The sequence below is a fragment of the Tachysurus vachellii genome, chromosome 3, assembly GCF_030014155.1.
Source record: "Tachysurus vachellii isolate PV-2020 chromosome 3, HZAU_Pvac_v1, whole genome shotgun sequence".
NCBI classification, from domain to species: Eukaryota; Metazoa; Chordata; class Actinopteri; order Siluriformes; family Bagridae; genus Tachysurus; species Tachysurus vachellii.
In genome coordinates this window covers 15,158,560-15,302,738 of record NC_083462.1, presented here as the reverse complement: position 1 = coordinate 15,302,738, position 144,179 = coordinate 15,158,560, and the positions used below count along the sequence as shown (strand labels likewise).

Here is a 144,179-nt window from a genome sequence, read left to right as displayed (position 1 = left end):
TATGAGAATTTCTTCATTAACGAAAGCACACAGACATCAGAGGGCAAGGTAGGTTTGTGTGTGTGGACATGGGAGGAGCGTGAAAGATCGGTAAACAGAGTGCTCCTCAGTGATGGGCCGAACCAGACTTGACGACTTGTTTTTGGCAACGAGGTTCAATAAATCACCCGGGGTTCATACGAGCGTAGCTGAAATGGTGCAGATGATCAAACAGTCATCACTGTGTCTAGCTGGAGCTGTGTCTCTGCCACCACAAAAAACTTTATAACCTGTACTGTCTACCAAGCATCTACAATTTTACACTGAGCAACATGATTCAGCAACCCAGGACTATATCCTGACTGAGTGGATTTCCAATCACTCCATCGTAGACCGTTTTAGAGAAGACTACTCAATTTGCACCACCCAATTTTAGAAACTAATAGATTTTACTAAAAAAAAAAAATGTTCCCCACTGTGTCTTTGGAGTTAACATTTTGTAGCATAAACATTTCCAACTCAACAAAACACATCAGGTTACAATTATACAGATACAAGTGTTATTTAAAAAATCTCAAAATTGGGACCAAACATATAATCACAACTGCTCTGACCAAACAGGAAGTGTACAGTAAATAAATTCACCAATCTTTACCCCTGTGATGAGCAGAAATGCAGCTCAGTGTCTCAGAACACATAACATGACAAAGCAGTAGTCCATATTGAGTTCCACTACAGACTGAAGCTAGGAGATGTTGCATATGCTACCATATTGTGATATCATAATTACTTGCCGCGACCCGAGTTTGATTCCTAGGCAGGGATCTAGTCCTGCACTAAAAGAGTTAACACTTAGTACTGGTCTCAAGCCTGGATAAAATGGAAGGGTTGCGGAAGGGCATGCGGCTTAAGACCTGTGCTAAATGAAATATATCGATCACGTAATGTAATGTTTAGATTCAGCCGACAGACCAACAACAACAACTTAAAAGTTGTAGTGAAATGGTTAAGGAAAGTGGTTTAGCAGTTCGCTTGTTTGCCTCCCAGGTTAAGGGTACTTTCCATGCCACAGGGGTTTCCTCTGGGTGCTCTGGTCCCTCATGGCTGATTGCTATCTCTATATTGAGTGTGTGTGATTGTGCCCTGCTGTGCACACGGTACCCCATTCTTGTACTCCAAGTTCCTAGGGACAGGCTCTAGGCTCCCTGTACCCCTGTTTAGGATAAGTTATAGCCAGCATGTAACAATCTATCCTCTTGGTAATGAAATATTAGAAGGGGACAAATAATGTTCTGCGATCTTATTAGTAATTGTTTTTATTCCCTTCTCATCAGATTTGAAAAGCCATTTCAATTCCATATTTGAAAGATTAAGTCATTAGTCCATTTCAGGTACATGTATCTCTTCGGGCCTCAGGTTTCAGAAGGGAATTTTCAGATTTCTTTTTGTAGATGTGCATCAAATTCCAGTTGGGAGTGTTTGACCTGCTTAAAGAAGGTAGAGGATGAGTTTTTAGACTTCCTACTGACTCCATAGTACTTCTTCAGTGTTTATGTTACGAATAATGGTGATATTCTGTGTGATTAGGAACACAGACCTCCCAGAGCTGAACCCTATACAGTGTCACCCAGATGAGAATGAGGTTCACTTCTGACTCTGGTTCCTCTCAAGGTTTCTTCCTCATATGTTGTGTCGTGTTGTATAAAGTATTAGAAAGCAATACTTGAGTAAAAGTACAAGTATCGTACTAGAAAAAGACTTTGGTAGAAGTGAAAGTTAACTTTTAGAATATTACTCAAGTAAAAGTCTTAAAGTATCTGATAGATACTGTACTTAAGTATCAAAAGTAATTTTCTGATATTTAATGTACTTTAGTCGTTTTTGTTCTGCTTTTTTTTCCAGGGAGACCTCCTGTTCACACAGCTTCCCCGTCCCAGATGTCTGTCATGTTCCTTCAGCTCTGTTTGCCTGTGGCTCTTCAACCCTGTGGGCTTCATTTGCACCCTTGTGTGGACTCCTCAATCACAGACTCTGAGCAGTATCCACTGAAGCACTGACAGCACCGTCCCTCACAACCACTACTGCAACATGGAAACTTAGAGAATGCCTTAAACCCGAGCTCTACCCTATGCTCTAATGTTCATTACACACTTCACTGTAATTCAGAACATCAGCAGTAATTAAAGGTTCTTTAAACACCTGTCTAATGTCTCAGGGTCTTGGAGATTATTTTACTCTTTCTTTGAGATTATTTTACTCTCTCTCTCTCTCTCTCTCTCTCTCTCTCTCTCTCTCTCTCTCTCTCTCTCTCTCTCTCATGCATAGTGTGTGTGTATATGTGTGTGTGTGTGTGTGTGTAAAAGAAAAAAGGCTCAATAAGCATCATTGATATTAAAATTCTAAAGCGTTAGTAAATTAAAGTCTGTGTTGTTCTTTACTTTTACTTTTGATCTTTGATGCTATTTGATGAAGATTAATATATCATTTTTTTTCCAGAATGACACTGAGCTGTAAATTCTAACAAAGTGGTGTGATAGTTAGAAAAAAGCCTGTCGTGTAAGGCTTGGAGCTGCCTGCAATCCAGCATTCTGTACTACCTGCAACGTCGCTTCTTCACATCAAACAGATTTCACTCGACACCGTAATGTCTTAGTGCTGATTTTGTGCACACAGAAAGCCACAGTCCCTTTTCTGGATTTCAGCACGTAAACAAACCTGTATTTCTAGAGAAATGTAAAACTCAAATATAATAGTAGGAATGATGATAAGGAAATATTGAGAATTCTGAAGGTGTATAATTTAACATCGTTATCAAAAAACAGCTAAAATACTTTTTTCGGACATATGTTAAAATATTTGCAGTTGCACTTATAATTGGTAATAATTGTATAATCTGACATAAAAGTAAAAAACAACTACTTAGTTTTTGTGATATAAATGATACAACGAATGAATATATGAATGAATCTTCTATAGACTCATCGACTTATTGGGGTTCAACTCAAAACATTTCATCAAACTCAGCTTCTCCAAAAGAGTCATTTGGGCTTCAGAGCCAAGCTACATGCTTCAAATCACTGACTCTTTTGTCAGGTATGGTCATGAAGTCATCCAGGCCATGAAGCAGCAAAACATCACAATGCTGTCACACTACCATTATATTAGCACAACGTTCTTATTGAGGAATGCATGTTTGCTTTACGCCGTCTTCCAGAATGTTCCACTTTTGACTCATCGGACAGCAGAACATTACAGTTTTGAGGGTCATAAAGGTGAGTCCTAATCTGATGTGTGCAAGGCTTGAAGTTTCTTGTGTTTCCTGGACCAGTGTCAGTGTGCTCTTGCAGGAATACTGGTAAGAAGAGCAGATCTGGGACTCCCACTGTAGCTCCACGCAGGTATGGAGACTTAAACACGGCTTTGGAAGCCTCTCTTCCAGAATCCACTTCACTAGTGTAGGAGACCTTTCAGTAACTTCACACTTCACAGTGCTGGAAAGCTGAATGAACATCATTGGTGTGTTTAATCTAATTGGATAGATGATGTATATAGTTTTTATATATATAAGTAACCAAGATAATACACAGTGTACATACAGATAGCGATGTAAACTGGGATACGCAATGAATTGTCGGTTACATTTGTAATTCTAAGGCTGCAGTTACTTTTTCACACAGGGCCAGTTCATGATTTAAGAACTGCATTGTGTTTATTGACGTGTGTGTGTGTGGACATATTTAGAGTTGTGTAGAAAAAGCAAAAATGAAGAGCCAGATATTTTAGAGAAAACAAAAAATTAATTTAATATTAAAAAGACATAAATAAATCTTACAGCAAACAAGTACAAACAGATAGGTATGTACAAGGCACTTCTGCGTGCAAGGACATCCCATTGTATATTAGCAGAAAGGACACAAGACACGTTTCTGTCTTTGTCACAAGCACATCAACACTTTCTGAATATTTTAGATTTTCTATATGACCAACCATGATCATTGACATTAACTTACATTTATTTACAGACATTTACATTTATTCAGTCAACAACATTTGGTCTTATTAATATCTTATAGTTCCAGGAGCTCCATTGTTGGTCCCAAATGACAGTAAAGTTTCTATTATCTCTATAAAATAATTACCGTTTTCAAGAACAATATATATGGGTCATGTGTTTATTTTAGCTTTCTAAAATGAGAAAGGAATTTCCCCAAACTGCAAAACATCTCTCTTATGGATCTTCTAACATGCATTAGAACAACCCATTGATCACCATTCAGAGATCTTAATCTCCGATCCAGGCTGATTATCCTATCTCTAGAACATCAAGAGCAAATCTCTTGAGCCCCAGTCAGTTCTCAGTAGCTCTGTGCTACAGGTGCCCAGGAAGCTGTAAGTCTGGCAATGGAGGTCTCAAACTGGGCATCGGCCACTCCCGCCTCAGTCATGCTTGGATCGTACATGGACGATGGAGAAGAGACAGGTAGAGAGGAGGTCAGACCTGAATAAGACACGGAGGAACCTCGCAGGAACTGAGAGGTCAGACCACCAGCAATGGAGCCTGAGGCCGAGCCAGAAGGTGTGAGGGCTGTCCCTGCCACAGACCATAAGCTGGGGTACTGGCTGTGAACACACAAGAGGATACAGGTCTTAGCTGATCACTAAGTAAAAGTTATGCGATTAAAATGAGTCTAAAAAGTGGAAGTCTGTATTTGTGGACTGACCTTGTGTTGGAGGTGGTGTTGGTGGTATGAGCGAGCGTGCCCATTCCACTAGAATTAGGGATTTGCAAGGTTGACCAATTATCATGGGCTGGAATACTCCCTGAAGAGCTGTCCATGTAATTGTCTAGAAGTATCATAAAAGATAGTCAGCACCTCATCCAGAGAAATTATAATCACATCTAGAACTTTAAACCACAGAAAACCTTAAACTGACCATTACTCTCTTTAGTACTGAAACTCATTCACTTTACTTTATAGGGTATGAATAAACAAAGCACAAAAAATGAAGTGCCTTACTATTGTTAGTGCTGCGATGAGTGTAGTGGCTTGGGTAAGGAGATGCTCGGTGGCTCCGCAGGCTGGAATAGCGCTCGCAATAAGAGCTGGAGGAGTGACCTGGCGACTGAGTGAACTGTGGTGGGCTATTGCTGGGACAGATAGGGCCATTACTGGGCAAAAACCAGCCACCAACTGTAAGGGAAGAAAGTTAAGTCATGAGGAATTCTTGTACTGAGTAGATTTGGGTGTATTACTGATAAGAGTACTTACTCTGTGAGTAGCCAGACTGCTGATTGTCACTGCTTTGATCTTGGGCCTCCCGGTGGTCACTCCTGAGAGCGTGAAGAAAAATACTAAATGAGGAGTTCTATTTTCATGTCATATTTGAGTACTACAGTTATTAAGAGTTACAGCTCATCTCGCTTTAATATACACACCTCTCTTTAGCATCCAGGAAGGCCTTAGCAAACGGGTTGTGTTTTATCTTCAGTGCTGTAATCTGAAGAAGGAAACAACGATGCATTAAGAAACAAGGAATAAGCAGCACAGAGGAAAATTTCTTTAGCTAGGAAAACTAGGGTTGTGCTCCATACCTCTTCATTTTGGTAGGCAGTCACTGCTATGAACTGAGTCTCTGGGAAAGACTGGCTGCTGATCATTTTCTGGATGCCGCCCACCTTCACGATGTGGATCCTCGGCTCATACTTGTGCAGAGAGTTCAACATGATCTACAGAAAGGTGGGGAGACTCAAATGTAAGGTCATGTAGCTATGATAAAACAAATATGAGGATATCACAGGGTCAAGTATCACAAGTCAATTAAATGAATCACCAAGCCGCCTTTAAAAAGGGAACTGGGGCTGGGCCTCACCTGTCCTCCTCCGTTGAGTTTGTTGGACAGTTTGACTTTGCTGAAGGAGACAGGTGCTTTCATCCAGTGGGCTCCAAAGTTGGGTGAATCTGGGTGGATGTACACACAGCTGGGGCTCTGAGGCTCAGGCTTTCCACCCGGTACCCACTCTCCATTAACGTACTTCCAGCGATTATTATCTGCAGCCACAAAGTCCAGCAGCACCGAATACATAGCGTTGGGGTCCAGGCCACTAACACTAGCCCTCAGAACAGGGAACATCCGTCTGGAAACACAACAAAAACACACACCGACACTCATTCCAAGCGCACCAAGTTTATTCCTGAACTCCAGCACTGACCTCTGAGCACAAGGGAACTTTATCGTCACTCCAACACCAAATAACAACTTTAACTTCACAAACACTAAGAATGTTCTCTTTTTGTGAGTCAGTTAGTTTTTATAATACTAGGCTAAGGTTAATAACACAAATCTAAAGTTAAGGTTCACATCTTAACACATGTTGGTTTGCTCTGAGGAACAAAAGTTGCACTGACCTTCCAGTTTTTGTGACAATCATTTCATTAGTTAACTCTTTAAATTTGCTCCACAGCTCTGCATCCTCCAGGGTGAGTTTAATGTCCCTCTCGGACGTGTCTCCTTTCTCAGTCCCTTTGTGAAACTCGTTCTCCACTGCGCTCAGGAGATGCTCCAGTCTCTGGTCGGGAGTGGAACAACTCATAGTCTTATTGTAGGTCAAACAACACAAGCAAATACACCAACTGCACCAAAAAAAAAACCCGGCTCTGCTTTGTAATAAGTGCCTGCACCACGGTACTGAGCTCGAATCCCGGCGCTTTGACAGCGAACTTCTGCTTTATTTACGCACTGAAGCGCAATTTAAAAGGCCACCGGAGACCGCATGCTGTTCCAGTGGGCGGGGCGTAATCACAGAGACCACGCCCCCGATTCTTAACAATGGCCTAAATGTTTACGAGCTTATTTGTATATATTTATTTACAAACACACACACACACACACACACATATATATATATATATATATATATATATATATATATATATATATATATATATATATATATATATATATATAACGGATATATGTATAATGATTATTATTATCACAGTATATAAACTGACATGTGGTTAGTTCATGATTGGTGGCTCTGCCTTTCTCATGAACAAGTCTTACAGCTTAACAGTGAGATAAAATCATAAGTTTTCTTCTTTAAAAAAAAAACATTCCTCTTTTCATAATGGTTTGTAATTGGGTTTCAATTCAATTCAAACAGATGGGTCTAACACTGGGATAGTATAGAAATTAGAAATATATATATATATATATATATATATATATATATATATATACACAAGCAAACTAAATCAATAGACTACAGACTTAAGCAAAGATCCATGTGTTTAATCTTCAGTCTGAACATCAGGGACGTTTTTTATTTTTTCAATTTTTCAGCTTTCTTTTTTGTATTTCAAGACCCCAGATCAATCGCCTTAAAATCCACCCTCGATTTAGTTTTCTTGATATTCGTAGGCTTAAAGGATGATCTTTCTTAAAAACAGAAAAAGGAAGACACCCCATTGGAAGCAGCCTTATCAGTCTGTTGTATATTTGCAAGTGATGTTAATCTTTTGTTGTCCCAAATACACATGTGTGAACTCCTTTGTGTTTGACTCTGTGCTTCTGTACTTGGTGAAGTGTGGATTGCTTGGGAGTGAAACTCTTTAACCAGCCCCCATCTGCAGATCTTCCACTGACACGAGTCCTGCTCCATACTTACAGTCACACATCACAGTGGACTAATTCTGTAGCCCTGAAGCATGTCACATACCAAGATGTTATTAATTATGTCTATAACAGCTGACAGTCAATCAGATTTGATCACTATAGCTCAATACTAGTGGGAGATAACTATATATTCCTGGAGCAAGGTGCATTATATCCTTATTCACTCCTGTCTGTCACTCTCAAGGTCTCAGAGCTGCTCTGTGGAGTGTGACTTCTTTACTGAGCCACTTCCTTATACTGCACTCCTCAAAGGCCGTAAAGGCAAGAGGAGCTCCCTCACACTTTTCCATGCTAAGGATTCAATTCAATCTTTTGTGCTTTGTGTTTCAAGAACAATTCAAGAATTGTGTCACTTCCTGAACTTTACCTGCTGAGGATACTCATCATTAAAAGAGCTAATAATGATAAAGTACTAGAAAAAATGCTGATCGCGGAGTTTACACACGTTTGAGAGTCTGGATAATGAAGTAACTCCTTACTAACCAGCTTGATCTTTGGAAAATCAATTTGGAACCTGAGATCATTTCAAGCTTTTGATACACACAATAACAAGAGATATTTCCCTCCAGTGAGTTGTGTACTGTACACATTAACCTCTAGGCACATTGTTCACTTCCACTCGGTTGTATGAGCCTCACGTTGGCTGGACTGACTACTCGTGACAAGCTGCTCTTGGTGAGAAAGAGAGAGCATGTTCACTTTGGGTGTGTATGGGGTTAAGAGATGCTGCTTCGCCCTGGCACAAGCACTCTCTCACCACAGTGAGAAATATTACAGAGGCCTGGTGCTCCACAAAGAAACGGTTATAAGGGAGGATGCATATTTTCCACTTCTCGCTGTCCTAAATAAGTAAACAGTGAGAGATGACTCAGGCCTGGGAAGAGGACACACACACAAACACACACACACACACAGAGCACAAGCATCTTTACCCAAAAGCTCAGACAAAAGATTTATCATTTACACACTACACAGGATTTTATTGAAACTAATGCACAGGTTTTGTTTCTTGTTTGTCTTTATTATATAGTGTTTCTACTGCACTACAATTATATTTTAACAACTGTGCTGCTTTAGCGTAGGGAAAAGAGCGTAGTCCATATCAGACCCGATGGATCTCAATTCCTTACTTCCCCTTAAACACACACACACACACACACACACACACACACACACACACACACACACACACACACACACACACACACACACACACACACACACACACACACACACACACACACATACACACACACAGGCTCCCCTTGCTCTTAACCAGATGTGGATTGAGCCCTGAGATGCGTCTGTCACTGCTGCATTTCCACTTCAAGTTCAGGAAATCTAAACTTTCCTCTCCTAATCACCAGGGCTTTGAAAAGGATAAAAAGAATCTGCAGGGTCAGTAATTGTTCCCTGCTCCCTCCCATCTCTGCTTCTGTCCTCAACAATAGTGCCAGCACCTTTGGGATGCTAATGAAATAGAACAGGACTCCATGATCAACTTTATCCTGTAGAGTCAGAGGAGAGAGACATGACCTCTTCAGTGCTCTAAACACTGCTGAAAGAAATAAAATATCATCAAATTATATGATGTCAGAGCTTGTAACAATACAAATAATACATGTTTGTCTTTCCGTCTTGTTGAATATTTTTTAATATAGAGAATATCAAATAAAACACTACACTAACACCTAATATAATATGTATATATAAACTCCATCAAACGGTTTAATGAGTCTCTTCTTGTCCTCTCAGCTGCCCGAGCCTGAACGTTGTCTTAGTGAGCTGTTTGTGTGCATCTGTAGGTTTCATGTTTTGTGGTGCAAATATGTACAGCTGAAGACAGCAGTCACCAGTGTGTGAGAAAACACAATTAAACACAGAGCTTGTAGCAACCAGTTGCAGCAGCAGTGCACAAGTGCCTTCAGACTGGATTCAGAAACAGAAGGTGATGAGATGGAAAGAGGAGATTCAGATCAAATACGTGTTATGCTAATTGAGATTATGTTTTGGGGTAGAGAGAGAGAGAGAGAGAGAGAGAGAGAGAGGGCACAGGGTTCTGATGTAGAGGTAAAATAATTATAACCTCATGCTCCTGTAATGTTTCACTAATTAATAAATAAAATATCTTGCAGTATGACAACTTCAGTGTCACACTAAAAGCAACTAAATGCATATCATCTTGTGCTCTTCACACACACACACACACACACACACACACACACACACACACACACACACACACACACACACACGTGATATTAAGATCAACATTTCTTGCTCCCAGGTGTAAAATGACCTTGAGGTTGATCAGGATCACTTCTATCACTTTGGGATGTTAAACCTAAAAACCCAGACACGATTCCCATCTGCCTCGAATTCATCCAGGCCATGATACTGAAGGTTTATGTGCTTATGATCCCAATTAAGTTCCATGACCATAAAAACAGGACAAACAAAAGAGCTAGGGCTTTAACCAGGGCTCCGTTTACTGCATTCTCACGCCAGGAGCTGGGGCTCACCGGGGCCTGTTACCTGCATGGAGCTGGATCTGACTCATGTCTTCATCTCCATCAATTAAACCCCCTCACACACACACACACACACACACACACACACACACACACACACACACACACACACACACACACACACACCAATTACCCAACAGCACCCTCTCTTTTTCCTGTAGGCTTCTACCAGCACTGCTGTGGTCCAGGTGTACAAACACTAAATGCTCAGTACAGATCAAAGCCACTCATTAAAGGACAATGGATACAGCCCACTCCTGGATCTTTTACCACAGCCATAGGTCCATGATTCCACCCCACCTCCACCCCCTGATCTGAGTTACTGCCATCTACAGGTTGGATTAGACATTATATTTGTACTAAGAAAACAGCACTGGAGCTCAGAAAGCTAAAAAAAAAAACACACTCCTGAAATTGCCACCATTTGAGAACTTTATTAAAAATCTATACAGCATATTATTATTATTATTATTATTATTATTATTATTATTATTATTATTATTATTATTATTATTAAATAGTGCCCAGTAAATCCTCCATGATGGACATTTGTTGTGGTAACTGCAGGATACATTTCACACCGCAGTGTCTAATGAGAAAATAAATCCAGGCCCCGATCAGCTGAAGTGAGCAGATGGAAATGATAAACTGGATAAATGAGTCAGGCGTCTGATTTATACAGGAGTTTTATCACATACAAGTGTGATTCTGAGTTCATCTGTGTGTGTGTGTGTGTGTGTGTATGTGTGTGTGTGTGTGTGTGTGTGTGTTCTGATACATATATACTTACATAGTTGGAGATTATTTAGTTACCTTAATTATGCAGAAACGACTGTATCTTAGACAAAACCCAAGAACAGAGCAGGTGTTCACTCCTCATGTGAATATGTACAATAACTCTATTCTAATAACAACGTTAAGGTTTAGTTCTGACCGAGATTCACTCAGTATCTCTAAGTAGATGATTTGTTTTTAATCTGGATCACTTATTCAGAATAAATGCTGTGATGGTTATCAGACTAAAGAAGGACTTCCGTTGAAGGTTAATGTAACTGTGCTAGTCCTGTAGTTAAAGAACAGCTTTAAACAGACAGCAGAACCATGAGAACCACATGACTCTCTGCTACATGATTTTCTGTAAGTCCTGGGAAAGCTGTGCTCAGGCCTGGCAGTTCTACTGGTGCTTGTGGTGGTCTTTGATGGATCCTAGCTCTTTGTAGTCATCGTGAAGCAGGCTTGTTAGTCAGTAAAAGTGAGGAGTAAATGGCTCCTTGGCAGGAAGCTGTTTACATGGTGACGCTTAACCTGCCTGTAGCCCCCATTGTCTGTGGCCCTATCGCCTACTTCATTAGCATTTCCATAAGAAAGGAGAAGTAATTGCACCTTTTCTTCTGATGTTCCTTCATCTTCAGACCCCTTACATGTTCCTCTGAACTCTTTCCATTCTCGGCTGATCCCAAAACTTTATAGGTGTCGATGTGTTGCCGAATTTAAACTTTTATAAGTTAACGTTTATCATTTAGATAAATCATTTTATTGATCATGGATCATTTAACTAATATTTCTAATTATGAGAATCTTTGTTTCTGTCTTAAAAAATACTTGAAAAAAATAAAATGATTTCCCAACAGAAGCCGGTTATGTAAAATGATAGAAACTATGTCTGGCTTCAGTCACTAGATCTCAGCCGTGTCATTTGGAGACATACGTCTCCAAATGATACATACGTCTGATATTTTAGCTAAAGATCCTCCAGTGTGTTTATGTACAGCACTTTTATTGACTTCCGGTGAAATACTAGTCTTTTTTTAATTAAATGCAAATTTGTATACTCAGTGCTACAGCGCTCACACATCACCTGTGTCATGATGAGAGTTTACAGTCACTTCTTTATCCACAATCTTTCACATGCACAGTGTAAGTACAGTAAGTGTGTGTGTGTGTACATTAGAGTAGCTGTGAGTAAGCAGAAGTTGGCACTTACAGGCCGGTCATTAAGAAATTAGGTGTAGAAGGATGAGCAGTCTAACACCGTGTGGAGGAGAGCAGGAAGAGAGGGATCATTCCCCACCCCTCTCTTAAACGTCTGCCTCTCTTTGAACTGAAAGCGTGAGAAGGGCTGAGAGAAGGTCAGGAGGCTGTGGACCTATGCAGAGAAAACAATCAAGAGCCTCCTAATTCCATCAAGCTCACAGCATGCATGCATACAAACACACCACAATAAGTGTGTTTCCTCACCCTCACACTGGGATACCTGCCACCCAACCAGGTGGGCAAACACACCCTGAGCCCACCGAACTCTTCCTGTTAGGATGTGCAAGATGTTGCTGAATCTCTGATCTCTATTCGTCTCTCAATGAGTTCATAAGAGAAATTCACATGGGACACAGAACGTGAAGTGCTTTAGTGTAAGAAAAAAGCTTTTGTGTGTGCGTGTGTATGTGTGTGTGTATGTATATGTGTGTGTATGTGTGTGTATGTGTGTGTATGTATGTGTGTGTGTGTTTGTGTGTATATATGTGTATGGGTGTGTATGTATGTATGTATGTATGTATGTATGTATGTATGTATGTATGTATGTGTATGTCTGTGTGTATGTATGTGTGTGCGTGTATGTGTGTGTATGTATGTGTGAATGTGTGTGTGTGGGAGTGTGTGTGTGTGGGAGTTTGTGTGTGTGAGTGTGTGTGTCTGTGGGAGTGTGTGTGTGTGAGTGTGTGTGTGTGTGTGTGTGTGTACGTGTGTGTGTGTACCCCCCAGAGTGAGTTTAGCTGCCTTACCTATTACCCTTGGCCCCATGTGGATGAGTTCAAAAGCAGGAGGATGTATCTTGTGTCTGGTCTATTGTTAAAGGGAGAGTCAGTGAGACTAGGTCTGTACACAGCTCCTGTCAGCCTGTGACCTAAGTTAAACACCTCCCATCATACTGATCTGTTTGCTTTTCCTAAAGGTGAACACCATAACAAAGTGAAGAAATATGTCACATTAAAAATCCAAATAGTTTCATACAGATTTTGAAACACACTAATTTGTATCAGTTTAACTAACCAGTAAACCCAGTGATTTCCCTGTAAAACACAGACTAGAGGCACCTCACACCTTAGCATCTACTATTCAAAATGGTTTCTGCCTGATCCTCATCAAATAGTAATAACATATTTACAGTGACTGCTAAATGCTTTGAAATCAGAAACCAGACATCAGCAGTGATGTTCTCACTAGTTTATTTCTTATTAAGCAAAATAAAAGGACAAAATTAACCCATGAGCCTCACAGATCCTGGCTGTTCCTCCTCCTGCCTGGTTAGCATTAGCGGGCTAGCCTGAAGAGACAACTCTAGGCAGCACCATTATACTATTATAATATTATAATAACAGGTGTGTGTCAAAAGTGTTGAGACATTAAAGATGGCTTCTTTATCACACAGCTCATTTAGCGAATGACAGCCAGTGGTTTCAGACGTAAATCTTACAAATGTTCACCTTCATCCCAGCAGAACCACTCCATTTCTTTCTCACAGGTACACTGGTGCAAATCACCTGCTCTGTTCACGATTTAGAAATTTTAATCTTTATATATCTTTATATATATACATTCGTACAATAGAAGTGTGGAAAAAAAGTCCAAACTTTATTTGTTTTTTTTTCTGCATGAACGGATCATCAGAAGTGACTGACTGTTGATCAGCACCTGATTTAACCAGGGTGTGTGAGTAAATGATGGCACGAGGTACATTCAGGTCTGTATTTCAGATGCAGCACTTCCAAGTCCTTTTCAGTGTTTGGTGACATCTCCATTGATCCTCCTGTGTCTCTGTTCAAACAGCCTTAAGAACACAATAAAACCCGTTAAACACATCTGTACAAATGATGACCTTCATTGGACCTGAGACTCAAATTGAAAATCTGGGGTTTTCTTTTTAAATTCTCAGGAAATAAACTGAATATTTCAGATTTTGGAAAAAAAAAATAATACAAAGAAAGTATAAATGTTCAGTATCTTGAATATTCAGTGTCCACCTGCAAGACCACTGACATCCTTTGAGTTCAACCCTCACAGAAGATGAGTCAACTTTTCTCGTCAGTTAATTTGTAATAAACATTTTTGAAAATGAAATACAGTATTGAAGTGTTTTCACTCATGATTTCAGACTTTTGGAGCTCACTGTATCTGTACACCTGAAACAGGTAAAGATTAAATGACAAAGATTTCACGATTTTGATAAAAGTGTCTTTCACCATTTTGTATATTCGGACAAACTACATTGTCACAGAGCTTTTATCTTTCCAGAAATATGTGAAACTATATATTATATAACTATATGAGTGAATCGGATGTCGACGGTGAGGATATCAGGAGGAAATGTCAACGTCTTATCTCTGGCTTTAAGATCTGTGTTTGTGAGTGTTATTTTGTGATAGCCAGCAGAACCTTTCTACATCAATCACCACAACATCTGTACACATTCACTACATAAAGGAGAGGTTTAAAACACTTATTAAACTTATTCTCCAGAAAGAAACTCATTCTATTATTGCCCATAGAATTTAATTCATCTTTAATTATTTACTAAAAAACTGCATTTGATTTAAGGAAATGTTGTTTACTGAAGTGAGATCAAGAACATGCTGGAACATTTCCATCTTATGATCATATAAAGTCCTCAGATTTATCGTGTTGGTTTAAGTTGAGAAATGAAGCTCAAAGCTGGTGAGATCAGTGGTGCATGACTGCCCTCTGCTGGCCAGGGTGTCTCACATTTTATTCAAGGCTTTGATTTTGTTCATGAACCCACTACATGTGGAACTTGCTTTTATGCCCTTTGACTGGTATTGATTGAGTCTTTCAAGTAAACAAGTCAACACTTTATTTAAGACCAAATGTAGTTACAGCAGGCAGGTGTATAACCATCCAACTCAACTCTTAACTCCTGTAAACATACCACTAACTGGGCAGTTACATTTACATATATATATATATATATATATATATATATATATATATATATATATATATATATATATATATATATATATATATATAGGTACACACACACACACATGCACACACACATACACACACACACACACACACACACACACACACACACACACTTCTGTTTTATAGGGAACTGGGTAAATGAGTATGTATTTAGGGTCAGAGGTACCAGGATAATGATCCATCGTGTGAGCTAGACCTTTACCGTCAGCCCATCTCAAATCCTTGGAATCTGGCTGGCTGCTTAATTACCCTCCCACTTCGCGTGTATTGTTCCTCTGCTTTGGGAATCATCTGCTCCATCTCAGGCATGTTTGTTTCTGGGGAGCCTTCAGGCTCCATAGGTGGTGATTCAGCTGCTGTGCCAACATCACTCTCATCCTCAGTCACTTGGCTACTCGTGTGTTGAGTTGGTCTTAGGTGTTGCCTGTTTCTCCTCAACCTCTGTCCTGTTGGATTCACAATGTCATATGGCCTTGGTTCCCTCCTTCGTAGTTCAACCCATCCTTGCGGAGTCTCCATGTTGACAGACATTCCTGGCTCAAGTACAGAGAGAGGCTTTGCATGTTGATTGTAATACCTCTCGTTTTTGTTGCAGCATCACTAACCTTTGCTTGTTGTTGGTGGGGTGTTTAGGTCTGAGCAGGGCAGTGGATGCCGGGAGAGTGCTCCTTAATACACGACCTATTAACATCTGGGCTGGTGCGAGCCCCAGTCCAGAAACAGGAGTGTTTCTAAGAGGTAGCAATGCAAGGTGAGGGTCTGTTTTGGTCTGCTCAGACGTTTTTAATGTGAACTTAATGGTTTTGATTGTCCTCTCTGCCATGCCATTCAACTACAGATAGCCTGGACTAGCGACTGTCCACTTAATTCCCCATTTTTTGGCAAACTGCTGCATTTTGGCACTGGCAAATGGCACATGGTAAATGACTACCTCCTTTGGAACACCATGCCTAGCAAACAAGCCTTTTAGCTTGGCTATGACTGTGTGTGATGTCTTATCATGCAGTTACTGGACCTCAGGGTACTTAGAAAAATAATCCACTGTGAGGAGAATAGTTCTCCCATGCAATTCAAATATATCTAATCCTAATTTATACCAGGTAATTCTGGTTTCAGTGGTTCATTCTGGTTTCTTGGTAGGTGCTCCTGACAAGTAGAGCAGCTGAAGATCTTCTGCAATATATCAACAGTCATACACATACACTTCGGTCTATGTGTATGTGATGTTCACCAGGGAATTCCCCTAGGCCCTGGAATACCTCTGGAAACTGTCTCAGTAGATCTTCCTTGACTGACCCCTCTGACTGTCATTGTTACATGCCATGCTGCATCAGCTGCATTTAACACTGATCAAAATGAAAGAACAGTAACAACTGAACAACTGTAGCGTAGAACCTCTTAATTTAAGAACGTCACTAGTTTCTCACACTACTAGTGCATTTCAGCAATAACTTTGTTTACCAGAAATTTTCAATAGAGTTCAGATCATAACTCTAGGCCGACCATTTCATTATTCAAGTGTTCCTAGCTTCAAAGAATTGCTTTATCCGTTTTGTGCTTCTTGTTGTTTAATTGTTTAATCTCTTAGTGTCTACTATTGCTTTGAGTTCTGGGTTTCACCTGTGAAGACATTTGATGTTAAAAAAAGAAAAAACAATCTAAATACCAGAAAGCTTTCTGAAACAAGTTTCTTTTTACTACACTCAAGATGGTGTGTAGCATGAGTGTATCTCTCTAAACTATGAGAAGAAATAGATAAGAAAAATAACAAAAATAATTCTTGATACTTATTGAATATTGTAGCAAATATACTTCATCATTACATCATCAGAATGTATTAGCGGTGACTGTATGAATTATATCACTGGTATAATTGAAAATCAGGCAAAATGATCCACTTGTGTACTAGATGTCTTACCTGCAGCACCTTGTCTCCTTGCTCAGGTTTTATTTAACTGATCAGTTTTCAGTTTATAGATGTAAATGGTGACTTCTCTACACATACCAAGGTAAAGTTGGTGTTCCACAAGGTTCTGTTTTATGCTCACTGCACTTTCTTTATATATGCTATGTCTAAAATTATTCATAAACATTATATTAGCTTCCCCTGTTGAAATTCAGATTAGAGACACCAGCAGAAGTTCTTGTACTAGGTCCACAGGCAGTCAGAATTAATCTTTCTGATTGCACAGTAACTCTGGATGGTCTTTCTATTACATTATGTGCAGCAGTAAAAGACCTTGGTGTGATTATTGATACCTCTCATTTGAAGCTCGGATAAATAATATTACAATAGTAGCCTTCTTTCATCTCAGAAATATTGCTAAGATAAGAAATATGATGTCATTAAATGATGCAGAAACACTAGTTCAAGCTTCGGTTACTTGCGAGACCTAACTAGGTCTCACCTAAAATCTGTTGTCTCAGTCAGAAAGGATGATTAAGGCTCCAACACTGCAACAGAACAATGCAAGAGATATTTCTGAGTACATGTCAGAGATTTCAGATTTGATTAATGAAAGTAACCAGATACAAAGATTTGCTGTATAGTGTAATCAAAAACTTTGACAGGAAGAAATTCAGGAACAAATGAGAAAGAAATTAATTGAGATCTACCAGTCTGGAAAAGGTTATTAAGACATTTCTAAAGCTTTGGGTCTCCAGCGAACCACAGTGAGAGCCAAAAACATGGAGAAGTGGTGCACCTTCCCAGGAGTGAGCGGCTGACCAAAATTAGAGATGACTCATCCAATATGTCACAAAAGAACCCACAACAACATCCAAAGAACTGCAGGCCTCACTTGCCTCAGTTAAGTTCAGTGTTCATGATTCCACCATAAGAAAGAGACTGGACAAAAATGGCCTGCATGGCAGAGTCAAAAAGTTGAACTTTTTGGAAGGTGTGTGTCCCATTACATCTCGTGTAAAAGTAACAATGCATTTCAGAAAAAGAACATCATCCCAACAGTAAAATATGGTGGTGTTAGTGTGATGGTCTGGGGCTGTTTTGCTGCTTCAGGACCTGGAAGACTTAGAACCATGAATTCTGCTGACTACCAAAAATCCTGAAGGACAAAGTGCGGCCATCTGTTCGTGACCTCAAGCTGAAGTGAACTTAGGTTCAGCAGCAGGACAATGATCCATAACACACCAGCAAGTCCACCTCTGAATGGCTGAAGAAAAACAAAATGAAGACTTTGGAGTGGCCGAGTCAAAGTCCTGACCTGGATACTATTGAGATGCTGTGGCAGGACCTTAAAAAGGTTGTTCATGCTTGAAAAATGTGGCTGAATTACAACAATTCTGTAAATATGAGTGGACCAAAATTCCTCCACAGCGCTGTAACAGACTCACTGCAAGTTATCACAAACACTTGACTGCAGTTCTTGCTGCTAAGGGTGGACCAATCAGTTATTAGGTTTAGGGGCAAACACTTTTTCACACAGGACCATGTAGGTTTGGATTTAGTTTTCCCTTAATAATAAAAACCTTCATTTAAAAACTGCATGTTGTGTTTACTTGTTATCTTTGACTAATATTTTAATTTGTTTGATGATCTGAAACATTAAAGTGTGACAAACCTGCAAAACAATAAAAAATCAGGAAGGGGCCAACACTTTTTCACACCACTGTGTATATATATATATATATATATATATATATATATATATATATATATATATACAGTTGAGGTGTTTCTATCTACTGAGCTTTCAGTCTGATTATTTTGCTTCATGTAAATGTAGCTACTGCGTTTTTAGTCTAAAGTTTTTAACCTTTTTATCCTACTTCTCCATTTTCTATTCCACATTTATATGAATATTTTAGTCAGAGAATATACGCATTATATATTAATATCAGAAAGACCATGACAGAAGCCCAAAGGCATTGACGCATCCTAAAGTCTTGAGTGAGGGAAAGCCCTTGATTCCACTACACCATCCTGTGCACATACACATGGATCACGGCTGATGGTTTATCACACGTTGTTGGAGACCTTCAGAAGACCTGGAACACAAATTCTCTTTAATTTGATGGTCAATTTTACACTTGCAGATGAAATGAACAACTGTATCCCTAGAGGGTTTTTATTAGAAGTAAGTTTTAATATGCAGGTCAATGCTTACATTGTAGAGTAAGAATTTTATGATGCTCTTATGTGCCATTCCTTCTCTCAGAGAATAATAAAATGAAAAGAATGATATAATAATGTATTTTAACGAACAAACAGCTAAATTCAGACCATGAAACTGCAGACAGCACAGCTGAAAAAAGAAGTGACTGAACCTGAGGGAAAGACAGGAACCACAAAATGTTCATCTCTGGGTTAATTATAATTGATCTGAATTCTTGGTTTGTTCCACCTTTCCACTCACTAGATGTCACTGTTGAGTAGCATTTGTCACAACTTCCATCCTACAAGCCTCTGAGTCTACTGCTGTCTTGAATCTCTACAGATTCAGATCATTGCTGTATTGTTCCTCACAGAGATTCCTATTCGAAAGCAGCTACTAAATTCGTTTAAAACCAGGACTCGAAATAGCGGCTTGTACTTTTACCCCTCTGCCGTCGATATGCACAGTTTCTGTAGCACTTAGTGTGGAGTCAACCCCAGCAGACTGTGGGCACAAGACGAGAGACAGCCTGAACAGGACACACACACATTTAAAAACTACAGAGTATTTAGGGATGTTAAATTGGCCTATAGCATGTGGAAGCTGGGGTACCCTGAGGACACCCTGGAAGCATGGAGAGCATGCAAACATACTTTATACAAGCATACTTATATTTTTAAAAAGCCACTGGACAGACAGCGGTTTCATTAGAGACAGTTTTGTTTCCTTGGCAGTTTTTTCCCAAACCCAATTAGTCCATAAACTGTGATTTAGGACAAGTGGAGAGTCATATTGCCATCAGCCCCAACTGAGAAGATGTTCATATAAATTCATAAACAGGTAATGAGGCTTGTGCATGTAAAATAATACCTTCACATTCATCTATAGTCAAACTGTCCAGTCCAAACACTGTGGACCTGCACAGAGCCCTGGGCTCAATGACAGAACTCATGTTATAGTGAAGATCTCAAGTGTCATGCACAGAGCCATGACTCTGACTCAACCCCACTGAACACTGACTGAACCCCACTGAACACAGACTCAACCCCACTGAACAACCACTGAACACTGACTCAACCCTACTGAACCCCACTGAACACTGACCCAACCCCACTGAACACAGGCTCAACCCAACTGAACACCCACTGAACCCCACTAAACACAGACTGAACACCCACTGAACCCCAACTCAACCCCACTGAACGCCGACTGAACACCCACTGAACACTGACTGAACCCCACTGAACCTCTCTGAACACCCACTGAAACCCTCTGAACACTGACAGAACCCACTGAAAACCCACTGAACCCCCACTGAACAGACTCATCCCCAACGAACACCCACTGAACCCCACTAAACACCGACTCATCCCCACTAAACAGACTGAACACCCACTGTATCCCCAACTCAACCCCACTGAACACTAACTTAACGCCGACTGAACACCCACTGAAACCCTCTGAACACTGTCTGAACACCCACTGAACCCGGACCTCCTCACTCTTACACCATCAGTGTCGGATCTCACTAATGATCTTGTAGCTGAATAAACACAAATCCTCACAGCCACAATCCAACATCTAGTGGAAAGCCTTCACAGAAGAGTGGAGCTCATTAGAATAGAAACAAGGGTCAGTTGTTCACAGACTTTGGCCAGATATTTTACTAATCTTTTGGAACAGTAAATAAAAAAGGACTAGTTTAGAACTCAAATGAATTACCTGGTGTATTATAACTGTTTATTAACATGTCTATTTTCATGGTAATCATTTAAGTCCTGGGCTGGTTCCATTTTAAAGCTGGAGGTGAGTCTGAGCTCCGTCCTGAAGTTAAACAGGGAGTTTACAGGAGCAGCAGGCAGCCGAGCCGCATCACACGCGGAACAACACAGGAATGGATTGTATGTGTTAGACACATCAGACAGGACAAATAGTCCCTGTGTTCATCTATTCAGAAGGACGACACAACAAAACACTAACTAACAAGTAAAGCTCTGTTTTACTGAGACGTCCTTGAAAAATATAACGACTGGATACTGACTGGGTTTCTGCAAACACACCAAACATACACAGCAGTGAACCGCGGAGGAATACACACGGTTGTGGCTCTGAGCTGTGCTTCGGCCCTTAGCGCGCACACAATAAATGGAACCAAGAATCCGCGTGAAAACCCGAAGTGGAGTCTGACGCTGTCGAACACAAATAAACCCAATATAGAATAAAACAAACGTGTACTGTGGTAGATTACACTAATCACCGATATAAGGTCGATCAGGAGTAACAAATCGTGTGATTTTGCCTTTTAATTTCCCTGAAGTCGTGTTTATTTGGAGTCCAGCTAGGATCCGGATCCGCTTGTCAGGGCTGCAGAAACACTAACAGAGTTTATTCTCAACTCACCTCAGTGTTTGTACATTATTACATCCTGTCAGTGTCAGATAATATAACAGGGCAGCTTTACCTAAAGCTTTGTCTATCTTACACTATACAAAACAAAGAAATACAGATAAAACAGAGGCCTTTCTGCTTGTTTTCATGTGATACTTGTTAAAGTGGGACACTTAAAAGTCCATCTTCAATCTAAAAGTCAAGAATGACGCTTGTCATTAATTTACTTTTAACACTGGATGTTAAATACACCGGTATATAACACTTAAAATATCCCTTCGTCACACATCACGGCGTCTGTACATCTCCTGTGTGATGATGTCTGGGATCGTCCGCAGCCATGTGACTGAAAATACACAACATTCTAAATCTCAGACACGATGCACACTACAACAGGTCAAGCTTGTTTAATTCAGCTCTACAAGAATTAATTCTGAAAGAAATAAAAACTGAACATTTCCCACACTGGCTAGAATTCCCAGCAGACTGGTAGCCTAGCGACTGACCACATATTCATTTACCCCTTGAACGGTTAAAATGATGGTCACTATAAATACGTATTGGTGAATCTATTGTAAAAACAATCAGAAAGATGACAGGTGTCTGATTTAATAATGGATCCCCAAAACCTCAAAATAGATCACCATCTCATTGTCGCATTCTCCAGCGTTATACAGGTGGCGATGGAAAACTTTATGAATCTTGTTTCTCTCAAGGTTTCTTCCTCACGTCATCTCATGGAGTTTTTACTCACCTGCCTCCTCTGGATTGTTTATTAAAAATAAATTTATTTTCATATATAATTTTAAATTTAGATCTGGGAATTTTTTTTGTCAAAATGTCCATTGTTCAAAGTGCTATACAAAAAAATTTGAATTAAACTGAATGCTACATATCATGAAGCCTTTCTAATAAATCTCTGCAAAGGTCTCATTCAAAGCCTCATATGGAATTTGAGTTGTTAATTGCTTTAATTATTTGCTTTAATCCCAATTAACACACAGCAACCAACATCCAGCCCTCACTCATCTCTTCCTGAATGGCAAATTCTGGCTGATACGCATTAATGTTCTGATGACAAGGATGCCTCCTCCCCTGCTTGCTGTGCTGTCAGGGCTTACATAATAGTGAGGCCTTGTTGGGCTTTGTGCTTCTGTCACTGGCTATAGTTGAGGGTTAGATTAACCTCCTGAGACCCGTATGCTACTGTTGTGTACATTACAATTTCTACTGACTGTTTCTCTTAATTCATAGCTGATAACTATAAATTTAATCAGTGTTTTCAAGGAGGCAGTTTGGCAAAAGAATTATACCTAACAGTCCTCATATAAGGTTGGTACAATAAATGTATATAGACAATGAAGTGTGAGAAAATGTTATGTCCTCATATGAGGACATTCGGGTCTCAAGAGGTTAAGCAATGAGTGCAAAGATGCTTTAATGGGGTTTGTAGCTGATCCCCATCTGAACAAAACACAGACAAAATTAAATACAGGCACTGATCATTACAATCCTTCACGCTCTCTGAGATCACAAAACTCAGGAATTCTGGTAGTTCCCAGAATATCTAAGTCTACTAAAGGCGGTAGAGCGTCTTCTTATTTAGCTCCCAAACTTTGGAATAATCTTCCTGATAGTGTTCGGGACTCAGACACACTTTCCAAGTTTAGATGTAGTCAGATGTACACATAATACATCCCATAATATTGTGCTCTAATACATCAGATCAAATGCACATTATCATCTAGTGCTTGCTATTATTATGAACAGCAGCTACGCTAATTCCGCTCCACTGCTTCTCTCTTTCTACCCATCACGAGTCTTCTGTGCCATGACACAGTGGCTTAGTGGTTAGCACGTTCGCCTCACACCTCCAGGGTTGGGGGTTCGATTCCCGCCTCCGCCTTGTGTGTGTGTGGAGTTTGCATGTTCTCCCCGTGCTTTGGGGGTTTCCTCCAGGTATTCTGGTTTCCTCCCTGGTCCAAAGACATGCATGGTAGGTTGATTGGCATCTCTGGAAAATTGTCTGTAGTGTGTGATTGCGTGAGTGAATGAGAGTGTGTGTGCCCTGTGATGGGTTGGCACTCCGTCCAGGGTGTATCCTGCCTTGATGCCCAATGACACCCGAGGTAGGTTGGATAAGCGGTAGAAAATGAGTGAGTGAGTGAATTGAACTGAGCTGAAGGCTGGAAAAGCAAATGGCTGTTTTTTCCTTGCTTCATTTCACACTGTTGATAGTTTGCTTGTTTGTCCAATGTGCTGGTTACATAATAATAATAATAAAACCTGAAGCCAGAAACACAACCAGGCTTGGTGGTGAACCGGCATCTATCCATGTTTCCACCAGTGAGCATTTGGGCTTTTGTGATACGTCACTTTTCTCAGTTGTGATTCTATGTCAAAATGTATTGTGTCCTGACAATCTTTGTGTCTCAGTTTTTGGCCTTGCATCTAGATGACATGATATGCTGTGAATATAGTGCTGAACAGGTGAGATCTCATAAACATAACACCTATTCTCAGATCTTCAGTGATTAGTCACAGCAACAGTGTTTCTTTCTTAATAAACCTTCTCAGATTTAAACATTTGAAAAGATCAGTAATCCACCACAACTATGGTGTACAAATGGTTCTGCAAAACATTCCTTAATAAGAGGGTTATTTAACTATCAAAATGGAATAGTGGAGCTGAGGCCATTGTCAGTTTATAGCTATTGTTTCTGTTATTGTGTTTGTTACTGGAATGTTCATTTAATTCTGTACTGTACAGCTACATCAAAATAAGAGAACAGTGTGTTTTTTTTATAGGTCTTTCCTACTCCTCATATCTATATATCTTCCCTTGTCCTCACATGCAGGCCAGCTGTTCCTTCGTTCTAACATTATATATGTACATAACTGAGCTCTAGAGGGAGAATGTACATGGAAAGTGTGCACATTACCATTTGGGACAATTAATGTATAGCTTATAATTATTTCATACACAGTATGAGTTACATGTATTTGTCCTCGGTGGAAAAATTAAAGCTATGCTGTTGTGTGTGATACACCCAATACACACAATCATGTCAGTGTTATTACTGTGCTGAGTGATCTACCATCCAAATGGTATGTGCTCGGTGTTGCATGCATTATGAAACAATACATTCCCCAATATATTAAAAAAAAGGGGGGGGGGCACGGTGGATTAGCGGTTAGCATGTTCTGGTTTCCTCCCCGGTCCAAAGACATGCATGATAGGTTGATTGGCATCTCTGGAAAATTGTCCATAGTGTGTGATTGTGTGAGTGAATGAGAGTGTGTGTGTGTGCCCTGCGATGGGTTGGCACTCCGTCTAGGGTGTATCCTGCCTTGATGCCCGATGAAGCCTGAGATAGGCACAGGCTCCCTGTGACCAGAGAATAGTTTGGATAAGCGGTAGAAGATGAATAAATGAATGAATGAATATATTAAAAAGGGAAATAATTAGCATAGAATTATTAGGCTGCAGAGGGCTGCATGTTGTCCCTGGCTCATGGGTGTGGTGGAAGAGGCATGGTCGAGCACCACGTTGTGAATGGAGTTAGTAGTATGAGTGGTAAAGATGAGCATCTGTGGTGGATTTACTAGCAGTTTTCTGTGTTGTAGTGAGCTGTGAAAAGAAGATCTTGGTGAGAGGAGAGTGATGTGAGTCACACAGTGAGAGTTGACCTGTTTCATGCTGATACAAAATAAAGCATTCAAGCCTGCATCATTTTTTCCCATTTCTGTTTGAACCCAGCAAGAGAATGTGCAAGAGAGACTGAGGAACATGTGCACTTATGGGGTCCTGGTCCCTCTGTCCATCTTATTTCTTAGTCAGAGTACCTCCTGCTCGCCATGTGACCTTAAAGTGATCAATGTGAGAAAAAGTATATAATACCATAATAATAACAGCACTTGAGAAATTCTCCTGTGGAAACTGATCCATTGTTTGGAATTTTGGTTTCAGGTCAAAAACGTACTGAATTTCATGTTTATCAGAAGTGAATTTAGGGTTGTTGGGATGCTATACCATATGCCTTGGACAGGAGGAGAGGCTGATGATGCTACTACAGCTGGAGTTGTGTCATTTCTGAAACTAGATCCATTCAGTTTTGGAATTCTTTTGAGCATATGCTTTCCTTTTTTTCATTTCATTAGTTTTATTTATTTTTTTATTTTTTGCACGCCACAAAAATATCTTCTGTAATCCAACATAATGACAATGAGCTGTCTAATATCAAAAGCCAGTGTGATTGCACCTGCATGAGTATTTGTAACCCTTCCATTGTCATATGACCGTTGAGCAGCCAAGCAAATCAAAGGCAACACAAGAGACAAAAGCTCAAAAAAAGTTAAACTAATTATGAATTAACACAAAACAGGTGCACACAATCTGGTGAATGAAGGAAATATAGGTGAGGACTAGGAAATTAATCAAAGGACACGTCACAATATGAGCACAGATAGTACACTGTGCTATGAGGGGATTTGTAACAACCATAAAGACTTGAAGGTTAAAAGCTTGTATAATGATGAAGCAATGCTTTCATTTAATTAAGCAATGTTAAAAACTCATCCTTAATAAACATTGATCTCAATCCCTCATGTTGTCCAGCCACCAGGTACAGCAACAAGCACGGCTCTGTGAGACTTGGGGATCTGATGCTGGAACATCATCATTATTATTATTATTATTATTGTTATTATTATTAGGATGCCAATATTCCTCCTGTTCTTTTTCTATAGCAAAGCTTATAAAACAGCTCATTAGTCTTTAAAATAATTTGCATAAACTTTGAAACATATATACAGAACAAGATTCTCAGTTGTCTGCAGTGTTTAATATCTGATCCCACAGAACTACTGTTAAACTTGTTGCAAAGGCTGCTGAACCTGCTGAAAAGGTTTCCTGAGACATATTGGATCCTGGCCTTCATGTGTATGTTCCTTTGACACATACCACCTACTTAAACACTGTTACAGACCATTTACACCTCTTCAAGGCAATGTTATTCCCCAATCCACTTTTAGCATTAAAAAGGACTTCTGACAAATCAGTCTGACTCATGGAGCCCCCAACTCACCACCAGATAATATGATATGATAAACCTAAATCTCAAGGACACCATTGGTCTTAAGGCAGAGCTGAAACTGATGTGAGGTAGCCCAGTGGTTAAGGTGATGGACTACTGCTTGGAAGGTCATGAGTTCAAATCCCAGGTCCACCAAGCTGCCACTGCTGGGCTTATGAACAAGGCCCTTAACCCTCAGTTGTATAAATTGCAATAAGTTGTAAGTCACACTGGATAAGAATGACTCCAAACAGGCGCGGTTCTAGGATTTCATCTTTAGGGGCTTAGCCCCCAGTGAAATATGTTTACATAGTAAGCCAAACGTTATGGTATTATTTAAAATGGCAAAAGTGGACACTTATGCATGATGTAATGATGCCAGTCTTGAATCAAATCAGTTCATGTATGTGTGCATTCTCTAAAACAGTCCAATGAATGCAGTCATTAATAAAAAACAATATTCACAAGACAAAGACCAAATCAATAAATGTTATTTTTATTTAGTATTTAATGGATTGTTTTCATTAATATTTTGTTTGTGCTAACAACTCTGGTAATAAGAATAGTGAAATTTCACTGCTTTTGGTTGCAGTCTTTTTTATTGTTTATTTTTTATACTTATAGTTTTAGGGTGGCTGAGATCACAGACAGGGGGGCTGGAGCCACCCTAAAAAAGGTCTAGAACTGCCCCTGGCTCCAAACTAAAAAAATCAAACCCACTTTCTAAACCTTTACAGATTTAGTCTTGAAATGCACCATTAAAAAAGCAAACAAATAAACAAAACTGCACAACAAAGTGTGAAGCAGCATTCTTGAGTCCCATTGTCCTTGTTTTCTTTGAGTGGTCTTCTCAATGCTTTTCACTAGCATAAAGAAACTTGGCGCATTAAATGCCACATCACTTGTAAATCACCGCTCTTGGTGAAAATGAATTGCTTCTGGCTGCTTTGTGGCAGTGCTGCCAGTTTCAGTAGATTCCCTGAGGAACTTTGCCAAGGAAACAGTGGAGTGGATGTGGTCATTGACTAATCAAACAGATAACAAGATGTTCTTGAATATAAAACAGTCTTGTTTGACTGAGCAGAATAAAACCTTTCATTGAGATTAAATGGTGAAATTGGATATAACAGGCTGGACCATTTGTACCATACAACATGTAGTATATGGCTAAATTTTTGGGAAGACCTTACAACATGAAGTTCTTCCTTAAACTGTTACTACAAAGTTTCAAGAACATAAAAAAAAAAAACAGAATGGAGGGAAAAGAACATACTGTGAGCAGAGGGTCCGCAGGTTGATGAGCTGAGCTGTCTCTAGTAACTCAAATAAGCCCTCTTTATAACTAGCCAGATAAGGCAGATAAAGGAGTGATAATCATGGTGAAGCCAGAGGGAGGAGTGACGATCACAACAAGGCCAGACAGGGGAAGCAATGACTACAGCGAGTCAAGGGAGTGCAGTGACATCCTCAGGCAAGAAGGCAGGTGGAATAATGTCCTCAGGAGAACAGGAAGATGATGCAACATCCTTAGTAAAGCAAGATGGAGGAGCAATGTCCTCATGGCGCAGGGTGGGGGTGATGCTACCAGCTGGGTAGTGACCAGAGTAACATTCTCAGTAACATTCTCAGAAGTCATTGCTGGTGCTGCCTGAAGAGAACAACCAGCACTGCTAACTCCTCCCTTAGCACTCCCAATTCTGCTGCTTCCGTATTAAGGCTGATACAAATCCAGGAAGTCCAAAACAAATGTAATTAATTTTTCCCTAGCACTTTGATATATAAGAAACATACAAACTGTTAAATTATTCCTTAAACTTAAGATTGCTTGTGAGGCAGGTTAGATGCCAGCAGAACAAATCTTGGGGTGAAATCTTGGGGTGAAGCTGGATATGGACACTCAAATCAGTCTTTCTGTTTTTTTAAAGTGAGCCTACAGAAGGTCAGAAATTGGATCCATGAGAGGAACACAATCTATCTATCTTATCTATTTCTGTGATCCATATACACATATATACACATATTTTCCCATTCAGTGTATACAGCTGTGTTCAGTTTGGGTAAGAATGATGATACTTGTCTTGTCTTGGACCCGTGTCTGGGAAAGGGCTTTCTCAAATCCAGTTTCAGTGGCAACTACAATGGAAAGTGACAGATCAGGGTGCTTGTGTTTTCCTTTAACCTCCGTTAGAGGAGAAGTGAGTGAGCAATCTTATGTAGCGGTTACTATGTTTTCTCCCTAATTTATTTGATAATCCAAGGTTTAATGATGTATTCATGATTTGTCAGTAAAGATTGACAAGTGCGGTCAAATTGAATTGCTTTGTTATGTGAGCTATCAAAACTTTGCCATCCTCTTAGCAGGGTAGAGGATAAGTTCCACTATATCTCTGGGAACAAAATAAAGTTATGCACTAAATGATAAATGGCCATCAAAAACCATGATATCAATCACCATTACCATCAAAAATCACACTAAATATTGAATTTAACATCCTAACAATCTTCTCATGATACTGTATATGTGAGCATGTGTGTGTGTGTGTGTGTGTGTGTGTGTGTGTGTGTGTGTGTATGTGTGTGTGTGTCCAGACAGCAGATTCAGAGCTTCCCAGCAACCTGGCTGTGTGCTGAGTGTGCATGTGTGCACAGAAGTTCTCACAGGAGATGGAAGACTGCAGCTGTTTATTGGCCATGAATGAAATAGGAAGTAATATCTTTTGGAACCTGGTCCAAATATGTGTGCATTCCTAGTACACTCAACCCGAGTTCATTCTTGGTAATAAATTCCACTCCAGATTACAGGGTTGTCTTGACAATCGGATGGCTCGGATAACAGACTGGTCCCCACTGGAGGTTGAAGGAAAAAAAAAACGTAATTAACTGTTATCATTTAACTTTTTTGGTTTGACATCATTATAACGCTTAACCATGTTACACTATATATAATACAGTGTATTCAGAAAGTATTCAAATTCTGTTTTTTTCTCATTAACCCCATATTGACAAAATGAAAACAAAATTCTAGAAATTTCTGTAAGTTTATTAAGAAAAACTGAAATCTCACATGTAAATAAGTATTCAGAGCCTTTACTCAATACTTAGTTAAAACACCTTTGGCAGCAATTACAGCCTGGAGTCTTTTTAGGTAGAATGCAACAAGCTTCACAGACCTGGATCGGGGGATTTTCTGTCATTCTTCTTTGCAAATCCTCTGAAGGTTGTTCAGGTTGGATGAGGACTGTTGGTGGACGGCCATAATTAAGGGCTCTGGCTGGGCCACTCTAGAACATTCAAAGTTGTCCCTAAAACACTACTGTGTTGTCTTGGCTGTGTGCTTAGGGTCATCGTCATGTTGGTAGGTGAACCTTTGGCCAGTCTGTGGTCCTGAGCATATCTGTACATTGCTCTATTCAGCTTTCGCTCAACCCTGATCATTCTCCCAGTCCCTGCTGCTAAAAAACACGCCATCATGATGCTACCACCACCATGCTTCACTGTTGGCATGGTATTCGGCAGGTGAAGAGCGGTGCCTGGTTTTGTCCTGATGTAACATTTAGAACTGAGAACAAACTGTTTGATCTCGGTTTCATCAGATAAGAGAATCTTGTTCCTCACAGTCTGGGAGTCCTTCAGATGCTTTTTTGCAAACTCTAAGCAGGCCTTCGTGTCTTCTGCATTGAGGAGAGGCTTCGGTTTAACCACTCTGTCAAAGCCCAGATCTGTGGAAGGCTACAGTTATGGTTGTCCATCTGGAACCATCAGGTTCATGGTCACCTATCTTACTAGAGCCCTTCTTCCACAATTTCTTAGTTTGGCCAGATGACCAGCTCTTACAAAAGTCCTGGTTGTGCCAAACATTTTCCATTTTAAAATTCTAGAAGCCACTGTGCTTTTTATTTTGGAACCTTTTCCGGATCTGTCTTGCAACAATCTGGTCTCAGATCTCTGCAGGCAGTTCCTTTGACCTCATGGCTTGATTTTTTCTCTGATATGCATCATCAGCTGTGAAGCCTTCTATTGAGAGGCATTTGCAATTACAAATCATGTCCAATCAATTTAATTTCCCAAAGGTGGACTCCAATTAAGGTGTAGAAACATCTCACCATTGACCAAAAGAAATGGGAGGTACCTGAGCTAAAGTTTAAGTGTTGTTCAGACTGTGTTTGTGTTATTGAGAGATATTTCACTTTATAAGTGAAATATAATTAAGATTTTGAAGAATATGGATTTATATATATAATGTGTACTATCCTACACTATCATTAAGCTCTCACACTGAATGGGAAAGGGACCATTGTTTTCTTCTATGCCTTGATTCATTGGGGAAAAAAAACATTTAAAAGCACAACTGTAGCATAACATGCATTAAGATCATCTAGACACACAAATTCTACACATGGATAGAGAGTCAGTACATCACAAAAGCTCATTGTTTCCTTGGCTGCAATGAAATGCACATAACCTCATCACTGTACTGATGTTGGCTAAGCTTTACAAAACACTGACATTTGTGGTTTTTTTAAAGGAGGACCTGTTGTAATGTCTGTGAAGTGAAGGAATGGTTTTCTATTTACTGTAAATTTAGTGTGTGTGTATTGTGAGAGTGAGCGTATAGTATAATAATGTTACAACTGTAACTGCTGCCATGTTCAAAGTACTATAGAAAATGACTCAACCTTCTGACTGGTGAATTCAATCTCTCTCTGACGTAAACAAACACAGAGCCTCACTTAGTAATCATTCAGAGTAGTTGTGTGTAAACCAATCCAACCTAAAATTTTCCACTGTGTTAGCAAAATCTTTGGGAACACTGATGTTCTTCATCCTCACGTGTGTATGTTGTTTAATATGCAGAGCTCATTCCTGTCACAGCTAATATGCATGTAATGACACCAACAACTCCATAAAAGGTAAAGCACACAGAGAGCTGGGAGCATGAAACGAACAATAAGGGTAAAGGATAAAATACAGAAGTGAAAGTCAGACCTTTTTCACTTCTATGGAAATAAATAATTTCATTCATACATCTTCTACCGCTTTTCCGAACTACCTTGGGTCACGGGGAGCCTGTGCCTATCTCAGGCGTCATCGGGCATCAAGGCAGGATACAACCTGGACGGAATGCCAACCCATCGCAGGGCACACACACACTCATTCACTAATAAATAATTTAATATAATATAATATTAATAATTAGAAGAGATCTGTTTATACACTGCCGTTTCTTTAGCTGTAATTGAATGATTAGTTTTTATGGTTGTTTGTTGCTCTTTATTTTTTATATTCTTTATTTAATGCTAGTGAAATAAAAGCAGGTTCTCACTTGACATAAAGGCCCTTTATGTCAAGATTAAAATGATCATTTGCACGTCACGTGTGTGTGTGTGCTAGTTACAATTTCAGCTCTCCCAGTGTAGAACACCTCTCTGTGTCCCTGTACAGCCATTAGGTGGGGTGGAGTGATGGGGTGTTGGGGGTGTGTCCATACAAAGACTGACAAGAGACCAATACAAACAAGCACCACGGCTCATAACCAAGTTTTAGAAATACTTTAGATCGTGGCTTAGAGTTTATATGATCCCCTTTCACCTGTTCACTGATTTATACTGATATTATACTGGTTAGGATAAAAAATAGACCATTGCACCTTTAACTGATTCTGTGCATTGAACAAGGTTGTGTGTGTGAGCTGTGTGTGTATGTGTGTGTGTGAGCAAGCTGTGTGAGCTGTGTGTGTGTTCACTCCCCTCCCCCACACTGAGAGAGAGAGAGAGAGAGAATGGCGGAGTGGGGGAGCGCGTGCTTCTCTCTTACTCACTAACACACCTGAAAATAAACGTGATATATTTTATTTTAAACAGATATAATTAGTCAGGGCTTTTCACAGGCTACATGGTTTACAGTGGACCTCAGTTTTGCACTCTCCCTTTTTTCACTTCCTGTTTTCGGTCCATCCCCCATCATTCTTCCTTTTCCATGCGGAACCGCGCGCGCGCAGGATGCAATTTCAAGCTTGTGTCTCCATACAGCAAACGTGTCGCTTTGACACGCCTGTTGTCTGTGTGCACGTGTAGAGAGAGAGAGAGAGAGAGAGAGAGAGAGAGAGAACAATTTTATCCCGAATATAGCAGTCAGATGCAGCAGTACATAATAACTGCTGTATCCATGATTAGTAATAGATGACACTGTTGTCTTATTACTTTGTATAAAATAAATAAATAAAAATGAAATAAAAAAACAAAAATAAAAAAACCAACAAGAACCAAAACAAATCCAAAGTAAGTATAAGTGTATAATGTTTATGTGCTGTGTTTGTGCTGTGGTCCAGATCCGCGCATGCTCAACTCCACTCCTGCTGTTCCATGTGACTCGGTAAAATGGCTGTGTGTCGCGGAGCCTCGTGCTGCTGCGTCGGTCGGGTTCTGTAACAGAGGCAGAGTGTGAACACATCTGGTGTCAGTTCAATTCATCCCTGGGGTCCTCATTTCTATTAAAACTTAGACACTGGGCACAAGCCCGGGTCCGGTCTGGAGGTTAGGAGGGAGGAGGAGGAGGAGGAGGAGGAGGAGGAATGATCCAGGGCGCATTGTTCAAATAACTGGGTTTATATCCGGTGCAGTTCGGAGCTGGAGTGTGAGAAGTAACTCCTTTAACAAGTGGGAGACACGCACGCACGCACGCACACACGCACGCACGCACACACACACATACACACACAGTAATGGCCGCTCAGGTCGCTGCGCTCGGCACCGGTCCGTGTCCAGGCGCAGAAGTGAAGAAACCGGACAGAGACGCGCACGGAGACTCGGTACCGGGAGACGCGCAGCACGAACACCACGACACCGGCGGCTCTCCGGGGCAGAAAGAGCTTCAGGACGGCACGGAGTTAGCTAATGCACCGGGAGGAGGAAGAGGAGGAGGAGGAGGAGGAGGAGGAGACCCTGACATGAAGAACGGCAACGACAAATCGTCCCGGATGAACAACAGTAATAACAACAACCAGAACGATCCTGATGCTAACAGTCAGCTCGGCACTGCTCAACACACCCAGGGCGTCTTCTCTCCACCTCCATACGGCTACAACCGGGGCCCTTTTCATCAACATGGCGGACAACAAAGCCCTGCTGCACCGGGCACTGTAATGGAGCCGTATCCGTCTAACGCGCACGAACACGGCTTCCACAACCAGTACAACAGCTACGGGCCGTTTCCGAGCCGGACTCCGTACCAGGGTTATGGCATGAGCTCCCCGCGTCCCCCAGTCAAGCAGCAGCCGTCAGGAGCAGCTCTTATGGCGGGTGCGTATAATAACCAGAGGTATAACATGAGCAACCCCCAGACTACCCCGACCCCAACTCTAAACCAGCTCCTGACCTCCCCCACGGCCACCAGGGGCTACCAGAGCTACCCACAGAGTGACTATAACGGTCAGGACGGCGTGAGTAAAGCAGCAGTGGACATGAGCAGCGCTAATCACTACGCAGGAGGTCACACGCCCTGGCAACAAAGAGGCCATCACGCGCCCCCGGGCAGTCCGGGGAACACCGCGCACGCGCTCAACAGGAACCAGGTAAAGTTAGTTGGGCTGAAACTTTAGGTGTGAACACGCGCTCACCGGCAGCTGTAGTGCTGCATAGAGGAAACAACCTCCATTGTTTCTCTAGGTCTGGTCTAAAATGGCTGCCTTTCTCTTCTGTTCTGTACTACTGTAGTCTTCACTTCTGATTGTGGTGCACAGGGGATTCACCCTGGACTGAGGAGGAGGATGAGGATGGACTGCACACGTGTTTGTCTCAAGCACAAGTGTAGGAATGAGAATGCAGCAGAGAGTGAGAGAGAGAGAACTGCGCACTTGTGTGGTGTTCTTACTGCAGTAGGATGTGAGTGTGTGTGTGTGTGTAAAGGGTTCACATCAATATAACAACTAACACAAGACTACTGTACATGTTACTGCACCTTCACTGTTACTGGTGTTTCATGGTGTGTAAATAAGGTCTGGAGGTATATGTGTGTGTGTTCTGGTGTAGTTCTGGTGTGGATTGTGTGTAAAATTGTTGTGAGCTTGTAATAGTGTGTGTGTGTGCTGTTCTCCTGGTGAACAGGACAGTGGTGTGAGCAGAAACAGACTGCCTGGCTTTGGGATTTGAATTATGGAGGTAAAAGTCTTGTGTTAAAGACAGGACACAGTTGGTCTTGTGTTGACACGCCAGCTGAAATCTGATTGGCTGCCTGTCTCCTCCTGACCATTTATAATTTTACCTAATGTAATGCTGCAAAAAGTCTTGCTGCACTTCATCTCTCTCTCTCTCTCTCTCTCTCTCTCTCTCTCTCTCTCTCTCTCTCTCTGTCAGTCTCTCTCTCTCTGTCAGTCTCTCTCTCTCTGTCAGTCTCTCTCTCTCTCTCTCTGTGTCTGTCTCTTTCTCTCTCTCTCTGTCAGTCTCTCTCTCTCTCTCTCTCTGTCTGTCTGTCTCTCTCTCTCTCTCTCTCTCTCTCTCTCTCTCTCTGTGTCTCTCTCTCATGAATTATCTGTCGTTGATGCCTAGATTTCTGTATGAATGTGTTGAACAGTTGATGAGTTTATCAGCAGGACGTCTGCAGTACTTTTTTTTTCGTCTCCTCAGCGATCAAACTTTTATCAGCGTTTAACATGACGCACGTGTTTGTGTGTGTAGGTAGTCTGGGTTTTAACATCAAGTGCTTCTTCTACAGATATCCCAGAGAGCTGAAGTGTCACACAACCGTCAAACAGCTCCAGCACGGGGTTTGGGGGACAGTTAGAGTTCATTCAGCCTGATGTGACCCCTGGACCAGATGTTTCCCTTACATCTGAGTGATCTTTGATCCTCAACACTATGTATATAGTAGTGTGTAAAGTTTAATGTTATAGATACGGTACTTGTCTGATGTTTAAAGCTCATTCCAGGCTGCATGGAGAGAATAAGCCTACGTTCACACATGCAGTGATTCTGTTACACGTAGACGTGCACACTGCTGGTTGCCATAGTAATAACCTTTGAGTGGGTGGAGCAACTAACGTTCCAATCAGTTTTCCTGCTGCTAAAGCAAAGTGTTCTGGAGGGAGAGTTAGCTTTTGTCATGTTTATCATGTAGGATTGATGAAGAGAAGCAGTGTATGCTCGGTCTGCACTCCTGCTGCACCAATTCGCTGATCGTTGTCGTCTTTATGGACCCGCCTACATCCACCGGTCAAAGGTCACTGTTTCTGGTGTCTCCTGAAGTCGCACCGCTCTCGTCAGAAATGATCTCCCGTTGCTGTTTGTGTGGCAGTATAGTCTCCACATCCAGTTCTCTCCACATGTTGGGGTTTATTTTTGTACCCAACAGTAACGTCGGGAGTTCTGAGGTTCTGGTGTTTATTTTCATGATAAAGTGGATTTTGGTAATGAGGATGGAGAGCATTGTGTAAATGTTTAGTCCTGTAGTCTAGCGTGTCCTCAGATTAACGTACACAACACTACAGTCACAGTCAAACTCCACATGATGGCCATCTGACCAGTGAAGAGTAGTGAAAGACCTTCCAGAAAGGACGTAAAAGTCACATGACCCCATTGCACGTGTCCAGCCAAGCCCCTTCTCACTAATGATCTAATCCACTGCCTGATGTGGAGACTGTGACTAACTGTAACCAGTTATTGGCTGTAACTCTACTCGATACTCAATGAACAAATGGTGCGTGTGTGTGAGTGCGGGTGTGTGAGTGCGGGTGTGTGAGTGCGGGTGTGTGAGTGCGGGTGTGTGAGTGCGGGTGTGTGAGTGCGGGTGTGTGAGTGCGGGTGTGTGAGTGCGGGTGTGTGAGTGCGGGTGTGTGAGTGCGGGTGTGTGAGTGCGGGTGTGTGAGTGCGGGTGTGTGAGTGCGGGTGTGTGAGTGCGGGTGTGTGAGTGCGGGTGTGTGAGTGCGGGTGTGTGAGTGCGGGTGTGTGAGTGCGGGTGTGTGAGTGCGGGTGTGTGAGTGCGGGTGTGTGAGTGCGGGTGTGTGAGTGCGGGTGTGTGTGTGTGTGTGAGTGCGTGTGTGTGAGTGCGTGCGTGTGAGTGCGTGCGTGTGAGTGCGTGCGTGTGTGAGTGCGTGCGTGTGTGAGTGCGTGCGTGAGTGCGTGCGTGCGTGCGTGCGTGCGTGCGTGCGTGTGAGTGCGTGCGCGTGTGTGAGGGTGTGTGTGAGTGAGGGTGAGTGAGGGTGTGTGAGGGTGTAAATATGAGGTGATGCTTAGAGTGAGAGAGCTCTTTTAAACACTTTGTGCTCTCTCTCTCTTTCTCTCTCCCTCTCTCCCTCACTTTTTCCCTCTCTCCCTCACTTTCCCTCTTGGCTCTATCTTGTGTTTTCTTTAAAGAGCTGTTACTTACTATTCTGGATATGCAACAACTCCTGAGTCCTAAACTGCAGAAGGCCACGCTGTTATAGGGGAATGATCAACTGTGTTGTGTTGTGTTGCGGGGTGGGGCATTGTGTGGTGGGGTGTTGTGGCGTTCTGTGTTGCCTGTTGCGTGGTGTTGCGGCATGTTGCGTGCTGCGAGGTGGCATGTTGCGTGCTGTGGGGTGGGGTGTTGTGGTGTGGCGATCTCATTCACTGTTACTTTGACCAGTGATTCTTCAGAAGGAGGAACATACACCATGATGTATACCAGTAAAGATCATCAGGAAATAAATAAGCACAAAATCTCCTGAAGACTGAAGAAACTGTACTAACTGTACTAAACCTCTTACACCTGAGACACATCAGTGATTATTATTATTATTATTATTATGTCTGAGTTTTAATTTAAAAAGCTTCTTATTAAATAGCGTCTCTGTTTACGTGTCCGTGTATGCGCTCCTGTGTACCAGCTGTTACTATAGCAACTACAGCGTATTAGGAGTGCGTTCTGGTCTGTGGGAGTCGCACCGTCGTTCTGACCAATCAGGATGGAGAAGGTTACTGAAGCTGGAACGCAGAGTCCAGTTCCAGTGTTAAGATCACTTCATTTTGTTCATTTAGTCTGAGTTTGTCAATTCAGATTTAAAACAAAGCTCACACTGCATGCGTGTGTGCTCCTGTGTGTCCGAGCTTCAGCATGGGAAGAATATCAACACCCCCATGTTTGTGTCTGTTAGCGGTGTGCTAGCCAGCTAATTATGTGAGTGATAAACATTTCCCTCAGAGCAGCGTAGCATCACTGATGTAGGTTTAACAGGTGAATGATGTGTTCCTGAAGATGATGTGTTAATTTACTGTGTTGAGTTGTGACTGGTCCACAGCATGTTCCACAGTTCCACAGTAGTGGAGCACAGAGGTTTAGTTGCGCCACACGATTGGTGTGTTCAGGTCACATTGGAGAGAATGAATGGAGCACACGCACACCTCTACAGAGTCCTAATTCTGAGTTGGGCGGGTTAGTCAGAAAACATGGTGGAATTGAAGGACAGAACATCTGAAGCTGGTGGTGAATGTGTTGTAGAAAAGCACAAGGAACTGAAGGAGTTTGTTCACACATCAGGAGACAGTCTGACTGTACACACTCCTGATATTTATTATTTATTCACGTTTCCTTTCTCACCTTGTTACTTCATCAAACCCACAGGCAGGTTGTTTGGACTGGAGTGTGAAGTGTAGTCTGACTGTAGTCAGACTGGTGTGTGTGTAGTGTACACTGACTGTAGTCAGACTGGTGTATGTGTGTGTGTATAGTGAACACTGACTAGACAGACAGACGGGTGGGTGTGTGTAATGTACACTGACTGTAGTCAGACGTGTGTGTGTGTGGTGTACACTGACTGTAGTCAGACGTGTGTGTGTGTAGTGTACACTGACTGTAGTCAGACTGGGGTGGGTGTGTGTAGTGTACACTGACTGTAGTCAGACTGGGGTGTGTGTGTAGTGTACACTGACTGTAGTCAGACTGGTGTATGTGTGTGTGTGTGTGTGTGTGTGTGTATAGTGAACACTGACTAGACAGACAGACGGGTGGGTGTGTGTAATGTACACTGACTGTAGTCAGACGTGTGTGTGTGTGGTGTACACTGACTGTAGTCAGACTGGGGTGGGTGTGTGTAGTGTACACTGACTGTAGTCAGACTGGGGTGGGTGTGTGTAGTGTACACTGACTGTAGTCAGACTGGGGTGGGTGTGTATTGTACACTGACTGTAGTCAGACTGGTGTGTGTAGTGTAAACTGACTGTAGTAAGACTGGGGTGTGTGTAGTGTACACTGACTAGTCAGACTGGTGTGTGTGTAGTGTACACTGAATGTAGTCAGACTGGTGTGTGTGTAGTGTACACTGAATGTAGTCAGACTGGTGTGTGTGTGTAGTGTACACTGACTGTAGTCAGACTGGGGGTGTGTGTGTGTGTCAGTGTCACTGGAAAGAGATTTACTGACTTTAGAGTGTCGTCTTTGAGGTAACAGAGGTGAGGTTTGTGTGATGGTGTGAACACTGTTCTAAATCCTCAGGTGGGTTAAAGTTACACTATAATCTGATGTAGCGTTGCTCTGTACTGCTGCTCTGTAGCACCGTGTCTAACAATGTGACCCATGTAGTGTTACACGAGAAACTACACAAACAAAGAACAATGAATAAATGAACATAAATACATGGAGGTGATGAACTGAAGACTCCACACATTTCTGGAGTGAAATAAATACACTGAGCAGGTGTAGAGTTCACACTGTTATGATATGATATAAAATCACCAGGAGACACGATCACGTTTACAGTATCTGTGTCACTGCCGCTTTCCAACAGTGATTAAGGAGACGGTCATTAGTGTGTTACGTTTGTGTAGCAGCACAGTTAGTTTCAGCGGTAACATGACAGTTATTGTTAACACGGCTCGTTCTAATACGTTTTCATTTCTATAGTAACAGATCAGTCACACTGGTGTGTACAGCAGACGTCCAGCATGAATTACAAGGGGAAATGTTTAAATACGAGAGTGTGTGTATGTGATCATGATTTCCACAGTTGCACGCTGTGGGTCAAGTCCTCCGAGTACACCTAGAGCCTCTGTCTGATCAGCTGGATGAACATCTGGGGTGTGTGAGCATGCAGGCGGTGTGGTGTGAGATGTGGCGTAAGCTCTGCTAAGCTTCGTGGTGTCTTGTCGCATGTTCTGGCAGAAAGTGGACGAGAAAATGTAGGAAGATTATGATGTTTAAAATTTAGAAAACTTAAGATCTGTCTCGTGTGTGTGAGTGAGTGCAAGAAAGTGTACGTTTGCGTGAGAGCGTGTGTGTGTGCGAGAGCATGAGTGCGCATGTGCGAGAATGTGCATGTGTGCCTCTGAATATTAAAGCTAAATATAAAAATATGTAATTTGATTGAAAAATAAATCAAAGAAGACTAAACTGCACTCAGTCAATACAAATATTAGACATGCAGATTTTATGTAAATTAGGCTGAAGGAGAAACTTTAGCGTATTGATGTTAAATACTCAACTCTTAGTGTGAAGCAGGGTAAAATATTTAGCTAGCATTCTCTTATTAGCTTATGCCTGATAGTTAGCAGCTAGGTTATTTTAATAGGAAATTAACTTAAAAAAACACCAATGTACGTGGTTCACATTCAGATAGTTTAGTCTCTGTGGATTAACCCTGTGATTTAACAGATTACAGCATGTTGCTAACTTTGAGAAATTCATGACTACAACCAGGAAAGTTAAGTATCCCATCACACATGGTGAGATAATTAGCAGGTGACCCTGTGGTCCCTGTGGGTGAGTGATGGTGAGGCTGAGTTACATGACCTGTGTCTAGTCCTATGTCTGAGATTCTGAATATCAGGAATCTGAAGGAGTGTTCAGTGCATTGTGGTCCCCAGTCCCCTGCAGTTAGCACCCTGACCCCCTCTCTAACCTCATTTTGACCCTGTCCCTGACCTTGTCTCTGACCCAGTAGTGGTCAATGCTGCTTCATGTGACTCCTGCAGTTAACACACAGACCTCTCTGACCTTCTTTGATCTCCTCTTTGACCCCTCATTTGACCCTGTCTCTGACCCCCAACCCCTTTTCTCTAACCCTGTCTCTGACTCGGGAGTAGTCCCACATGGCTGCTTAAGGTCCCTCATGGTTGCTACTTCATGTGTCTTCATGTGCAGTTAACACGAACTGTGCATGTCTCCAGGTGCATCCACTGACTTTGTTCTACTCTTTGTTTATGAGCCTGCAGAAAGTATTCACCCCCCACCAGTATTTAATAACTCTGTTTTTGCTTTATTACATCATCAGATGATTTACAGATATTAGTGAGATTTAGTTTCTGCTATTTTGAAGTGACTCTAGAGGGGAAAAAAAGAGTTAATCATAGAGTTAACTAAAGATCTGTGGATTGTCCTGAAGGAAGAACCTGCTTGATGATGCCATATCCACAGTTTGGGTTGTTTATAGGTAAACTTGTGCTTTAGTACCAAGGTTTTCATCTAGGGTTGCTCTCAGCTCTGACCAACCAACCTTCACATCATAATGCTACTACCAGCATGCTTCATCTCAGGTTGATGAGCAGTGCTGGGCTTCATACAACATTGATGAGATGACTATAATTTGGTAGTCAAGTTGATCATGGCTGAGTTAGAGCATGTTATGAAGCTTGTAGTGGTTCTGATCTCTTTACACTTCATCACACTGCTGACATCATTAAATCACTTCTGTAACTAAGCAGTGCGATTGGGACGGATCTCTTAGACTTGTGATTATTAACTGATTTTTTTTGTTGTGCAGCCTCACTTCGGTTTCAGCCACATTTACAATTCTGTTTAATGAGTTTTTTGTTCTAGCAGAAATAAGTGTCTCATTTTTCTTTTGCCAGAATTTTGGTATTTTATACAGCAACTCATCAGCATGGTCTCGTATGAATAATAAGTGTAAGTGTTGAACGGTTTCTCGCTTCAAAATGACTGTGTTGTGCGTTGTGGGTCGGTAGCGTTGTGGGTTGGTAGTGTAGCATTGTGGGTCGGTAGCGTTGTGGGTTGGTAGTGTAGCATTGTGGGTCGGTAGCGTTGTGGGTTGATAGCGTTGTGGGTAGGTAGTGTAGTATTGTGGGTAGGTAGCATTGTGGGTCGGTAGCGTAGCGTTGTGGGTAGGTAGCATTGTGGGTCGGTAGCGTAGCGTTGTGGGTAGGTAGCATTGTGGGTCGGTAGCGTAGCGTAGTGTTGTGGGTAGGTAGCATTGTGGGTAGGTAGTGTAGCGTAGTGTTGTGGGTAGGTAGTGTAGCGTAGCGTTGTGGGTCAGTAGCGTTCTGGGTAGGTAGCATTGTGGGTAGGTAGTGTAGCGTAGTGTTGTGGGTAGGTAGCATTGTGGGTCGGTAGCGTAGTGTTGTGGGTTGGTAGCATTGTGGGTCGGTAGCGTTGTGGGTCAGTAGCATAGCGTTGTGGGTTGGTAGAGTTGTGGGTCGGTAGTGTATCTTTGTTTTTCGGTAGCGTATCTTTGTTGGTCAGTAGCGTAGCGTTGTGTGTTGGTAGAGTTGTGGGTCGGTAGTGTAGTGTATCTTTGTTGGTCGGTAGCGTAGCATTGTGGGTCGGTAGGGTATGTAGTGATTTATAACATACACAATAAACAATAAAATCATCAAGACCCTGTTCTGCACTTGGATTCCATAAAGAGTCGATTCACTGATTCCAGGCAATGAATCAACACACACACACATCCAGGCAGTGGATGATTATTTTTGCTTTTATTTTAAATGTCTAATCAGATTTAAACAAATAAAATGTTAGAATTCTCATGAACTCCATACTTTCACTCAGTTTCTCATCATTGTTGTTGACTAATCCCCTGTTCACACGCTTACTGGGTCCTTGTTGTCTTTCATGTTAAAGCAGATGAACTGATCTGATTTCTGGAATTGATCCAGAATGGTATGGACGTCACAGTAAGGTCAAGCGTCTGCAATCCTTTTTCCTTTGTGTTTAAAGTAAACTTTAAGACCACGTCAGTAAGGAGAGATTTGTCCACCTCAGCTTGTCCAAGTTTAACCTCCTCACACACCACTGAGGAAACACTGAAGATGTCAGATTTGTGTGTAGCTGTTATTTAGTTCAGGTCAGAGGTCAGGAGATGATTTTTTTGTACTGCTCGAGGTGAAATGTTCAGGATCTGACGCCCAACCCCAGCTCTTCTAGCAGACCTAGCAGACAGTCTGCTGCTCCTCTGTAATTCATTCAGTGCCAAGAGTGTTTTATTAAAGCTGCAGGACACACACACAAATTTGTTGGACGAACTAACATTGTGCTCTACCTATAAATAGCTCTAATGGTCTTCAATGACCTAAGGAAAGTGTGTGTGTGTGTGTGTGTGTGTGTGTGTGTGACAGAGAGATTCGGATGGTGTTTGACTTTCTTTTGAAGTGGGAGAAAACACCACAGACACTCGAGTGTTTACCTTTAGTTAGCAACAAGCTAACAGCTGTGATGACGTAAGAATACTAACGTCAGCAGTGTCAGTGTTGTAGATCAGAACAGGTGAATGTGTCCGAGCTAAAGCTATCCTGTGTGTGTATACAGCAGAAAGTCGTAAAAGTTACTGCTGTGTGACTGTGTGAGCAGACGTGTTGTGTTGTGTAGCGTTTATTCTCAGCTCCTGTGCTGTGTGTACAGATGAGGAGGTCCGGGAGCTGCACAGGTTAAAGCGCTGCTGCATCATTTCGTTTTGGTGAAGATGGATGTGGCAGCAGTGTTTCAGCATGGTGATGACCTGGTCAGTCACATAAAACACACGTTCTGTCTGAAGTTCAGTGAAGGTTCCTCGGTCTGTTCTCACCTCCAGCTGCTTTTCTTTGATAATCACACATGAAACCGAGCCTGGTGTATTAGTGTAAGAGGAACGAGAGGCTTCAGGAGACGGAGCTCGTTATCTTACATCATTTCATGTAATGATTATTGAAACATTCTGCTGTCTGTCTCCAATTACAGAAACTGTTATTTACGGTGTTTAACACACGTCCTCATCCAGAGCCAAGGGTATTATGTCGCTGTGTTTGTGTGTCTGTCGCTGTGTTTGTGTGTCTGTCGCTGTGTGTGTGTCTGTCGCTGTGTGTGTGTGTCTGTGTCTGTCGCTGTGTGTGTCTGTCGCTGTGTGTGTGTGTGTCTGTCGCTGTGTGTGTGTGTGTCGCTGTGTGTGTGTGTGTCTGTCGCTGTGTGTCGCTGTGTGTGTCTGTCGCTGTGTGTGTCTGTCGCTGTGTGTGTCTGTCGCTGTGTGTGTGTGTCTGTCGCTGTGTGTGTGTCTGTCGCTGTGTGTGTGTCTGTCGCTGTGTGTGTCTGTGTCTGTCGCTGTGTGTGTGTGTGTGTCTGTCGCTGTGTGTGTGTCTGTCGCTGTGTGTGTCTGTCGCTGTGTGTGTGTGTGTCTGTCGCTGTGTGTGTGTGTGTGTCTGTCGCTGTGTGTGTGTGTGTGTCTGTCGTGTGTGTGTGTGTGTGTCTGTCGCTGTGTGTGTGTGTGTGTGTGTCTGTCGCTGTGTGTGTGTGTGTGTCTGTCGCTGTGTGTGTGTCTGTCGCTGTGTGTGTGTCTGTCGCTGTGTGTGTGTCTGTCGCTGTGTGTGTGTCTGTCGCTGTGTGTGTGTGTGTGTGTGTGTCTGTCGCTGTGTGTGTGTGTGTGTCTGTCGCTGTGTGTGTGTGTGTGTCTGTCGCTGTGTGTGTGTGTGTCTGTCGCTGTGTGTGTGTGTGTCTGTCGCTGTGTGTGTGTGTGTCTGTCGCTGTGTGTGTGTGTGTCTGTCGCTGTGTGTGTGTCTGTCGCTGTGTGTGTGTGTCTGTCGCTGTGTGTGTGTCTGTCGCTGTGTGTGTGTCTGTCGCTGTGTGTGTGTGTCTGTCGCTGTGTGTGTGTCTGTCGCCGTGTGTGTCTGTCGCTGTGTCTGTCGCTGTGTGTGTGTGTGTCTGTCGCTGTGTGTGTGTGTGTGTGTCTGTCGCTGTGTGTGTGTGTGTCTGTCGCTGTGTGTGTGTGTGTCTGTGTCTGTCGCTGTGTGTGTGTGTGTGTCGCTGTGTGTGTGTGTGTCTGTCGCTGTGTGTGTCTGTCGCTGTGTGTGTGTCTGTCGCTGTGTGTGTGTGTGTCTGTCGCTGTGTGTGTGTGTGTCTGTCGCTGTGTGTGTGTGTGTCTGTCGCTGTGTGTGTGTGTCTGTCGCTGTGTGTGTGTGTCTGTCGCTGTGTGTGTGTCTGTCGCTGTGTGTGTGTCTGTCGCTGTGTGTGTGTGTCTGTCGCTGTGTGTGTGTGTGTGTCTGTCGCTGTGTGTGTGTGTGTCTGTCGCTGTGTGTGTGTGTGTCTGTCGCTGTGTGTGTGTGTGTCTGTCGCTGTGTGTGTGTGTCTGTCGCTGTGTGTGTGTCTGTCGCTGTGTGTGTGTCTGTCGTGTGTGTGTGTGTGTGTCTGTCGTGTGTGTGTGTGTGTGTGTCTGTCGCTGTGTGTGTGTGTGTCTGTCGCTGTGTGTGTGTGTGTCTGTCGCTGTGTGTGTGTGTGTCTGTCGCTGTGTGTGTGTGTGTGTGTCTGTCGCTGTGTGTGTGTGTGTCTGTCGCTGTGTGTGTGTGTGTCTGTCGCTGTGTGTGTGTGTGTCTGTCGCTGTGTGTGTGTGTCTGTCGCGCTGTGTGTGTGTGTCTGTCGCGCTGTGTGTGTGTGTCTGTCGCGCTGTGTGTGTGTGTGTCTGTCGCGCTGTGTGTGTGTGTCTGTCGCGCTGTGTGTGTGTGTGTGTCTGGCGCTGTGTGTGTGTGTGTGTCTGGCGCTGTGTGTGTGTGTCTGGCGCTGTGTGGGGGTGTGTGTGTGTGTCTGGCGCTGTGGGGGTGTGTGTCTGTCGCTGTGTGGGTGTGTGTGTCTGTCGCTGTGTGTGGGTGTGTGTGTCTGTTGCTGTGTGTGGGTGTGTGTGTCTGTCGCTGTGTGGGTGTGTGTGTCTGTCGCTGTGTGTGTGTGTGTGTGTGTCTGTCGCTGTGTGTGTGTGTGTCTGTCGCTGTGTGTGTGTGTGTCTGTCGCTGTGTGTGTGTGTGTCTGTCGCTGTGTGTGTGTGTGTCTGTCGCTGTGTGTGTGTGTGTGTCTGTCGCTGTGTGTGTGTGTCTGTCGCTGTGTGTGTGTGTGTGTCTGTCGCTGTGTGTGTGTGTGTCTGTCGCTGTGTGTGTGTGTGTGTCTGTCGCTGTGTGTGGGTGTGTGTGTGTCTGTCGCTGTGTGTGGGTGTGTGTGTGTCTGTCGCTGTGTGTGGGTGTGTGTGTGTCTGTCGCTGTGTGTGGGTGTGTCTGTCGCTGTGTGTGGGTGTGTCTGTCGCTGTGTGTGGGTGTGTCTGTCGCTGTATGTGGGTGTGTCTGTCGCTGTGTGTGTGTCTGTCGCGCTGTGTGTGTGTGTCTGTCGCGCTGTGTGTGTGTGTCTGTCGCGCTGTGTGTGTCTTTGTGTAAACCTTTGGCCTGATGTCATACTGTGTGTGTGTGTGAGAGATTCTAGTGTATTTGAATGATTGAACTCTTCTTTAAAGTGCCGGTCGATGCTCATTTCCTGTTTTATGTATTTTTACATATTTTTGGACTGAAAGATACCATGCAGCTGGGATGTGTTCATGGACCTGTGTGTGTCGCTGTGTGTGTGATCAGTTATTCATGACGGTTTGTTTGGCTCTTTCTTGCAGCAGCTCTTCAGCAGTGAACACAGTGTAGTGTTAAAGAACACTTAGATGTTACGTTGATTTCTAAGATTGTAAGTTGTTGATAAAGTCCTTTTAAAATATAGAAGATCTCTTCACTACAGCTCACGTCTACGTGCAGCTCAATAATCTGACAGTGCAAATATCTGAAACTTCAAATGGCCGAGTCTGCGCCAGTGTGATGTCATGTGGAAGAACTGATTATAATTTCTCCCTTTTTAGACCCAAAGCTCAATGGACCAGGTGGGGAAGATCAGGGCCCAGCATTATGGAGCAGGAAACCTGTACACTCAGCAGCAGCAGCAGCAGTCTCAGGGGCCTCCACCCCAGCAGGGGTCTTCCTACCCCGGGCAAGGCTACGGCTCACCAGGACCACAGAGATTCCCCATGAGCATTCAGGGACGCACCCCTGGGGCTTTGGGAGGCATGCAGTACGGGCAGCAGGTGAGCTGAGCTACGGTGTCTGATCCATCAGCCTGAGAATCATTGTTCAAAACGTTTACAGGTTTGGGTTAAGACGTGTTTTGTGACGTCACAACATGCAGTCAGCGCAGAGCCATAGAAAGAGAAAGGGTTTACACATAGGTGTGTCTTCAGTAGAAGAGAATGTAGAATCTGCCTAGAAGTTGTGTTACACATTGAAATAAAAAAAAAACAACAATCACAAAAAACCTCCTGGAGGAACTGATCAGGCTGCTGGACTCTTTCTAGACTTTCTGTCCTTTACATGTTTTTGACGTAAGCAGTTTGAAGACTATAGTTGTGGGTACAGCGAGGATTAGTCCTGATTCCTGTTGGAGTCTCAGTGCTGTGTGCACAGGCTTTGCTCAGTGCTTTAAACGTTCCACAGGAAACGAGGTGAAAGTTGAATGTGATTGAACTTTGCGCAGAAAGGAAAAGCCCAATCTGAGCAGCGTCTGTAGATCTTTTACCATCAGTCAGATTAGTGGTGCACTTTTTTTTTTTAATGAAAAATGGATTATTTCTTTTATAAACTAAGGAAATTAAACCCTTTAAGTAATTTATAATGACTTGAAACATTTATAATTTATAATGACCTTACCTACCGTAAGTATTTACCCCCGCTTACTGTAACCTGGAATGGACCTCCTGTAAATATTTACTCTGATTTATGCGACATGTCGAGACTATTATTTGAGACACAAAACTAATTTGTTAATTGCATTTGTGTTTACCCTCTTGGATGGAGTCTCCAGAGAATTTCCTCAGCAGCAGCTTTGTACGTCCACGTCTCAAAACGTTTAACTATCTGGCAGGTTGAACTTTGACTGGAGTGTTGGGCTGAGTCACTGCAGTGTAGCTTTGCCAGTGATGTTGAGGTTGTGGTCCTGCTTGAAGGAGAACCTTCTGAGTAGTAAATCTTGGTTTGTCCTATCAAATCAACTTGCTTTCAACCCTGACTAATCCCCCTGCTGATGAAAATCCTTCCCACAGCATGTTGCTACCACCACCTTGCTTCACTTTGGTGTTTCTATGGTGAGGATCAGCATCAGCTTTTCTGACTTTCGTTATCGCTCAATCGGACTGTTTACTCTAGACTAAAATCTCATTTAATGGAATTAGTAGAGCAGGTTACAGCAGAAAACATCTCTAAAGTCTGGAAACATTACATTTCGCTACCCTGATGGGCTCAAGTTGTGTTTTTGGCTGTGGGGATTTGACCATCCAACCAAAACTGCAGTCGGAATTTGTTTGATTAGTCAAACACGAAGGTCTCAGCTTCAAATTTTCTTCAAGAACATCATAAGAACAAAACTTCATTCATTCATTCATCTTCTACCGCTTATCCGAACTACCTCGGGTCACGGGGAGCCTGAGCATCTCAGGCGTCATCGGGAATCAAGGCAGGATACACCCTGGACGGAGTGCCAACCCATCACAGGGCACACACACACTCATTCATTCACTCACGCAATCACACACTAGGGACAATTTTCCAGAGATGCCAATCAACCTATGATCAGTTATGCCAATCAATGTCTTTGGACCAGGGGAGGAAACCGGAGTACCCGGAGGAAACCCCCGAGGCACAGGGAGAACATGCAAACTCCACACACACAAGGTGGAGGCGGGAATCGAACCCCGACCCTGGAGTTGTGAGGCGAACGTGCTAACCACTAAGCCACCGTGCCCCCTAGAACAAAACTTTACCTGAATAAAAGATGTTTTTCAGGTCTCTGCTTTGCTGATGTTCTGACATCAAGCTCAGTTGGTTAGCAACGTGAGCGATAGGGCTACTGAAAACAGGAAGTGAGGCACTATATCAGTAACACAAACCGCATCAGAAAGAATAGCTGGTCTCTCTGTTTTCTGCTGTGACTCACTTGCTAGTGCTAATATGCTAAAGCACTGCTGCATTCGCTGAGGAACAATCTGTGTTCTGTTCTGAAATTGCCCTGTTCTGAAATCCCTGGAAATAAGTGCATCCCTAATTAAAGGAGTAACTTGGCCTTGTATTTCTCATGGTAAGACAAGCTCAGCACCACCACCATGAGATCTACCTCAACAAAACTTGTTTCTCTGATTGATTTGTGAGATGGTTTCTCAAGATGCGATTGGAGGCCAAGCTGCCAAACATGGAAGTGAGAGTTTTTTTGGTTTGGTTTGATAGCGGTAAAGTTCAGAATCACAAACCATATGATACGAAGATATGTTAGCATGTTGCTACATCCATCAGCAAACATGAGCTGGTACGACTGGTTTGATGTGGTCTGGTGTGATCTGGTCTGGTGTGATCTGGTCTGGTGTGATCTGGTCTGGTGTGAGGAGGCACTTCATAGGTAATCATTATATCATCTGTGTGTGGTGTTTAATTACATTACAGTCAGCCGAATCCTACAAATAACCAGTACCAAATCCGCTCTGGGCTTCAGTGAGACCAATCAGTCTCCTTTTTAACTTCCACACATTCGGATTCATAGGTTTTAATCGTTTGTCATGTTCTAATCATCGCACACATAATAGAAATTGTTCTGTCAAAGTTTTTGCAGCTTGTTCGTCTTCCTTCGGTACAGAGTCTGTAAGCATGTTGTATGACGCGACTGTAGAGATGCAGTACAGTCGGTCTAGATTACAGATGGATTTGAAGAACATGTCAGTTTGGTGTTTATCATATTCTAGTGGTGTGAAAATTCACCCTCCTTCTGATTTCCTTTATTTTTACATATTCGTCATGCTACATGGTTTCAGATCCTCATTTTGAACGTTATACACAGCGAAGAGTTCATGAGGAAATACAAAAAGGAAAAGGTTCTGCAACATCTAGATCCCCTGTGTGAAAAAATAATTACCCCCCTAAACTTAAATGCTTGCTCCATTCTTTCATGTAAACACATTTTTTTTTACATTGCTGCGGAGGGAAAGAAAATCCCTCGTCTGCAGACTTGCTTCCTTTCAGCCGTATTGGAGAGCTTTGGAGTGTGACCTGCCTGTTTACTCACATCAAGGCCTGAAGATTTATTATACAGGGCTTTAAGATGACACTAAACTTCGGGCTAAATAATGACTGGTCTGTTTATGCAGAGTATGTGTAAATTAGAGATCTGAGGATCACATGATGGATGAAATGATCATTTGCAGTGGAGTAACAGCACGTTGACTCCAGCTCCTGATTAGTCAGCACCGTGCAGATGCAGGTTTGTGGATGTGGAATATTGTCCAGGCAAATGACCTCCAGGGATTGAGAGAGATCCTCAAAGCTGTAGGTAGTTAGCACATGGCCTAGCATCGGCGTAAACTTTTATTTTTTGGTGAAAACACTTTCTGCCTCGAAAGTCCATGTCTACCGTTGATGGGTTATTTGGAGCAGAGGGAAGAAAACCCTTATTCTTGAGAAATCTGAAGCTTTTTTTGGTTGACTGGAACTAGAGTGTAAACTAGTTTCACAGAACACTTACTACCAAGATTTCAGAGTTTTGTGAGATTTATTTTTTTTTTCTCGTTCTGTACTTTACGCTTCACTCTCTTTTAATCACCACAGATGGGGTACGGACAGCAGGGCCCAGGAGCTTATGGCCAGAGCCAAGGAGGCTACTACGCTCAGCAGAACCCTCTTACTCCCCATGGAGGCCTTCAGCAGGGTTCATACCCTCAGCAGCATTCCAGTGTGCCAGGCTCCCAGCATCCTTTCTCCCAATCTCCTTCGGGTCCTCCTCTGCCTCAGGGGGGGTCGCCGTACTCCCAGCAACCCCAGGGCCAGTCTTCATACTCCCAGGCTCCACATTCCCAGGCTGGCCAGCCTACTTATACTCAACCCCAGGCTCTTTCTCAGGCCCAGGGTACACCTCAGTCAGCTCAGGGCCCTCAGCAGCAACTTGGATTCCCCCAAGCACCGCCTGGTTCCGGGCAGCAACTTCCTCCTCCACCTCCTACGCAGCAACAGGGTGCAACTCTGCAGCAGCAGCCCAGTGTAGGCCCTCCTCAGCAATCCCAGCAGCCCATGGGTCACGGTCCTCCTCCACAGGGACACCAGCCCTCACCCTACTCCAAAACCCCACCAACGCAGCCTCAGCAGCAGACACCATTTCAGCGCTTCCCTCCTCCACAGCAGGTAAGGAGATTGTTCCTGTCCTCTCCGTCCATCAGGAACCCTGAGGATTTATTTACCAACAGTTACGGTTTCCTGGAGATACGTATGAACTTTAATGTCCCGGTAAAATCTGCCGTAGGACATAACACACTGGAGCTAAACACAGTCCCTAGTTTATTGGCAGGTTTGAATGATGGCACACGTTTCTTTAGCAGCAGAAGTTTTGGGCTTTTCTCAGTGAGCCTAAACCCAAATGTTTTTCTTTCAGGAAACTACAGCGTTAGCTTCACATTGCAACGTCAGCACAAGAGACGCAGTCAGATCCGAGATCAGCGTCTGTCTCTTACCGCATGCTTTGTACAGTTAGTTTTTTTTTTCTTCTTCTGTTTTCTCACCTTTATGCATTCCAGGAAGCTTAAAACCGTCAAGGAGGACTTACATACCAATGTTTTTTCCCTAACTGACGTGAGCTTTCAATACTTTCAACAACGGTGACTGGAGAAACCCACAAGCGTGAGCTGAGCGATTATATAAACTGGTCGCTCAATGGGTTCATCCAGTCACTGTTGTTGTCTGTAATTATGGAAATATGTAGTTGTTTAAAGCAGGGTTCAGGACTGTACAGTGTGAAACACGAGGTTACGAATTAACCCCAGCTGAAGGTGATAAGTATGAAACAACAGAACCCAGGATCAGTAGGGGGATGTTTCAGGTGTGAAAAGCCATAAAGGGATGTAAAGTTTAGATGGCTGTGAAAACGAGCTTTAAACTAGTCTGCGTGATCTGGTCTTCTCTTTTTATACATGACTTTTTTTTTCTTTATTGTAAGGAGCTGGCTCAAGACTCCTTCAGTTCCCATTCTTCTGGTCCTACCTCCAACCTGCCCCTGGGCTCCAGTAAGAGTGCTACAGAGGACGGCATGCAGGGCTGCCCTTCAAGTCTGCCTGTGAGTTTCTGCACATCTAATCTACTTTCATGTTCAGCTTGCGGTCGATAAACGAACGATTGCTTCGGAGAACGTTTCAGATCACCACCTGGTCGTCTTGTGGATCTGGTTTTAATGAACAGATACTCGCGATCCACTTCAGTGGAACAGAGGGTGAAACAGGATGATTGTGTGTGTGAGAGAAGTGATTGCATATCTCTACCTGTGGGGATAATCTGTTGGTGTTTTGGATGTGCGCTCGGTGGTGGTGGTGGGGTTGCATGTGTGCGGGGGTGGTGGGGGTTGTGTGTGTGGGGGAGGTGCCTGTGGGGGTGCACAGAGAAGGGGGGCTGGGGGAGGTGTATGTGTGAATTGCTTTTGTTTTATTGGTTGACAAATTACACAGTACTGTATACACAGTACACATTGTCTGGAGGAGGAGGAGGAGGAGTGTGAGTGAGTGTATCATCTGTGCCAGTGGGGATTCACTCAGGATGGGATTCTCCTTTATTTACTTCCTGTATTTATTTATATATTTCTGCTGGGCCGAGGGAATCCCTTCAGCTGGAGGCATTTACTTAAACACTGACACTTCAGCACCACCATGATGTTCTCCATCCTTCTGCTTAAACACACAACACACTCCTGACTGACACCTGAACTGATCCCCACATGCTCCAAAAGCCACCCCAGCACCTCCAGTGCTCCCAGTCTGATATCTGCAGCTGCATGAGAGCTTCTAATCACAGCATTTTTTTAAAACTCTATGTGGAACTCTATGTAGATGTAGAACGTTCAGTTCTTTCAGTTTGTTTAGGTTCTACATCATCCCATGGCGAGGTCTAGCTAACAGCTGACTGGTGAGGAACATCACAAAGCTCTGTTTCTCTTTATAAAGCCTGATATAGTGCTACAGCTGTTTTCTTAACCTCACCAAAAACCCTTAGAGGTCCCACAACTGTCTGAGACCCATCTAGTGATGATGCTTAGCTTCTTATTGTAAAACCATCAGATTGTGGGTAAAACCCCACTTTAGCATCGCTTCTCTGATGTTCTTGACTTCTAACGTCACCGGAGGTCAATTATTGTGAGTTTGGCGGCTATCAGAAAACACCCTGTGATTGAGGTCCAAACATCAAACCCTGATGGTACCAATTTTACATCCTGTAGTTCAAGCATTACCAAGTGTGCTGGACGTTCATGCCTGTAGAACATCTAACAGTCACTTAGTGTCCACCATGTGAGCAGTAAACTCGTGTGATTTTAAAGTCAAATCCTTTTCAGCTCAGTATCCACATGCACTAAAGACAGTTTCCACATTAAAAACCTCTCCTTCACCAGGAGTGATGGCGGGACTACGTCGTGGTGGGACTTATTGTACCATCTCAGAAGAGAAAGAAAAGAAAAGATGGAAAGACAGGAAGGATTTAACTTATCTTCTATATCTATGGATCTGTATCTTCTCAGGTGCAGGAGAGAGTGAGGAGGAATCTGAGGATTTATTGGTTTCTCCTCATGATCAGGTCTTTCACCTGAAGTCCAGCTTCCTGTAGCTCGGAGTCTGTGATCCAGACGAGGACCTGATGACTCATGAGTCTCCAGGGCTCATGAGCCTGAAACTAAAACCTCCTGACAGACTGAGCACAGTGAAATGTTGGTGCACTGAAACAGGCTCGACTGGTTCAGCTTGTTCCCTCATTGTTTTTGCTTTGCTTGGCAGCGTGCGAGTGTTCACCTGCATGACCCATGTTCTCCTTTAGTAACACAACTCACAACAGTCTTAATGTTTCACGATATTGTAAATGAAAACCTGTGGGCGGGGCTTAGCATCACACCTGGAGTAACACCTGCACAATGGAGTCTGTAGTGTGTGTTCTGTTGCTCTTAAGAACAGCTACAGTGACGTCATAACAGCTGGCTTATGCAGATTTATGACCTGATGCTGCCATCTTGTGGTCTGTTGCGACATGGCACGTGTCTGTTTATGTTTAACTAAATAAGTTCTTGCCAGATAAATCTTACAGAATTAGGACTTAAAATTTACTGAGATTGAAATAAGGATCTTCTGATGCATTTCTATAAAATGTTTTAGATTAATGTTGTCATCTTGTGGTGTTCTGTGATATTATATGATTTTTATATTGAGTGACTCACACGGGAACACTCACATATTACAGAAATGATTTAAGGCCTGAATGGGTGGAGCTAAATGATTGACAGGGGGTTTTATTGGTTTTAGTTATAATTCATCCGACTGAGTAAATGTTTCCTGTGTTTTAAAAAGTTTTAGAGATGTTCACTGATCTGGACAAAGTGTTGTGGGTTTGACACACGCACACACTTCTGCTCATCAGTGTGTAGACAGTCATGGACTGAAGTGATGTGGTGTTCAGTTCTCACTCTGGTTCCTCTCAGGTTTTCTTCATTTGGTCTCGGGATTTTCTTCTCCCCCGAGTTGCTCTTCGTAAATGTGACTCGACGCCCAGGTTTCTGTCACTGCTGTGTTGAAGGTGTTGGATTGAGTTTGAGGTTGATGTTGGGAGAAAGCAGGTGTGAAGGTCTGAATCTTCTGTCTCTTTCTCTCTCTCTCTCTCTCTCTCTCTCATGTGGACTTCTGCCATGTCTTTATCTTCTGTCTTTCACTTGTTTTGTCTTTCACTTGTTTTCTCTTTTCTCTTCATGTTTTATTGTGGAGTCTTTCTGCTGTTCTCTGCCTTGTGTTTCTGAGTCTGTTCTTTCTCTATTCAGAGTCTGTGGCTGTTTCCTGTTTCTATTCTGGGCCTCAAGCTTCCTGTCCATGTGCCTGATTTATTCAGATTCATGGGCTCCCCCTCTCACTCTCTGTCTCTCTCTCACTCTCTCTGTCTCCCCCCCCCCCTCCCCCCTCTCTGTCTCTCTCTCTCTCTGTCTGTCTGTCTCTCTTTCTTACCACCTCCCTCCTTCTCTCTCTAAGCCTTTGCCATAACTGCAGACTTTTTTTCTTCTACCATTCCTTTTTTCTTCCCCAAGTTCTGTCTTTTAGGTTTTTGGTATTGAAACATTTTCTCTACACCTGAAGAGTGGTGTACAGATGTATGGACCATGAGAGGTGAAGTGGGCAGAGCTTTGAAGTTTGAACGTTGAAGTAAAGTGCATCATTTTGGCAGTTCAGCGGTGTGTCTTCGCTCGATTGAGTGATATGTTCTGAGTAATAATCGTCCACCTGAGCAGAACCAGGATGTGGTTGTGGAGGTGAAACCAGTGCAGATGATCAGCCCCAGAACATCTCCAGTTATTGGCACAGGGGGTGGTGTTAGTAATCAGACATTTCACTGAAACAGTTGTTCTGGATGAGTCTGGTGTCTTCTGGCCTGGTTTTGCACTTCAAAACTCCAGCTGTGTCTGAAATTTCCAGCCTCACCCCTGTAGGTCATGTGTTTTAGTGACTCTGCTGCTAGTCGGTTGTTTGTTTACTGCACATTTCTGTAAGAACTTCACCTCTGATGTCACAGCTGACACTCGCTCAGGACTAAGTGATGAACTCCATAAAGAACTTGTGCTTAATCCTTGCTCAGTTACTATGGCAACATCTGCTTCTGTATAAAGCTCTGTGTGTGTTAGGGTTGTGGAAGTGTTTATTCTGTAGAGTTGATTAAAGAGTTCCAATGTTTCTGTATTAGATTTGACAAAAGAATAGCTGTGCATCTTAAAGTAGGAAACCCCTTGAGTTCAGGTAGCCCATGATGAGGGAATGTTTCCCTCAGAGCTTTTCTCAATCCCAGAATGCACTGCACATGTAGGTGAGCAGTGGTCTGCAGGTTTCTGAGCGTGACTGCGATAGTGTTGGTGCTGCGGCGTTAGCCGAGTGTCACCGGTGTGAACTTGAGGAAAGATCTGCAGCAGATCTGGGCTGTTTGTGTTTGTGAGGCGTCAGAAACATGGCCTGTGTGTAATTAGCTTTTTTCTCCTTTGGGGGAACACAGCAATCAACTCTATTCAAGGGATTGTGGGGGAGAGAGTAATGTGGGTGTGAATACATACGAGTGTGTTCATGTTTATTCATCATCTGTGTTCGGTTTCCTCTAGAAAACCTTCCTAGTCCCCTTCCTAGAGGTTCTCTCTCTCTCTTCCTTTTCTTCTCTCTCTCTCTTCCTTTTCTACTCTCTCTCTCTCTCTCTCTCTCTCTCTCTCTCTCTCTCTCTCTTCCTTTTCTTCTCTCTCTCTCTCTCTCTTCCTTTCCTACTCTCCCCCAATCCACGGTGGGTAAATATAGCAGTTGGCATTGTTTTAAGTGTAAAGTTAAAAAGTAAAGTGTGTGCGTGTTTGATTCTTTATCCATTTTTTTTTTCTTTTCCCATAAACTTGTCAATAGTGAATACAGTTATTGTGTAAACAAAAATGTTCTTTCATCAATGTTCTCAGCTCTTCAAAAGACTTCATCTTGTTTTTCGTAAAGCACAAACGTGGCCTCGGCTGAGCAGTAAATCCTGTTAGAGTGGCTCACTTCTGTATTTGCTGGTTAATACATTTTTTGATTGAGTTATTTAGTGATATATTTCTTTGTTCTTGTTTTATTTCATTTTGATTCATGGGATTCAAATCTGTCTGCTTTCCTTAAAGTCCTCATCAATCAGATTGGTCTTTAATCATAACTTTGTGTTGTCTCGCTCTCCCTCCCAGGACCTGGGCTCCATCGATGACCTGCCCACCGGCGCGGAGGGAGCATTGAGTCCGGGGGTCAGCACGTCTGGTGTCTCTAGCAGTCAGGGTGATCACAGTAACCCGGCCCAGTCGCCGTTCTCCCCACACACCTCTCCTCACATGCCGGGCATCCGTGGGCCTTCGCCATCCCCCGTGGGCTCGCCTGCCAGTGCCACGCCCTCTCGCACCGGACCCCTTTCACCTGCTGGTGAGCTCCTGACTAATCTTATGTTATAGATACGGATTATAGATTATAGATACGGAAATGTGGGAGCCAAACTGTGACATTTCTGGTTCTGGTGTTGTAAAAGTTCCTGTATCTCTGACGTTGATGTTGATAAAGTAACACAAGCGCTAACGTGCTGTGTTTTTGTCGACCTGTGAAGTCTGGACTCCTCTTTACATTGTTCTTTGCAGTGATTTTTAAATTCTTTGAGCCAATAATCAGACAATAATATGAATGGCAGGGTCATGCTGGTCTTACTGGATCTCTTTTTTATAATGGCTCTGGATTCACCTTGACCCAGACACACACACACACACAGTGTATATAGTCAATGTGTAAGTGTGTGACTGGTGGTGAAGGTGCCTGAACACTGAGCACAGTTTGTTTTGTGGATTATTAAGAAATTCTGTTTGTCTTTTTCAGGAAGTCAGATGCCTCCCAGACCCTCCAGTGTCCAATCAGATGGAATCTTGCATTCTTCCATAAACCAGTCGGCTGTTGGCCAGGAGAGAGGTGAGGAATCCGGAAACATCTGAGACTGATGCAATGCTGCTTGGTGTTTACTTTTCCTGCTTTATTGTCTGGTGGTGTAACGATACACGTATCTGAGGTGGATGTGTCTGCGTGTGGAGCAACATGATCCTCATAGTGAACTGTACTATTGGTCATAAAACACTGCTTGCACCCCCCCATCTTGAAGCTAGAAAAAGCTGTGTTTAAACACAGCTTTTTCTAGCTTCAAAATGCAGCAGTCATAATAACCAGGAGAAACTCCTCCTGACGAGCAGCTTCTTCCCTCAGTAACTGTGACTCAGTAGACAGAAAACACCGGATTACAAACATACATTACATAACTTCGTAATGAGGAGAAAGGGGCGTGTCTTGTCAATATGGGCGGAGAGAGTGTTCAGTGCGCATGTGTGACATTAGCAGAAAGCGGATTTAACATTGACATGGAGGATAAAAACAAAGAAAGAAAGCGAAGAAAGGCTTACGATAAGGCAAGAAGGAGGACCGTGTTAATATAGGATCAGCTTTCCAGCGCTGGAGAGAACTGAAGGTCTTCCGTGTGAAACGGAGCTAAACCTTTCACGGTACAACACACAGTACTACAAAAACACATTTGTATCACCATAGTATTACTCATTTATTGATAAAAATATCCCCTCGGTCAGCTGCCCCAGCAGGTTCCACCATAAGTCTTGTCTGGGTTATACTTGTCTGTTGTACGTATGGGGCGGAGCTATCAAAACAGGCATGGGACCCATTTGCATTAGGGGCGTGTTTGTTTTGGTGATTTCAAATGTCAACATTGGCTTCCAAACAACGGAGACCCCTCCTTTAATGCCAGATTTGGGATAATTTTGGTAAAAGGGAGATTGGAGAATTTTGAATTAGTTCAAATGCAGAGTCTGAAGAGAAACTAGAAGAAAAATACCTGAGCTTTTTATTCTAATTTACATTTTAGTAAGAAGTAGTTGGGATGGGGATAAGTGCAGACACTTGGCAACCCTGCACAAAGAGATAATGTGTAATCAGCTGTCTTTCATTGTGTTACGCACAAATTTTTTGTTACACTCCGAACACTGTCATCATTCAGCTTTAATGGCTGTAATGTAAAACAAACTACCACCTAAACCATCCTGCTAGTTTACAGCATGAAGCAGATCTGAGCAACGATATCAAGTTCCAATATGAACTTATAAAAAAAATGACCAGTGCGTTTATTCTCTCGGTAAAAAATAAACCTCAGGGCTTCACTCAACCAGTTCATCCAGTTAGTTACATATTGGATGTAAAGGATGAATCTGAAATGAACAATTTCTTGAGACTCAAAACTCGACAGACCGAAAGAAGGCCAGATTTGTGGCTTTCTTAAACACAGTGATTTTCAGCTGAGCCTCGAATAAGAATAAGCACGAGGGTTTTCTAATAAATATATTTAATCATTCCTGACTGGGAGACACGAGCGATAATTGTGGGAAATGGGCCTGTAGATATTCCATTACAAACAGCCATCTCTGATTTATTTATTTTTGCTTTGTAGTCTTCATGCGGAGCACACAGATGCCTCCTTACGGCTCTCCTCAGCCTGCATCTGCCTTATCGCCACGCCCACAGTCTGGAGGCCAGGTGCATGCTGGGATGGGTCATTATCCTCAGAACAACTCCATGGGCAGTTATGGGCCACAGGGAGGGCAGTATGTTCCTCAAGGTAATACATGGACTGCATTCTACATAATTGGTGGCGTTGAAATTGAAGAATGAAGTAATGCTGTACAAACTGGTGTACATTACAAACACTCGTCTTATTTATTTATTTATTTTCACGCGCACATTCCAATCCACTTGCAGACTTTTAAACACTCAACACGCTTATCCATCTGCAGTCACAGAGCTCTCACTAGGGTACACTAGGGTACAGACTTAGGATACCATCAACCAAAAACTGTTCAGGTTTTTTATATATATATATATATATATATATATATATATATATAAAAAACAAGGGGAAAGGTGCAAGTTCAAGTGCTTAAGGAAGAAGTAGGTCTTCACCTGGCGTTAGAAGACAGCCTGTGACTCAGCTGTTCAGACATCTAGAGGAAGTTCATTCCACCACCTCGGTGCCAGAACAGAAAGGACTCTTGCTGTGTACCCTGAGAGATGGTTCGACCAGTGAAGCAGTGCTGGTAGATCTGAGGGAGCGAGGTGCAGTGTGAGGAGTGAGGAGAGAGAACATGAACATCCATTAAAAGCTTCATCCTTCTGTGGGGTTATGTGAGGCAGATAAATATGGCTGGTATTATTTGCATTTGAAATTGATACATCAGTTTGAATTGTTAGGTTATTACATCCCCAGTGTCCAGTCATTCTAATTAGTCTTTAGACATTTAACATTGAGGTTAATCAGATGTTCCCAGTATCCTGCTCTCTGTTTTAGGAGAGATCTTTCAGTGGCTGTTGCTTTAGACTGTAAGACCATTCTGCATACACTCACATGGCTAATATCAGTTGCTCAATTTTATTGTTGCTCTCAGAGACCTAGGAGACAAAGTCAGCTCCCTGCCTGCTCCTTATGTGTGCTGTTCATATGTCTGTCTCCTTGGACTCCCTTTACAGTTGACGCTTTTTCCCGCAGGCTACCCAAGGCAGCCTGGGTATGGCAGCATGCCTGGCCCTAACTATCCTGGTGGTCCAAGCATGGGCAGTCCTATAAATCCCATGTCGGGACAGGGAGGAGGGGGTGCCTATAGTGGAATGCCTCCTGGACGCATGGGTCCAGGACAGATGGGCTCGAGGCCATATGGTCCCGGTCCTGGTCCAGGCATGAGTCCCAACATAGGTGGCATACCACCTCAAGTGGCTTCAGGCATGTGCCCTCCCCCTGGCATGAACAGAAAGCCCCAGGATCCAACCTCAGCAGGCATACAGCATGGTCCGTCGAACTCAATACACAGGTAGGATCCTGGAGCAACAAGCTATTTACTCAACGATTGCTAAATGATTTGGTTTGGAAAATGTACAAACTGTATCTAATAAAAGGCCTACAGCTAACTATATATTTAATGTTATTTGCAAATCAGCAAACCTTCTGCCAATAGCATGTATTGATGTGCCATCCTGGAGGAGGTATCGCCTCATCCTACCAGTAGTGACACTAATCCTGGCCAAATGCAAAAGTAGTAAAAAATAGTATGAGAAAAGATGAGGAAAGGGAAAAAGGGCTGCACCTGTAAAACCATTCATGTTTTGGGGTCATCTCATTGTTGCCCCTCTAGTGGACTTGTTGCTTGTTTCATTAACACCAAAGCAGCAGAAACCAATCAACGATAATTAAATGATTAACCAATTAATTAAAGTTTAATTGACTTGATGCTATACTCTGTCTGATCCTGGTGGAAATTCATGATGTTATATTGTGATATAATACTTGGTTCATGTCCCCTGTTAAAAGCAAACGTACTTAAATAGCACATTTCATACTTAATTGCACATTTCAAGCAGGAACTATGGTGCTTTGGTTGGTCATTCAGTGGAGATGCAGGAACATTTCTTTATTGGGTTTGTGATTAGCTGAAGACATGCAGCATCTGCAACTGATACTGGGGATGTTAGGTAATGGTTTCTGTTCTAGAGTCTAAACATTACCTAAATAAGGTTGCAAAATGACTTCTTGAAGAAAAACATTGGGGTAATTCCACTGTGCATCATGTGATGTGTCTCGGAGTTCACAAGTATGTTCAGGCAAATAATTGCTATTGAAACTGTATTTCTGAAGACTGGTTATAAGGTTCACAGCCTTTTACAAGCCATTCACACATCATTATATACAGTTAGTCATTGTTTCTTTTCTTTTGAATAACTTGCTTTTTCCAGGCCTCCTGGTTATCCTGGGATGAACCAGGGGATGTTGGGAGCTGGGTCTCCATATGCACCATCTATTAACAGCATGCATGGTATGATGAACCAGGCAGGGCCATATCCCATCGGAGGCAATGTGGCCAACAACTCAGCAGGTGAGCCACAGAGCTGTACAGAAATCTATTATAACCATTTTACCTACACTGGAATAATGTTTCTGTAACAAGCAAGTGATATAAGAATAAATCTGGATATAGGATGTTATCAGTAGGTGAATTTAATTAGCAAACTCTTTGTAGACTCTTACACATTTAGTTAGAGAGGAACGGAGACCAGGTCCACTTCTACCTTTCTAAGTTGCATGACAAGGTTGAAACTGAACATCGTCTACAGTAGATAATCCTGTCTCCAGTTTTATCCTCCCGTCCTTTTACTGACCAGAGAAATATTCTTATACAAAAAATAACTGTGTATGAGAACACTTTGAACATTAAAAACCCAACCAACCAAGTTTTACTGTAATTATTTTACTGTAATGTTTATTAAAAATGATGGAAACTTGAAGATTTGCTGGAGGGTGTCTGTTACGATGCTCACTGGAATCGGTACTCAAATGCCAATGCATATATTGCACAAATGTTCCTTTCTGTCTTCCAGGCATGACGCCAAGCCCAGAATTTGGCATGGAAAAGGTTAACCAAAACCAAAAGATGAATAATAAAGTTGACGGGACTCCTAAAGCTGAATCGAAAAAGGTAAAATGCCATGAGAATGTTTGAATTAACAGTAACAATAATGCACAGGGTTGAGTTAACAAAAGATTTCTTCATCATTTGAATTTTTTTGTTTTGTTTTCTCTACTGTTGCCTCTGTAGAAGTCAAACTCTTCCACCACCACAAATGAGAAAATAACTCGGCTTTATGAGCTGGGCACTGAGCCAGAGAGGAAGATGTGGGTGGACCGTTACCTGGCCTTTGCTGAGGAGAAAGCCATGGGCATGACCAACCTGCCGGCAGTGGGACGAAAACCTCTCGACCTCTTCCGCCTCTATATATCTGTTAAAGAGATTGGTGGCCTTACACAGGTCCGTGTGCATACACACAAATGACAAGGAACATTTGTGTGTGTAGTGTAAAATATATATATATATTATTATTATTATTATTACATTTATATTATTATATATTAATATTATTAATATATAATATTAATATATTATATATATAATATTATATTAATATATACATTATTACATTTTTGTGTGTGTGTGTATATATATATATATATATATATATATATATATATATATATATATATATATATATATATATATGTGTATATATATATATGTGTATATATATATATATATATATATATATATATATATATATATATATATATATATATATATATATATATAAATATATAATTTTTTTTTTAAATAAAAAAATTTCAAAAATATAAAATTTAATGATTTATATATCTAATAGTCATTAGAAGGTAGTGTTCAGTTAAGATGTCATTTCCACTCATGAATACATGAACACATTTTGTCGCAGTACTAACTCAAACTGCAATAGATTTGAACCCAGTCATTTTTTTTAAATTGATGCTCAGTATGATTAACATTTAAAGTTGCAGTGCTGTAATTTCTGGATTATTGAGCGCACCTGAATATAAGCCTCACCCACAGAATTTTTAAAAAATTATCATTTTGAGCATAAATAAGCTGCAAGTGTCTATAAGCCGCAGGTGCCTACAGGTACATTGAAACAAATTAACTTTACACAGGCTTTAACGAAACACGGCTTGTAACAAAAAATAAAAAATTAGCAGTAAACAGTAGCCTACCAAGAAAGTCATTGGTCACTATCTGCCTCCTCCTGTGCACTGAAACCACTGAAGTCATCTCCTTTGGAGTCAGAGTTAACCTGTTCGGCAATTTCATTGGTCTAATGCAGCGGTCTACAATCTTATCCGGAAAAGGGCCGGTGTGGGTGCAGGTTTTCATTCCAACCAAGCAGAAGCCACACCTTATTCCACCTGTTTAATCAGCTGTTCTTTGCTTTTAGTAGACTCTGGTGTGGCTTCTGCTTGGTTGGAATGAAAACCTGCACCCACACCGGCCCTTTCCGGAGAAGATTGGAGACCGCTGGTCTAATGAAAGCTTCATGCCGCCAAAAAACTGAGCACGTCACAGAATGTGTTTGTTTTGTTTTTGTTTTTTTGAGAAAAAAATGAAAGCGGGAAAAATCCATATATTAGCCACGTCGTTGTTTAAGCCGCAAGATTCAAAGCGTGGGAAAAAAGTTGCGGCTTTTTATTTATTTTTTGCATAACTTGCTATTTAGATTGATGTCTAGTTTCAAACAGGAACATTAAAACTTATTCAGTTTTTTGGCTTTGAACCGCTCAGAACCAGGCCTGATAGTTGTGTAGTTTTGGCTGCCTTAATCTCCTCAGTCATATTAGAATGACCTTGAGTTGTAATCATGTTTAGTTCGGATAGTAACTTAACATTTTCTTCCTCCATGGATTGCTGGCCAAATCTCACTGTCTGTTGTTTAGTGGGCCAGATTATAAGATTATATTTTTCAAAGGTTGTGAGTTTATCTGGATGTTGAGTTATATGATGAATTTGGTCATTCGAATACTCTGATTTTTAAAAAACCACATGTATTTGTCTACTCATTGTTACTTTGACTCATATCCATGTCATATCCATCTTTCTTTGTCTGATTTACAGGTGAATAAGAATAAAAAGTGGAGAGAGTTGGCAACTAACCTGAATGTTGGAACTTCTAGTAGTGCAGCTAGCTCACTAAAGAAGCAGTACATTCAGTGTCTTTATGCCTTTGAGTGCAAGATTGAGCGTGGTGAGGATCCACCTCCGGATATTTTTAACAACGACCCCAAAAAGAACCAGGCAAAGGTACAGCCACCCTCTCCAGGTTAGTGCACATCTTCAGCTTGGTCAAGGCAAAATTTTTGACATGTTTTTGTTGAAATTTCCTTGATTTTTTTTATTATTATTTTTTTTTTAGAAGGATTTGTTTTCTCTCGTTTTCAACGTAACCAACAACAACAAAAAAGCAATACAGTTAACCAATTGATTAATTCTGGAGCCAACAACCTTATTGTGTTCAACAGATAAACGTCTATGTGGTTTAAATGGAATGTATATTTGCAGACTGCATTTATTCATGCTTAGAAGCTGTGTAGTATAATATGGGATAGGGGATGGCACAATATTACTGAAATGATCAAATCAATCCAGATTAAGAATGCTCACTTCAGAATAAAGGAAAGAATATGATCTGTGACTTTAACCATGGCATGGTTGTTGGTGCATCATTTCAGAAAACACTTGCCTATGATTATTACTGGTGTTTCTGTATATTTCTCCAGCGGGATCTGGATCTTTACAGGGCCCTCAGACTCCACAGTCAACTAGCAGCTCTATGGCTGAAGGAAATGATCTGAAACCCCCTACTCCTGCGTCAACACCCCACAGCCAGATGCCCCCAATGCCTGGTGTGCGGTATGTCCAGAATTTGACTCATTATAGTAGGCTGATCGGTAGTAAATCAAGGTAGTAAAGAAGGTGTTTAGTGGAGTACATAAAGCAACTGCTGTTTCTGACTGATCTTTAAACAGGAGTAGTGTGAATGTTCAAGACCCGTTTGCTGATGGTGGAGATCCTAACTTTGCTAGACGGAGTTCGCTGACTCCTAACTCTAACTTCCAGCCCGGAATGGGGGGCCCACCTGATCTAATGGGTCGATTAGGACAATACGAGCCTAATAAGGACCCTTTTGGTGGTATGAGGAAAGGTAAGAATTTTCTCTGTTATTTCTAGTATTATTGCTTACAACTCTACAAGATCAAATAGTGGAATGTCTGGGAATGTTGTTTCACTTTGCATCTGATGTACGTTTAGTGGGTGAGCAGTTTATGAATCCGGGACAAGGCCCCAGTGGTGGAATGAGTGAACAATATAACAGAGGCCCTCCAGGACCTACTGGTAACATGCAGTTAGGTCACAGACAACAGTACGGACCATATGGACCGGGATATGAACGAAGGTATGAGATACTTACTGAGTGAGACCATGTGCTCACTAAGTCACAATGTAGTACAATACTTACATTTAACAATACCATATATTAAGATCTAATTTTTGCTTGCTTTACTTGGACCTCTCATGATTTATGACTCATGATTTTTTTTTTTTTTTTTACAAAGTAATTGTGTACACTGTTTACTTAAAAGTACATTATACTTAATTAACTACTCCTTTTAATCCAGGAAAAATAAGTATTTCATTCAACACTTTGCTCCCTTGTACATCAACAGTGACTTGTAATGCTTTAAGATGTACAGTGCTACAAAAACAGAATAAACCCAAAGAATTAAAGGAAAAATTATGTATAGTTGACCTTTAAAGTGTCTTTACATACAAGAACCAAACATTAGTCCAGATGGCAGTATGGGTCCTGGGCTCCATAGCCAAACCCCATGCCCTCTGGACCAATGTCTGGCTTTTGACTCTAAGGGCATCTTGATGGGCAACTGTACATGAGTTTCCTTTTAATACTTCGTTAAAACAAAAAGCATGACTTGTCAAAGCCATGCACAAACATGGAAACCAATGTCTGGTTAATCACTGTATTATAATGCAGTATAATACAAAAAAGAAACAAAGCTTTAAAAATAAATTCATAAACATTTACAATTCAACGTCTCCTTACAGACAAGAGCCGGGCATGAGTCCAGATGGCAGTATAGGTCCTGGAGCCCCACAGCCAAACCCCATGCCCTCTGGTGCAGACGCAGGAATGTATTCACCTAATCCACAACAGCAAAGGTTAATACTGCTTCTTGTCATGTTGATTGGGTTGGTAATGTTTATCACCTCATACTTAAATGGGTATTACATAGCCGTATGAATTTTTTTCTACAGGCATGATTCCTTTGTTAATCAGTACCCTGGTCAGAGTGCACCCCCTAGTGGACAGTACCCAAATCAACAGCCTGGAATCTACCCACAGCAGCCGGTTTGTATAGTAATATTTGCCCCTATATTTTTATTGAAGATATGGATTACGTAACAAGGAGTTATTGAATATAATCTACTTTATAAAAGATTAAACTTGTAAAGAAATTGACAAAGTTACCAAACTTCCACCTTGCAGAATTACACACAAAAGAGGCCTGGAGATAGTGGTTATGGTCCCCCAGCAAAGCGTCATGAGGGGGACATGTATCCATTTAGTGGCCAGCAGCAGCAGGGCCCTCAACCCTCTGGTGGACACCAGCAGGAAATGTACAACCAGTATAACGCCTACCCTGGCACAGATCGACGTCCACCTGGTCCACAGAGTCCGTTTCCTTTCAGTTATGGAAGGGACAGGGGGCCAAATGCTGGCAACTCTAACTCTCAGGCCTCCTTGCCACCCCAGATGATGGCCAGCCCCTTGTCATCTGCCCCTGATGGGACCCAAGGCCCCATGTGGCAAGGCAGAAATGACATGAACTATTCCAACTACCATAGTCGTCAGGGACCTCCCGGAGTTTCCACTCAAGGTCCAGGGTACCATGCCATGAACCGTTCTGAAGACCAAATGTTACCTTCAGACCAGCGAATGACTCATGAAAGTCCATGGCCTGGTCATGTCAACCAGAGGCAGCCTCCTTATGGACCTGGTGGTTCTGGCCCACCCATATCTAGAACGTTGCAGTCCAGTTTTCAGTCCTCTCAAAATCACATTCCACAGGTATCAAGTCCAGCACCCATGCCGAGTACCATGGAGAACAGCACATCTCCCAGCAAGACCACATATATGCATACTGGGATAAAGATTCAGAAGCCTGGACCTCAAGTCCCAGCCTCTCACACAGCCCAGTCACCAATACAGCCTCCTATGGTAAGGAGAGACACAGCCTTTCCTCTAGGGTCTGTGGAGGCAACCCAGCCCATCCTCAAATCACGCCGCCGACTTACTATGAAAGAAATTGGTAAGAAGCTGTGACTATTTCAACATTTTGCCATGGGTGTGTGAAGTATATATCAATTGTTTCATCTTTGTTTTTGTGCATGTCTATATATATATATATATATATATATATATATATATATATATATATATATATATATATATATATATATATAATATGTATATTTATGTAGGAACACCAGAAGCCTGGAAAGTCATGATGTCTCTCAAATCAGGATTGCTGGCAGAGAGTACTTGGGCCTTAGACACAATCAGTATTCTTCTTTATGATGATAATAGCATTTCTACCTTCAGTCTGTGTCAGGTGAGATGTGCATGCCACGTCTGCCATACTACGGATATACTGAGCCTATTACAATGCATCAAACATGGATTAAAGTGCTTCAGGATAAAAAGCATCAAATGGGTGTTTGAATTTATTCTGATAATCATGTTTTATTTACTTTCAGCTTCCTGGCTTCCTTGAACTAATAGTGGAGTACTTCCGTAGATGTCTCATTGAAATCTTTGGTATTTTGAAAGAATATGAGGTTGGAGATCCTGGGCAGAGAACGTTGATTGACCCGGATGCTGCCGACACTGATGTGTCTGATGAAGAAGTCCCAGAAGTAGAGCAAATAGATGAAGAAATGGATAGTGAGGAGAAGTGTAGCCAACACACATCCCAGATCCAAGTCAAGCATGAGAAGAATGAGCTTATGCATGACTGGAATTCCAGTGAAATGTATGAAGAGGAAAAAGAAGGAGAAATGTCTAAAAAGCATGAATTATCTTCCCCCTTGCAAGACAGTCATGCAGTACAGGAAAAGCTCAAACAAGCTAGCAAATTTGACAAGCTTCCCATTAAGGTAGTGTGGAAGAAAGACCCATTTGTCATTGGGCGCACGGGCAAGTTGGGTCAACGACAGAGTTTTGACAGTGGGCTGATTCATTGGAGTGTTGGTGGAGGAGACACCACGGAGCACATCCAAACTCATTTTGAGCGCAAGATGGAGCTGCTAAAACTTCATAAATGCATGACCGTAAAAAATGAGGCACCTCCAGTCACGGACCTGGCTACTGGGAACGAAAGCATGAATGAGAGAAGCATACGACACCAGCAAAATGGGCAGCAACAGGATTCTCAGCATTCCTTAGGCAATCAATTGGAGGAGGAGAAAGCCACAGTTATTGTCAGTTCACCTGCTACTATTATTTCCACTGCTGATGATGTGCTGTCTGGTTTGTCAGCATCAGCGGCTGAAGAATCCTTGCAGAATGGTACGGAGAATGGGGAGGATAAGAGCAATTTTCCGTCTGCCCGATCACAGCAAATCAGCAGAAATAAGATCCTTGAAGATGAGCCATACAGCAAGGATGAATCCCCATTGTGCACTTTGTCAGAGTGGCAAGACTCACTAGCCCGCCGCTGCATATGTGTCTCTAACATTGTCCGCAGTCTGTCCTTCGTCCCTGGCAATGACAGTGAAATGTCTAAACACCCAGGCCTGCTACTTATACTGGGCCGTGTGGTACTCCTGCATCACCGGCATCCTGAGCGCAAGGAGGCCCCTGTTACCTATGAGAAAGAGGATGAGGAGGATGAAGGAGTCAGCTGTGAACAAGATGAATGGTGGTGGGACTGTCTGGAGGTTCTGCGAGAAAACTGTCTGGTCACATTGGCGAACATCTCTGGCCAGCTAGACCTGTCTAAATACCCTGAGAGTATCTGCCTTCCTCTGCTCGATGGCCTTCTCCACTGGGCTGTCTGCCCATCAGCAGAAGCCACTGATCCCTTCCCTACGTTGGGGCTTAATGGAGCAGTTTCCCCTCAGACAGTGGTTCTTGAGACCCTTAGCAAGCTCAGCATCCAGGACAGTAATGTTGACCTTATTTTGGCCACGCCACCCTTCAGTCGCCTGGAGAAATTTTACAGTTCTCTGGTACGCTTAATTGGTGACCGTAAGGTACCTGTGTGCCGGGAAATGGCAGTGGTGCTGTTGGCCAACCTGGCCCATGGTGACAGCCTGGCAGCTCGGGCCATTGCTGTGCAGAAAGGCAGTATAGGGAACCTCCTGGGGTTTCTGGAGGACAGTCTAGCAGCCACACAGTTCCAACAGAGCCAGGCTTCACTGCTGCATTTGCAGGGGCCACACTTTGAATCCACTAGCATGGATATGATGCGACGGGCTGCCCGTGCCCTGCATGCACTTGCCAAAGTAGAAGAGAACCACTCTGAGTTTATGTTGTATGAGTCGCGGCTACTGGACGTATCTGTATCCCCCCTCCTGAGCTCAGGAGTGTCCCACGTCATCTGCGATGTACTGTTTCTGATTGGCCAGTCATGACAGATGTGGGGCGGACCTTTCTCCCCCTCTCAAATCTGTGTGAATGGTAACAGCGAAAACTGACTGTCCTTTTTTTAATTTATGCAAAAATCACCTCAAATTCCACTGATTGCTCTTTCTACCTTCCTTCTTTCTAAAGGAAGGATTTCACAAAGTGGATTTAAAACAAATAAAATGAAGAGAAACTAATGTGGATACATGACTTATGACCTTGGGAGAGTGTGCTGCCAGGATGTTTTTTAAATTAAAATGAAAAGTAGATTAAAAAATGAAAAATAAAACTAACCAAAGTTGCTGTCACATTTACAGTGAGTTTGGGTTTAAAGGTGCCCAGTGGTCCTGGGCTGGCAGACACTATTGTTTAGTTCTTATTTGGAGGCTATACAGTTTTAGATTCTTGTTTATCTTATGATTTGTAACTTGGATGATATATACACTGAGCCCAGGGACCAGGTCATTGGCTGTGAACAGACATCTGTAAATGGAAGGCCTGTACAGTAGATTGTATGACTTTTTTTTTGTACTGTACACCTTAAAGTAACAAGCTGTAAACATACTGTAATAATACTGTTTCACACTGAGATAATGCTGATTTGGCAGCAAAACTGTAGTTTTTAAAATGATTTTTGTTCTTATTTAGAGAGAGGGGAAAGACATTCTTCCCCCAAAGTATCGTGTACAACACCCCGACCTCTTTGTCCCTTGATTGTATGACTTGACCCTCAAAGAAATCACCTCTTAGGATTGGTCTTGAGCTTCAGATGCAGCCCAGGCTGCAATGTAAATGATGTACAATACACTTTGCTCTTTCTCTCTCTCTCACACATTATTGCGCTCTTCACCATTTTTAATCTTTGATTAATTAAAGGTTACACTCAAGATCTCTTCATTGCGCATTGCCATGTGTTTATTTAATACCCTTCCTTCACATACATCTGGGATTTCCTCTCTTTATAAGTCAACTCAAACACACAAATTCACATTGTGGAGAAATATGTCAAATCTGATATGTCTATGGCTCTAAAGTGAGCTCTACATTCAACCAAATCTAGGCGATTCCTAAAGAAATCATCCCTTACCCCAAAGTGCTATGGATTCTGCATATTTGTATTTCAGAAAATGTAGCTAAAAATCTTGATGTTTTTTGGCTTAATGAATATAATTTATTCAGTATGAAATCTTTATACTCTATGTTCCACGTGTTAAGAATAAATGTATCTTCATAAGACTTTGTGATGGATTTATTTATGATATCCCCAAAGTTGATGCCATTCAGTAGGAATTTCTCATGGTTAACTGGAAGGGTAATTCTCTCTTGCCTATTCATTTCAGGCATTGCAAAAGATTACTGAATCCTCATAACCCTTTAATGCAGCGGTGTCCAATCTTCTCCACAAAGGGCCGGTGTGGGTGCAGGTTTTCATTCCAACCAAGCAGAAGCCACACCAGAGTCTACTAAAAGCCAAGAACAACTAATTTTAAACAGGTGGAATCAGGCATGGCTTCTGCTTGGTTGGAATGAAAACCTGCACCCACACCAGCCCTTTGTGTATAAGATTGGACACCGCTGCTTTAATGCAACCAGTGGTTAGTGTGTAAAGTGGCTTATGCGTCTATATTAAGTATTCACTACATCTAAATGACCATGGCACAATGCACATCAAACCCGGAATTCACTTATGTATAACTGAAGAACAGAAAATCTATTAGTCTATCCCTGAAAAAATAAGTGCAGCATTTGGGGTTGATGATTTTCTGATGGATCTAATCATAGATGTGAAATGGAAATACCTCAGTGAGACGTCAGACACATCAATATATAACTGAAGGGGACAACTTTAATAGTTTTGAGCCCACTGATTAATTGAGTGCCCATTAAGTGTTTCTTCCAAAAAAAGGTAAGGATTGGAGAGTTCAGACCATATTCCTGTTCAGTACTGTTTAACTAAGGATTTATATCATGATTAGGCATGTTGGTACTATGTATTAGTGCTTATGCAGTAGTGCTTATTGAAGGCAATATCAATAATATCAATGGGAGAACTCAAAGAGACAACAAGAGGAGGAAACCTTGAGAAGAACCAGACCGAATGGCAACTCATCTTCATCTGAAAGACTCTGGACAGTGTGATTATAAATAATTTAAATTCTATACAGTGGCAAATAATTATTTGATACACTGCAGAAGTTTCCCCACTTACAAAGAATGGCGAGATCTGTAATTTTCATTGTAGGTACACACCAACTGTGAGCGACAGAATCTAAAAAAAAAAATCCAGAAAATCACATTGTATGATTTTTAAATAAACAATTTCCATTTTATTGCATGACATAAGTATTTGATCACGGCTCTCACATACCTGTTAGTTTGTCTTTAAGAGTCCCTCCTATCCTCCACTCATTACCTGTATTAATTGCACCTGTTTGAACTCATTACCTGTATAAAAGACACCTGTCCACAATAGGCAAGATCAAAGAGCTGTCTAAGGACACTAGGGACACGATTGTAGACCTGCACAAGGATGGGGTGTGCTACAGGACAATAGGCAAACAGTCTGTTGAGAAGGCAACAACTGTTGGTGCATTTATTAGAAAATGGAAGAAATTCAAGATGACTGTTAATCTCCCTCGGACCGGGGCTACATGCAATATTTTGACTCTTTGGAGTATCAATGATCCTGAGAAAGGTGAGGGATGAGACTGAGGGTCCCAGCTCTCTTCAGGTCATTGACCAGGTCCTCCTGTGTAGTTCTAGGCTGATCACTCACCTTTCTCAGGATCACTGATACAGGATTAAAATCCTTCGGCATGCGCAAGGTCCACCTGCTCAAGCCCAGCACATATCCAGGCCCATCTGAAGTTTGCCAAAGACCATCTGGATGATCCAGAGGTGGCATGGGAGAAGGTCATGTGGTCAGATGAGACCAAAATATAAATTTTTGGTATAAACTCCACTTGCCATTTTTGGAGGAAGAAGGAGGATGAGTACAATCCCAAGATCACCATCCCAACCATTAAGCATGGGGGTGGAAACATCATGCTTTCGGGTGCTTTTCTGAAAAGGGGACAGGAAAACTGCACCGTCTTGAGTGGAGGATGGATGGGGCAATGTATTGCGAGATTTTGGGAAACAACCTCCTTCCCTCAGTAAGAGCATAGAAGGTGGGTCGTGGCTGGGACTTCCAGCATGATGATGACCCAAACACACAGCCAGGGCAACTAAGGAGTGGAGGAACCATGTTTATGAATAATTTTACTCAGCAGAACCATATTGAAAAAAAGATCCTTGGAGCACTTTACTTGAATATGCATGCTCACTCATATCTACAAATCATGCAGTAGAAAATAGGAATTGAGCCAGTCAAGAACTTTTTTTTGTTTGTGCCCTCTGTTTTCTATAGGTCTTTTTATTATAAAGTTGGCAAAGTGAAGCTGGTACTTGCGCATACCATTATTGACCAAGATGTGAGGTTGTGAGACTATGCCTTAAGCGACCAAGCCAAGTTTATTTGTTTATACAGTATTGATCAAAATAACAGCAGTACAATGTGACTAACCAGAATAATCCAGGTTTTTAGTATATTTTTTATTACTACATGGCAAACAAGTTACCAGTAGGTGCAGTAGATTCTCAGAAAACAAACAAGACCCAGCATTCATGATATGCATGCTCGTAAGGCTGTGCAATTGGGCAATTAGTTGAAAGGGGTGTGTTTAAAAAAAGCACTGTGGCATTCAATCACTGAGGTCATCAATTTTGTGAAAAAAACAGGTGTGAATCAGGTGGCCCCTATTTAAGGATGAAGCCAGCACTTGATGAACATGCATTTGAAAGCCTGAGGAAAATGGGTCATTCAAGACATTGTTGAGAAGAACAGCGTACTTTGATTAAAAAGTTGATTGGAGACGGGAAAACCTATAAAGAGGTGCAAAAAAATATAGGCTGTTCAGCTAAAATGATCTCCAATGCCTTAAAATGGAGAGCAAAACCAGAGAGACATGGAAGAAAATGGAAGACAACCATCAAAATGGATAGAAGAATAACCAGAATGGCAAAGGCTCAGCCAATGATCAGCTCCAGGATGATCAAAGACAGTCTGGAGTTACCTGTAAGTACTGTGACAGAAGACGTCTGTGTGAAGCTAATCTATTTTCAAGAATCCCCCACAAAGTCCCTCTGTTAAAAAAAAGGCATGTGCAGAAGAGGTTACAATTTGCCAAAGAACACATCAACTGGCTTAAAGAGAAATGGAGGAACATTTTGTGGACTGATGAGAGTAAAATTGTTTTTTTTTGGGTCCAAGGGCCACAGACAGTTTGTGAGACGACCCCTAAACTCTGAATTCAAGCCACAGTACACAGTGAAGACAGTGAAGCATGGTGGTGCAAGCATCATGATATGGGCATGTTTCTCCTACTATGGTGTTGGGCCTATTTATCGCATACCAGGGATCATGGATCAGTTTGCATATGTCAAAATACTTGAAGAGGTCATGTTGCCTTATGCTGAAGAGGACATGCCCTTGAAATGGTTGTTTCAACAAGACAATGACCCCAAACACACTAGTAAACGAGCAAAGTCTTGGTTCCAAACCAACAAAATTAATGTTATGGAGTGGCCTGCCCAATCCCTGGACCTTAATCCAATCGTGAACTTGTGGGGTGATATCAAAATGCTGTTTCTGAAGCAAAACCAAGAAATGTAAATGAATTGTGGAATGTTGTTAAAGATTCATGGAGTGGAATAACAGCTGAGAGGTGCCAGAAGTTGGTTGACTCCATGCCACACAGATGTGAAGCAGTTTTAAAAAACTGTGGTCATACAACTAAATATTAGTTTAGTGATTCACAGGATTGCTAAATCCTAGAAACAAAAACGTTTGTACAAAATAGTTTTGAGTTTGTAGTCAACAGCAGACACTGCTATTTTTTTAACACACCCCTTTCAACTAATTGGCCAATTGCACAGCCTTACGAGCTTGCATATCATGAATGCTGGGTCTTGTTTGTTTTCTGAGAATCTACTGCACCTACTGGTAACTTCTTTGTCATGTAGCAATAAAAAATATACTAAAAACCAGGATTATTCTGGTTAGTCACATTGTACTGCTATTATTTTGAACAATACTGTACAACCAGATTCTTTTCATTCTGTTTAAAATATGTATCATCAGTTTACTTTACCTTCATCTCTCCTCATGTTTCTTTTTGTGTGTTTAGTGTAGAGGAACTTGTCTTGACAAGTCCTGACCTCAACCCGATAGGGATGAATTAGAGCAGAGGCTGTGAGCTAGGCCTTCTCGTCCAAAATCAGTGCCTGACCTTACAAATGCACTACTGGAGGAATGGTCAAAAATTCCCATATAAACACTCCTAAACCTTGTAGAAAACCTTCCCAGAAGAGTGGATGTTGTTATAGCTGCAAAGGGTGGCCCACCTCCCTTTTGCAGATGTTGTCCAAACTGAAAAGGGGCATCTGCCTTGTGTACCGGGGTCAGACATTGTACCAACCATAACAGTAGGCTGGCTGCATGGCACCTTTAGCACACCACACTCCCAGGTCTGTATCGTGATTTGTTTCACACACTGGTTCTCTGCCTCTTCAAGCCTTATCAGATTCTCAGTGCAGTTATGGTGACAAAGGAATTTTGCAGAGTGTACTAAAAATACAAGGGAGCCAATGAATGAGACACGTGGCTTGTTAAAAAATTTATGCTAAGCATTAAAACCCTTTTTAAAAGCATTTTTAATATTTTTCTTAGAATAAATTTACTTCAATTATAAAGGGGTTTTCCTCCCTATTTCTCTCAAATTAACTACTGGCAGTCAAATCCTTTATTTTTCTTCTTCTTTGTTTATATGTTCACTGTTTTCTTGGTCAGCAGACATATGAAACTGTTTGCACTGCAGTGAAAAGGGTAATATCCTGTTTTTATTTTGTACAATCTCTCACTGATCACCAGCTTGAAAGTGAGAGTGGCTTCTGAAGTTCACTGAATGTGTGTCCTGTTCTGATTTCATCACCTCGGGGTAACTGGATAAATTGATTGCATTTACTAATGACTAGAAGTTCAGAAGTGTAATTTCTCAGAGTTTTGATTGATCTAAAGTTTAATAATTCTATAAAATTCCATAATACAAAGTCCATCTCTTTCTAAAGATTTAAAAGTACAAACATTTTACAAAACATCAAATCTGAGTTATTGCACGTTTTCTTTTGTTGTTGCCTAACTACAAGGTTGTGTTTGTTTCATCACTTGTATAGCAGTTAAGACCAAACACAGTAAGACTTCTGTGTCTGATGCAGAGCAACAACCCGTTTTCTTATGGACCTTCACCTTACAAATGCTTGTATTTATAACAATATCTTTAAATAAGTCCAGATTTTTACATAGAAAATGTAGCAGAAGTATGTGGCTTTTTGAGTAATGTCACTTGCATGATGTACAAAGTATGTCCATCTACACAAGGCCAAACTCTCTACTATAGAAAATATACAGCTATTATTTAAAGTTAGATTACTTATATAGGCTCTCACTCAAACCTATATTGTGAAATCTTGCTTTTGGCAGGGGAAATGTTTAAGACTCATGAGGGGCACAATGTACGCAGCAAGATGTCCTTGTGCAGATTACACCCGGGTACACATATCACTCCCAGATCATCTACGCTGCTAACATACATTTTTTGTGCTACAACCAATTTTATGGGAACAGGTTTGAAGTGTAAAACCTTTTCATGTTGGAAAGAGCTCATGCTTAAAAGTCTGACAAGTGCCACTGGAGAAAAAAGTGCAAGAAATGGATTAAAAAAATACGTGCAGACGATTCCCTCAGATGGTTCTATTTGTCGATAAGGCCAGCCTCTTTAATCTTAATGTAGAAGTACTTCTCCAGCAGGTTAGCACACTTGAAGTACTCGCTCTCAGGTGGGTTGTACTCCCGACAGTTAGTGAAGATTCGCTGCATGTCCGCCATAAACAGCTTCCTTGTGGTGTAGTAGCGACTCTTCAGGCGCTCACTCATAGTCTTCAAGTCTAACAGCAAAAATGTAAAATAAAATAAAAAACATTTAAGAATATACATGCACAAGAACAACTTCATAAACATTCAGTTTATAATCACAGTCCTGGAACAGATGGCAACTTTTCATGGGTTGAATCATATTGTAAGAAAAAAATAATTCACCAGCAGAGATTTACATGAGAGTACAGAGAGAGCATTAAGCAGGTGTTTCAAAAAACTTTAGGAGGCAGTGAAAAAATGAATAAATACAGGATTCTACAATCAGGTTTCCATGTTTCTTTGTATGAAAATGTATTATAGGTCCATTTTTAATCTAATAAATCACAATTAGTTTTTATTTTTAGTTGTTTATTGACATCCCTAATAAAATTCAACAACTTTTCAAAAAGACTGTTGCTTTTACTGGGGGGCACGGTGGCTTAGTGGTTAGCACGTTCGCCTCACACCTCCAGGGTTGGGGTTCGATTACCGCCTCCGCCTTGTGTGTGTGGAGTTTGCATGTTCTCCCCCGTGCCTCGGGGGTTTCCTCCGGGTACTCTGGTTTCCTCCCCCGGTCCAAAGACATGCATGGTAGGTTGATTGGCATCTCTGGAAAATTATCCATAGTGTGTGATTGCGTGAGTGAATGAGAGTGTGTATGTGCCCTGCGATGGGTTGGCACTCTGTCCAGGGTGTATCCTGCCTTGATACCCAATGACGCCTGAGATAGACACAGGCTCCCAGTGACCCGAGGTAGTTTGGATAAGCGGTAGAAAATGAATGAATGAATGTTGCTTTTACTGATGACATCCTTCAATTCATAGAATTGTTTACACAAACTGATTTATAATCTGTCATCCCGAAGAGGATCGGTTCACTTCTCAGGTTTCTTCCTCATGTGTCCTCAGGGTGTTTTTCTACCTCGTTCATCAGGGTCATGCTTTATAAATCTACATCCCGATTTCCAGTGTTAAAGACACTATACAAATAAAATTTAGCTGAATTCAGTGATAACGACATTAATGAGTCTAATATTTAAAAAATGTGACATTTGAGAACATAAAAGAAAAAATTAGTTCAGCATTCAACACTATCATCCCTCAGCACTTATTGAGAAGCTGAGCCTGCTGGGACTAAACACCTCCCTCTGCAACTGGATCCTAGACTTCCTGACTGGAAGACCTCAGTCAGTCCGGATCGGGAACAGCATCTCCAGCACCACCACACTGAGTACTGGAGCCCCTCAGGGCTGCGTGCTCAGTCCACTGCTGTTCACCTTGCTGACTCACGACTGTGCAGCAATGCACAGATCGAACCATATCATCAAGTTTTTGATGAGTTTTTTTGATGAGTTTTTTCAATAATTTTTACTTCAGGGTGAACGCTGCCGCAATTAGCTGCTGCTGCTCAGGGAAGAAATTTTCAAAGGAATTTTAAAACTTTTATTGCTTCAAAATTGTCCTGCGGTTATGAATGCATGGATGCATGGATGCATCTATGAACTGTTTTTAAATCATTTAAGGAGTCTGATTTTTGTATCCACGCTGATTTGGCAGGTTTGTACGCTGGTTGATATACCTGTGTACCTATGACTGTTGACGCTCTCTGCGGTTGCCAATTTGACTGCCGGTTACTGACTGTTCTTTGCGGTACTTCTGATACGTGGTCCAACTATGAAGATCATTCAGCTACTGGTGCGGATGAACTACATCTGGGTCGTCCTTTCTGCAGTATACCACTCAGTAGCATGGACGATGCTCCAGTATTCAGCGGCGGAACTTATTCAACTCCGTTTGCGTTCTTTTAATCTTCAGCTCCACATCTTCCCTTGGATATTGTGTAGATACCACGTATTAAATATATACATCGCGGGTCTCTGCGGAGTTATAACATCGATGGCTCATATCAAATACGGTCCTTTTGGTCATCTAAATCACGCCCACCTAGGAGGCTTACACGGACTGTCAATCGGACTGTGTATTAATCAACCCGGCCAGATTAGTTGGCAACGATTCTGGTAAAAACAATTTTTCCTTTGGATTAATTAATATACGATCGCTTTCCACTAAAGGACCCCTGGTGTACGATCTACTGTCTGACCGTGAGTTTGACTTTTTCCTGTCTAACTGAGACATGGCAGAAACCAGATGACTTTTTCCATCTAAACCAGTCTGTTCCCCCAGGATATAGTTATGTTTGTAAATCTCATGAAACGGGAAGGGGAGGTTGGCTAGCAATACTTTATAAAAAGAAATTGAAAGTATCCCATTTAACTTTGTCTACATATTCTTCTTTTGATTCAATTGCCATAAAAATCAATGTTGCGATTCCTACCATCCTCATACTGTAACTATCTACTATCTATGTTCCATATCTTCAAATGTTATTCTTCTGGGTGATTTTAACATTCATACAGATAATGTCAGTAATGCATTTACAAGCGAATTTTTATCATGTTTGGATTGCTTTGGCATACAACAATTTAACACACTGCCCACTCATACTAAGGGGCATACTCTTGATCTTATTTGTTGCTCTGGTATAACACCTTTTAATTGTAATGTTTCTGATCTATCCATATCAGATCACTTTCTGGTGTCATTTTATGACAAACTGGCTATTTTTAAGGTAAATCTGTGTCGCCCAATTACATTTCGGAATATTAAGAACATTGATTTGCCTACTTTTGCTGATGAACTTGCCATCTTCTCCAGTAAATCTGATTTCTCCAGTAAATCTGACTGTTGAACTGGTAAAACATTATTATGATGGACTGAACATGATTTTAGATGAATTCGCACCTGTGAAAACTGGAACTGTTTCATTTGTACATTCAGCTCCTTGGTTTATACCTGAACTGCGTGAACCTAAAACTAAAGGCCGTAGGTTAGAGCGGCTGTATGTCAGGTCTGGCCTTACTGTTCATAAAGAAATGTATGCTGAACATATTCAAAATAATAAAAATGCACTGACTAAAGCTAAATCTGATTACTACTCAAACGCAATTGGAGTTAGCAATGGGAACTCTAGGTCTCTTTTCTTAGTGGTAAACAATATTCTGAAACCACCTGATTCTTTGCCATCTGATATGTATTCCACTGACCTATGTGATCACTTTTTGACTTTTTTTATATCTAAGGTTGAAAATGTATATCGGCAATTACCTACGGCAAGTACCCTTCACAATGACTCCTGTCAGTCTATCACTCACACACCTCCCTACTCTGTTTTCTCTAATTTTACACTTCCAACTATTTTAGAGACAGTGGGTCTGATAGGTAAATCTAAATCTTTGACTTGTCAGTTAGACTCTCTACCAACTCCTTTAGTAAAAGGTTGTTTACCAGCCCTTTTGTTCATGCTTCACTTGGTTCTGGTTTTGTACCTCCATCTCTTAAATCTGCTATTATTACACCCATATTTAAGAAACCAGGGGGTGATCCATTTAATTTTGAAAATTTTCGTCCAATTTCAAATTTACCATTTATCTCTAAGGTACATGAAAAGTGTATTGCAACTCAAATTCATGAACATCTGTCCAATAATAACTTGTATGAAACATTCCAATCTGGTTTTCGTCCCTACCACAGCACTGAGACTGCTCTTGTCAGAATAACCAATGATCTACTGTTGGCAGCTGACTCTGGGCTTTTAACTATACTTGTCCTTCTAGACTTGAGCGCTGCCTTTGATACTGTCTCACATAACATACTTATTGACAGATTAGTTTCCATTGGTATTACTGGCACTATTCTGTCTTGGTTTAGGTCATATCTATTTGGACGCAATCAGCGTATTCAATTAAAAGGTTTTAGTTCAAGAACATCTACAGTCACCACTGGTGTTCCCCAGGGTTCTGTCTTGGGACCACTTCTTTTCATTATATATATGCTTCCTCTTGGTGATATTTTAAGGAAATATGGTATTAATTTTCACTGCTATGCAGATGACACCCAACTCTACCTGTCTGCCAAACCCACTGGTTCTTTTCCTCCGCCATCTTTGTCAAGCTGTTTAGGTGAAATTAAAGACTGGCTCTCAGCGAACTTTTTGAAGGTAAATGGCAATAAAACTGAGGCTCTGCTTGTTGGCACTAGATCTTTTGTCTAAATCTAATTGTTTCTCTTTACATACTGACGATACTGCAATCTGTCCTTCCTCTCAGGTTAAAAGTTTGGGTGTCCTCATGGATAGCACACTATCCTTTAAAGCTCTTAAATTAATAATATCACACGGATTGCATACTTCCATTTGCGCAACATTAATCGTCTCCGTCCCTTTCTTTCAAATAATAATACTGCAGTTCTCATTCACGCACTAGTCACTAGTCTCTCTAGAATGCCTTATACTGATCACATTTCTCCGGTTCTCCAGCAACTGCACTGGCTTCCAGTAAAATATAGAGTTCAATTCAAAATCTTGCTACTCACTTATAAGGCACTTCATAATTTTGCACCACAATACCTTACTCAACTTCTCCAGGTTTACACTCCTTCACGTGCACTTAGATCTTCATCTTCAATTTCTCTTGTGGTACCTCGGATTCAGCTTACTACTATGGGTGCCAGATCTTTTAGTTATGTTGTCCCCCGCCTATGGAATTCTCTTCCCCTCAATGTTCGCAATAGCGAGTGCTTGTTGACTTTTAAAACGCATCTTAAGACATATCTTTTTATATAGGCTTTCTTATTATATGTTTTATTGAGACTTAAATGCACTTTATATGTATATGCTATTTGTTTGTTGTGTGTTTTGTCTTATGCAGTGTCCTGTATATTGCTTGTAAGTTGACCTTGGGTGTTCTGAAAGGCACCATAAAATAAAATGGTGGGTCTCATCAGCAAGAATGACAAGTCAGCAAACAGAGAGGAGGTGCAACAGCTAACTGCCTGGTGTAGAGCCAACAACCTGTCTCTGAATGTTGATAAAACTAAAGAAATGGTTGTTGACTTCAGGAGAGCACAGAGCGACCACTCTCCATTGAACATTGGCAGATCGTCTGTACAGATCGTCAAGTGCACCAAATTTCTTGGTGTTCATTTAGCAAAGAACTTCACCTGGACACTCAACACCAGGTCCATCCCCAAGAAAGCCCAGCAGTGTCTCTACTTCTTACGAAGGCTGAGAAAAGCCCATTTTCATCCTGCCATCCTGGCTACGTTCTACAGAGGGACCATTGAGAGCATTCTGAGTCTTTTTTCTATGTATCTCCATGGTCCTGGAGAAACGTTGTTTCATTTCACTGTGTACTGCAACAGCTATATATGGTTGAAATGACAATAAAAGCTTCTGGACTTGACTTGAAACATTCATCACTGACTTACTGTACAGTTACAACTGTAACTGAACGCTAGGTTTTTAAAATAATTCTTACCCATAGGAAAGCGAATGACTTGGTAATATCCAGGTGCATCATTCTTCTTTACAGGTTCCATAAAGGGCCATGCGTTCTGGTGGGACTGAAGGAACACACACATACACAAAGAATCAAGGACCATTTCCAAATAATCTGTGCTGATTTTTTTATTACCTTATTATTATTATTATTATTATTTTTTTTTATGTATTACCTTAACCTGCTGCAGAATTGTTTTTAAGGTGCTACACAACTGATCTGGATCTTTCACCTCTCTGCTGTAACAAACCAACAACAAACAGAGGCTTCGGAAATTTCCACACAACATGTGAGTAACTCAAGTTGTACAGTATGTCTCAACTCATATGACTCACCCTGTGTTTTGAGATGTGAAAACAACAAGTTTCCAATTTATATCTGCACACTGATGAGCCATAACACTAAAAGCACAGGTGACGTGAATAACATTGATTATCTCATTACAGTGACTCCTGTCAGGGGTGGGATAGTAGCACAAACTGCTGAAAAAATGAATGCTGACTCTGATAAAAAGAAGTCCGATCATGCAGAGCATCACAGTTTGGTTTTTATAGAGCTGCAGAGCTTTTAGAGTGACCATGCTGACTCCTGGACATCACCATTAGCTCTTACAATGGGCATCATTATAATGAAATGGTCCATAGAGCAATGGAAGAAGGAGGTCTAGTCTGATGAATCATATTTTATTTACATCATGTAGACAGCTGTGTGTGTGTGTGTCATTTACCTGGTAAAGAGATAGCACCAGGATGCACTATGGGAAGAAGTTGAGCTGGTGGTGACAGTGTGATGCTCTGGGTAATGTTGGACTGGGAAACTTTGAGTCCTAGCATTGATGTGGACGTTACAGTGACATGAACCACCCAACTAAACATTGTTGCAGAGTAAGTACACATCTCCATCTCAACCACATCTCAAACATGCCTCAACAGATCAGGGCTGTTTTTGCAGCAGAAAGTGAATAAACCTTCACTATATTAGGCAGGTGGTGTTAATGTTAAGGCTGATCGGTGTATATTGTGTATTGAAAAAATGCCTTTGAGAATTGTGATATTTTCTTCAGATTGTCCAGACCTAGGTGGTAAACTATTATATTTATTTAATATTTATTTATTTGTTTTATTTATATATCTTATTGTCAAACTGTCTTCTAACCATGTGAATGTAATTTGTTTGTATTGTATAATAAGAAAGAAATGAAAGCTTAATGTTTTTTGCCTCTTACCTTTTCCCCATTGGTTTCCACCCAGTTTCACCTACAAAAACCAAGAAATAAATGTAATTATTCAAATCAGAAAATAAATAATACATTACATATCTCTTTATCAGAGGTACAACATACGTATGCCTGGAATGCTCTCAATGGGAATCTGGCGAATGCCCTCCTTAAAACAGGAAAGACCAGGATACACCTTGCGTATCTGTGCCTGCTTCCTCTCAATCAGCTTCTTAATAATCTGTAAGACACAATTAAAGTTCCTCAATAGACAGCAGATGGAAGATGACAGAAAGCTTCAGACTTGTGTGTAAAGCACAACTTGAAAGCTCATGGGTAGAAGCTCATGGACAGGGTTGACAGGTTAAAGACAAATTCCCAAAATCCAACTTCAATAAAAAATTATTAGTTATAAATGTATCCCAGAGGTGAGAAAAAGTTATGGGTTAGGGTTAGGGTTAATCCTAACTGTAAGTACACACACACAAACACACCTCTTTCTGTTTCTTAATGATGACAGAGAATTCTGTATATGGTATGCTGGGGTTGAGTTCACAGCCCATGAGCGTAGCTCCCTCATAGTCTTTAATGTATCCCACATACTTGGCTTTAGGAATCTTTATGTCTTTAGAGAATCCCTAAAACAAAAAAAAAGGTCATTTAACAAGTCATTAAACTTTCTGTTGTAGAAGTTTTGTTTCTACAATTTCACCAGTGTTTATTAACAGGAAAAGTACAGTGGCCAAAATGTGCAAAACAACATACAACATTTCAGACAAACTGGAAAAGGTAGGTATAGTTTGTAAATGGAAGTCTTACTGCTAATAGGACGATACATCTTTCACTCAAACTATACTATAAACTATGTTCTGTGGCTTATTTGTAAAACCTCCAGATTTTTTTCACATAAACTGCAGAAATTTTTACATATTTTAATCCTCAGTAAGAACAATGTATTTTTATACATTCATAAACACAGGAGTTTACTTTCTTCTGCTGCAGTCTGCTGTACTTCCTGTAAATCTTGAGTGACAGATTTATCGTCCAATCAGAAGTAAGACTTCCATTCGCAAACTATACCTAAATTTTCCGGTTTGTCTGAAATGTTGTTGTGTTTTCTGATTTGTTATTTTGTTTTTTAATGGGTGAAACAACCAGACAGACAACAGTGAAACCAGCAATTTCTCTTTTTCAGATCAAATAAAATAATTATATTTTCATTCGATTAATGAATACAAGCTCCCTATAAGTGCTAGATCAGATGGAAAACTGTTGATATGATCTGTTGTTAGGTAAAGACTAGCACAACAATATCACCTGCTTTAACAATAAAAAGAACTAAACTGGTTGGCATTGGTATTGGATTGGTGTCAACTCTACTCAATACCACCAATGACTCACTGACCTGCTTTTTGAAGTAGCCAATAGCGTACTCGTCAGCATACGTGAGGAAGTTAAGTATCTCGTGTTTGATGTGATACTCTTTTAGGTGGTTCATCAGGTGTGTTCCATAACCCTGAGAGAAGCCAGAGTCACAAAAGTTTATGAGAGCTCAAAGTTTTAGAAACAAACTGTTGATGAAGCAATGGATCACAGGAGTTTAAGAATTTTATTAAATATTAAATATTTTCTCACCTTGACCTGCTCATTGGAGGTTACAGCACAAAAAACTATTTCAGTGAAGCCCTGCGATGGAAACATCCGGAAGCAGATTCCTCCAATCACTCGACCATCTTTGATCAGAGACAGAGTCTTGTGTTTTCTGTGTGACAAGGAAGTAGGTGTTTATCAGCCAGTCAAATATGATAAATAGTTTGTGTGGGTGTGCTGCTGCTTGCTGCTAACAGTAAAGTTGTCTTTTGTCAATAATTTATACCTGTTATAAATATTACAAAGAACCCAGTAAAACCTGCTCAAAGTAGCGAAGAAGTGTGACTTATTATCGAAACGATAATGTCAAAACATTGTCACATTACCTCTGCTCAAAAAAAACCTGCTGTACATGTAATGTCATATTACATCTGCTCAAAAAACCTTATTGAGCTAATAAGCTGATTTACAGCAGGCCATTTCACAAATCTTGGTGTCAAAACACTGAAGTCTTCTGAATAAATGGTACTCCAGAACCACTTTACACACAGAAAAACAGGGGTATCGTTTCTGTACCTAAAGGTACATTTGCCGTGAAAGTACCCTGTAAGGTACAGGAAATGGTCCTTAAGGTGACAACTGTGAACCTTTGTTTTAATTTAAAGGTACAAAATTAGTTCTGACAGCAAAGGGTACGTAATTGTACTTTTAACAAGCTTAAGGTACATTATGCAGCAAATCAGAGATCACAAAATCATAATTTAAAAGCCATTGGCTCATCTATTCAGAAGGTGGGATATCTTCTTTGCGCATTGCACAGTGAGTGCACTTTCTTTCTCACTTGCAATAGGAGTGCGTGAAATGAGCGAAAATGTCGGTTAATTGTCCATCCCTGTCGAGTTTTTCCACGGATGAACTAATTCAGAAAATAATTGAAGCTGGAATACAGATTAACGAAGAAGAGGCAAGGAAATTCGGGGTAAGTAACCGAATCTTGATTTTTTTCTCTGTTCATAGCATGCTAGTGTTAGCTATCAATAACGTTTACAAGCAAAACTACACTAAGCACGTTATGGCTTGTTGCTAGTTGGGTTACACACAGTTATTTTGTTCATTTAGTCAAGTAAGCCGTGTAAAATGCTTCCACTTAACATCGCCATTTAGCCCCTGCAGAATTGGGCAGCGCAACCCATTTTTCCCGCTTTGCGCCGTCTGCTGAGGAAAATATCGAAATTTGCTCAAATTAAGCATTTTTTTCGATTTTATAGCAAAAACTTACATAACCAATCCTGTAAATGTTGTTTCTAATGCTCAAACAGCATTTAGAATTTTTTCAGGCTAGACTATCACGTCTTGCGTCTTTTGCAGCCTCTTGCACAAGAGCTCAGCGTTTTTATGCTGCCTTCACGTGCTTTCGGAATTAGGGTAAATATTAGTAACTAGTTAAATACTATTGGTCATGAACGCACTCTCAAGTTAAAATTTGAATGTGATGAGCTCGTAATCATACGGAGCCACGGACATGACAAGTAGGCAAAGACGTACGCACAATTTACGAATTAATAAATCGTACGCACGATTTATTTTTTTTCTTGCATGCAAAAGCAGCACTGCCATGCCCCAGGAGTCAATAAGAGAGCAAGATGCCACACAGGTTGATTTGATCCCTTAACTGGGCACCCTATGTTCCGCATTCAACCCGGACTGGCGCAGGCCCAGTCTAGTCCAAGTTGCTGGCACCCTTCAATTTTCAGGACAGGTGTTCCTTGTTAGTATAGTGGACAGTATCTCCACCTGTCACGCGGAAGACCGGGGTTCGATTCCCCGATGGGGAGGCTGCTTTTCTGCTTAGTTCCAACTCTAAGAAGGCCCAGACATCTCGGACAAAAAGGCAGGCCCAGTCTAGTCCCAAATGCTGGCCTTGATCCACTTCCCCAGTGGATTTCAGTGTTTTAGCCACAGTTTTGTGCCACCCAGCCTGCTTGCTTTTGACTGATCTCAGCTTCAACCAAACCTCATAGAGAAAATCATCTGGTTTACAAAAAAATGAATTGTGCTGTTTTTGTGTTAAATTAGGAAAAAGACAACTTTTGAAGCCAGCTGATCATCTTTAGTAAAATGAACAGTATCTCCGCCTGTCACTTGGAAGACTGTGATCGATCACACTTCTCTGAAAAAAGCAGCAAATTGATCCTTGTTAGTATAATGGAACAGGTTTGACAAAAGGAGCACTGCGTCAATAAGAGAGCAAGATGCCACACAGGTTGATTTGATAACCGGGCACCCTACGTTCCGCATTAAACCCGGTCCCAGTTGCTGGCTGTCACGCGGAACGAAGTTCGATTCCCCGACGGGGAGGCTGCTTTTCTGCTTAGTTCCAACTCTAAGAAGGCCCAGACATCTCGGACAAAAGCTGCACTTCCCTCAACTTGCCTGCGGAAGACAGTGGTTCGATTCCCAGATGAGGAGGTTATATTTTAGTTCCAACTGTAAGAAACTCGAGACTTCTCTGACAAAAGCAGCAAATTGATCCTAGTTAATATAATGGAACAGGTTTAACAAAAGTAGCACTGCCATGCCCCAGGACTCAATAAGAGAGCAAGATGCCACACAGGTTGATTTGATCCCTTAACCTGGCACCCTATTTTCGGCATTCAACTTGGACTTCCCCAGTGGATTTCAGTGTTTTAGCCACAGTTTGTGTGCCACCCAGCCTGCTTGCTTTTGACTGATCTCGGCTTCAACCAAACCTCATAGAGAAAATCATCTGGTTTACAAAAAAATGAATTGTGCTGTTTTTGTGTTAAATTAGGAAAAAGACTGAACTTTTGAAGCCAGCTGATCATCTTCAGTAAAATGAACAGTATCTCTGCCTGTCACTCGGAAGACTGTGATCGATCACACTTCTCTGAAAAAAGCAGCAAATTGATCCTTGTTAGTACTGTATAATAGAACAGGTTTGACAAAAGCAGTACTGCCATGCCCCAAGAGTCAATAAGAGAGCAAGATGCCACACAGGTTGATTTGATCCCTTAACCTTGCACCCTATGTTCGGCATTCAACCCGGACTGGGGCAGGGCCAGTCTACACCCATATGCTGGCCTTGAGAAATTCCCCAGTGGATTTCAGTGTTTTAGCCACAGTTTGTGTGCCACCCAGCCTGCTCGCTTTTGATTGATCTTTGCTTCGATTAAACCCCATAGAGAAAATCATCTGGTTTAGAAAAGACTTCCAGCCTTCAAGACTGGAGCCGTTTATTCCTCGTTAGTATAGTGGATGGTATCTCCGCCTGTCATGCGGAATACTTGGGTTTGATTCCCCCATAGGTAGGTTGCTTTTCCACTCAATTCTAAATGTAGGAAAGCCAAGAGTTCAATTTTACTAATATTTCATTTAGGTAATGTTGCCTGAAACACAAAATGGAAAAAGTAAGACTCCACAAAACCCAATATGGCATAGTGCTGACTGAATAAAACTGCAGTACTACTATATGATTTGTGTATTATTTTAGATATACTGCTCAGGCAAAGTTTGGTAGACAACTGTCTATCACATCTCTTACATAACAGAGCTACAGAACAGCTACAGAACAGAAAGACATACTGAAAAACTATTCCATATCAGCTCTGTGGTACATATATTTGGCTAAATCGTGTACATCGATTAACCTGTAATTTAATAAGTTATTACCATGAACAAACCTCCTTACCAGATTGTTCGTATTTTTGACAATGACATTAGTTTATAGGTTTATAGAGCTGATGCTCATAATAATGCTCGTAATGATTCTGTAATATATTTTTATATTTGTATATATATATATATATATATATATATATATATATATATATATATATACGTATATATATATATATGTATATATATATATATATATATACGTGTATATATATATATATATATATATATATATATATATACACACACACACACACACACACACACACACACACACACACACACACACACATATATATATATATATATATATATATATATATTGATGTTCAGGTGTCCTTGTTCTTTTGGTATTGTTTATATTGACAGCATGTGAAGCACATACACCATCAGATCGTCATCACTGGCTTCATATTAATCATAATAAAGTTTTGTAATTAAATCGTTTCATCTAAAAGTGACCCATGTCTAAATTGTAATATTGTCTGATACCATTCAGAAGATATGGAGACACTTACGGGTCAAAGACAAGGCGTGTGATGTACTCTTTGGGCATTCGGGGCAGCTGGTGAGAGAAAACATTCTGAAGGCCCACCAGCCACATCAAAATCTTCTTGTTAGGCTTCTGGTTGAGGGAGTTACCAATGACATGAAACTCTATCACTCCTCGTCTCTCTTCCAGGCGTGCAGCTTCATCCCGTGCAGAGTGAGCTGAGAGAAGGCTGGTCTGAGAGACAAGAGACATGAATGTGACAAGAGTGTAATGAGAACGTGACAGAGTGTAAGAAACAGCTTCTTGACTTCAGCCTTTTGCTTTCTAGTTAATCCTTCAATCAATGCAAGATCCACATCACAACTGCAAGTAATTTTCCATCACATTACTTCAAACACACTGAATACAAACCACACAGACTGTGTACCTCCGGTCCAAGCATGGCAGCAGGATCTGTGATTGTGGACATGACCTCGTTAATCAGCTCCATTGGAATGTCTCCCATTGCCCGAGCTTTCTTACTATCCTCATGAGACAACATCTCAGAGGACTTTCGCTTGTCTCCAACTTCACACACAGACACACATGCACACATATACCCACACAAATGTTTCAGTTGGTGCAAAAAAACATGGTGGCTAAAACTGACCAATATAAATAGTTACAAAACCATTCATGGCATTTAACACTGGGAATACCAGAACGTCAAGTGCAATATTGTTTTCTCATATTTATAAAGACTTTTAAAATTTTACCCTGATTCTCTTGCATAATAATGACCTGAACACAGAAACATATTCTGCATATTTATTTTAAAAACAAAAATTTCCTGTTTGAATATTCATTTATGATATGCCCTACATTAACTATAATGTAGCAGTAACACAAGGCAAAGTTGCAGTGTTTGAGCATAACTGTGGTGTTAAGTGAGCAACATGTAACCTGCGCAAGGTTCCAGAGCGGAGGTAGTTTTGCGTACTGGACTCATGCTGCCTGTTCCTGTCAGACCAGCAGGGGAGGACGTAGTGGTGCAGTAGAGTGGCCGTGTTACCTGTGGTGCACTGATTACTGCACCAATCAGAAATAACAGAAACATCAGAAACAACAAGCAGAGATACATTTGATAAAAACAAAAAACTACAAACCAAGCAAAAAAAAAAGCCTGTTTAAGTAATTCGACCATAACATATTAATATTTCAGAATATTAAAAATACCACACAGTTATCCAATCAGCCAACCATGTGGCATTCAGCTTCACATCAAATATCAGAATTTGGAAAAAGTCTAATCTCGGGCTGGTTGGTATATTTCAGAAACTGCTGCTCTCCTGTTTTTCACTCACAACAGTCTCTGTATAAGAGTTTTATTGAATGCTGTGACAAACTAAAGCAGCAACTCTCTTTACAACCATGGAGAGAAAATAAAAGCATCTCAGAACACACGCAGGAATCTTATGGACATGGACTACAACAACATATGTGGTAAAACAAGAGATTCATAGGATTAAAGTTCACCTGAAATATCTGCAGGAATTTTGTGGTGAAATCATATCAACATGGGGCCGAGTCTCGAAAGGAATGTTCCGAACATCTTGTAGAATCTATGCCACAAAGAACTGAAGATGCACTGAGAGCAAATAAACTGACAGGAAAAAGATGATTTTTTTTGTTTAATTGTCCAGAGTCTGTGCCCTTGATATCCTCAGATTCTTGTTCTTGGCTGCAGATGGTGGATAACAATGTACTTTTCTGCCATTGTAGTTCATCCACCTCAATATTTTATGTGTTGTGCATGCTGAGCTGCTTTACTGCTCACCACAGTTGCAAAGAATTATTAATCAATTATTATTTAAATATCCTATCCTTACTGGCTACTTGAAGCAATTTGTTAATTTTTTTCCTTCATTCTGTCTCAACAAAGTGTTTCCACAGAGAATTGTCGTTCACTTACTACACCATTCCCTGTGAAAATCCCAGCAGACCACATTTCTCCCCGAAAATGACCTGAAGCTGCTGTCCCACATCTGCATGGTTATTTTGCGACTGTTATGTTATGTTATGCGCAGAGCTGTCAAGTAACGAAGTACAAATACTGTGTTACTTTACTTAAGTAGAAATTTTGAGTATCTATACTTTAATAGAGTAATTATTTTTTAGCATACTTTTTACTTCTACTCCTTACATTTTCACGCAATTATTTGTACTTTCTACTCCTTACATTTTAAAAATAGCCTCGTTACTCCTATTTCATTTTGGCTTGTTTTCATTCCGGCTTGTCATCATTAAAAAAAACTATCATAAATCGCTCCATCCGGATAGAGTGACTCTGACTGTGGTTGGATGAGAAGTATAAACATATACCATTCCGACGCCCTATTGGTTTGTACGCGACCCATCGCACCTGCACATGACACAAATCATGTCACACTTCAGTTACCGCAACGCTGGACATAGCAGATGGAGCCAAGTACGAAGATGTCCGTGGTAAAGGCTCAAAACTCAAAATCAATGTCTCAACAACCAAGCACCAGCAAGGGAGTTGGTAACCAAGAAGACCAACCAACCCCAACCCTTATACATCTCTGGCCGAAGAATTGTATTGGTTGGATGGAAAAATAAATCATTGCGCATGCGCTGTAAGCCCAAATACCACGAGCTAATGGCTTTCAAAAACTCGCCGTCTAATTTAAAAAAGCATATTGAGGTAAGCTGAAATTTTGTTATCAGTCAAGTATTAACAAATTCGACTTTAGCCAAATGTTATCTGAGCTTAAATTATTGCTATATTTGTAAGTTAATTGTGCAAAGCTATAGATTTTGTTATTATCAGTCGATTATTGACAATATTGTAGTGACCTAGTAACGTACTAATAATAATAAATTTGCAATGTTTTCTATGGCAAACTTGGGTACATGCCAATGTTTTGCTTGCTACCAGAAGGCTATAATGCAAACTAGTTTGGTGGCTCAGTGTGAGATTTGAAATTCAAATTTAACCAAATGTTACCTGATCTTATATTGGTACTATATGCAATATTTGTAAGTTAATTATGCAAAGCTATAATCTACAGCTGGTTGATAAGTTATGTACTAAGGATAGTCATGATCATGTCTGTGTATGAAAGTGCACGCGCCTGTATGGGGCCCTATGGGTCCTTGTAAAGAGCTACAGTAATAGGCCCAACTATTAGCCAAATGCTGTTTAAAATGATTTTACTGCTAATTTTCAGTCATGCCAGCAGCTGCTTGTGGTCCTAAAACAGCTTTAAAGGGATAAAAAAGAAAAAGAAAAGAAAAATTTTGTCATCATTTCCTCATCCTCATGTTGTTTTAAATCTGTATGAATTTCTTTATTCTAATAAACTTCTTTTCCTCTGTGAAGAAGAACAGCCTTCTTGAAATGACCCAGCAGTTGGATGTGTACCTGGGGTGCCAAGAGACACAGTAGAGGTACTGAAGTCCTTCCCAGCTGTGTGCCAGCTATCACTTAAGCTTAATACAACACTCCCTGCCTCAGCAGCCGTGAAAAAGACTGTTTAGTGTTGCAGGGCTGATCTTCAGGCCAAGAAGAACATGCATTGGCTCAAAGAACTTTGAGAACCAGTTGCTTTTGCGGCTGAACAAAGCCTATTAGTAACTCTTTGTCCAATGTGTTTGTTTTAATAAAGTTTATTGATGCACCATTACAATACTTATAGCCAACTAGTCATATCTTCTGCTCCATGAAACACAGCTCAGTAGTACACATATATGGTTCTTTAATGTATTTGCATTGTACTAAAATGCGTTCTTTTTCAATGGGCATATACAGTATGCGGCTGAAACAGGTAGCCTAGTGCATCCCAAATTTTTCAACATTATCATATTAATATAACATTATAGTCATTATGACCTTTATAAATATGTTTTTTAAGGAGGTTTGGTAGTGCACAATAGACCCCTGTGGCACAGCCTAAGCGTTTGTCCTTAATTTTTTCCTTGCATTACTTTTACTTTTATACTTTTAAAGTAGTTTTGAAACCAGTACTTTTACACTTTTACTTGAGTAAAAAGCTCGAGTTGATACTTCAACTTCTACAGAAGTATTTTTGAACCCTAGTATCTATATTTCTACCTGAGTAATGAATGTGAATACTTTTGACACCACTGGTTATGCGTGGTACTGTGCTATAGATAGATTACATAGTTGCATATTAAGTGCTGCAGTTTATTTTTTTTTAAGATATTTTAGGAAAACTCTAATCACCTCTAGGGATATGTCCCCCTGAAGCTCCACCCATGGAGTCTTCAATCCAGATAGGAGAATTTGGACTGTATACCTCCTCCTCCAACATAGACAGAAATCTAAAAACACACAAACACACAATATAACAGACCACAGCATGCACATTTACAAGTTGTGTGAAGATGATCATGCATGTCCTCACTTGGGGAAGTGTGTAAGGATGAGTGTTCGTTTCTCAGGAGGCAGTTTGTCCTTCTCCTGCCTGGCCTGCTCCAGCAGCTGTTTTCTCATGATGGTGAAGACAGAACGCAGCAGAGTTCGCCCAAAGATCTGTGTGGCCTCGTAGCGCGGGAGACTGTCACAAAACTGTGGCACGTTACAGTAGCACAGCCACCTGGAACACAAGCAAAGTCAAGTCAAGTTATGAATCAATTAAATAAATTTAAGTTATAAACTTAAATTGTTTATATTCAATTATGTATTTATTTATTTATTATTATTATATATTAATTTTTTTTCTCTCTCTTCTGTTTCTATACTTCTGTAAAGCTGCTTTGAGACAATGGAAATTGTTAAAAGCGCTATACAAATACATTAAGTTTGAATATGAATTGTCATTTACACTATATATATATATATCTGACAGAGCACACAGTGAAACAAGACAATGTTTCTCCAGGACCATGGCGCTACATAGAACAACACAGAGCTAGGGATTTAAGTAAGTTAGTCCTATACACACAACGTGCATCTGTGTGAGACAAAATGACAGTGCAAACAAACACTACAAGACAATACACAAATACAATATACAAAAGACAATACACAAAATCAGCGCCAACCAGTGTACATACTATATATTATACAGTACATGTGCAAAAATAAAGGAACTTAAACAAGAGGGATCTATTTAAACATATCTACACCTTATGTACTAGGTTATATGTTATATGAGGTGTAAAGTATTGTGCAAAACAGCAATTGACTGAATGGTTAAATAAATAAATCTAGTTGACATACTGATTAATATACAGTATGTACACAATATTACAGTAATATTAACATTGACGATACACAGTGGGACCAATAATACAAAGGAAACATTAACTTCTCTGGATAAGCAAGGAAAAGTTTCTGATGCTTTAAGGAGTTTTTCCAAGCTTTCTAGATGTAAAACATCCCTAATCCAGAAAAGGGGAGTGGAAGAGTTAGACAACTTCCATCTCAGGAGAATAAAGTGCCTAGCTAGGAGTGTGTCACATGCTATCATTGAAGTCTAATTTAAAATCAGCTCAAGTAGGACACCAAAAACAGCTATGTTAGGTATAGGGATTATAGGTGGCTTAAGAATGTCTGAAATTAAACAGATTCAGAGTGTAAATCGCTCATATGAGTAATGCACCTTTCACACATCATGTATCATACCATTTATCACACAAACACTGCTGACTCCAATAAATAAAAAAAATCAATGCACAGCAATACTATTTCCTGCACAACCACCTAGATACAAATATAAACACTGACAATAATAAAAAAATTACAAACAGGCACCAAACACCATCAGGTAAATGCCATCAAAACCTAATTTAGCATATTTCCTATAACTATTCAGCTTCCAGTGTGACTTATTTGCACCCCTCTCTCTTCCACAGGCTGATTTCGTGTAGACACCAGGTTTACTGTTACAAAACCATCAACTTTAAAAAAAATTACCTAAATAACTGAAAACATAAACACCTTGTGTAGTTGATTTTGTATCCAGCTGCGTCATCGACGGGAACATGCTGTCGTCTCTGCGATGGTGTCTCCAGCTGCCAGATGTTAATCTGGTTGAGGAACATCTTGGCCAGTTCCACAATGGTCTGTCGCTCTTTAGATGGTAGGTGACTGAACTTGTACTGTACAAAGTTATTCACTCCCTAAAACACACAGCAGTCTGTCATGACACAGTCAAGACATTTATTGTCTTATTGAGCAAATGACAATAAGACAAGCTGATATCACAGTGTGAATCTAATCAAAGCTTTATATGCAGTTTATCAGGAATTTATTAACAACCATGTGATCTTCTCCAACTTCTACAAATGTTCTAATCTAAATATTGTTTGTTTTTTCATTTTGTTCTATTACTGGTGAAGATTTGTGCTGTTTACCTGCTCAATGTTGGGTTTCTCAAATGGTGGACTCTCTAAAGCCTCCACCACAGGCCTCCCCATTTGCAGGATGCATTTCCTTAGCAGCTAAGAAGATTTAAATTCACATCAAGCTTATCTGGTACTAACATACTCCACATACACCATCTTTAGCTAAACAGAAGAGAACAGCATGGAGCTATATACTGTAGCTTCAGGTAAAAACCAAACAAACAAAAACAAACAGGAAGGTGGTTTCAGTATGAACAGCAAACATAAGAAATAAAAATGGAAGTCACCTTAAAGAGAGAGAAGTAAACTTGCTTAGTGTCAGCGTCCTCCTCTTTGTGGACGCACGTGTAGAGATACTCCACGTCCAGCACGATGCCCAGTAACCTGTTCATCTCGTCTTCTGATACGTTCTCCAGATGTGTTACATGATCTCCTGGCCAATGAGAGAGGGATGAAACCTTACCAGCTTCAGAAACATCCATTCAGCTGGTCTGTTCCATCCAACCAGGCTGCCTAAATGACATGTTATAAGCAAAATTCAGTTCTGCACTGTTTTTACAGCCTTGAACACACATATCTTACCTAAAGGGTGGCTGCAACTCCTGCAAGGCTCCAGCAAATTAACAGAGTTTGGCTGCTCAGCCCTTGGTGGGGTTGGAGGTGGAGGAGTAGGAGGTGGGTTTTGACTCTTCCAACCATTACACTTACAAGCTCCTTCAGCCTGTGGGAGCAAACTATTATATGAGCGAACAGGAAGACTGGAGTACTCACATGGCTTAATGCTAAAAAACAGGTAGAATTAAAAGATTGATAATCGATAGAACAGACTAGATCCAAAGCTGCTTTATAAACTTACCGTGCTTTTATATTTGTATAGAAGAAAAGATTTAGGTTTTCTACATTAAAAAAATTATGCGTTATATAGTGTACATTTATGTCAGTTTATCGGTTAAATATGAAGTTCTTTTTAAGAAATAACAATTTCCAATCTTGTTTTAATTTGTACCTGTAGATGAAAGTGATGTAATTGAATGTAAACAACAACAATAAAATCACTTTTCACTTATTAAACAAAATAAATCAACATAAGTGTTTGATCTGAGGAAAACATTACGACACCCTGTGCCCTAATAGCTAGTGTTTGCCCCTCAATGAGACGTTTCCTGTAGATATCTACCAGTTACTGACATCAACTGGAAGAAAGTTTCCCCTAGTCATCAATGCAGAATTCTCCACTCACTCCACAATTCTCAGTTTTTTACTTTTCAGCCAATCCTTGGTGGATTTACTGGGATGTTTTGGGTCATTGTCATGTTTCAAGGTCCAGTTCAGCCTTGACAAATGTTCCTCAAGCAGCTTCTGATACAATGTAGAATTCATAGTCTATGATGATGAGCTGACCAGGTCCTGCTGCAGCAAAACATCTCCAAACCAGAACACTTCCACCTCTGTGTTTCACAGTTGGTATGAGGTTCTTTGGCTGAAATGCTGTATTTGTTTTACACCAAACATGCCATCTGTTGTGGTCTCCAAATAATTCAGTTTTAGACTTGAACTTCAGTCTTGTCCTTATGTTTTTTGCAGACAGTAAAGGTTTCCTCCTTCACACCTCGCATGATCATTAAAGCTGTTTAGTCTTTTTCTGATTGTAGATTTATACACTTAGACCTCAACTACAGCACGAGCTTGCTGTATCTCCTGTGATGATATTTTAGGGTTTTTGGAGACTTCTTTAATCATCTTACAGTCTGCTCTTGGGATGAATTTGTTTGGACGTCCTGACCTGGCCTGAGGAATGTCTGATTACAAATTCCAAAAATAATGACAGAAAATGCTGGAACCATTAAATGGTCCACTGGTGCTTCTTTCACTTGCAGGGTTGTTTCTTGTCATAAATGATTGATTAGGGCCCCTTTAAAATAGATATTAAAATGAAGCATACTTTCAAATAAACTAGTGAAAAAAGTTGTCTAAGTCTCAGGGGCTTTGCGAACAGAAGAGAAACTGTCCAAGGAGACAGAAACAAAGCTCGAAACATTCATATCTGCTGTATCTGGGATAGAAAAACCCCCCAGAAAAGCAGAAAGTAACTGATGAAAATAACTCAGATTTAGTCCATTTATCCTGTTCCACACTACATAGCCAGAAATATGTAGAGCCCAAAATACTGCACATCTCATTCCAAAACTCTGGTGGTTTTTAAATTGTCCCCAAACAGTCAGACAATTTGTGTACAGGGGCATTGTCATGGTGGAACAGTGAATCTGTTGCAGTGAAGGAAAAACGATAACGCTACAGGACACAAGACATTCTATACAACTGTGTTCTTCAGACTTTGGGGCAACAGTTTGGGAAAGAACCTCATATAGTTGTGATGGTGACGTGCCCACAAACCTTTGGTCATATAATATAATTAAATGTTCACAATTTGTAAATTTCAAAGCTAGCCGGTATATACTTTATTGTTTTCCCGTCATCTAAGTTTCCACATTAATTCAGTTCATTCTAATAAATTTCATTCAAACTAATAGAAATGGTGTGAGTAGTGAGTTGACGCTGAGATGTACAGAAACGCAGCTCGTGTACAAGAACTTTCAATGCAGAATGAAAGCTAGAAACATTTTTGTACACAAAGGCCACATGGCATTGTTTTGAACTCCAGCTTGCTCTGGAAGCCTCTTGTGTGTGCACTCTGTGGATAAGTGTGAACTTGGTAGTGACGCTGCACGGGGCGGAGCGCTGCGTGTTTGTGGCCACACCCCCTTCGCAGCTGTCACACTGTCAAAACAAAGACGAAACAAATCCACAATGTCTCTTAAATATCACAACATATTTAACACGTCACAAAGGCCTTTCGCCGGCTCGCCTAAACAAACCATACCACTACAGTAGGCGAGCTGAGTGCGTGCACAGCTCGTAACACGGACACACATAATAACTCTGCCCCAGTGTTTACATCCCACACTGCGCTCCGGATCACCAAAATGCTGATATACGCAAATCATTTGTTCGTGTAGAAGAGCGTATTCAGCACGGAGCTGTAGGGAAAAGATATTGTACACCATTAAAGGAAACCCCTATTGGATTTAAAGCCACCTTTTGTGCTGCGCTTGCAGTTTCCCGAGAGTTCCGAGTGCAGGTTGCTTTATCACACATCAGCTCCAGTTCCTCTCTGATATCAACACACCCTGATTCGTTTTTCTATAAAGCAGATGGGTTTGTACCTTGCAGGAAGAGTACACGGCGAGTTTCTCGAGTTTCTTGAGGCGCGGTGAGGAGCGGAGCTGTGCCTTGGCCGCCGCCGAGCCGTGCGCACTTCCCGCGGTGTTCTCCGCCATGTCCGGGCCCCGGGACTCGCCTCTTACCCTGCACCGACTTAATCACCTCCAACCGCCGCAAACGCTTTTCCTCTCTCCTCGGTTGTAATCTTTCCCCCTCTTTTTCACTCCTCCACGGCGGGATCAGACATGGCGTTCATCCCTCTTTTTTCCCTCGTTTCGCTTGATATTGCAGATGCACTGTGCGTCCGCTAGGGGACAAAAAGAGGATACGAAGCTAGCGCAAAAAAAGCACCGGGCCCTGCGACTGAAATTTGAAGGTCAAACATGTTGATCGAGGGGTTGTTTAGGATAGAAAATAATCCACCGATCGCACGATAATCAAGAGGCTAACAATGTTATAAGAAATCTAAGATCCATGTAAACATAGTGTATGACCAAAGGTTTGTGGACATCTGACTATAACACTTAAGAGGTTCTTCCCTGGACTGTGGCCACAAAGTTGGCAGAACTCTGTTGCATAAAATACTTCTGTATCCTGTGGCATTACAGTTCCCTTTCAGTGGAACTAAGAGTCCAAACACTGTTCCCTTATGTCCCTGAACAATAACACAAAGCCCTGAGCTCCATGAAGACGTGGTGTGTTAGAGTGAAGATCTTGAGTGTCCTGCACAGAGCCCTGACTCTGACTCAACACCACTGAACACCTTTGGGATGAACTGGAACATCAACTGAACCCCAGTCCTCATCACCAAACATCAATGTCACATATCTCTCAGCCTTGCTCCAAATACACAAATCATAACATTACATTGTGAGACAGTTGATGTGAAGAACATTGATTATCTCGTTACCTGTCAAGGGGTGGGATTTAGACAAGTTCTCAAAAGAGCCAGATTGTGATGGCCAGATGACTGGGATGCTCCCTGATACACTGTGAACACTGTTCAGTACTGTTTAAGGAACATGACAAAAATGTTCAGGTCAAGATGTTGATTTGGCATCCAGATCATCTTTCCCAGGATTTGCTGGACAACCACATCAGATCCATGGATTCTCCACCTCATAACTTACAGGATTTAAAGGTTCTGCTGCTAAACCCTTAGTGTAGATTCCACAGCACACCTTCAGAGGTCTTGTGGTGTTCATGCTTCATGCTTCAACAGATCATAGCTGTTTTGGTTGCACGAGGAGACCTACTCTATATTAGTCTACATACTTTTGGAAACTAGTGCATCATGTCCAAGACAGCACACATGACAGCAGTCATCTTAAAAAAAACATGAGACCAACAAAAGCACCAGAAATGTGTTTCTCTTATTTTGTTAATAACACTACATACATTTATCAGATAGTCGTTAAACTAACAATTTCTTGGAATAAAAGAAACATTGAGTCCAAACCTCTATTCAAAACTTTAGAACAGTTTCTGGTTACTGTACTGTTTTTTGTTTTAATGATTATCTAGACAATGCCATGTCCTTATTATGCATTAGTTCTGTAACAGTAAATGGAAAATTTGACTACATTGCAACACCCTATTTACAGTAAATTCATATATATATATATATACACACACACACACACACACACACACACACACACACACACACACAAAGGGTAAAAAAATAATTGGACACCTTTTTGCTATATTTATATTTACAGTGAATATTTCCACATGACTTTTGACCCTTTGGTGGAACAGAAGCAGAATCCCATGCTCTCATGGACGCAGCCCGGGTTCGATTCCTGGGCAGGGAACTAATTCTCAGTGCCGATCCCAAGCCTAAGCAATGAAAGAGTTCTCAGGGGCAACATTACTGAATATCACTCAAAGGGATTAATCTAAAGCACTATAACCAACAGGTTAAACAGACCAGTTTGTTAAAACGATAGTTTCTCTAATATTTCACTGTGCTGTAATATATATGTGACAAAAACTTATTCTAAAATAGATAGTATAAGTGCAAAGTCAAAAGATATTTGCACTTAAATTATATTAAATAGCACAAAAGTGTCGGAGTGTCCAAATACTTATTTCCCTTCATAGGATGTAAGTGTTAATGTATGTTACACACACACACAGACAAACAGACACACACACACACACACACACAAACAGACAGACACACACACACACACACACACACACACACACACACACAGAGCAGATAGCAGATATATTCACACAAAATTAGTGCAAGGCATGTGTCATAAGACCAGAAAGACAGGCAGAGTCTCTGAGTCTCCGTCACACTGATGTCTGATAAAGACAGGGTTCCAGAGAAGACTATTCTACCAGTATACTTAAAAGAGGACAAAATTTGGGTGCAAAATAACTTTTACTATCTGTTAAAATGTAAAAATCTTTTTCAAACACAAACACACACACATGGATCTCATGAGAACTGACAAATCAGTAAAGCCCTGGTCAGGGTAGAGAGTGTGTGGCAATAGAATCTTCAGTATGCCATCTGCATATATGTGTGTGTGAGAGAAAAAGATGTTATCAAGAGTTTTTAGGCAGTAGAATTAAAATATTTTGTGCAGTAAATAATTGTACATTGCCGTTGAGGCATGTAGACGTGGCGCTGAACCGTGTGGACAACATACTGCAGGAAGCTTTGGAAAGGGAAAGGAATCGTCTCGTCCTCTCTCACTGCTTGTGCCACTGAACAATGCTAACATTTTGAGTCATGTTTAAGCCTTGTAGTGAAACGTGCATTCGTTAATCTGCAAAATACTTCTTAAAATTAAAAATTAAAAAAAGGCAACAGAAAAGAAAGATCCTGTTTGAGAAATAGAGACTACAGAGTCTATAACTATCAGGTCACACCCCTCTTGCTTAAGGCTAACTGATGGCATGAAGGAAAAAAAAAATAAAAAGGTTTTCTAATGTGAAAGCAGAGCGTAATGTTTGACCGTAAGCTATAACCATTAGAAGACAGAGCAGTGGAAGAATGCAGAGGGATAGGACTGGATTTCTCTCACTGCTGACCACTGGGTTATGCAATGGAACAGAGCAGGGCATGACATTAGTTACAGTCGTAAACAAGTCTGAGGTGGGGCGAGGGCTTGCGTTAGTTGGCTTGCTAACAGTTTGGTGGGTGTTTGAGATGTTTTGTTTGAGATTAGTTAGCAGCAGTGCACTCTGGAGGGTGGTGCCAGGTCGGTGAGTATCACAGGCTGATTGCCCCCGCTGCCAGCTCCAGCGGCCTGTGGCTCACTCTTCGGCAATCTTTTAGCTGGAACAAAAAGGCACAAAAGAAAAGCTGCATTTACTGAACTGACTAATAAAGATCACCGCTTAGAGAGAAGACACTTAAAAGCAAGTATCTAAATAAAAAATCTAAGTACATAAAATACCTACCGATAGCCATGAAAATCTCGTTCACGTTCATGGAGGTCTTGGCCGACGTCTCCATGAAAAGCAAATTGTTGTCATCTGCGTAAGACTGGGCTTCCTGTAAAACAGCGTGTCTGAGAGAGGAGTCTACACAAGGTCTATGGAAATGTATAGAAACATCTAACAGAAACAGGAACACCTGTACACCTATGTGGTTATCCATAATCTCCAACAAAGACATAGGTCAAGAGCTTCAGCTCAAACAGAAGAATGAGGAAAAGCTCAGTGATACCTGTCTTTTTCACCAGGACTTTTTTAGGGGTAAGACGAGACTTTGGACCTGTATGTTCGTGATGTTGCTGCTTCAACATGACAGACTGACTGAATAACCTGCATGAATAAGCAGAGCTACAGGTGTGCCTATTAAAGTGGCCAATATGTGTACTTTCATATTGAAATATTTGTGATGAGCGAATCTAGTGTTAATTTGTTGGCTCGTTAGTGACTTGATGCGTTTAGAAGCAGACGAGCTCTCAGTTTACACGTCTGACCTGCACTCTAAAAGAAAGCCGGAGATAAATAAACTACAGACTATGATAAAGTTGAGTTAGTTCTGTTGTAGACACACATTGATGTAGAGATGACTGGTGTAGTGGAACACTCACCTGGATGTCTACTGCTCTCTTATTGGCAAGGTCAGCCTTATTTCCAGACAGAGCGATGACGATGTTTGGACTGGCCTGTCTCTGGAGCTCCTTCACCCAGTTCTTTGCTCTCGCAAATGACTCCTATACAGAAAAAAAAATGTACACTACGCATCAGTGTATACTCATAATCTGTGCTGAGAGAGAGAGATTGTTATAAATATAAATAAAAACCTACATTCTCGTATATAAACATCCACCATTTTAGCAGAGTAACACACTTTTCTTCTGAAATATCAGTCCATATTCAGTCAGTTCTTTGTCCAGTTAATGTAGCGCTGCTTTCCCAGTTGACTTTCTGATCGCGGTGCCTCGCTGGTTGTTAAACGACAGCAGGAGACTGAGAGGTTTTAGCTTGCTAGTTCACCAACATGTTTATTTATATTGCTTATTGCCTGCTAGCATTGTTCAGCTGACTCATCCATTTCTGGCATCTGTTTGAGTAGCAACTCAGTCACTGTTAGATCTGAACTAAATTATCAAGAGACTTGTGTGGCTCCAGATCTCTAGGATGGAAACACTTGGAGTTTCTATGAGATGTTTTAATTCACTCTGGCATCACTTAGCATCGCTTAGCATCACAGCTTAGCACTGACTCGAATCAATGAATCAGATCTTTTTTGCAGCACATTTTGAGCACTTCACTTCTTGTTTATAAGCTTTAAAGTTAAAGAAGGTGTTAAAGACTTAGCAGAGACTGAGAGCTATGAAGTGAAAAGGTAGATTAACAGTCGGTATTTCAGTGAGACAGCATTGCTAGATGTGTTTGATTGTAGAGATAATTGTGTCATTGTCCTTCAAAACCCCACAGGAACACAGAGACAAATGGCTGCTTAATGTACACATTATTAGTAGGGATGTGGTAGCCTAGTGGTTAAGGTGCTGAACTACCAATTGGAAGGTTGTGAGTTCAGATCCTGAGCAAGGCCCTTAATCCTCAATTGCTCAGTTGTATAAAATGAGTAATATGTAAGTCGCTCTGCATAAGGGCGTCTGCTAAATGCTGGAAATGTAAATGTAATTTATTAAGTTTGTGGATAACATTTAGCACGAGGACACACGGACACACACGGACACACACGGGGACACACAGGCACACGCGGTCACACACGGACACACACACCACTTTTGTTTAAGAATCAGAAAACCTACAATAAAAGTATAATGTCCGCCTCTCCAGTGACTCACTTCATTGGTGATGTCGTAGACCACAATAGCAGCCTGAGCTCCTCTGTAGTACATGGGGGCAAGGCTGTGGTAGCGCTCCTGCCCGGCTGTGTCCCAAATCTCAAACTTCACTGTTGTGTCATCCAGGCACACCATTTGTGTCAGGAAGGCCGCTGGTTTAAAACCAATAAAAAAACTTACATAAAAATCAGGTGACTGAAAAAAAAAAAGGGATAAATATCATTTAATTTTTCTTTGAGCTGCTTTGAGACCAAGTCCATTGTTAAAAGCACTATACACATAAAAAATAAAATTTTATTGAATTAAAACTAATTTTTGTTAAGGTTGCAGCTTTATGTATTTATTTTGTCATGTTCTACACGTCTTCTAACGTAGTGACACCTTGACACCCCACGTGACCTCGACCTGTCACCAACATCCAAGCAATTTCTACCACAAGGTGCTGAATGACAGCAGCGACGATCACATGCTGATTTGATGATAGAGTTTAAAGAGTGAAAGCCGGTGATAACTAATGAGCTAACAGATCGTTACAAACCCCTGAATAAGTAAATAAGTAAAACCTTTGTGTTTGGCATGTTGAGTGTGACAAAGTGACTTAACATTTACATGAAGAAGCACATACCCATGTCTCGCGCACACACACGCACACAGTCGCTTACCTCCTATTGTACTCTCCTGAAACTCATGGAACTGGCCCTTAACAAAACGCAGCACGAGACTTGATTTGCCCACTGCAGACTCTCCCAGCAGCACCAGTTTGAACTGGCAGATCTTATTGGCCGCGTTGGACCCGCTGGGCCGAGTCACCGCTCCCCGATTGGCCATGACAGTTGTAGGTCCCCTTCTCTTCAGGCACACTCACTTTGTACTGCTACAGGAAGAGCTTTATATAAAAAAACAGAGAGAAAGGAGTGTTTTTTCATGTAGACCAACAGTCTGGAGGTTTCAGCTCACTCATCATCATACAGCTGTAGGATTCTGACTCTAATCCAGTTCTACACTATTACACCTACAGATCAAACTTACTGTATTGAAAATGACATCAACAGACGACGATACAAAGCTGGGAATGTTCGCGTTCAGATACATTTTAAATGTAAAATTATAATCTGGAAAAAAAAACCAAAAATAAATATCAATAACTCTTAACTGCGCTAACAGGCAAACTGTCAGCTACTTAAAAGCTCATTCATACATGATTGTGTCTGCAGTGAAACTCATTATTTCATTGATTTCATTTTATTTCATTAAATTTCTGAAATAAAAAATCAGGGATTTATGGATAAGCATAGCAAAAGGGATTAGTCTGGGGATAAGTTTGAGGACTGTGACATTATAAGCACTTATATCACCTTTAACTTATAACAGTAGACAGACAGAAGGTTATTTAATCGTTTCTTGACAGGGGATCATTTCTAGTATATAAGGAGCTTCTGTATATTCTCTTTAATCCTGTCAAATGCTCAGCTTTTGGTTTCGCTTTTCAGTACATTGTGGGTTGAGAGATTTAACACCACCCCCTAGTGTACAAATACAAGACACACTGTCTATGTGAAATTCGAAACAAATTCACCTAAAAGTCCATCATTACACACCGAGCTGAGCTTTACGGTCAGAAACACAGAAATCTGTCAGGTAAAGTCGAGACTTAGTTCCAATTTACCTGAATGGAGAAACCCAAAGATATTCTTATATAATTCCGTCTCCATGCTGAATGTTATTGCTGCTGTGTTTGTGTTCAAAACATCATCCTATCTCTCACACTAGCGCCGATCGGCACAACAAATACATTCTCAAACCAAGCGAGATCCACCATGGACTGTCAGGAATTACTATTATTTCTCCTTATGCATCGCAGTGCACAGAGTCTGAGGCACGAGGCTTAATCTTCTGGCATTTAAGGTTTTGCCTCAGGCTCAACAGGACAGTTGTTTAGAATTAGACGACATAACAACAAGAAGAAGCTCTTATGTGTCTCTGTTTGCTTCAGAAAGCCTGTTCTCATTCTCCTGCGTGTTCAGATGGCTTCGGTAAATAAGATATAATTAGGTTGCAAACATGGTATTGAATTTTGCAGAGTACAAGCCAATTCACAAGTCATCCTGTTTAACAAGTCTGTGGTTCCGGGGATTTAACAGCAATGAAAAATGTTCTACCTATAAATACATATGTACAAATGTTACATCGATAAAAAGGAAATAGACAAAAGTGCAGTCCTGATGATAGTGATAAGTAAACTGACATTTCCCATTAAAGCTTTCCAGATCGTTCCCCAGGATCTAAAACAGATATAAAATGTCTCAGTGACCGTGGCATTGTTGTGCCACATGGTCCGGATTGTGTACATTAGAAACTAAACATTAGTTTAACACATAACAGTCTGTATAGAGTTTATATAGAATGGTGCAACAAACCTTAAAACATCCAGTAAGTGTCAGTCAGTTCTTACCTTGTTGAGAGAGACGTTAAAGCAGAACAACCCAAGCTGACAGGACGGCTACACTGACTCAAACAAGCACTCTATAACCGTGCTGAACAGAAAAGTATCTCAGGACACGGAACCTTGAAGCAGATGGACAAGAACAGCCAATTAGGTTGATTTAAGCAAGTTGCTGTATCAGGAGTGGGTCTGTGCCTCCGTTGGCAGTGTGAATATTTAGGTTAAAACAATCCAGTGTTTCAGTCGACCGTCTTCTAGGTTCCTGTTTGCTTCTGAAATAATGTGAATTAGGAGGCTGCCTTATTTCAGCACAAGACCCTGTGTCTCAGTGCACAAATCAACAACTCATCACAGCATGGACACATGGAGCTGGAACACTGATCATCAGGACACACAGCATGGACACACAGCATAGAGACATGGAGCTGGAACACTGTCACTGCACATCATCAGGACACACAGCATGGACACAGCATCAGGACACACAGCATCAGGACACACAGCATCAGGACACACAGCATCAGGACACACAGCAACAGGACACACAGCAACAGGACACACAATATCAGGACACACAATATCAGGACACACAACATCAGGACACACAACATCAGGACACACAGCATGGACACATCATCAGGACACACAGCATCAGGACACACAGCATCAGGACACACAGCATCAGGACACACAGCATCAGGACACACAGCATCAGGACACACAGCATCAGGACACACAACATCAGGACACACAACATCAGGACACACAGCTGTGAAACCACCATTAAACCAATCACACTGTCACACAGCTCTCTCAGCTTTACCGCCCAGTTTCTGACACAAATCACAGTAAACACACATCTTATCTTATCGCTGTAACATCATCACGTGTGGATCCACTGCACTCGGTCTGATATTTCCTGTCACTAAGGCTAACAGGCTAACAGGCTAACCTGACAGACTGAACTGCGACACCACATTAACACCATGATATCTTTTACCTGGATGACAGCAGACACAGTTGTGACACGTGACGTGGGGATAATTGTGTGTTTCTCTGGGACGTTACAGTGAGTGGACATTAATCACCAGCTCCGAACTCGTCCCCTTTCTTTGCTCTGTCTCTTCTCTTTACTTCCCTTTTAGAACCAAAACACAAACAACAACTTCCGCCCCTCTTTGCTACGTCAGACTGCACCATAGACATATACACTAGATGTCGCCTTCGCTACGGCAGTACGTTAGAATGAATGCGTCAATAGAGCCGCCATCTTGGTACAGGGAACCCCCTCCTCTTTAATGCATCAGCGTCAATGTAGGCAAAGAAATAAAATCACCATAAATCGTCATGAATGCCATTTTCTAGTTTTTTGGTTCGTTCCAAAGGTCAGACATGTATTTGTCATTGAGTCCAGAGAAAACTTAAGGTTTTGATATTAAGACAATCTACTTTTTCAAAATTAGATTAAACTACCTTTTACTTTTTTTTAAATACAATAAAAACAAAACAAATATAAACAGCAAGTCATATTATTTTTGTATCTAATTAACATTAGATTAAAAAAATCCAAAACTTTTTCAGGCATAATGTGCATGAATTTGAAGTACAAGACCCATAGATATCTATACACTAGATGTCGCATTGGGGTCCTAAATATGCGTCAAAACCGCCGCCATCTTTGTACGGTGCTCCTTTACCTCAAATGCATGGACGATGCCGGACTTCTGTGCTGCGTTTGGTTGTTCAAATGAAATAAATCTAAAAACCAGACAGCAAAGGATTACATTTCACAAGTGAGAATGTGTTTTATGATATTGAATGTTAGGAAATTATATTTCTGGTGACGTTGGTTTGTTTTAGTCCTTGGTTAACGACCGCAGCTAATCCAGGCTAGTTACTCATTAGTTTGTGACAGTTAGGAAAACAGACAATGTTTGTAGATTCCGAAGCTCTTAATAAGGACATTAAAAATTGACCCATGCTTTTTTGCTTAAAGGTATAGACCCAACTTGATGTATGTTATGTAAGAATCTCTTATCTGTCAAACAGATTTTATTAGATTGTCCTGGACTTAACACAAGCAGTTACTTCACTTAAAGACATATTTAATGACATTATGTCTGAAAAGGAGGGGGTCACGGTGGCTTAGTGGTTAGCACGTTCGCCTCACACCTCCAGGGTTGGGGGTTCGATTCCCGCCTCCACCTTGTGTGTGTGGAGTTTGCATGTTCTCCCCGTGCCTCGGGGGTTTCCTCCGGGGTACTCTGGTTTCCTCCCCCGGTCCAAAGACATGCATGGTAGGTTGATTGGCATCTCTGGAAAATTGTCCCTAGTGTGTGATTGCGTGAGTGAATGAGTGTGTGTGTGTGTGCCCTGTGATGGGTTGGCACTCCGTCCAGGGTGTATCCTGCCTTGATGCCCGATGACGCCTGAGATAGGCACAGGCTCCCCGTGACCTGAGGTAGTTCGGATAAGCGGTAGAAGATGAATGAATGAATGTCTGAAAAGGGTTTGGATTTTTTTTATCTTATGTTAATAAAAAAATTAATAATATGACTTGCTGTTTATATTTGTTTTGTTTTTATGGTATTTATATGATATTTGTGTTTTTGTAATTGAATTTTTGCCATGAAAATAGCTTTTGATTGCTGACATGGCATTAAATAAAATAATTACAGGGACACTAAACAATTTTTTTAAATTGTTAACTCAGCTGACAGTCCTGGAAGTATGTCACCAGTTAGATTGGCAGTTCTGCCTCAACGTCAAACTTTGTGGGTTTTTTTTGGTTTATGTGACTTATTTAATGTTGCAAAAATATTGCGGGAAAAGAATAAAGAAAAGATTGAACAGTCTTTGGCACCTCAACTATCTAACTTTCACATTATGTTCCTCTCAAATTTGTGATTTGCTTCCACCTGCAAATTGCTTTGTGCATCATATTTAATAAACCAATACAATTTAAATGTTTAAATGAACATGTATAGTCACACCATTGTAGCAGTGTTGCATGCAGTAGGCAGTAAGGTGAGTAGTGATTGTTCATTTGAAGTTTACTCAAGTGGAAGAATGTAATTAATAAACTTACACCTACTAGCACTATGCATTATATTGTGAAAAAGTAGATTATCTTAATATCAAAACCTTAAATTTTCTCTGGACTTAATGATAAATACATGTTTGAGCTTTGGAACGACCAAAAAAACTAGAAAATGGCATTCATGACGATTTATGGTGATTTTATTTCTTTGCCTACATTGACGCTAATGCATTAAGAGGAGGGGGTCCCCCGTACCAAGATGGCGGCCCAGTTGACGCATTCGTTTCAATGTACTGCCGTATACAAGGCGACATCTAAGGCCACGTTCACACTGCAGGTAAAAGTGGCCCAAATCCGATTTTTTTTGGGGTCAAGTGACCAGGTCAGACTTCTTCAGGAGTAGTGTGAACACTCAAATCACTTCCATATGTGGTCCTGAATCAGACCCAAATCTGATCTTTGACAATGTGGCCGCAGTGTGAACAGCCAAGGCGGATTTGATGCGACTTTTACGTCAATCTATATCGACATTCGTCACAATTATGCGTCGGCGAAAATGTATTTTTTTTTTCTTTTTGCGCCGGCGAAACCTTTTTTTTTTGCGCCGGCGAAAACGTGACACAAACGTGACTGGTAACGTGTGTGTTAAGAGTGTTATGTGAACCAGCTCATAATGCTTGCATTGAATACATCACATTATAGCATTACATGATATGTTTGCTTGCACCAGATGATACAATACTTCCTCCATAACCTCGCCAACTTTTTAGCGCAACGGCGTGCTGCGTGTGACGTCATTGTTATTGTTCGTTTGCGCATGCAGGTCAGTTCGAAACAGCAAACAGTTCACACTGGTATCTGATATAGGCCACATTTTAAAAGGTAATGTGAACAGCCAAACAAAAAAATCAGATCTGAGCAAAATATCCGAATTGAGCATTAAGACTTGCAGTGTGAACACGGCCTAATGTATATATCTATGTACAAGACCCCTGTTCCAAGATGGCGGCGGTTTTGACGCATTTTTAGAACCCCAAGGCGACATCTAGGTGTAGATATTTATGAGACTGCACGTCGGCCTTTCTCAACACAAGAAAGGCATTATGTTAAATTATGCTATTGTTGATAGTGTGACGCATGGTGGTCTAACCATTGTCTATTTTTATACAGATAATTAAGAGAATTTTGGTCTTGCCCTTGATTAAGGATTTCTACAGTGCATGGTCTGTGTACCACTGACCATAACACCCACGTGTATGATACACTGTGTACCACTGACCATTACATTTACATTTACAGCATTTGGCAGACGCCCTTATCCAGAGCGACGTACATAAGTGCTTAAATCTCTAACATTGAATACATTAATGCTGGATCACTAAGTTACATACTTAAGATACCATGAGTTTAAAACATTTGTTCAAAGTTACAATGAAAGTGTCAAAGGTGTGTTTTTTTTTTTTTTTTTTTTTTTTTTAAAATGCAAAAGATAATGAAAGAAGTGCTAGTTGAAGTGTTTCCTGAATAAGTAGGTCTTCAACCGCCGCTTGAAAATAGCCAGTGACTCAGCTGTCCGGACCTCTAGGGGAAGTTCGTTCCACCACCTTGGTGCCAGTACAGAGAAGAGTCTTGTAGTATACTTGCCTCTTACCCTGAGAGATGGTGGAACCAGTCTAGCAGTGCTGGTAGATCGGAGGGTGCGGGGTGCAGTGCGAGGAGTGATGAGGGCTTTGAGGTAAGAGGGAGCTGGTCCATTTTTGGCTTTGTAGGCCAGCATCAGTGTTTTGAATCTGATGCGTGCAGCTACCGGAAGCCAGTGGAGGGATCGCAGCAGCGGGGTGGTATGAGAGAACTTTGGCAGGTTGAAAACAAGCCGGGCAGCTGCATTTTGGATCATTTGCAGAGGACGGATTGCGTTCATAGGTAGACCTGCCAGCAGTGCATTGCAGTAATCCAGTCTAGAAATGACAAGAGACTGAACAAGTACCTGAGCAGCCTGTGTGGACAGAAATGGTCGAATCCTTCTAATGTTGTAGAGAAGAAACCGACATGAGCGAGTCACATTAGCAACATGAGAGGAAAAGGACAGTTGATTGTCCATGGTTACCCCAAGGTTGCGAGCTGTGGCTGAAGGGGAGATCACACCCACGTGTGTGATACACTGTGTACCACTGACCATAACATCCACGTGTGTGATACACTGTGTACCACTGACCATCACACCCACGTGTGTACACTCTTCTGGGAAAGATTTCAACTTGATTTTAGATTTTTTATGGTGTAGAGATTAGTGTTTAATGTTAAGGGTTAAGGGACTGCAATGTTTTGTGCTTATGGTTTATGGTTCAGGTGTTTAAGGTATATGGCTTAGTGATTAGGGTGTAGGGCTTTAAGGTGATTCAATGAGAAAATTATATTTTCTCATTTAAAGCAAGAGTTTACATACACCAACACACACACATCCATGCATAGACACAGACATCTGCTGTTAACACACGTCTCAAATATTGATACACACAGTTTCAAGCAGATCTGTACTGTATGCAGAGGTGTCAAGTAACAAAGAACAAATACTTCGTTACTTTACTTAAGTAGAAATTTTGAGTATCTATACTTTAATAGAGTAATTATTTTTTAGCAGACTTTTTACTTCTACTCCTTACATTTTCACGCAATTATGTGTACTTTCTACTCCTTACTTTTTGAAAATAGCCTCGTTACTCCTATTTCATTCTGGCTTGTCATCATTAAAAAACTATCAAGATAAATTGTGCCATCCGGATAGAGTGACTTTGATTGTGGTTGGATGAGAAGTATAACCCTCTGAAGTCTGAGGGTATTTTTAGGGCCTGGAGAAGTTCTGTCATACCCTGACATTTGTGCTTTTTTCAGTTGCTTATAAAGACATAAATGGCTAAAGTCTAATATCACTGTAATCAGCACAAACTGGACTACAATAATATGTGAGCAGCATGTATGTACATGATTGTGTTTTTGAGAAAACAATGTTTATGCGTGGTTAGTGAAAAATTAAATATTTTAAATCACTTGAATAAGGCCATAAAACACATACAGAACATCGGTTCACAAGACCTTTGAGAACTGGATCTTGTAGCCTAGAGTTTTTGCTTCAAAATTATGTGAAAATCATCTTGTTTACTCGCTCACAGAAAACAACATATTGATTTAAATTTTCTAAGACACTTTTTGTTTGTAAAGGGCATATGCGAGTAGGCGTCAACTATCATGAATATTAATGTGATTCACACCTGAGAAGACAAAGGCCAGCATAATGAGCCTTTCAGGCAGGTATGTGACTGAGAGAGGAGTTACAAGAAAGAATGCGAGGACAAAATAAATGTGTATATTTTTTGTTTGTAGTTTATTTAGAATATTTAACTATCACACAAAATCCCTTTAGAAGTTAGTAATAACACAGAAGACACAATCAGGGCAAAACTGTGCAACAAAAAAAAGTGTCAACAGGAAGAGTGCAAGATAAAAAAGGGTGTAAGGTTTGTAGAAGCCCATTAACCTACTCTGTCACATAGCACCCAGAATTGAACAGTTATACATCTTTGTGCCACTCTAGGAAACAGTTCCTTTTCAGCTGAACACATAAGTGAACATCACATGCCTGGCATTTCCAAGTAGTGTCCTGCCTCTTACCATGCTTTGCTTTTTAAAAACTCGCCGTCTAATTTAAAAAACCATATTGAGGTAAGCTGAAATTTTGTTATCAGTCAATTATTAACAAATTCGACTTTAGCCAAATGTTATCTGAGCTTAAATTATTGCTATATTTGTAAGTTAATTGTACAAAGCTATAGTTTTTGTTATTTTCAGTCGATTATTGACAATATTGTAGTGACCTAGTAACGTACTAATAATAATAAATTTGCAATGTTTTCTATGGCAAACTTGGGTACATGCCAATGGTTTGCTTGCTACCAGAAGGCTATGATGCAAACTAGTTTGGTGGCTCGGTGTGAGATTTGAAATTCAACTTTGACCAAATGTTACCTGAGCTTATATTGGTACTATATGCAATATTTGTAAGTTAATTGTGCAAAGCAATAATCTACAGCTGGTTGATAAGTTATGTACTAAGGATAGTCATGTCTGTGTATGAAAGTGCATGCGCCTGTATGGGGCCCTATGGGACCTTGTAAAGAGCTACAGTAATAGGCCCAACTATTAGCCAAATGCTGTTTAAAATGATTTTACTGCTAATTTTCAGTCATGCCAGCAGCTGCTTGTGGTCCTAAAACAGCTTTAAAGGGATAGCTTTATTCTAATAAACTTCTTTTCCTCTGTGAAGAACAGCCTTCTTGAAATGACCCAGCAGTTGGATGTGTACCTGGGGTGCCAAGAGACACAGTAGAGGTACTGAGGTCCTTCCCAGCTGTGTGCCAGCTATCACTTAAGCTTAATATGGCACTCCCTGCCTCAGCAGCCTGTGAAAGACTGTTTAGTGTTGCAGGGCTGATCTTCAGTCCAAGAAGAACATGCATTGGCTCAAAGAACTTTGAGAACCAGCTGCTTTTGTGGATGAAATAAGCCTATTAGTAACTCTTTGTCGCATGTTGTTTAAGTCCAATGTGTTTGTTTTAATAAAGTTTATTGATGACATGACTCTGAAGTTTGACTTTTTGCACCATTACAATACTTATAGCCAACTAGTCATATCTTCCGCTCCATGAAACACAGCTCAGTAGTACACATATATGGTTCTTTAATGTATTTGCATTGTACTAAAATGCGTTCTTTTTCAATGGGCATATACAGTATGCGGCTGAAACAGGTAGCCTAGTGCATCCCAAATTTTTCAACATTATCATATTAATTAGGGCCTGAGCATCGAATGGTGCGAAGCCCTATTGTTTTTCCTCTGGAGTATTATTTTTAGGGCCCGAGCACCAAACGGTGCGAAGCCGTATTGTTTTTGCTCGGGAGTATTATTAGGGCCTGAGCACCGAATGGTGTGAAGCCCTATTGTTTTTCCTCGGGAGTATTATTCTTTTTTTTTTTTTTTTTTTTTTTTTTTTTTCTTCTTCTTCTCCATACATTGGCCAATTGGGGTCCCTTAACATGCTCGAAAACTCTTGAAATTTGGCACACACGTCAGAGTCGTGCGACGCCAGGCTCGGGCAAAGGCTGGAATACGGGCGTGGCCGGGGGGCTCTGTAGCGCCCCCTGTAATGCAAAAACAAACATTGGTGCACAGATCGGGCAATTATGTACGCACATGTACGAGAGTTGGTACGCATATAGATCTCATCGACCCGAACAACTTTCGCGCTCTAAACTATGAGCTCCGCCCAACAGGAAGTCGGCCATTTTTGATTGTTTTATAAGTGCATGCGGTGAACTTTTAAACTAGGGAATTCATGCGATTGACATCAAACATTGTGAACATGATGCCGAGACATTGCACTTGCTAAATTGCGAAGGGATTTTTGATATCTCGCTGCCATGGCGAGGCAACAAAGTTATGGCGAATTCAGAGAAACAGGAAGTGTCTAATATCTAAAGCAAAAAATGTCTTATTGGGATGACACGCGGTGTGTATGTTCGACCAAGGATTCCGATCGCATCGATGTGCCTATTGTGAATCTCGGACATAGCGCCACCAACAGGCGCCAGGAAGTGTGTCAGTCACAACAGTTGCATGTGGTGAACTTTTATATACTCCTCCTAGGACATTCATGCGATTGACACCAAAAGTGGTCAACATGATGCCGAGACATTGCACTTGCTAAATTGCGAAAAATATGCCATTGTTTTCTGGGAGGCACCATATAGCGATAAAAAAACGTGCGAAGGCCCGCCATCGCTGCTTGCAGCTATATTATAACATTATAGTCATTATGACCTTTAGAAATATGTTTTTGAGGAGGTGGGGTAGTGCACAATAGGCCACTGTGGCACAGCCTAAGCGTTTGTCCTTAATGGCATTTTTTCCTTGCATTACTTTTACTTTTATACTTTTAAAGTAGTTTTGAAACCAGTACTTTTACACTTTTACTTGAGTAAAAAGCTTGAGTTGATACTTCAAATTCTACAGAAGTATTTTTGAACCCTAGTATCTATACTTGTACCTGAGTACTGAATGTGAATACTTTTGACACCACTGACTGTATGTATGTGACATCACTGCCGTAACACTTATTGATGATACACAACTTTAACTACTGTAATTGTAGTGTGTTAAACACAGTAGTGTTTTTTTTAATTCCAATTTTTTTATTTGTACAGCACTTTTACGTTTTTAGGGCACATTGTTCAGTGGTAGTGTTTAAGGTGAGGTGGGTAGATTTAGAGTGTAGTTTGCAGTGTATATTTTGTTGAGTCTTTTTTTTTTGTTTTGTTTGTCAATTAAGAAAGGCACACACACACACACACACACACACACACACACACACACACACACACACGATCATGCTGCCCTGTAATGAAGATACACTACTTATTTTTCCTAATCTTAGGGTTTTGTCACTTGCAACCTAAATCCTTCAATTGACTGTATTTAATAAGCAGCTCACTAAACCCCCTGACACATTATATTATATTTTAGTAGTCTATTGCAACCAATGATGAAATTCCTCCTTGTTAGTTGTGTTCTTTTGATGATGTCTATAAATTCTAATCTGTGATCTACAAACTTTATTGCATGCTTTCCAGACAGGACTTGTCATGGCAGTCTACCCTGTGGCATCCTGTTAACAACAGTTCATGCTCTTGCAGTTTGTTCTGGCAAGCATTTCAGAATGGGGGAATTCTTCAGAATTCTCTGCAGGCACCTTATATGGAACTGCACCAGCAACCTTAGATGGCAGTTGTACAGGCTTCACAGCTGTATAGGAAAGTAGTGTTACAGAAGGCTTTATAGAAGGTAAATATTGTGTGAAAATCGAGGTGATTGTTTTGGAAAATCTTTTGTCTGACTTTGCAGCTGTGTGTAGCACTGATGTTAGAAATGTCATCTGCTTTTTAGTGGCTTTTCTGAGATGCAGCAGGGAATGCACTTTTATCGCACTTATTCTAGTGAGTGTTTTAGTGAGGCTGGATAGAAGGTTGTTCCTTATTGCTAGTCCAACACGGAATAAGACCTCCTCCTTCTTATTTCAAAGAATCTTCACCATGGAGTTTTCTGAGAGCAGCTATATCAATGTTGTAAAACCCAGTTCCTCAGCAGTCATCACTGTCCTTCTATCATCACTATCTAGGATGATAATAACATTCCTTTCCGCCAGTCTGAAAGGGATTCTTTGCTTATTTTGACTGCAAAGTTGAATTTCCAGTGGTTGCAGTAACCTACCCAGGAGATGGTTGAGTAAGCAATTATGAGGCCATCTTTTGTAGGCCCTTCCTGTATTAGGGTGAGCAGTGTGGTCCATAAATAAGGCTGCATTGTTTCACAGTTGTTGATTTCACAGTTATTGATTTCTGAAAGTATTTCCTGATTCTAGTTAGACTCTAGCTGCTACATTCTGGAACAACTGGGGCTTGCTTATGCACCTAATGGAACATCTAGGCAGTAGATCATTACAATAATCCAAGCTATAAGTAACAAATCATGTAGTGACATCACATTCCTTATCTTAGCAATATTTCTGAGATGAAAGAGGAATAATACAGAAAAGCCCTTTCCTAGCACAGGTTTTATTGGACTTTTAGCAAATTGGTTTTATCAGTTTGTAAATGTAAATGGTGACTACTCTGTTCATATTAAAATTATGTTTGGTGTTCCATTGCTTTTCTCCTAATATATGCTACATCTTGGCACAATTATTTGTAAATATGGTTTTAGCTACTACTGTTATGTGATGACATGCAGTTATATATTTCAGCAAATCCAAATTAGCTTATTAAGATTGAAGAATGTGTATAGGACAGTAGACAGTGGATGCTTACTAACATTCTCCTGCAGTGTGAGACATATGTGCTTATACTAGGACCACATGCAGCCAACAGTAAGCTTTCTGAGTCCAGAGTAACTCTGGATGGTCTTTCTGTTTCCTCATGTGTAACAGTAAAATACTTTGGTGTGATTATTGATTCCAGTCTTTTATTTGAAGCTCATGTAGCTCACCCACCTGGACAATAAAGATACATACGTATGAATGCTGTTCATAGACTTCAGATCAGCATTCAACACAATCATCCCTCAGCACCTGACAGAGAAGTTAAGCCTGCTGGGCCTGAACACCTCCTTCTGCAACTGGATCCTGGACTTCCTGAATGGAAGACCTCAGTCATTCCGGATCGGGAAACGCATCTCCAGCACCACCGCACTGAGCACTGGGGCCCCTCAGGGCTGCCTGTGCAGTCCACTGCTGTTCACTCTGCTGACTCAAAACTGTGTAACAATGCACAGATCAAACCACAGTGTCAAGTTTGCCTATGACATGACAATGGGGAGTCTCATCATTAAGAACGACAAGACAGCATACAGAGAGGCGGTGAAACAGCTAACTGCCTGGTGTAAAGCCAACAACCTGTATCTGAACACTACATTGCTGTTTTGCACACCACATTTCAATACCTCATCTAACTGATGCTACTACATAAATTTGTATATATTTACTATTGCCCTAGTTGCACAATGTACTTTATAATATTCAGTATGCACACTGGTCAGCACTATTTTGTGTAGTTTGTGTATTTTTTATCTTGTCTCTATGCACTGTCTTTTGTCTCGCACTGTTGCACAAGGTTGCACACATTGCACATTATGTGGCAACGACTTAAGTCCTTAGCTCTGAGTTTCTTTATGTAGCTTTATGTTGTTTTATTGAGCATCATGGTCCTGGAGAAATGTTGTTTCATTTCATTGTGTACTGTGTCAGCTATATATGGTTGAAATGACAATAAAAGCTTCTTGACTAGACTTGATGTAGATAATATCACTAGGGAAATATAAGAAAATTTGCTATGATACGAAATATAAGGTAATTATATTTTTATGAATATTTTTTATTATTTACAGGGATATTTGGATGCTAGTCTTGTCGGAGTCCCTGAATGTACTTTAGCAAACAATGTACAATGTACATACCTAATACTCTCTGCCACCATTGCCTAAGGATGTTGGCATTAGCAATAAAAATAAACCTAGCTTTGTAATTTCTATTCTAAAGTTTTATATTTCTGTAAAGCTGCTTTATGACAATGTCCATTGTTAAAAGTGCTATACAAATAAAATTGATTTGAATTGCGGGATTACATTTATGGTCCCCAAACTCTTAGCTCTGTGCTCCCTCACTTATCTGTTGATTAAATTTAAGTAGACCCAGTCAAATGATTTAAGGTCAGAGTCACAGTCTTTCTGACATCACTTGGCTTCCTTTACCTGACAATACAGAAATTGATGTATAGAACGGTCTTTTCAAGTTAGACAATATATTCTTCAGTTGCTCTAGAAATGAGCCTGGATACTCTGGTTGTTTGTCACCAGCCCCTGTCAAATGACTTAAGGTCAGAGTCACAGTCTTTCTGACATCACTTGGCTTCCTTTACCTGACAATACAGAAATTGATGTATAGAACGCTCTTTTCAAGTTAGACAATATATTCTTCAGTTGCTCTAGAAATGAGCCTGGATACTCCAATTGTTTGTCACCAGCCCCTGTTTGTAGCAACAACAACCTTTCTTCTGGGCTTGCTATCTTTTGTAAGTCAATTAAGTCATCCTTTTATTATCAGCTCAGGTCAGTTCAACAGAATTTCATAACTGTCTTCCTGGCATTAGTTATTACAAATGATGTACTAGTAAGCAGAGTATGTAGATCATTTTTCAGAAAATTAAGTTGCTTTTTATCTTCAATCTTTAAATCCCCTTTCAGTTTAATATCAATGCTTTTATTCTCTTCATCATTGTTCGACTGTGTCACTACCACCATCGTGTGGGTGCTTTTGGACACATCATATTCCCTTAGTGGTTTCTCTGCAGCTGACATCCTGTCTCTCCTGATGGCAAGGAAATAGTAATGGTTGGGCTTAGCCTGCCCCTCCCACCTAGGAGTGACTTTATCGGTATTTAGACGCCCTTATAACAAGTTTGGGATATGCAAGTTGTTCCTTTTGATATATCTAGCGCATCTGGCTTCAAACACTCGACTTCTTTTGTCTTTTCATCTCCCTTTTCCAACTGTTAAACTCTCAGCATTTCCTTCCCAATTTTTGAATTCTAGAAATGTCTGTACATTCATTAAAATAATGAAATATCACATGAAACATCGGCCCAGGTCTGAGGCCTGAGCCTTAGTGCTGTGGAACAGGTTTTTATTAAGAATCTCTCTACTTTGCTCCATTCAGCTTTCCCTTAACCCTGATCATTCTCCCAGTCCCTTCTGCTGAAAAACACCCCACAACCACAACCATGCTTCACTGCTGGGATGGTATTGGGCAGGTGATGAGCGGTGCCTGGTTTTCTCCAGATATAATGTTTGAATTGAGGCCAAGCAGTTCGATCTTAGTTCCACCAGACCAGAGACTTTTGTTCCTCACAGTATGAGAGTCATTCAGGTGCTTTTGTGCTAACTCTTAGCAGGCTTTCATGTGCTTTGAGGAGAGGAGAGGCTTCTGTCTTTCCATTATGAGCCCAGATCCATGGAGGGCTGCAGTGATAGTTGTCCTTTTTGAACTTTGTTCCTTTTCCACAAAGGATCTCTGGAGCTGTCATCCTGACCATGGGGTTCTTGTTTAATGTCCAGTTTAATTTACCACAGATGGAATCAAATGAGGATCTAAAATTTTGCCTCTGAGCAAAATTTAAGTGGAAGGATATCTACCACAAACTGCTATCAATGGGTCTTCATTGGTTGTAGCTATCAGAGTATAGTTCAGATATCCACACACACACACACACACACACACACACACACAAAAACATGCAAACAGACACATAACAGGTTCATTGGCCTTGGTTCATTGCACATCACTATCAGGAGAAGAGAGGAACATGTCTGAACACAGGCTCCAGTAAGTCTAGTTTTTTTTAAACTAGTAAATTTAGTTTATACAAGGCTATGCAATGGATTGATTAAGAAGAAGAAATGTAAAAGCCTTGAGAGATTAACAGGCAGAAATCTCAGTACATGAACAGTAGGTATGTGCATCATTGATGAGGAAAGCTGAGACATCTCAGAGGTCTGGAGCAGTCTCATTGGCCTTGTCAGCTTTAGATAACATAGAAGGCAAAAGACTGATCTAGAGATGAGGTGACGTCTACTGACAGTTTAGAGTTAGAGTGTGTAAGACAAATGTGAATTAGCCAATTAGATAGGGCAAATATCTCCTGCCCTTTAAAGACCATGAACTATGATCAGCTATTCAGCGCTTGTTTTGGAGACTGACCTCCTTTATTGCATGGGTTTTGTGTTGCAATGACTGCTCTAACTGATTTTGACACTGCAGAAAAATCTGTTGCCCCAATGTGATGTCATCTTGAGGCAGAAGCAGCAACACAAGGCTGATGGAGTAACAGCAAGCAACTGTAATGCTTTTTAATGTTTACAGCCTCTATTTTACCCAGCACGTTGTTTTTATATGCTGAACCACGGCAGCATACGTCTGCAGTCCTCATTCACATAAATCCTCATAAAAATGTTCACGTTCAGCTGCTAACAACGGAGTGTACATTGCTAGAACAGAAACCTAGCTCTTAGATCAGCATCTCCCCTCGGCAGCTGTTGACATTTGTCACTGTGTTTGCTGAATAAAGGCAATTATATTTAATTTATCCTGACTCTGCATCATACATCACAACATCATGTAACTGATGAAGACATCACACCTCTCCCAGAAGTTCCAGGACTTCCTGACACCTACAAAAGATGTACAGTATTGTTACGAACTCAATTTGTCTAGGGGTTATTGAGAACATAAGAAGTAAATAAATAAATGAGAACTTTCCTTTTCCTCTATCCCAGCTCCTCTCACTCTTTAAATTGATACGTCTCATAAAAGATTCACACCAATCCCCTCTATTTAACACCATACTTTGAAAGAATACCGAGCCAAAAATACTCGTAAATTGCGTTTATTGTTCAGGGCGTAACAAAATCCAATGAATATAAATTATATAAAAATATCAAAGTAAATAAGTCTAAACAACCAAGGCATCAGGAGAGAGCAAATGCCGAAAACAACAAACAAAACAGAAACTTACTTAAGGTTAACAAAGTAAAAATAAAATAAAAATAAAATTAAAGACAATATTCTTACCTCTCTCCCTGACTAACAAAAAACAGGTGAAAAATATGGAAGGGGTATAAACCCAAATAAATCGGCACCCATCTCCCTACACAGGTTGACAGAGGCAGACTCACACATCAACAGTAACGTCATTGTAACCACACTTTATGCTTACATTTCAACAATTGCTTTGCTGGGATAGCGGATATGGAAAGACTCTCCGTGAACTGTGTCTCTCTGCTGTTTTATATCTCCGACATGCCGGTAAGCCACACTGCCGCTAATTGGTATCAGCTGCAGATGATTTGAAGCGCTGCTTAGCAGAGAGAAAAAAGAGAGTGAAAAAACAAGGGAGAAGAAAAACACTAAAGACATCCCAAAACATACACAATTACATAATGGAACGTAACAGTATCCTTGAACATTGGTTGACAGAGAGAGAGAGAGAGAGAGAGAGAGAGAGAGAGAGAGAGAGAGCGCATCTTGATTCTTCTCTCATTTGTAACTAGGTGGGTGGATAAACGATGAAAATATTTTCTCAGATAATTAGAAAGGTAATTTTATAAACCGACCAAATATTATAATTGGACCTGACAGTAAATGCTGTTTATTCTGACCCGATATTTTCGTTTGTGGGCTTTACAAGCTTCCACTTTTATTCTGTTTCCCTATCAAAGTTGTAGTTGAGGGCAGTCGCACTGTTTCAGTATTCTTTTATGTACAAAGTAGTACTGTTGTATATGATATGATATGATATGATATAATGATATGATATAATACTGTGTGTGATATGTACAAATTATTTTACCATATTTTATGCAGACAGATAACAGGTGCATCATGGGAGCATTCCAAGATTTCATTGCACCCTATTACATTTCTTTTAGTTCTACAGTTTGTTTTTTATGTACTTTTTTCAAGTTGAAGAGCATAAAATGTGATGGAATAAAATTTTAATCACAACAAAAACCTTGAAAAAACAAAGACAGCTTGCTAGGGTTATAACTGATAATTGCAGTGTATAGACTCCCAGGGGTCATTCTGGGTGAACAGGCATATGGGAGACTTTTGGGCTTTTTTGTTCTTTTCTTTTCTTTTCTTTTCTTTTCTTTTCTTTTCTTTTCTGCTATGATGACAGTGATGACCCTCAATTAAGTACGAATTATTTTGTGTAAACTTTTTTCTGTCACAGAAAAGAGACTAAAGTAAAATTCACCTTAAGCCGAACATGAAGCATCACAAAAGGTAAGTTTATGTTTAATACATCTTACATTTGATATTTTCAGTGTTTCCTACACAGGTTTTGTACTTGATTCTGCACTTGATGCTTTTCATTTTATTGGTTCCACTTAGCTATCTAAGCAAATATTAACTAGACTGTATCTTAGTTAGCTAGAATTAGCTAACCTATATGCTACTTTTTCTCTTCTGATTAAAATACCTTTGACTTGTGTTTGCAGTTGTGAACAGTGACAACAGATTCAAACCATGTAGCAGGTTTCTGAACTCATTTAAAATGATAAAATTCAGTACTTTTATTTGCAGTAAAATTTCAGTATTTTTTTTTTTTACAAATAAGCTTTTCATTATGTATAAAGTTTTTGTTAGATTTTTTGCGTTTACTCTAAGAAGAAACCTGAGCCATACTGCTGAGCTGAATTCAGGGAACCACACAGTGACAGTGACTGAATATCAAAACTCTTGGAAATTTACCGAGATTAGAAGAAAGGTGACATGGTGGTTTGACTTGTTCACTGTCAGAGTGTCTGTACATGTTTATCAAAACAGAACAGAACGAATTTCTAGGATAAAACAAAGGATATCATGGTCATAAGATGGTATTACACAGTCAGCCCTGGGCCACAGTCAGTGCAAGAAGGAGCTTACACATATCGTTGGGTATAAACTGCCAAACATTTTGAAAGAATAGCCTATTTGAGGGGTTAAACTGCGGTAACACTGGAATGAAAAACATCTCTCATGATCTCACAGCATACTTAACTAAATGATCCACTATAGCTGGCTCTTTCAGACAGACAACAATAGCCTTATTCATCCTTGACACAGATAAGAAGTTTCATGCAGAAATTTTATTTCAGCTTGCTGTCAAGCAGCCTTCCACTGACACAGAGTCATCTGGTATACATCTACAATCATGCTCAAGAGAGACAGAGAGAGAGAGAAAGAGAGAGAGAGAACAAGATTTTTTTTTATTTTTAACTCAGCTTTATTAAATAGGCAATAAATTACAATACAATGTTAAAAACTGGCAGCACTTTTTCTTAAAAAATGTTTTTTAGTGTAAAAGGGTGTTAAAAATTAGCTCATCATCGATAAAACAGATAACATTTGCATAACACCATTCCAACATAAAAGCGCTCAAATCATTCATTGCTTTAAAAAAATAAAAATCTATTTTGACTCTAGCTTTCACTAGAGCTCTGAAAACAGAAATGGCAATCCTTTTTTCTCTATTTTATTTTTCCGGCTCATGTAAATGGCCAGAGGGGCACGGTGGCTTAGTGGTTAGCACGTTCGCCTCACACCTCCAGGGTTGGGGGTTCGATTTCCGCCTTGTGTGTGTGGAGTTTGCATGTTCTCCCCGTGTCTCCCCGACACGTCTTTTGCATTCTAAAAAACAGTGAAAAACAGTTTCTGTGCAAAAGGGACAAGTCTTTAAAACATCTGGATTTAACTTAGATATTAAAACATTGACCCCCACAGCCCCATGTAAAATTCTCCACTGTAAATCACTTGCTCTCTTTCTTAGTGGCAATTTATAAAAAAACTCTCCATACCGGCTTGGTGTTGTCTAAAACCCCCAGCTTATCCCTCCACACCGTGTCTTTCCTCCCATCTAGCTTTCTTTTATTTACAGTTTTTACACAACATTTGTAAATTTATTTTCCTTTTGCTTCATAAATTGGTAAAACATGTCCTTTGACTGCATCAAGGTACAAACCATTAAAACCATGAAGCTTTGGTAAAAGTTCCAGTTCAGGGAAAGGGTCGCCTTATCCGGTGTTTCAGTCCCTTCGTGATATTCCTTCAATAAAAGCAGTTCCTTTTTTGATAACCTGTTAACCTGTCAAGTTCTTTGGCTACTGCTCTCGTGTCCTTGAAATCCGGTCCTGCAGTGTCCACCAGTCTCCTCAAGGTAGTGAAGTTTTGGCAGAGCAGAGTTTGTGTGAGGCCTGCGGAAGTGTCTCTAATATCTAGTCGTCCTCCTCCCACTAAAGGCTCTTCTAGGAGCCAATATAGCGAGACAGCCGGGCCTTGGGATCCACATTCAAACAGAGTCCATGCTTTAAAAACACTTTTATAAAAATTAGACATGTTAGAAACATTTAAAACACTGGGGTCCATTAAAAATAAAGGGCGATCCCTCCTTTGTCCCTAGGGAGGAAGAGAACACACTGAGGGACCCAGTGTAATTTGTCCCATACAAAATTTACCAGTGCTGCTTGAATTTTTTCAACAAGGCTTGTAGGTGGCTCCAGGCAAGCTAGGCAATGCCACAGTCTTGAGGCTACTAGATTGTTGGCCACCAGCACCCTCCCCCTTAGCGACATATTTGGTTTTAGCTATTTCCATTTTTTTTAGTTTGCCTTCTATTTTTTCTAATACTTCTTCCCAGTTTTTCTTTTCATCATATAAAAAGATCCCTAAGTATCTAAAATCTTTTGTCCACTTCAGTCCACTTGTTAACTTTGGTAAACCGAGGGTCCAGTTCCATACCGCAATAGCTTCACTCCTTTGCCAGTTGATTTTTGATGAGGAAACTTGACTAAAATCAGCATCGACTTTTTCTAAGACCTTGATATCATTTTGGTTTTGTATTAAAACCATAACATCATCGGCATACACAGATAAAACGTGGAGCATTAAAACCAGGAAGAATAAAACCATTTAAAGACATTCGTAATCTGTGTAAAAACGGTTCGATTGATAGAGTGTATAACATACCTGATAGCGAGCAGCCTTGTCTGAATCCCCGATTTACATTAAAAGGAGCGCTTAACCCTCCGTTGATCTTGAGTACACTTTCAACATACTGGTACATCACCTTTATCATTGCTATAAGACTGGGGTTGAGACCAAAAGCCTCCAGAGTTTTCCAGAGGTATTGGTGCTCAACCCTGTCAAAAGCTTTTTCTTGATCCAGTGAAATCAGACCAAGGTCATTTGCCAATGAGCTGGAGACATCCAAAATGTCCCGAATCAGAGAAACGTTATCAATGATGGATCTATTGGGTACACAGTATGTCTGGTCAACGTGTATTACAGAGTCCATAACATCCCTGAGATGGTTAGCAAGTGCTTTGGACATTATCTTGTAGTCCGTGCAGAGCAGTGACACTGGACGCCAGTTCTTGATGTCTTGTAGATCACCTTTTTTGGGCAGAAGTGTAAGTACAGCCCTCCGGCTGCTCAGGGGTAGACACCTTTCCTCACAGCTTTCAGTGAGAACCTCCAGCAGATCTTCCCCCAGTTCCTGCAAGAAGAACTTGTAGAATTCCGCTGGTAGGCCGTCTATTCCAGGTGTTTTTCCACCCGCCATTGTGTTCAGGGCGGCCTGCAGCTCCTCCAGAACCAGCGGGCCTTCCAGTGCAGCATTGTCCTCAGGGGAAACCTTCAGGAGCCCTCTGTGAAAAACCACTAACAGCTCTTGATTGTCACTGTTCTTGCTCTCATATAGATCCCTGTAGAAGCTTGTGGCGTACCATCTAATGTAATTACTGTGTGTTATGTGTTGACCGTCTGTTGTGCGTAGTGTGTGCATGAATCTGCACTGTCCGTTCTTTTTCTCCAGTCTGAAGAAGAACCGTGAGGGGGCATCAATTTCATTGACTCCCTTGAAGCGTGAACAGACGAGAGCTTCTTGTGCTTTTGTGCCCAATAGCCCAATCCACCATTAAAGCTTTTTTTTTGCTTTGAGGTTCTCAAAATGTCCTCTGTTTCCTGTGGAATCAGTTAAAGCCTGGAGTTCCACAATATCTATCTCCAGCTCTCTTAATGACTTGGTGATATCCCTTGTGACGTTGGCAGTGTACTCCAGACAGAGCTGCTGGATTAAAACCTTCCAATGGTCCCACCACTGTCTACAGGGGGAGAAATCTCTCTTTTCTTTTCTAAAAGAGGTCCAGAAAAATCTAAAAGACTCAATAAAATTAGCATCATTATCAAGAAACACACGCCACGGGCCAGGGTAAGCAAAACCAAAGTGATGTTTATTGAAGTCCGTGAGCATATGAATCGAAATAGAGCTGTATGAAGCACCACAAAGTAGCTGCACGCATAAACACACATGCTGGGGATAACACAGGGAGAAGAGACACGGGATCCTTAACTGGAGGTAGTAGAAGCAGAAGATAAACCTGTTGCCCCGAATGCGAGGGAGGAGGAAGGAGAGCCGATTGCTGTAAACAAACGGGAGTCTGGAGCTTGAATGACTGCAGGGAAAAAATCACGTTAGTGCATACGAGACCAGACAAAGACTGAGAGTGGCTTATATAGGGTGTGTTGATTGATGATTGCGGAGCAGGTGGTGCTGATTAGTACTCAGGGGAGTGTGACTGCTAGTGAGTGAGAGAAGGACCGGGTGACTCCGTGACAGTAACCCCCCCTCACGGTTTGCTCCCGAAGACCGGGAGACACCAGAGCGTTGAGGTGGGCGGCCTCTGGGTCAAGGTGCGGGTCTGCCTGGGTGAGACTCATGGAACTCCCGGAGAAGATTGGGTCTAGAATATCAACCCAAGGCACCCATGAACGTTCCTCAGGTCCATACCCCTCCCAATCGACGAGATACTATAGAATCCCACCTCGAAGTCTGGAATCCAGGATCTCCTTTACCGAGTAGATCCCGGTGTCTTCTTCTAGGGTAGGTAGGGGGGGTACTTCTTCAGCACCAGGACCTGGGAGAGATAGGAGAGAGACTGGTGAGTAATATGGTTTAAAGTGAGATACATGAAAGACTGGATGTATACGATAGGTGCTGGGGAGTTTAAGTTGTAATGCCACCGGATTGATCTCCTTAATGATTTCGAAGGGTCTGATGTACTGGGGATTCAGCTTTTTGCAGGGGAGCTTAAGACGGATTTTCCTCGTAGACAACCATACCTTCTGACCTACTTTGTAGGACGGAGTGGACGAACGACGAGTGTCAGCAGCCCTCTTGTGTCTTCTAACGGCTCCCTTCAGCTAATGATGCGCCGAGTTCCATACCCTCTCACTGATGTTGTGAAAAAATCTTTGCACTATAGAAGTGCCCCAAAAAGTAGGGATCATACTTTAAGAGTATTATAATTGGTATCATAAGATACATGGGAATAGATACCAGATGTTAAGATTAAGGTGATATATAACTAAAGGTGATATATAACTAATGCACAAATAAACCACACAGGACTCAGAAGGTATAAAAGGAAAGAAGGTGTTTATTATAAATAAACTTAATAATAATAGTGAGACCCAGAGCTATCAGGCCTGGGAGAAGAAGGGGTGTAGTCTGGGGACCCAGGCCTAGGAGAAGGAGAAGAGGGTCAGAGTTAGAGGGAGAAGAAGCCAAATTGGGGGAGACAGGGCGAATATAGGCGAAAGGAGGAGATGAGATACGAGGAGGGGAGGCAGGAGTTGTCAGCCTAGGGCAGCAGGGTTCAGCATGAGGACAACCATCAGTTTGTGTCCTTTGGCCCACCAGGATAGGAGGCAGGGGTGTTTGAGTGGAAAAAGAGTGAGTCAGAGGCGTCTGTACAATGTGGGAGAGCGTGAGAGGCTGCTTAGGGAGTGTAGGGGAACACAGTCGTTCCAGGAAAGAGCAGAACTCCTGAGTAAGATGACGCAGATGATAACGGCGATAACTGGCCATGACCTCGGCAGGAACTGGCCTCCTATAGGGAGTAGGCCGAGAAATCCAGATGGTGTGACCAGGGCAAATTGGCTGACCCTGAGGTTGAGAACCTAAGGGGAAAAGGGAGTAGCCTTTGATAAGAAATAGAGGAACTAAAGCTTAAAGTATGCAATGAGCAAGCCCAGCCTGAAGGCCAGACTGAGATCATAATAAAATTCAAAAGTTTAGCAAAGCTTAACGGAGTCAACATTAAGGACTCCAGTAATATACAAAGTAGCATTACAGCAACAAAGCTTAGCAACAGTAGAAATACAATATAACCAAGTATAGGTAAGAACATTTAACCTAGGTAAAACTCATAAAGTTAACATATAGTCAGTAAGAACTTATAAAAGTACAAAATAGTAGTAGAAGAAATGAGAAAAACTTACTCATTGTAGCTGAAAAGAGGATTAATCCACAAGACGTCCGTCATGAAAGGCTGAGCAACAAATGTGATACCGACTAGGAAGTAGAGCTCTCTTGAGCATAATTTTTAATAACAGTGACAAAAAAGGCTGAAAATAATAGGAAATCAAGAAGAGAGGAAAAACCATACATGGACATATGAGTAAAGGTCAGGTGATGATTCTGGGAAATAAGGGGAATTCAGAAAGGCAGGATATTAGTGTTATGCCAGACACAGAGGTGGAAGCCGAAGTGAAGGCAAACAGTTTTAATGCCATAAACACACTGGTTAGCAGAGACAATGATATATCCGGTGGTGCGCTAGGGAGCGCGGCCCACGAAGTCCAGAAGTGAATGCAAACGGCAGTCTGTGTCCAAATCCTAGGGAGCGCTTTAGTCGAAGCGCGAAGCTGGGCATTTACATAGGCGTGTAGTGAAAAGCACAGCCGAACCATAGATAATAACGGACGGAGGTTAGAGTGAGAGAGGGGATTATATATGGTGGTTGATGAGGTTGAAACGCAAGTCCGGTGTGTGTGATTAGTACGCCGGCGAGCCGCTCCGTGCGGGCGGGGCACGCACGGGAGAAGAGTCAGGTAGCTCCCTGACACCACCCCCTCCCCCAGGGGCGGCTCCGGACGCCCTGACCCTGCGACGAGGACGACCCCTAGCCCTGGGCGCCGGGCGGTGCGGGTGGGCAGCATGGAACTCTGCTAGCAGACCCGGGTCCAGCACGTCCTGCCGTGCTACCCAAGACCGATCCTCAGCGCCGTACCCTTCCCAGTCCACCAGGTATTCGAGGCGACCCCCGCGCCATCTGGAGTCAAGAACCTCCCGCACTGCGTAGACGCCACGGGGCCACCTGGAGGGCGGGAAATGGGCGAGACACACGGTTTCAGCAGGGACACGTGAAAGGTTGGGTGCATGCGGTACCTCTGTGGCAGCTCCTGATCTTCACTGATCTTCCTGGAGATCCTGAATGGCCCAATGAACCGGGGGCTGAGCTTGCGGCACGGCAGTTTCATCTTCAGGTCCTTTGTAGAGAGCCACACTCGATCCCCGGGGCGGTAACTAGGAGCCTCCAGACGTCTCGCGTCAGCGTGCCGGCGGGTGTTGCGGAGGGCCCGACACAACTGGGTGTGCGCCGAGTCCCAGACCCGGTTGCTCTCCCGGAACCAGGCGTCCACCAAAGGCAAGTCGCTGGGCTGGTCCGACCATGGGTAAAAGGGCAGCTGGAACCCCAGCACGCATTGGAAAGGGGTGAGGCCCGTGGAGTCCTGGCGAAGCGAGTTCTGAGCATATACTCCGCCCAGGGCAAGAAACGTGCCCAATCTCCATGATCTTGGCTGCAGTAAGTCCTCAAGTACCTGTTCAGCTCCTGAATCTTGCGTTCCGCCTGGCCGTTGGACTGAGGGTGGTAACCTGAGGTCAGATTCACTGACACCCCCAGGAGCTGGAAGAAGGCACGCCAAACCCGAGATGAGAACCGGGGCCCACGGTCCGAAACTATCTCCTCCGGGAGACCGAAATTCCTGAACACATGATGAAACAGGGCCTCGGCCGTCTCGAGGGCCGTGGGCAGCCCCTTCAGAGGCACAAGTCGGCAGGCTTTAGAGAAGCGGTCCACCGCTACCAGGATACACGTGTTACCCCCTGACCGTGGCAAGTCGGTCAAGAAGTCGATCCCTAGGTGTGACCAGGGGCGCTGAGGGACGGGGAGCGGCACCAACTTGCCGACGGGCAGGTGGCGAGGTTCCTTGGCCATGGCGCAGGTGGAACACTCCTGGACGTAGCGGGTAACCTCTTCTGCCATCCTCGGCCACCAGTAGCGAGCCTGAAGGAGCTGGACTGTCCTCCTCTCTCCTGGGTGGCCCGTGCCCGGTCCCTCATGCACCGACTGGATTAGCCCACCACGGCAGGATGTGGGAACAAAGACCCTTCCCTCAGGGCAGCCTCCGGGGGCGGGCTCCTGGATGGAGGCAGCACGGATCTCGCTGTCCATGTCCCAGACAATAGGCCCCACGACGATCGAAGGGGGAAGAATGGGGTCCGGATGTCTGGGTTCCTCAGGCCCGAACATCCGGGACAGGGCGTCGGCCTTTCCGTTAAGTGCCCCAGCTCGGTAGGTGACGTGAAACTGGAACCGAGTGAAGAAGAGGGCCCAGCGAGCCTGCCTGGCATTGAGTCTCCGGGCCTCCCGCAGGTACTGGAGATTCTTGTGGTCTGTGACCACAGTAAACGGGTGCTCTGCACCCTCCAACCAGTGCCTCCACTCATCCAGGGCGAGCTTAATAGCCAGAAGCTCACGGTTGCCGATGTCGTAGTTCTGCTCTGCCGCCGAGAGCTTGTGTGAGAAGAAAGCGCACGGGTGGAGCTGTGGTGGGGTGCCTGATCGCTGAGAGCGGCCCCCACAGCCGTCGAGGAGGCGTCCACCTCCACCACAAAGGGCCTCCGGGGGTCTGGATGACGCAACACGGGAGTGGAGCAAAAGCGCTGGCGGAGCTCCTCAAACGTCCCCTGGGCCTCCTTGGTCCACCTCAGGGTCCGCGCCTTACCCCTGAGGAGAGAAGTGAGGGGAGCGGTGATCTGGCTGTAACCCTGAATGAACCGACGGTAGAAGTTAGCGAAGCCCAAGAAGCGTTGGAGTTCCTTAATTGTCCCTGGAATGGGCCAGTTCCTCACTGCTTTTACCTTCCTGTCATTCATCTGTATCCCCCGTGCACTGATGACGTAGCCCAGAAACTGCACCTCCTCACGGTGAAACTCACACTTGGAGAGGTTAAGGTAGAGCTGTTGGGAACGAAGTGCCCCTAGGACCTCACGGACGTGGTGATGGTGCTCCTCCAGGTTCCTTGAGTATATCAGGATATCCTCGATGTAAACCATGACGTACCTTTGTAGGAAGGGTCGGAGCACCTCGTTCATGAACCCCTGGAACACAGCTGGGGCGATAGATAAGCCGTACGGCATGACCCGGTATTCGTAGTGTCCGGAGGGCGTTATGAAGGCGGTCTTCCACTCGTCCCCCTTCCTGATGCGTACCAGGTTATACGGGCTCCGGAGATCAAGTTTAGTGAACACCCGTGCCTCCCTTAGGGCTTCCAGAGCTGCTGGGACAAGCGGGAGAGGGTAAGGGAGAGGGGAGATCTGGGCGTTAAGCTGTCGGTAATCAATGCATGGACGTAGCCCCCCGTCCTTCTTCCCCACAAAGAAAAAGCTCGACGCAGCCGGGGAGAATGACTTAGTGATATACCCGTGCCGGAGAGCCTGCTGGACGTACTCCTCCATAGCCTGATGTTCTGGAGCGGAAAGGGGGTAGACTCGGCCCCTTGGCAGCTTAGCCCCGGGAAGCAGGTCGATGCAGCAGTCCCCGAGCCGGTGAGGGGGGGAGACGAGTAGCCGCCTGGGCACAGAACACGTCCTTGAAGGCCTGGTACTCCGTGGGGATCGCTGCCTGCTGGGATGTCGTAGCTTCCTCCACCCTGGTGGTGCCTACCAGGGCATTGGGGACCCTGGATGGCAGCCGGGAGAGGCAGTGTTCCCGGCAGTGGTCACTCCATTGCAGGATATCGCAGGGGTCCTAGGAGCATGCAGGGGCGTGCTGTTTCAGCCAGGGCCTACCCAGGATCACGCTGACAGTGGACTCGTCGAGCACCATGAACCTTATTTCTTCTCTATGGAACAGCCCCACGCATAGAGTCACTATGGGCGCACAGTACTTCACCCAGCCCCGACCCAGTGGGCGTCCCTGGATGGTCTGGACGGCTAAGTCCTGGGAACCCCTCTCCCGGGGGAGCTGCAAGCTGTTGAGGCAGGCTTGAGAGATGAAGTTCCCTGCCGAGCCGGAGTCCACCAGCGCATCCACAGAGAGAGAGAGAGAGGGAGTTAGAAGCGTCACCGGGAGTGTGGACAGAGTAGAAATGTCAGATGGAAACTCTACCGTACTCACCGCTGCCGGAGCAGGACACGTGGGGCATCTGGCGCTGGAGTGGCCAGGGCTCCCACCATACTGGTACTTGCCCGAAGCCCGGCGGCTGTTCCTCCCCCACCGGGGAAGCCTCTGAGAACCCAGCTGCATGGGTTCGGCGTCAGGGGTGGCCGCCAGTCCAGGCTGTTCCCTCGAGGTTGGTGACATGGGGTGGCATGCGGACAGTCGCTGAGAAAGGCCGATGGATTTCCCAATGAAGTCCTCCAACCCCGTAGCGTCATCAAACACCGCCATGGCCTGTTTAATCTCGGGAGAAAGACCCAGCCGATATACCCCCAGTAGCGCCGCCTCGTTCCAGCCACTAGATGCCGCCAAGGTGCGGAAACGCAAGCTGTACGCCGTGATGTCATCCTTCCCCTGGCGCAAGCTAAGCAGCTGGTCCGCTGTGGATAGGACCCCGGAAGCGGCACTGAAAACTTCGCGAAAGTGTGCCGCGAAATGAGCGTATACGTCCATCATGGGGCTGGCAGAGTCCCATAAGGCCTGAGCCCAAGCTAGCGCTCTCCCGGACAAGAGCGAAATGAGGAACGCCACCTTGGAGCGCTCGGAAGGAAAGCGCTGAGGCTGCATCTCCATGTAGAGGTTCACCTGGAGTAGGAAGCCGCGGCACGCTGAAGCTTCTCCCGAAAAAGTTCCCGGGAGCGCCATGGGACTGCCGGTGATAGCGGGGGGTTCCGGACGAGCGGCGGTGGGGGGAAAGGCGGCTCGAAGCGCGGCGACCAGATCCTGAACCGGATCGGAGGATGTGCTGGGTCGGTTTTCCATGTTCCGGTAAGAAAATTCCCCTCTTATTTCCTTTTTTTTTTTTTTTTTTTGAGGTCCATTATTCTGTTATGCCAGACACAGAGGTGGAAGCCGGAGTGAAGGCAAACAGTTTTAATGCCATAAACACACTGGTTAGCAGAGACAATGATATATCCGGTGGTGCGCGGCCCACGAAGTCCGGAAGTGAATGCAAACGGCAGCCTGTGTCCAAATCCTAGGGAGCGCTTTAGTCGAAGCGCGAAGCTGGGCATTTACATAGGCGTGTAGTGAAAAGCACAGCCGAACCATAGATAATAACGGACGGAGGTTAGAGTGAGAGAGGGGATTATATATGGTGGTTGATGAGGTTGAAACGCAAGTCCGGTGTGTGTGATTAGTACGCCGGCGAGCCGCTCCGTGCGGGCGGGGCACGCACGGGAGAAGAGTCAGGTAGCTCCCTGACACCTAGGTCACTGAGGAGGCGTATGAGGTAATTCGGGGAAATAAGGGGATTTCAGAAGAAGCATGTAAATGATCAGGCGGGGCTTCAGAAACAACTTTGAGAAATAATTGGAAATTGCCTGAAAGTATGCAGATTAAGAGAGGAGACGCCTAGGGGCGCCAGGGTATATATTGAGGGGAAATTTCGTAGGAAAGTTCAGTTCTTTTTCATGGGGAAAGTTAGTTCTTTTCGGACGGTGAAGCGATCTTTTGGATGCTACAGCTCTTTTGTTCTTTTGATACTTTTGGTCTCTTGTTTTGCAAAGGAGAACTTTTTGGATACATGTGAATGTTTCCTTTTGGGTTTTTATTTGTCATTTGTGATTTAATGATTTTTCTTGAGCTCAATGGAATGGATGACTGATTGACTGCAATAAAGCAGTTTTTGCTCATTCTTATCCAGGTCTGAGAATTTTTTTCATTATATTATCAATATCAATTATAGTGTAATTAATAGGGCTTGATTAAAGTAGATGATAAAACAATTATAGTTATAAGTACAAATCACCCTTGTGATATGTCAGCTTGGAGGCGGGCTCTAAGTTCCGACATATTTAATAACGCCCAACGTGGGGCACGAAAAGGGGACAGCGTGACCTGCATCCGGAACTAGGACCACTCTCTCAGAAGGGCTACAGAGGCCGGCCGTAATAAAAGGTAAGCAGACGCCTGTTATATTCAAAAGTCTGTGTATAGTGTATCTGTGGCCTGACAGGGGAGGGGTGGCCCTGGTGAGGGAGGTAGACAGCTGCCCTCGAGCCCAAGAACCCCAAGGGTGATATAAGAGAGCTGGATGAGAAGTAGTAAAAAGGAAAAATTCCCACAAATGATTAAGGGAGTTTATGACTGTGTGTGTGTGCAAGGAAATCTCGTGAGTGAATACTGTCATTTATATTAGATATAAAGTGTTGTGAATAGGCCTGGATAAGAGGAGATTTTGAGACAAAATTCCTGCGGATACCGGCAGAGTGTGAGTGCTATTGAACTCACACACCGTGGCTGACGGGCAGGTGTGGAAAAAGTCCCTAGATACCGCTGTCGGGCGAGACAGGTCTGCTTGGTAGAGCTGGGGGGCCCCCGGCGAATAGTATACAGTGAATAGTATACAGGAAAAAGTATATGTGTATGGAATTGTTGTTGTGTATATATATAAAGTACTGAGTCGAGTGACGGGGATCTTATTTGAGGTGGTGAAAGTGGTGGCGAAATATTGTTAATACCATAACCTGAATGGAGGATGAATTGCTTATTGTGCTAGAAGTAATTATAGCCATAGGAGTAGTGTGCGGACAAATTGAGTGGGACATAGGTATCGGATTGTGGGCACTTAAGTGCTTTATGGGACTTATGGAATAAGTTGGCGCGAGGTAAGTAACACAATACAACACAACAGACAGAACAAAAACACATAAGGGACAAGGTGGCACACTGAAAATATATTAGTGAATGGGAGATATAGATTTAAGGTGTGATGAGGAATTAGGCTCGGATTCGTACTTCGAGGGAGAAACAGATTTAGAGATAGAAACTAGGGGAGTAAGGACATTCTTCTGGTACGAACGAGTGTATAGAGACAGGAACGGTGTAGAGAGGCACCAGTCGGATGAGCAAATAGCAGCTAAATTGTGGTCTCTAACAAGGTTTGATGGGTTGTGGACATTAGAAACTCTTTTCCCACATGACAATTGGCGTGAAAGAATAAAAGCGATCTGGAGGCCTCGGTTGCTAAGCCCGCTATTGAGAGCCCTAGTAGACACCCCAGGTAATTAACAGGCTGAAATACTGCTGAGTGAATTTTTAACAGAGGCAGTCGATGAAGACGACGAACCATTGGTAGAGTTATTTGCTGAGCGTCCACAACAATCTAACTATTGCTCAGGATTGAGGGCGATGGTGTCGGTGGAAAAGCGTCTGGTGCAGTGGGAGAGAGGATTTGCAATATCCATTCTATTAGATAAAATAAATCCTCTTGAGAGCCGAACTAGGAAAGATCCAGTTCAACCGCGACTGACAGCGCAAAGAATAAACGTTCAATTAACGTGGTCAACAGTGACCCCAAGTCCACGAGATAGTGCTACAAGGGCGAGACAGGGGTGCATGATGGAGAAGGAAAAGTGCCTGATCACTCCAGCTGCAATCATAATAGTAAAGCACAAAGAGGCTGAGAAAGAAATCAAAAAGTACATGAAAAAGTGGCAAGACCAGACAAAGGGAGAGCTGCAATGGCCAGAAGGAGGAACATTTGACAAGGGAAAATGTAAAAAGATGAAAGAAAGAGTTGTGTGTGTTGGGGAGAGATGAAAAAAGAAAATAATGAGAAGACAATAAGGAAATGGGAGATAGTGGACTGGTTTGAACAGGAAGGAAAGAGAAGAAGGGAAAAATTGAGAGGAGAACAGGAGAAAGGAAAAATTATAATAGAAGAACAAGAGAAAGAGAAAGCAACAGCCCCACCATCAGGTGAATGTGTGGAGCAGCTCCAGCCCCCACCGTACAATGAACAATACAAACCCAGGTATCACGGTATATACCCAGTGTTACAAATGAGAGAAGATGAGTGAGAAATAGAACTAGAAATAACTGGTGGACAAGTTAAAGGAGTCATACGACAGATATCAACGGAAGAGAGGGAAGCTGGGAGAAAAGGTGAAGAATCAAACGCTTGCCCCTCAGAGGAGAGCGAAAAGGAAGAAAAAGAGAGAGGGGGAAGGCGAAAAGATGGACAGTCCGAAAGCCCAGAGTACTCACAAGCAGGTCTAGAAAGAAGGAGAGAAGAGTGTTGATTTGACCAACTGTGTTGGGACAATGGTCCAGAGAGGTTCAATGCACACTGGATGGGGGAGTATTCTTGCCAACCAGGCCTGCAGCCGCAGAGTAGTACTCCCACTCTTAAAAGGGAGAAACTCCCAAGAGGGAGGCCAGACAACCCACACTGGATGGCCGGTGGAGAATGGGAACGGGAACACCAGCTAAAAAACATGGAGGAACTGTGCGGCTCCCTAACAAAGATAGAAGACCTTTCACGGAGAGCCCTCATGGTGGACCAAGAAGGACTGAAACAGCACCAAAGAAAAGAGGAAGAAGAGACAATGAAAGAAAAGGTGGAAAGACAGAGCAGCCAACGCTCGCTCATCTCAATGGACATAGAAAGTGATGATGGAACAACCTCAAGGGCAGCCTCAGAGGATGAAGAACACCAGCACGGTACAGGAAGGGTAAAAGTAAGACTGGAGGGGGAAGTGCAGCTGACCCCTCTAGACACGGAAGGTATGCGGCTAGGCGAAAGACAAGACAGAGCACTCAAAGAAGCTCTGGAACGAAGCCAGGCTGCAGAAGAAACGGCACATGAGTTGAAGGATCATACATCCCAAATAGAAATGAGGGTGGAGGAGCTGAGAGAAGAACTGAAAGAGGAACGGAGACTCGCTGAACAAAGAATGTGAAGCCAACGATACGAGACGGGAGAAGCCACATGGGCCATGTGCAGAGGCCTAGATAAAAGGTTGAGGGAACAAGATGAAAAGCTAAATAAAGCTATGGGAAGAGCAAGCCAAGGAGGAGGAACCAGACCCCCTCTAAGGAGGGGAGACGGGGTGAAAGGGAGACATTTGCCGGAGAAGCGACACATAATCACGCAATCGCAAACTCGGAACCGACAAAGAGAGGAGGAAGAAGACGAGGACGACCTCATAGGCTTCGATGAAGAGAGAAAGGAACTAAGCGAGCCTGAAGAACTAGATGAGCCTGATCTGCCGAGGACAGCACAGGCATAACGGATATGCATCCAAAACCTGGAGCAGTGACACAGTGTCCCTTGATAGTCAAAGGAAGGGATGTGCACTACGTACCATGGTCATTCATGGATATGACTGGACTAATAAAGAGACTGCCAAATGTGTGTGAAGGAGCACAGAGATGGATCACGAAGTTCGAAGAGCAAACAATGGGACAGAACTTGGCCCTGGGTGACCTCAAGGCAATCCTATGTCAAACAGTAGGGAAAGCAAAAATGACTGAGATATTTGATCTCGCGGGATCGAAGAAAGAAGCAGAGGCTTTGAGAGCAGACAGAGTAACTCTTAATACATACAGAAACAGACTGTGGAATCAGATGAGAGACACCTACCCAACAAAAGCAGACCCAGGGAAGGTAGAAAAGATAAAGCTGGAAGAAGAAGAAGGAGTGGCCCAGTTCATATTAAGACTCCAGGAATCCTGGAGAGAGGAAATGGGAGCCTCATGGGACGAGACACCAGCAAGTGAGACACTGTTTAAACTCATGCTGAAAAGGGCACTCCCAGCTGAGGTTCAAGACCAGCTGGAAACAGTAGTGGGGCTGAACACTATGCCATGGGCAACATTCGAGGCAAATGTGATACATCATACAGAATTACACAGAAAGAGAAAGAGGGAGACAAAAAAGGCTGCAGAAGATCTATTGGTCCAGCTTCACAAGGCACAACTGGGCAAACTGGCAAGGAACAAACAGGAGACCCACGAAAAGAAGAAGAAGGAAGACAAAGAATATGCCTCAAAACAAGCAGCAGTGATGGTGGCTCCAGCTGCTGTACAAACTGTACTACCTCAGAATGGAGGAGCGCCGCAAGTAATGATGACACAACCGCAGCCGCCACCTCCAGCTACGGTGCAATACCCAATGGGATACCCGATGAACTATCCCATGAACCCCCAATATGTCCCTCAACAGCATGGCTGGGGACCAGGCAGAGGTCGAGGACGAGGAGGCCAAGGGAGACAACCTCCACAGAGACCCGCCTGGGGAACAGGAGGACAAGAGGGAGCCGCTGGAATTGTAATAACCCAGGCCATTTGAAGAGAGATTGTCCCTACTTACAGTATGGGGCACCAGGAGGAGCCATGGGGATTCAGGGGAGACAACAAATGCCATTACAAATGCCTGCACCAATGCTCCAACAAGGAACCGGACAACCCGGAATGCAGCAAGCACCTGTGGCAGTACAACAAGGGACTGGGAACTGGGCTGGCCAATGGATGGGCCCAGGACTTCAAGGACAAGCCCCAGTCCCACCCGGAGGGAGCCCGATGGGCCCAGCTCCAGGGGGAATGTGAAGAGGCCTAGAGAAGCCAGAGGGGGAGTACAGTACCTAGTACTGGACTCAACAGTACCTAGTAGTGAGCCAAGGAGAAGAAAGAACAGAATTGGACAAAGTATATTGGATGGAAATAAAAGACAAAGATGCATCAAAAATATGGCAAGAATACTCTGAATGGAGGCCATGGCTAAATCACATTCGTCCAGATTGCGTTGAAGCTAGAGGACCACGGCACTGTACCCTAAAATATGATGAAGGGGGAAAAGATGAAGAATATGCATCACTATGGGAGGAGCGGCTGGAAGGAAGAAAGTTCGACATTAATACAAACAGCATAATAATTGGCCAACAAGGAGTAGCCGCGCATATCATACTCCCAGAGCAAATCCAAGGATGGTACCAAGTTGAGGATGCAGTCTCCCACATCTCCCTGATGATCGGGCAAGATTTTGAATCCAAAGATTTAGGGCCTATGATGGAAGAGGCAGGAAAGGTAACAAAGTGGAACGCAACTAGAAACCCTAGGATGCATGTGTCAGAAGATAGAAAGTTTTTGAAAATAGACTATGCCTATGCTAGTAAGTCAGCAAACAAAAATACAAGTGAGAGTAGAAGTAGAGGTACAAATGCCGCAAATGGCAGATGAGGAAGAGTTAACAGAGAAAGAAGTAGAAGAAGCACTAAGTAAAGTCCCAGAGCAATTGTGGACTAAACATTCAACAGAAGTAGGATTAGTCAAATCAGCAGGGCTAGCAAAAATACAGGTTAGACCCAACGCTCCATTACCTTATCAGAGACAATACGCATTGTCCAAACAAGCAGAAGAAGGGATAGGACCAACTATCAAAGGGCTAGTGGCAGCAGGGGTTTTGATCCCCACAAGGAGTCAGTGCAACACTCCAATTTTTCCGGTCAGAAAGCCTAACTCAGATAAATGGAGATTGGTCCACGACTTGAGACCAGTTAATCAAATAGTGATAGCCGAGACCCCAGTGGTCCCAGATCCACACACTTTGTTATCAAACATTCCAGAAGGAACAAAGTGGTACACAGTAATCGATCTGTGTTCAGCATTTTTCATTGTCCCTCTGCACCCTGACTCTCAGCACTTGTTTGCATTTACTTACAGGGGGCAACAGTATACATACACGAGGTTGCCCCAAGGATACTGTGAGAGTCCATCAATATTCAATCAAGTACTGACTAGAGATCTGGTAAATTTACAAATGGAAAGTCTTATGTTCAATATGTTGACGATCTACTGATCTGTAGCCAAACAAAGGAACAGTGCTTGAAGGACTCAATAAAAGTACTAAAAGCCCTGGCAAACAATGGGCATAAAGTCAGTAAGGAAAAACTGCAATTCTGCCAAAAAAAGGTGGAATATTTGGGAAGAGTTCTAGAAGGGACATCACGAAAAATACTACCGGCTCATGTGCAGGCTATACGCGAGGCACCACAACCTCAAACCGTACGACAGATACTGTCATTCCTGGGCATGGCAGGATTTAGTAGACCGTGGATATGTGACTTTGCCTAAAAAGGTCCAACCACTTAGAGACATAATAAAAACAGCGGATCAGACTAAACTTAATGCACAGCTGATATGGACACCAGAACATTCGGCGGCATTCGAGATGTTGAAATGCACACTAGCATCAGCCCCAGCGCTGGCTAGTCCAGATTACAGTAAGCCGTTTCATTTATATGTGTCAGAACGACAAGGGTTTGCATCTGCTATGCTGATGCAGCAGCAACAAGGCATGGGAAAACAACCTATTGCGTATTTCAGCACAGCCCTAGATAATGTTGAAAAGGGTATGCCGCCTTGTTATCGTGCCATATCAGCAGCTGCATTTGCATATCAAAAGGCTTCTACAATTACAATGGGTCACCCAGTGACCCTGTACACTTCACACGCGCTGCATGCATTACTGACAAGTCAGGCATTTGTAATAACCAATGCAAGGCGTACTGGATACGATGTAATATTGTCAGCACCAGAAATGACAATCAAAAGGTGTAACACAGTAAACCCAGCTGAAAGGATGGTGCTGCCCAGAGAAGGGACTCCTCATAACTGTGCAGAAGAATCTGAAAAGTTCCTAAAAGCTCGCCCAGATTTAGAATCTCAACCACTCCTAGGAGCACAACAAATCTTTTTCGTAGATGGATCGTGCTATCGCACAAATGAGGGAAATAGAGCAGGATATGCAGTAGTAGAATATGACCTAGTTGAAAATGTATACCAGACGGTTAGTGAGGTGACTGTCCCTCAACCATGTTCAGCGCAATTGGCGGAAATAAAAGCTCTGACAGGACAGCAGCTTGCAAGTTAGGTACAGGAAGGACATGCACGATATACACTGATTCAGCCTATGCATATGGGGTATGCCATGTTTTCGGGCCAATATGGGCACAACGCGGCTTCCAGAGAGCAGATGGCTCAACCATTACTCGTGGGCCAGCCATATCAGAATTGTTAGCAGCCATACAGATACCTAAGAAACTGGCTATAGTAAAATGCAGAGCCCACAAGACAGACAGCACGACTATAACAAAGGGAAATACTGCAGCAGATGAAGCAGCTAAAAAAGCAGCAGTAGGTGAAAGGTGTCTAATGGCTGTCTTGAATGGGGAGGAGCCAGAGGGACGTCCACAGATAATGTCAATTGAGGACATAAGAGACTCTCAGGGAGAGGAAGTAGGAACAGTGGGAAAGACGAGGTGCATTCAAAGATAAATACACAGGAGTATGGAGAGGAGGAGAGGGATTGTGGGTAGCACCCACAGCACTATTACCAATGCTGATAAAAGAAGCACATGGGGTAGATCACTGTAATAGAAGGGTAATAATAGACACCATCAGGAAGAATTGGTGGTCTCCATATTTGGCTTGCCTTGTGGATAAGGCTTTGAGAACATGTGAGTTGTGCGCGAAGAGAAATGTCAGAAAACATTTTACAGCTCCAATAGGACACATCCCAGAACCTAGAGGCCCTTTCAGACATTTAATGATGGATTTTGTGGACATGGCAGAAAAGGCGGAAGGAAAGCAGTATATTCTAGTAGTAATTGATATGTTCAGCAGATGGGTTGAGGCAGTGGCCTGCGCAAGAAACGATGCCAAGACGGTGGCTAAGTTCTTATGTAGAGAAATAATCCCTAGGTTTGGTATCCCAGCTTTATTGAGCTCAGACAACGGACCTCACTTTGTAAATAAAGTGATTCTTTTGCACAGGCACTATGCATTAAACAAAAGTTGATATGTGTGTATCACCCTAGCTCCCAAGGCAAGGTAGAAAGAGCGAACGGGACACTAAAAGAGAAAATCGCCAAAATATGCCATAGTACAAACTTAAATTGGTTACAAGCGTTGCCACTAGCACTGATGAAAATGCGCTCACAGACAAACCGTACAACACACCTGACACCTCATGAGATGCTCACAGGAAGGCCAATGCCTGTGGCATATATGCGAGGACCCTATAAAGGCCCATCGCTGGAGCAAATGGAAGGCGAAATGTCAAGTTATGTAAAGCACTTAACCCAAATACACAGACTCTTGTATCCTCAGGTGGGTGCGGCAACACACGGAAAACCAGTAAAAGAGCCCCATAACCAGGTAGAACCAGGAGACTATGTATACATCAGGGTATTCAAGAGAAAACATTGGAGGGAGCCAAGGAGAGAAGGACCTTTCAAAGTGGTGTTAGCCACTCCCACAGCAGTCAAGGTTGAAGGTAAGGAATAGTGGTATCACCTCAATCACTGTTGTCGTGCGACAGCCCTTACAGACACAGAGGAGGAACCCTCAACCTCAGACACAGAGCAACAGTCACAGGAACAACAGCCCTCCTCCGGAGAAAAGCCCGCAAAGCAACTTTCCAAGTCGAAAGGACAACAACCAATTGATCAAGAGCAACCCTCGACATCTGGGGCAGGCAACAGCCAACGAGACAAACGCCTGCTCCGAGGTCAGGTAAAGACTGGGAAACCCTATTGTCCATTGAAGGGCAATTGTACTCTGATGACGAGGGCGAGCATGACCTTATGGCCCCGCACCAGTGACAGGCCCAGCTAGTGGAACACGAGGTAGAGTTAGAGCACGCTCACAACAAAAAGCCGCCGACGTCTCTTCTTCAGAAAACATAGTGGAACCACACTCGGTTCCCACAGATAACATAGTTGATGTAAGCCCGAGAGGGTATACGGGTCCAGCAGGGAGCTCAGGCACCTCGCTAGACGACGTGCATTCAGACCACTCGTACGCAGCAGACCAAGACACTGACCAGCGGAGCATATCCCCAAACCAATTTGATACTATAGATTTAGAGCTCTGGTCCACACTGCGAGACTGAAGAGTAAGTAGTAGCTTTGTAAGCCATGGTGCAGCTATCCCTACCAAATCGCAAAGACACACAGAAGAAGCCGCCAGGTAAAGCTGTTGTAACTGACACACAAAATGAAGACGGACTAACGACACAAATTTTCTATACAGCCTGCGTGATAGGGTTGTGTTTGAATGTGGCAATCACAATAGGGTTCCTAACGGCACATGCTCAGGCTCATAATTCACAATTAGGGAATAACCACCCCCCCAATGATTCAATATCGTATAACATCTCAAAATAGGCACACGACCCAAGTGGAGTACAGGTACAGGATCCGCCATCATCAATGGGCGGACAGTCTTTCAGGGGAAAGGGTCCTACCCCACATTGGCAGGAGTTGACAACGAGACGGCCCAGACGGCCATAGAAGGGCACATGAAATGCGCTTTAGGTTTACTCGCTCATGCCAGTGTACAAAAGAAAATACAAAACAATACAATCTATTTTGTGATGTACTCATTTGATTACACTGGTCCCTTTCCAGCGTCGGTTCCCAGCCCGGGAGCATGGGCCACGAACCAATCATCGTCTCACTACACACTAACCCTAGAAATCCGCATTAGGCGGGCAGGTGAGATAACAATGGATCCAATAACTAGTATCATTGTTACGGGACGCCCGGCAGAGGGCGAAGACGGCGGTCACTGTAGTCAGATTCATTCATTGTGGTATTACAGTCTCCATGCCACAGCTACTTATCCTTCCTCGCTACAGAAAACAACATTTATTGAGGTTTACAAAGCTCGGGTTTACGTCCCAGCGTGGAGCCCTGGCTTTCAG

At 42.1% G+C, this 144,179-nt stretch overlaps 4 protein-coding genes across 11 annotated transcripts; 1 reads left to right on the top strand and 3 right to left on the bottom strand.

Annotated features, from left to right (window-relative positions):
- Positions 1–3,922: 3,922 nt before the first annotated feature.
- tbxta (T-box transcription factor Ta) lies at positions 3,923–6,706 on the bottom strand. The gene is made up of 8 exons (XM_060864930.1): positions 6,387–6,706; positions 5,851–6,115; positions 5,573–5,707; positions 5,417–5,478; positions 5,250–5,311; positions 4,998–5,171; positions 4,701–4,824; positions 3,923–4,599 (listed from the first exon to the last, which is right to left on the bottom strand). Exons 1-8 carry the CDS (start codon positions 6,569–6,571, stop codon positions 4,335–4,337), a joined length of 1,272 nt encoding a protein of 423 aa, XP_060720913.1. The 5' UTR covers positions 6,572–6,706; the 3' UTR covers positions 3,923–4,334.
- Positions 6,707–32,707: 26,001 nt separating this feature from the next.
- On the top strand, positions 32,708–70,663 carry arid1ab (AT-rich interactive domain 1Ab). Of its 3 annotated transcripts, none has more exons than XM_060865952.1 (20): positions 32,708–33,044; positions 46,571–46,792; positions 50,349–50,918; positions 51,727–51,843; positions 56,482–56,710; positions 57,152–57,241; positions 58,776–58,943; positions 59,868–60,186; positions 61,106–61,245; positions 61,748–61,845; positions 61,966–62,175; positions 63,838–64,042; positions 64,500–64,632; positions 64,749–64,924; positions 65,032–65,176; positions 65,845–65,958; positions 66,055–66,148; positions 66,287–67,109; positions 67,282–67,412; positions 67,558–70,663. In XM_060865952.1, exons 2-20 carry the CDS (start codon positions 46,583–46,585, stop codon positions 69,433–69,435), a joined length of 5,850 nt encoding a protein of 1,949 aa, XP_060721935.1. In that variant the 5' UTR covers positions 32,708–33,044; positions 46,571–46,582; the 3' UTR covers positions 69,436–70,663. The 3 variants fall into 3 exon arrangements, with proteins under 3 accessions (XP_060721935.1, XP_060721933.1, XP_060721934.1); XM_060865950.1 differs by lacking the exon at positions 32,708–33,044 and adding an exon at positions 33,087–34,336; XM_060865951.1 differs by lacking the exons at positions 32,708–33,044; positions 58,776–58,943 and adding an exon at positions 33,087–34,336.
- A 4,682-nt stretch (positions 70,664–75,345) lies between these two features.
- Positions 75,346–98,718, bottom strand: kat2b (K(lysine) acetyltransferase 2B). 4 transcript variants are annotated; one of them, XM_060865945.1, is made up of 20 exons: positions 98,426–98,718; positions 95,784–95,922; positions 95,489–95,634; positions 95,211–95,297; positions 94,795–94,976; positions 93,257–93,448; positions 93,076–93,173; positions 89,772–89,897; positions 89,257–89,396; positions 88,855–89,063; positions 84,686–84,812; positions 84,456–84,566; positions 83,545–83,688; positions 83,177–83,291; positions 83,060–83,090; positions 82,562–82,660; positions 82,170–82,235; positions 82,010–82,070; positions 81,814–81,898; positions 75,346–76,471 (listed from the first exon to the last, which is right to left on the bottom strand). In XM_060865945.1, the coding sequence occupies exons 1-20, from the start codon at positions 98,537–98,539 to the stop codon at positions 76,278–76,280; spliced, it is 2,466 nt and encodes an 821-aa protein (XP_060721928.1). In that variant the 5' UTR covers positions 98,540–98,718; the 3' UTR covers positions 75,346–76,277. The 4 variants fall into 4 exon arrangements, with proteins under 4 accessions (XP_060721928.1, XP_060721931.1, XP_060721929.1 ...); XM_060865948.1 differs by lacking the exon at positions 98,426–98,718 and having other exon boundaries at positions 95,489–95,714; positions 95,784–95,923; XM_060865946.1 differs by lacking the exons at positions 82,170–82,235; positions 82,562–82,660 and having other exon boundaries at positions 82,010–82,073; positions 98,426–98,717.
- A 1,815-nt stretch (positions 98,719–100,533) lies between these two features.
- On the bottom strand, positions 100,534–107,324 carry rab5aa (RAB5A, member RAS oncogene family, a). Of its 3 annotated transcripts, XM_060865944.1 has the most exons (8): positions 107,161–107,324; positions 106,170–106,282; positions 104,747–104,829; positions 104,380–104,603; positions 103,718–103,869; positions 102,491–102,613; positions 101,850–101,943; positions 100,534–101,724 (listed from the first exon to the last, which is right to left on the bottom strand). In XM_060865944.1, the coding sequence occupies exons 4-8, from the start codon at positions 104,543–104,545 to the stop codon at positions 101,615–101,617; spliced, it is 645 nt and encodes a 214-aa protein (XP_060721927.1). In that variant the 5' UTR covers positions 104,546–104,603; positions 104,747–104,829; positions 106,170–106,282; positions 107,161–107,324; the 3' UTR covers positions 100,534–101,614. The 3 variants fall into 3 exon arrangements, with proteins under 3 accessions (XP_060721927.1, XP_060721926.1, XP_060721925.1); XM_060865943.1 differs by lacking the exon at positions 104,747–104,829; XM_060865942.1 differs by lacking the exons at positions 104,747–104,829; positions 106,170–106,282.
- Positions 107,325–144,179: the final 36,855 nt, after the last annotated feature.

What these genes read in the sequence shown, in the direction of transcription:
- tbxta (XM_060864930.1), bottom strand. Translation starts at nt 6,571, where the DNA reads ATGAGTTGTTCCACTCCCGACCAGAGACTGGAGCATCTCCTGAGCGCA. An exon ending in TCATCGCAGCACTAACAATA is followed by an intron (nt 4,825 to 4,997) that starts GTAAGGCACTTC and finishes TGATACTTCTAG; the next exon opens with ACAATTACATGGACAGCTCT. An exon ending in AACACCACCTCCAACACAAG is followed by an intron (nt 4,600 to 4,700) that starts GTCAGTCCACAA and finishes GTGTGTTCACAG; the next exon opens with CCAGTACCCCAGCTTATGGT.
- arid1ab (XM_060865950.1), top strand. Translation starts at nt 33,488, where the DNA reads ATGGCCGCTCAGGTCGCTGCGCTCGGCACCGGTCCGTGTCCAGGCGCA. An exon ending in GCTTCCCTCCTCCACAGCAG is followed by an intron (nt 50,919 to 51,726) that starts GTAAGGAGATTG and finishes CTTTATTGTAAG; the next exon opens with GAGCTGGCTCAAGACTCCTT. An exon ending in TTTTGGTGGTATGAGGAAAG is followed by an intron (nt 64,925 to 65,031) that starts GTAAGAATTTTC and finishes ATGTACGTTTAG; the next exon opens with TGGGTGAGCAGTTTATGAAT.
- kat2b (XM_060865945.1), bottom strand. Translation starts at nt 98,539, where the DNA reads ATGGCGGAGAACACCGCGGGAAGTGCGCACGGCTCGGCGGCGGCCAAG. An exon ending in TTTACTTCTCTCTCTTTAAG is followed by an intron (nt 95,298 to 95,488) that starts GTGACTTCCATT and finishes AAATCTTCTTAG; the next exon opens with CTGCTAAGGAAATGCATCCT. An exon ending in ATCCTTACACACTTCCCCAA is followed by an intron (nt 93,174 to 93,256) that starts GTGAGGACATGC and finishes GTGTGTTTTTAG; the next exon opens with ATTTCTGTCTATGTTGGAGG.
- rab5aa (XM_060865944.1), bottom strand. Translation starts at nt 104,545, where the DNA reads ATGGCCAATCGGGGAGCGGTGACTCGGCCCAGCGGGTCCAACGCGGCC. An exon ending in TCAGGAGAGTACAATAGGAG is followed by an intron (nt 103,870 to 104,379) that starts GTAAGCGACTGT and finishes GTTTTAAACCAG; the next exon opens with CGGCCTTCCTGACACAAATG. An exon ending in AGAGAGCAGTAGACATCCAG is followed by an intron (nt 101,944 to 102,490) that starts GTGAGTGTTCCA and finishes GCTGTTTTACAG; the next exon opens with GAAGCCCAGTCTTACGCAGA.